Source organism: Diceros bicornis, chromosome 39, assembly GCF_020826845.1.
Source record: "Diceros bicornis minor isolate mBicDic1 chromosome 39, mDicBic1.mat.cur, whole genome shotgun sequence".
NCBI lineage: Eukaryota > Metazoa > Chordata > Mammalia > Perissodactyla > Rhinocerotidae > Diceros > Diceros bicornis.
In genome coordinates, this window is record NC_080778.1 from 24,808,865 (window position 1) to 24,953,043 (window position 144,179).

Here is a 144,179-nt window from a genome sequence, read left to right on the forward strand (position 1 = left end):
CATATTGACGTTAAGAGAAACGAAAGCTTATGTTCATGCAAGGACTTATACACAAATGCTCAGTTTTGTCTGTAATAGAAACTGGAAATAGCCTAAACATTAACAGATGAATGAATAAACAAATTGTGATATATCCATATAACGGAATGCTGCTCAGCAACAAAAGAAATGAGCCATTCATACCAACAGCGACGTGGAGGAATCTTAATTATGCTTAGTGATAGAAGCTAGGCAAAAAAAAGAGTACACGCTGTTTGATTCCATTCATATAGAACTCTAGAAAATATGAAATAATCTCCAGTGAGATTATCTGTTATAATCTCTATCTGTTCGGGGGGGATTTATGGAGGAATAGATGACAAAGGTGCTTCAGCAAACTTTTTTGCAGTAATGACTATGTTCACTAGCTTGATGGTGGGGATGGCTTCATGGGGGTATTTATATGTTGAAAGTTAAAAAACGTTTTCAATATGTACCGTTTATTATATGTGAATTGTATCTCAATAAAACTGCCAAAGAAAAAAAAAACAACTCTCTGCTGCTCCTTCTTCCCTCTACAATATTCAACAAATGTATCATAGAACTACGGAAAGTCTAAAGGTTCAAAACACTAACGCTGGAGGACAGTGTGGTCTGGCCTATCTACAACCATCACAGAGCCCTACAGTGCAGAGGTGGTTTGGATTTCCTGGCTCTTCGTAATGGGGCTGACAGAAACTGACTTACTTGTGGTCAGCCCTGACTTTGCGCTCCTCATTTGCCTGTATTTCTACATAATTAACAGCATAATAGCCAGCAAATCTGGTTCTGACCAGTGTGCTTGTGATTATGATGGATCTCGCGTTCTTGGTGGTATAAAAAACACAATGTGAGCATCTTCAGAAGCATGGAAAGCAACCCAAAACTTTTGCTTAGGAGATTTTTGGAAGTATATGGACCTAGAGAAGATCAGACATTAGCGAAATGCAGATCCAGGCTCTTTTTAAAAGGTGAATCACAACATTGAATTCAGCAAAAGACCAACAATTTGATCTCACCTAATTAGCCTGTCATATTAAATACAATTTTCTCTTGATAGTTAGTTATTGCATGTTTCTAATTGATCTATCTGGTAAGCTCTGAGAGGTGTCTCTTCTTATAAGGACACTAATCCCAACATGAGAGCCTCAACCTTATGACCTCACCTAACTCTAACTACCTCCCCAAGGCTCCATCTCCAAACACCATCACACTGGGAAGGGTTAGGGCTTCAATGTATGAATCAGGGCTGAGGCACCATTCAGTCCATAGCAGTGGCTGAGATGGGACTAGACAGGTTGAGCTGGGCCAGCTAATACAGGACACGTTATGTCCTGTTCGGGAGATCAGGACATCTCCAATGTCAAAAAGAAGCCAGTAAAGTTCTTTAAGTAGGGAAGTGACATGATCACAGTATTTTTAGAAAGGTAACTTTGACAAGCAGGATCTTCTGGCTGTTGCTTCCTGCTGCCTTCAGTGACTCATTAAGTGGCTGGTTGTCAGGAAGCAGAACTCAGTAGGGTACATAGTATTGAGGAATTACAGTTATTCGTGATGTATTACTGGAAAATTGTTGCTAAATAGATTGTGTTAAAATCTTTTGTGATAATCTTTTTTACTTAGTATTTATCCACATGAGTAATTGTCTGGCAGTGGTTCCACGAACTACAAAGCGTGTCTTTATACGAGTGGTTTATTTTTTCATCTTGTTGACAAAATATATTGCTGTTTCTCCTCTCCTTGTTGTGTGACTATAATTTAAGACAAATCCCTCAGGGCTATCTCTTCTAGTCTCATCTCCTTGTTTCATTTCTCTCTTCATTTTTCATCCTTTTTTGCGTTGGCCCTTAATTTGGGTGTCTTCATATTTATTCCGTAAATTATTATTATTTATTACTGAATAACCCCCACTATTTTCACTCATGCCAAACATCTTAAGGCTGAAAAAGATCCTTTAAAAATAAATGGAAGATTTTTTTAAAGTAAAAGCAACAACAGTAATAAAAACAAAGCAAAAAACAGAACAAACAAAAAAGCCTCTTGTAAAGAGACAAAATTTTGCTATCCGGTGCAAAGATAGGTGTGGATTTTTTAAAGTCATTTAGCTTACGAACAAGATTTTAAAAGGCTTGGAGCATTAAAAAAAAAAAAAAAAAAAAAAAAAGGCACAGCTTTCTTTCTAAGTGAAAAGCCCAAAGGAACCAAGGCTTGATGATGTCCTAGATTTTGGGGACAGTCTGCACTGAAATGATTATTTGTTTCTTTTTGAGTTGCCACATTTTTTAGGTCATTAGTGGTAGGCAAAGTTGTTAATACCACTATCTTTTTTTGTTGATGTCCTTTTCGTTTAGCCCAGTAAATCGAAAGCATCAAATAAAATTTCAAACGCAGACAGATAATTTGAGACTGTAGTGCCTTTCTATTTATTTCTAGAATGGAACGTTCAGAACAAGCTGTCACATTTTTGTAAACTGCTATAGTTTTATTATGCTGGGCTCAATATTCTCTTCCCTATGGTTATGACCATCCCGGGTTTCCGACGTAAGCCCCTGTTTGAGTTCACATATTGGTGCTATTCACCCCTCCTATGCTCTTCCCACCTACATTTGGAAGCAAGCAGATGCTTACTTTTCATTCCAATTCAAGCTGCTCTTCCAACTGCAGGGAGAACCAACACACACTTGAGGAAATTCCAAAGCTGGCTTCATTCAGGACTTGTGCCCTGGTGTGAGGAGAGGTCTGGGCAGTGTCCCCAAGAGTTGGGTTCAGCTGTGTCTTGGTTTCTTGGCTGCTCCCATGAGCATTTCAAGACAAAGCAGGACTGTCTGAATACCAGGATGTCTCTAACTGCTTTCATTTGCAATGTTGGCAGGTATTTTTATTTCATCGAATCAAGGTGACAAAGGAGTACCTGTCCCAGAAGCTCGGACCACACCGTGGAGTGGAACAAACTCTGAATTTGGTGCCTGTGAGTCTAAGAGTCGCACTCAGGCCCTATTTGGGAAACCCTGTGTATTGTCCATACATCTTTCCTCAAGTTATTCGATTTTGATTCCATCAAGCTATTTTACAACTCTGTACATTGCGAGTAACAGGCACACAAATTCTGTCTTGCCTGGTATGAGTTTTATTGACAACTGCAACCCCCACCCTTACACATAGTTTTGCTTCCATTTGCAATTCACTTCCTCCCTGAGTTTTGGGATTGGATGATTTATAATTAACTGGGTTGAAATGATGCCTAAGGGCTGAAAATGTGTCTTAGATAAGTAGATACTTTTGTATTCCTCATATCTGGGAAAGAGTGCTCTTTATTAGAAAACTCTAGACTAATAGGAAGTATTGTTATTATTATGTATTAGGTATTATTATTATTACTATCAGACATTATTGGCAGCACAGGAGCCAGCAACCTCTGACCTCATTCTGAAAGTGGCTAGAGAGTTCATCTTAGGTGGCATTCAAAGATCCAAAAGCACAGAGCTCACGTGCTGGGCAAACGGGGACATGGACACGCCCAGTGGTTTCCAATTCCAGTGAGGAAGCCACTGGTGGCAGAAAAGGGTTAAAGGAGACTTTAAGTGTTGCCTCTTCTTTTCTGGGCCCTTTGCCACCAGGGATTCAGAGGTCAAAAGTGCTTTCTCCACACAAACATCAGGTGCTCTAACATACAATTACTTGTCACTTCTGGCCTTTGCCTGTCCTGGCTGAGATGGGAGGACAGACAGAGAGGGGGTAGAGAGCAGGATTGCTGGCATGCAAAATCTTACAGCGAATATAAGGATTTGTTAAAACACTTAAAGATTGCCAATGCTTAATGGCTGGGTCCATATCCTCCCTTTTACATTCAAATTACTTATTTCAGTTCCAAAATATAAAATCTAAAACTTAGAAGCTAAAGCTCAAAATTGAGGTCACTATAGAAATATTCTGGAATGATTTTTTTTTATTGATGTCATGATAGATTAAGACATTGTGAACTTTTAGTTGTACATTATTATTTGTCATTCACCATATAAATGTGTCCCTTCACCTCTTGTGCCCACCCTCCAACCCCCTTTCCCCTGGTAACCACCAAACAGTTCTCTCTGTCCGTGTGTTAGTTTATCTTCCACAAATGAGTGAAATCAGGCAGGGTTTGTCTTTCTCTGTCTGGCTTATTTTGCTGAACATAATACCCTCCAGATCCATCCATGTTGTTGCAAATGGGATGATTTAGTCTGTTTTTATGGCTGAGTAGTATTCCATTGTATATATATATATATACCACATCTTCTTTATCTAATCATCAGTCGAGGGACACTTAGGTTGCTTCCACTTCTTGGCTATAGCGAATAACGCTGCAATGAACATAGGGGTGCATAAGCCTCTTTGGATTGTTGATTTCAGGTTCGTTGGATAAATACCCAGTAGTGGGATAGCTGGATCATAAGGTATTTCTATTTTTAATTTTTTTGAGGAATCTCCATACTGTTTTCCATAGAGGCTGCACCAGTTTACATTCTGGGATGACTTTTTAACAGTCTCAGCATTCTGAGCTTCACGTTTCTACTCTTCATCGCTCCCTGATCTCAAAAATGAACAGGTGCACTAAAAATCTTGTTCATTAAACATTACCAACTCTAGGTTCACAGGAAGGCAACTTGCATTCATGAAGTGAGTATCCAAATGCATCAAAGGAATCTGATATTGTAGTAGGCTGAGTAACAGCTCCCAGACATCAGGTCCTAATCCCTGGAATCTGTCTTAGACGGAAAAAGTGTCTTTATGAAAGCGATTAAGTGAAAGATCGTGACAAAGGGAGATTATCTGGATTAACCTGGTGGGCCTCGAATGCAATCACAAATGTCACCATAAAAGAGGCAGAGGGAGATTTGACACAGACAGAAGAGGAGAAGGCAGTGTGACTGTGGAGCCAGAGATTGGACTGATGTAGCCATAGCCAAGGAATGCCAGCAACCCCAGGAGCTGGAAGAGGCAAGGAAGGGATTTTCCCCTAGAGCTTCCAGAGAGAGTACAGCCCTGCCAACACCTTGATTTCACTCCAGTGAAACAGATTTCAAACTTCTGGCCTCCAGACTGGAAGAGACTCAGTTTCTTTTGTTTTAAGCCAATGAGTTTGTGCTCAGACTGGGTGATTTAACACAAATTAATTTTCTTACAGGTTTGGAGGTTACAAATTCAAGATCGAGATGTCAGCAGGGTTGGCTTCCTCTGGGACCACTCTCATTCGCTTATAGACGGATTCCCCTTCCTGTGTCTTCACATGGTCTTCCCTTTGTGTAGCTCATGTCTGTGTCCTAATCTCCTCTTCCTTTAAGGATGCCAGGCGTATTGAATTAGAGCCAACCCATATAACTTCGTTATCCCTTAATTACCTCTAAAGACCCTATCTCCAAATACAGTCACATTCTGAGGTCCTAGGGGTTAGGACTTCAACATATGAATTTTGAGGGGAACATGGTTTGGCCCCAAACAGCAAGTAAACATCATCATCTCCATTTCTACTCATGAGGAAAGACTAAAGCCCAAAACTTTACTTAACATCTCACAACTGATAAGTCCAGTAGCTTGGGTTTGAAATCAAGTTGCTCTGACCCTGTTACTGAGTTCTTAACGAAAAAGAAAGAACAGGAATAAGTTATTTTGAGTAGAATTAACTTTGTTGAACATTATTTCTTATTAGAAAGTTTTGATAAGGTCACTCTTTTCCAGTCAGGCTGAGATAAGGTTGTCAGAGTTAAGTTAGGACAGAGAGAGACCGTCAGTGGAAATGAGAGAGCCCCCTGGTGTGTGTGATGAAATTAAAGGCAGAATGACAGGTCTGAACTTCTAATATTTGCACTTCAGAAAATAAAGAGTAAATGAAAAGTTAAGACTCGAAAGGAGATGATATAGCTCTTGTAGAAGAGTCTTGATTTTTATACCTCCCCCCTCTAGTTTCTTGTTCCGTAAGTTTAGTCTGAAGCTGAAGAAGGAGGAAAAGCCTGTTCAGTCAGGGTTATTATAATATTAAAAAGAAAGAAAGTCTGCTATTGTCAATACAAATAATCCATAGTCAATCTATAAATCAAAATTGGGGTAAGTTTATTATGAGCCAGATCTGAGGACTATAGCCCAGGGCCTTCCTTCCCCCAGGAAGGAAGGGCACCAAAGAAGTGGGGTGTACAGAGTGGTTATATACCATCTTGGAACAAAGAGCATACATCATATATGACAGCAATATCTCTTTTACTACTGTCACCAGATGCTTAACCGGCACAGCAGGTTAGTGGCCAGCAGGTCAGTGGTCACGAGGTGAGTACAGCAGGTCAGTAATTATTCCTTAGTTTAGGGAGAGATGCTTATCCTTAAAGAAATACCAATATGGTGGAAAACTACATCCCTATCTTTTTTTTTTTTGAGAGGAGATCAGCCCTGTGCTAACATCTGCCAATCCTCCTCTCTCTCTTTTTTTTTTTTTTTGCTGAGGAAGACTGGCCCTGGGCTAACATCTGTGCCCATCTTCCTTCACTTTATACGGGACGCCACCACAGCACGGCTTGTCAAGCGGTGTGTTGGTGCGTGCCCGGAATCCGAACCGGCAAACCCCGGGCCGCTGCAGCAGAGCACACGTACTTAACTGCTTGAGCCACTGGGCCGGCCCCTACATCCCTATCTTTAAGGGAATCATTCTTGTCTTTGAGACATAGTAAAAATTTAAAGCAGATGTACAATGCATGCTCAACAGACCACATCTGACCCTTTTGGAAAAACAAGGTCAGGCTGAATTAGTTTTACACCAAATGGCTTCCTCATACCATTCCATTTCATACCATTTCATACCATACCATACCATTCATTCCAATATACCCTATTGCTTTTCATTTTTATCACTATTAAACAATCACTTTCATAGCTTATTTCTTGAAATATTATTTTTGGGACAAACACAAACATTTACAATGTATTATTAGAGTTATTTTCAGGAGAAAGTTAGAAATCTTGCATCTAATAGTTTGTGTTTATCCTTCTTTTTTTCTTTTTTTTTTTTTTTTTTTGTGGAGAAGATCAGCCCTGAGCTAACATCCATGCTAATCCTCCTCTTTTTGCTGAGGAAGACCGGCCCTGAGCTAACATCTATTGCCAATCCTCCTCCTTTTTTTTTCCCCAAAGCCCCAGTGGATGGTTGTATGTCATAGTTGCACATCCTTTTAGTTGCTGTATGTGGGATGCGGCCTCAGCATGGCCGCAGAAGCGGTGCGTTGGTGCGCGCCCAGGATGTGAACCCGGGCCACCAGTAGAGGACTGCGCGCACTTATCTAAGCCACGGGGCCAGCCCAATCCTTCTTAAATAATAATGCCTCTCACATATACCTCATGAAACATCCTTTGTCTTACCAAAAAATTTGATCAAGTACTAAAATATTTTTTAATGGGGGAAAATTTCCAAACATAACATCATTCACTGAACAAATATTTTTTGAAGACTATCTGCCAAATATTGTTCTAAATATTTGGAATAAAGTACAAAAAGACCCACAGAAAAATCCTGAATGAAGCCTACATTTTAGTGGGGTAAGGCGGATAGTAAACAATTACATGTCAAAATTAAATACAAAGTATATACCAGTTGTGCCTTAAAGGGACTACACCCGTGGTCATCAGAAGACCACAACCTCACGAGAGTGGCCACCAAATTCCTGACCCACAGAAATCATGAGAAATATAAATAAATTATTATTATTTTTAAAAGTCATTAAACTTTAAAAGTCATTAAACAAGTCTTCAAGAGACTTGTTATCAACATTAGATAATTAATATGTTGTCTGTAACAATAAATCGATTCAAGTATCGTTTTTAGTACCTACTTTGTAAGAGCTTTGTGTTCTCAATTGGTTGCATGATTATTTTATGTTAAATGTTATGATACAACTAGAAAATATGTATATTTTTCTCCAGGCAGTGCTTCAAAAGCTATTGTTGGTATATAGCGTCATTCTTAGAAGAGTCTGATATTTCCGGAGAGCTACAGAGATCATTAAAAACAGGCCCTTTCAAAGGAATGTGAACTATCCAGAGAACCCAGTTTTCTATGCTGCTTTATTACGTGAAAAGAGAGCTTCCAGGTGATGATAGCACCTGAAAAGTGCTTGTCACAATGGATACTCAAAAAAAGAATCATTCTCTTCCCTTCACTTTCTTTATTTTCCATAGGTTAATTCTAACTTCCAACCAATAAAGACTAATGATTACTTTAATAGATTTGTATATAGACAATAAATATGTCTGTTATCTGCTTTCCAAACGATTAACTGCCTTGAAACAAGTTTTTAAAATGCATAGTATGTATGTGCAATTGGTTGACATTACATATGTAGATATATATGTGTAATTGGTTAACCATAACATTTCTGAACCTTTTAGAGATTGCCATGGTTCCATCTGTGAAAGAGGTAATATCTATACAGCAGAAAAAATCCCCACATCTATGTATTTCAAATAAATCCGTAAGTCTAGGGAGTTTGTGAAAACAACAACAACGAGCACTTCTTGGAATTTCCACCTGAATCAAATCTTTGGAACAGATGATAACTACATTGATTTCTGGGTAAAAGTTAATGTTGTGGGTTAGAACACTATCCACTAGTAAGTAGCATGTGTTATTTTGCTGTTAATATTAACAGAAATCTTTATACAAAATTATTAGGGCAAAGCTAATTTTCTATCTTTCAACCATGTTTAAAGATGCAATGTCATCCTTTTTCTTCTTCCCAGGCTGTGAAAGAATTTGCATTAGGGGTCTCTGACATAAGTAGACTAATATTCACCCTCAGTGTTTCTCCAGGGATGCCCTCACTTAAATTGCAAACGTATTTTTCCCAAGGCCTATAACAGTTATCTCCCCCTTTTTCCCACCCCCCCCACTCCCCCCCACCCGGCCCTGAGGAAGATTAGCCCTGAGCTAACATCCATGCCCATCTTCCTCTACTTTATATGTGGGATGCCGCCACAGCATGGCTTGATGAGCGGTGTGTAGGTCCACGCCTGGGATCCGAACCTGTGAACCCCGGGCTGCCGAAGTGGAGTGCAGGAACTTAACCACTATGCCACCAGGCCAGCCCCTCACCCTTCTTTTTATACCCTATTTAAAGTGGGTTCCTCAGACACTTTGAAGGTATACATATTTCATTCAGTGGCAGTGAAAGATCAGTGCAATTACCCTTTTAATTGGATGGTAGACAAATGCATCTTGACTTTCTATTTCAATATCCTTTAACATCACAGAGGATTAGAATGTTGATGCATCACATTTCTGACCAATCTAAGGTCTTGACAATTAAAAAGGAGACACACCATTGGAAGGTTTCTCTTCAAGCACTGTACTCACAGAGCAGGGGTTCTCAAAGTGTGGTCCCTGCACCAGCAGAATCAGCATCATCCAGGAACTTGTTAGAAATTCTCAGGCTCCACCTAGAACTACTGAATCAGAAACTCGGGTGGGGCCCAGCAATCTGCGTTTTAACAAGCCCTTCAGGGGATTCTGATGTAGCTCTAGTGCTATAATTTGAGGACCAGTGATACAGGACATTCCTATGCACAGTATAAGACTCATCGGGATATTGAACCCCTGCCAGACCTGATGCACATGTGGGTTAAAAAAAAAAAAGATATGACTGGCATTTGCACTTTCTTCTTGGTTACTTTCTTGATTTCCCTTTAAACTGACTTTAAAAAGAATCTGACTTTAAATCCAGAATCTATGGATGATAAAAAAGTTGCTTCATAGTTGAAGCAAATTCAAATAAAGGACTTAAGAAGATTTTCTGGCAGGGAGAGTATTTTTAGAAAAAGCTCTTGAACAGAAATCTGGGAAAGATGTACTACAGAAAGTCCTGATAAGAGCTTTTCACTTATTGAGGTATATAGGGTAACTATTCAGGTTCAAAACTGATTTGGCTTGAACTAAAGAAGCCTGATTTATGGCCTATCAAACATACATTGTACATCTGCCTTAACCATTAAAGTAAAGAAGGCACTCTTTTGAGATAAGAGTGCATACTTGCTCTCCTATACCCTATTGGTAACACACGCTTGCTTGTGTTAGTCCCCTTCCTGACATCAGGGTCATGTTGACTTGCTAACTTGCAACTGAGTACCTCTTTGAAACTGATGAATATGTGTCCTGGGCATGTTTAATGTATAGTCCTTGTTCTAAAAAGGTATCAGACAGTACTGAAAACCATGCTTCTCCAGAACACTTTCTTTCTTTCCAGAACAGGCCTTCCCAGGTTATAATCCTCCCTCTGGCTCAAGTAAAACCCACCTTATTTCTCTCATCTATAGAATGGTTATTGGTTATTTTGCATCGATAGTCCTCATAGAATCTGCAAATTTTACCACTGGGAGAGAACTGAAAGATACCATCATATAAGCCTTTCAGAGGAAATGCCAGTTAAGTGACATGTTATTCATTACACAACCAAACACCTGAAAATTCAACAACCCCCAGATTAAATTAGCAAACATCTAAGCACTGCAGTAGGGCCCATAATAAATATTTATTGAATTGTGCTGAATTGCTTACTAAGTAAAAACTCAGTGCTATTGCACAGAGGATTAAAAAATAATCACCTCTTGGGAGAAGCTATGTAGCTAAAGAGTTTTAACATACAGCACCATATAAAATATTAAAGGTAAAAATCATAGTACATGGAAAAACATAAGGGGTATGTATTATTTTTGCCCGGGTTGGGGGAGGAGTGGCTTGGGGAGGGTTATAAGGAATGAGAAGGCACTTGAGCAGGGCTCTGAAGTATGTAATGATTATCTATCTATCTATCTATCTATCTATCTATCTATCTATCTATCTATGTACCTATCTATCTATTGTGGGGAGTCAGAATTGGCCACCCCAAAATGTGTCTCTTTGGCATAAGGATTGTTTTGGGCTGGTTACTTTTAACAACTGCAGACATGGGAAAAGCTCTGAAAAGTAGAAGTTACCCTCCATAAAAGACATTTACATCTGTAAAGGAAATCTCCATTTGTAGAGGTGTCTCCCTCTCTGTACCAGGAAGAAGGGGGGACGACCTTATCTCTAGAAACTCTTATGAGTGCAGAAGGCAAGGACTTAAATCTGCATAGTAACTTTACTCTTGTTTACTGTGCTTTTCTGGTGATCTCCCATAACTGACTCCCCCCACCTCCAACATCCTCCTTTGTCTTTAGCTGAGGATAGTATTTAAGGTAACAGCCTTTGCCATTTTGGCAAGTTACTCAGCTTTCCTAGGTCTCTCCCATGTATACACGTTATAAAGCTTTGTTTGGTTTTCTCCTGTTAGTCTGTCTCATGTCAATTTAATTCGTAGCCCAGCCAGAAGGACCTAGAGAGGGTAGAGCAATTGTCTTCCTCCCCTACACTATCTGTCTATCTATCCATCCACTGTGGAATTGGAAAAAGACGGAGTCTCTCATGTTAATGGACTAAAATGGAGCCAGTGGACACAAAGATGAGAGGAAAAAATTTGTCCTTCGGGATGAATTCTTGAATTCATTAGATGCTTGAAATGCATCTGCAAGTCTTCTCAAGGAAGATAAGATTATCAGCACAGAGACCTCATTCCTGTCAAGATCATCTTCTACATTCCTAAGTTTTAATGGATTGTTTCAACTGAGCCTCACTCTGTGACTACCTTGCACCCAAAATTTGTTAAAAGACATTCCTGGGGCTGGCCCCATGGCCTAGTGGTTAAGTTCAGCATGCTCTGCTTTGGTGGTTCAGGTTCAGTTCCCAGGCATAAACATATACCACTCATCAGTGGCCACGCTGTGGCGGCGACCCACGTACAAAATAGAGGAAGATTGACAACAGATGTTAGCTCAGGGCAAATCTTCCTCAGCAAAAAAAAAAAAAAAAAAAAGACATTCCTTTCCCTTTTTTTTCTTTGACTTTGCTTGCCACAACTATAAAACCTTCCTTCAATTCTGGAACCCAGTTCAAGTGCTATTCAAATCTGTGTTCCCCAGGCCTAACAAACCCCAAATAAACATATTTTTGTTTAAGTCTATCAGAGTCTACCTCATAATTAGTCCACACCATCTATCTATTTATATTTATATATTTTTAAAAGACTTTATTTTTTAGAGCAATTTTAGTACACAGCAAAATTGAGTGGAAGGGACGGAGATTTCCCATTTACCCCCTGCCCCCACACATGCACAGCCTCGCCATATCAATATCTCCCACTGAAGTGGCACATTTGTTACAATTGATGAAACTACATTGACACATCATTATCACCCAGAGTCCACAGTTTACAGTAGGGTTCACTCTTGGTGTTATAGGTTCTATGGGTTTAAACAAATTTATAATGACGTGTATCTACCATTATAGTGTCATACAGAGTAGTTTCACTGCCCTAAAAATCCTCTGTGCTCTGCCTATTCATCCCTTCCTCCCCTCTAATCCTGGTAACCACTGATCTTTTTACTGTCTCCATAATTTTACCTTTTCCAGAATATTATATAGTTGGAATCATACAGTATGTAGCCTTTTCAAATTGACTTCTTTCACTTAGTAAGCAAAAGAAGTTCCTCCATATCTTTTCACAGCTTGAGAAATCATTTTTTTTTTTTTTAGCTTTGAATGACAGTCTATTGTCTGGATGTACCACATTTTTATTGTTCCATTCACCTACTGAAGGACATCTTTGATTGCTTCCAAGTTTTGGCAATTATGAATAAAGCTGCTGTAAACATCCACGTGTAGGTTTTTGTGTGGATGTAAGTTCTGAACTCCTTTGGGTAAATATCGTGGAGTCTAATTGCTGGATCATATGGTAAGAGTATGTTTAGTTTCCTAAGAAATGGACAAACTGTCTTCTAAAGTGGCTTTACCATTTCGCATTCCTGCCAGCAATTAATGAGAGTTCCTGTTCCTCCACATCCTCATCAGCATTTTGTATTGTCAGTGTTCTGGATTTTGGCCATTCTACTGGGTGTGTAGTGGTACCTCATTGTTGTTTTAATGTTCATTTCCCTGATGATATATGATGTGGAGCATCTTTTCATATCTTATTTGCCATCTGTGTATCTGCTCTGTGAAGTGTCTGTTAAGGTCTTTGGCCCTTTTAAAAATCAGTTGTCTTCTTATTGTTGAGTTTTGAGAGTTCTTTGTATATTTTGGATAACAGTTCTTTATCAGATATGTCTTTTACAAATGTTTTCTCTTGGTCTGTGGCTTGTCTTCTCATTCTCTTGACAGTGTCTTTCACAGAGCAGAAATTTTTAATTTTAATGAAGTACATCTATCAGTTCTTTCTTTCATGGATTGTGCCTTTGTTGTTGTATCTAAAAAGTCATCACCAAACCCAAGGTCATCTAGATTTCTCCTATATTACTTTCTGGGAGTTTTATAATTCTGCATTTTACAGCTATGTCTGTGATCCATTTTGAGTTAATTTTTTAAATATATTTAAGCATTTTTTTATTGATGTCATAATAGTTTATAACATTATGAGATTCCACTTGTACATTATTGTCAGTCAGCATAGAAATACACCCCTTCACTCCTTGTGCCCACCACCAACTCCCTTCCCTGTGGTAACCACCAAACTCTTCTCTCTGTCCTTGTGTTAGTTCATATTCCACATATGAGAGAGGTCATACAGTGTTTGTCTTTCTCTGTCTGGCTTATTTCACTTAACATAATACCCTCCAGGTCCATCCATGTTGTTGCAAATGGGACGATTTCATCGTTTTTATGGCTGAGTAGTAGTCCATTGTATATATATACCACATCTTCTTTATCCAATCATCTGTTGGTGGACACTTGGGTTGCTTCCATGTCTTGGCTATAGTAAATAATGCTGCAATGAACTCGTCTTGACAATTCATATAAATAGAAGCATATAGTATTTTATTACTGTTTTCTTTAACTGAGCATAATGTTTTCAAGATTCATCCTTTTGTAGCATATATCAGTACTTCACTTCTTTTTATGTCCAAATAATATTCCATTGTAAGTATGTACTACATTTTGTTTATCCATTTATCAGTTGATGGATATTTGGGTTGTTTCCACTTTTGCCTATTGTAAATAACACTGATAAGAACAAGTTGTAGGGTAGGGTCCTAATCCAATATGACTGTGGTCCTTATAAGACGAGCGACACCAGGGATGTGAGCAGAGGAGAGACCATGTGAGGACACAGTGAAAGGCAGCTGTCTGCAACCTGAGGGGAGAGGCCTCAGAAGAAACCAGACCTGCCAACACCGTGAGATTCAATTTCTAGCCTCCAGAACCGTGAGAAATAAATTTCTGTTATCTAAGCCACCCAGTCTATTGTATATTGTTATGGCAGCCCTAGCAGACTGATACAGGTATATATGCCTAGGAGGGACATTACTGGGTCACATGGTAACTCTATGTTTAACAATTTGCAGAACTGCCAGACTGTTCATATGCAAGTCTTCGTATGGATGTGTTTCCTTTTCTTTTTAGTAAATATGAAGGAGGAACATAGCTGGTAAGTGTATGTTTAACTTTTAAAGAAATGGACAGACTGTTTACCAAAGTGGCTGCACCATTTTACATTCCTTCCAGCAATATATGAGTGTGCCAATTTACCATATCCTTGCCCAAAGTTGTCAGTCTGTCTTTTGATTATAGTCACTCAAGTGGGTGTGAAACGGTATCTCATTGTGTATTTTTTTAATACATTTTATTTTTTTGAGCCATTTTAGGTTCATAGTAAAATTGACTAGAAAGTACAGAGTTCCCATATACCTCCCACCCTGGACCATCACACACTGCACCCCAACTATCAATGTACCCCACCAGAGTGGTACACTTGTTATTTGTTACAATCAACGAACCTATATTGACACATCATTATCGCCCAAAGTCCATAGTTTACATTAGGATTCACTCTTGGTGTACATTGTATGGACTTTGACAATGTATAAGAACATGTATCTGCCATTGTAGCATCATATAGAATAGTTTCATTGCCCTAAAAATCCTCTGTTGTGCTTATTCATCCCCCCACCACATCCCTCTCATTATGGTTTTGATTTGCATTTCTTTAGTGACTAATGCAGTCGATCATCTTTTCACGTGCCTATCAGCCACCTGTATATCTTTTTCAGAGGGGATATATGGGTCAAAGGGTACCAACTTCCAGTTATAAGATGAATAAGTTCTGAGGCTCTAAGTACAGAGTGGTGACTCTAGTTAATGACACGGCCTTGTACACTTGAACTTCCCCAGAGTAGATCTTAAGCTTTCTTCCCACACACACACCCTTCCACACACATACAAAAAGAGTTAACTGCTGAGGCGATGGATGTGTTAATTACCTTGATCTTGGTAATCATTTCACAATATACATGTATATCAGATTATCATATTGTAACTTTAAATATATACAATTATATTTGTCAATTATTCCTCATTAAAGCGGGAAAAAAACTCAAGGTTAAAATGGCTACTACTTAATCATTTTTGAGGGCACACGTTTAGTGCTACTATATTGGAGCAACACAAAATAAACAAGATATCTTTTAAGTAATTTCATAGAACTTTTAGATTTCTTATGCTTTCAATGTCTTCATTTTGAAATAAGAATATTTCTATTAAAAAAAACAAATCCTTTGCCCATTTTTAAATTGGGTTGTGTTTTTATTGTTAAATATCAGTGCTTTTTAAGGTTGAATTTGCCTCCAACCAAAGAGGAAAACAACCCATGACTCTGTCTAGTGTGAGAGAAACACAGTAATGCTGTATTGTTCTGGAGGATGGCCTCCTTGCCAGATTCATGGTTCCTTATTTCTGGGATCCACTGACTCAGTGGAGTTGCCTTGTGATTTCAGGGCAGAGCCACTTGTCTTGGCAGCTGGATTCATAGGAGTCCAAAAGAAACAAATAGCTTTAGGCGATATTACATAAATCTTAGAGATAAAAAATTAATCAGTTTGTGTAACAATGACTGATATTAAAATCAAAAATCAAAGAATAACAATCAAAGAGCACTTCTATTAAATACGAAACAGAAGTAGCACAGTTATAGGAGAAATGTTAAATGATCTCTTCATGTTTATCAGCTAGGTCTCTAGTGGACAGGATGCTCGCAGATGTTTTAGTAACCCACAGAACTCTGCTCTCTTGAGAACCAGGTTTATCAGTTATTCCAACCAATTAAATTCAACAACCATTTACTGTACACCCAATGGAAGGCAAAGCCTTTCCTACTGAATTCACTGAATTCCTCGATAATTTTTTAAAAAGGAATAGTTGCATTTTCTATGTTTATTAACTTTTTACAAAAGTAAATAGCAGCCCCCCCGGCCCTCCCCATTTTTTTGTATTTATTATTCACATGGCTAAGGAGATTCTGGAATGTAACACCACACATTTTGGGAGAAAGAAAAAAAAAAAACTAAAATGGAAAATACCATAGTTATTTAAGACTTAAAAGAGCCTTCAAGTTCACTTGCACTTAAAAAAAATCCTGGCCTTTTCTGAAAATATTTCAGAAACAATTTCACTATCTTCTTTGAGAACTCATTTTGTGTTCTAAAATTGCTTTCCCGTGGATAATTAAAATTGTACTGGATGCTATAGGCCCCTCCTCCTCCCCACTGACATCCTGATACAAGGATGAAATTCTTCAGCACTCGTTCTTTGCCTGATAGTGTGTGTGGCTCCCAAATTCACTTACACAGGGGACACATAACTGCCATATAAAGTGGATGGGAATAGTGTTGATCTCCATATTAAATAAGAGGAAGCTTAATTTCTCTCTTATAAATAATCCCCCACTCAATACAAGTTCCAATACCTTCTCTCCATACCTCAATGGATCTCCTTGCCTATTCCTGGAACGCATACATGCCACACTGGAGGACAGAATGGACACCAGTGATACTCATTTCAAAAGCTATCTCATTTTTGTGTTGTTGTTATTGCAACCTGTATTCTTTACATGTTTAGGTCACGTCTAAACATTTTCGGGTATGTTTTCTTAGAAACATTACAATGCTACTTAAAAGTGGCAGCATAAACAGTGTCACTCATCTGCTTCCCCAAAGCGGGTGTATGAGTCAGCGTTGGACCAGAGAAAGAAAACCAGTAGGAGATATAAAGGATTTATTGCAAGGCATCGATGATTGCAGAGGCTGGTTAGGCAAGTCCAAAATCTGTAGGGCAGGCCATCAGGAAGGGCCTGCTGGAACTCTCAGGCATGCGCTGAAGGCTGTGTCTACAGGTGGAATTTCCTCTTCTTGGAAGTATCACTTCTGCTCCTGAGGCCTTTCAACTGATTAAATCAAGCGCACCCAGGTCATCTAGGATAATCTCCCTAAAAGTCAGCGGATTATGGACTTGAATCATATCTATAAAACACTTTCACAAAATACATAGATGAGTGTTTGAGTAACTGGGACTATAGCCTAGCCAAAGTGACTCATAAAACTGACCATCACAGGTGACAATTATCTCTGTGGTCACAGAGCAGTCACAGAATCTCAGTTTATTTTACATTCATCTGGAGTAAGTGGTTTAAAAAGTCAACTGCTATATGCAACCTCAACCATTTAATTTCTTTTTTAAACGAAGTGTAAGATGCAAAACTAAAAGGAACTCCTTGTTACACAAAGTCCATCAAGCCTGCATATACTGCTGCTGCTCTTTGGGTAGATTTCTTTCTAAAATAGGCCTTTAACAATGGTCAATAAAAAGGTGCATACAGCAACTCACCACAAGCACGGCCCATTCCCTGCCTTGTTCTTGATGAGACATGGAAGATAATTTAAAAACAGGCTACTGTAGTTTTCAAACTTTTTGGTCTCAGGAACTTTATATACATCAAAATTATTGAAGACCCTAAAAAGCTTTTGTTTATGTGGGTTATGTCTTTGTCAGTTTGGGCTGGTATATACAGGCGGACTCTCTTCTGGGAGCTGCAAACTGCACACAACTTGGGGGCTTACTCTCTCAGGCTCATCGGAGGAGCCTCTCCCCTCCGGAGCCCACTGCCTCCAGGTCAGGAATGCCTGGGTGGGGGTCTGATAAGTACTCTTTTGTGTAATGGTGGATAAACTGCTTTTCTGATAAGTAAGTGAGCATAAGTGAGGCCATCTTGTTACGTTAAATGGCCCCAGCCCCTCCTGTGTGACGACTCACTGCTCTGCACGTACTCTAAAAAAATTCACATGCTCTCCTGATTTATGGCCTCTGCTTACGTATGTACTCCTCGATAGCTTGACAAATTAAAACTTTGCTTTATGAGTTTCTCTCCAGGAACAGGTTGACTACAGGTAGGAAATATACCTACAAGGTATCCATCACAGCTGACAGAAGAATGGAACAATGAAAGACCTTGGAGCCCATCATGTTTCCTGAAGGAAACTCCCTCCTTACTGCCCATTTTCCCTATATAACTACCTCAAGATTCTGTAATTTCTGAAGATGGCTTTTTTGAGACATTAATATGCCATCTTCCCGATTATGCCAGCTAATTGAATTAAAATTTCCTTTCTCGATACCTAACTCGTTGTGATTAATTGGCTCAGATTGCAGCGAGCAGAGTGAGCCCATTGCTCGGTATCACTTAGACATACACTTCCAAAACTGAGGAGGAAAAGAGCAGATAGCAAGAAAGGAAGAGAGTTAAAAAGTGACTTAGTAAAGATCTTTACCTTGATGAAGGCCAAAGCCATTTAAGAAGGAAATGTGCTAATCTTTTGCTGTATGCAAAGATTATGAGTAAAAATGATCATCCCTTAAAAACAACTCACTGCATCAATTAGATGTCTGCTTAATTGAGTCATCGTTAACAACTTAATAGGAAGACAGAAGTGCTATGTAATGTCTTTATTTGTACCATATCATGCTGGTACGCAATTCTCTGCGAAGCTGAACGTGAGTGTAGGGTAGGAATGGTCACCTGCAGAATATAAGGACATAAAAAGTGAAAAGCATTGAGGACATTTTAAGTAAATACAATATTCCACAATGATGCCTTAACAGTTTAATAGCTAATCATTTATAAACATTCTGATACAATAAAGCAAGATCAGGCACTAAAATACATTCCCTTTTAAAACACAGGTTTGCATTTACCAACGTTACCACCATTCCGTGACAGTCAAAGGAAAACATATTCAACATAATCAACAGGCAGTAATGCCCTCATCTTAGTCAATGGAAATTTGTATGAAGAGTCTGGAAAATAACTGGATGTAGCACTTGTTTGACTGTTGAAGCTGGGAAACAGAAGGGGCATAAGGTGCCTTTATAGTTCTGAGTACAGAATTAGGGATGTGGTAAATACAAACTAAACGGTTTTGAAAAAAGCACAGGTAATCTCAGTAGATACACCCTAAACAAGTTATTAATAAAGTGAGGAGAAACTAGGAAATTCGGGCACAAATGTCTGCTCCTTAAGGCACTGGAGGGGTCAGTGATCAGAACTGTGAGGCATACAATTCACAGATCTGAAAAGATCCCACATGTCGAAAATACGTCCTTGGACAAAATTGTTCCCTGAAGAGGCTCTATGAGGGGTGTGGAGCTCTAAGAGCAGGTTTACCAGGAGACAAAGATGCCAAAGGGGTTTGGAGAGGAAGACTTTTAAGAAAAGGCTGAAGGAATGGAATATTGGATAGGCAGAAAGAAACTTACTGAATAATTTTATAACAATAGTTACCTGTACAAAGGATCATTATACAGAAAATGGAGGTTAAGTTTTATTTCTATTTTGAAAGAAAAAAAGCATAAGCTGCAGTACAAAGGGTTTGGTTTCAATATAACAAAGTTGGTTTTCATGAACAAAATCAGTCTTCAGAGTCACTAATATTAAATAATGGACCAGGATCCCAGGGATGGTTGGGACCTTCAAAGACAAGATATGCATGCCCCTGAAAGGCTGACTGAAGGCAAGGGAAGACTGGAGATGGCAACTTCGGTCCCTGCCAAGTTCTCGTGCTATTTTCTGTATGTGACACTATCTGTTCTATAACTTGGAGACACCACCACATACCTATTGCAAGACTTGAATTCCCTTTGGGGTTATCAATTACTCACATAGCCTTCCTCTAAAGCAAGGCTTGCAAGTAGTTCATATGCAACCCTCACATGTGACAGCACTCACGTGGGCTTCACAGTGTCACAGAGGCACATGGAGATTCCTGCAAATTTTATAAAACATAGTTAACTGATCTCAATTTGAAGAAATTTTATTAAAGATTTCCTTTATCAGAGTAGATAGGCCTACAATGCATTCTTGTACTGTATTGTTTCAATGACATTTCATTTTTACAGTGGTATGCCAGTTAAAAATTATGAAACAGCATATTATTGTGGGATTTTGTTTTAAATCCTAAAAAACTGAAAGGTTTTTTATTCAATTTAACTAAGCCCGAGGTCCTTTAGCATAGGTGCTTTCTGCATTCCCAAAGGCTATTCTGCAGTTTAATCAAGAACTCCAGCACATGAAATCTCGGGAGAACTAGCGAATGAGAGCAAGAGAAATTTTAAAAGATATAATTTCTTCCTTTGTCCCCTTGAAAGGGTAGCCTGAGCTGATGATGAATCGTGCATTGCTAAATTCAACTCCTAAGTATTTTGATAAGTATTGTTAAGTTTGATAATTATTTGTAAAGTCTTTGTGGTTACATGTCAGATCACTACGTTGAGAGTTTTTAGTTTCTTGTTATTAATGTGATATGAAAGGGACTCATACTTAAAACTAAATGCATGGATCATTCTGTCTAGATCACACCAAAGAGAAAAGTTGAAGCTGCAATTAGCATAGTATAACTATCCAGGTTTGAGGCAAAAGACTACGGATTTAGGTACATGTATTTTACATTGTCTATTGGTAAGTCTTTTCAGTCCTGGTAAACTCACCTGGATTCATTAATGGAAAATCCCCAGATTCAAACACATTTAAGCCAAGCATTGGGATTCTATCATTTTCTCTCACTGGTTCATTAGCACAGCACCCATTTAAGAACAACTATTTATAAGCACAGTGATATTTCAGACAACATAAAATGATGGAAGAAGAAAACCAAAAAGTTCTTTGTTTGCAGCCAAGAAGATGTGGTGATTAGATCTGTATTTGTTTTGAACAATTATTTGGAAGAACTGTCATGACTGTTTTGAAGAAATAACAAATGTCTACGAAATATAAGATTCTGTAGTGTAAACAATTTTAACATCTTTTGTTGAGAGACCAAAACAAACAAAAAAACCCCCACTGCATGTTCTACAGTCAGAAATTAAATAAATTCTCAAATTTCAATTTCCACTAAAATATTTATTTAATTGATAATATCTTACAGAAATAAATAAGAGCAGTTTTTCTCTAATACAGATAGGTATATTTTTATATATCTCTCTCTCTATTTTTTTTTTTACAAAATTGAAGCATATCAAATTGTTTTCCCTAAAACTTTAGCTTAAAAAGGAATTCTAGGAAACAAACAAAAAGAAATATTGAAATATGCTCACCATTAAATTATAACCATGGACCTTCTGAATCTCAGCAAGATATATGGTTTAGAAAAAGGACATGAGATTTGGAGTCGGGACCTGGGCTCCACCATTTACTTGCTACGTGTCATGGACACGTTTCTCCATATTTCCAAACCTTAGTTCTCTACCTTTAAAACAGGAATGATATTAATTATATCAACTTGACAGGATTGCTGGGCAAATGAAACACATGACTGTACAGGAAAGCTCTTTATCATACGTAAAGAGCTACGAAAATAATAGTTCTGTTTAATTTCATATAAAAGAATCAATGCATATCTCCCTTCAACTGAAGAATAAGCACCAAAAATATGTGTGTGTTTTCTTCAGTTGAATTATGTCACCCTATAAACCTAGAATAAGAAAATGCACCTTAACTAAGCACCAGAGCCTCGCGGACAGATGTGATCCAGGGGTATTTCTGTTACAGTTTTCTGGGCAGCTAAGCAGGAGCTAATGAGTCCTGAGGGTCATTTAAAACTCTGAAGGCTCAAAGAAAACAAAACAAAAACATTCGTATTACATCAAATGGCTAGAATACAAGCTATTCCTTATTTAGCAATTTCAAAGTCCATTAATTCTTCACAGAAGAAGAAACCCTAGGTTACTATCACTTGCAATTATTTGCTTATGTGAATACAACATTTTCTTGTTCCACAAATCAAATATTAGGCCTTGAGGGGAGTTCTAGGAGAATAAAATAACAAACCCTATCATAAATTTAGACATTAATGGTTTAAAGTCTAGTTACACAAGAAAGTGGGAAAGGAAAAGAATTCAAGCCATCAGTGTAATAATGACTAAAAAAACCCCTGCCATATTTCCATGTTATAATGATAAGAACTAAAATTATAAAAATTGCAATATTTACAGATACATCAATCTTAAAACATGTAAAAACTTAACAAGAGGAAAAATTAAAAGTAGAGGAAGCAGTTTAGATAATTTTAAGGTAAATGTTAACACACTTGAAAAAGCTATTTAAAGTTAACTGCTTACACTGATACTCCTTAATGTAAAATAGAAATACGAAAAGTTTTCAGTGTTTCAATTTCTAGTAGCAGGGTACAGAGAAAAGAAATCATTGCCTAATATTAACTTATTTAGGAGTTGTATTACTGTAAAGTTACTATGCATGGCGTTACAGTCTAAACCTACTCAAATAACTAGGAGTTAACATAATTCACCATTTACTTAAAATATTACTAACAAAAGATTGGTGAATCATGTGCTAAAGATACTGAAGGCCCTTCCAAAAACGAGATCTATGTTGGTTAAATACATGAGGTCATATAAACTAGACTAGTTTACTTTTTCTTATTCCCACTCTTTTTAAGACTGATCTTATCAAAAGAAAAGTACATGTTACCTCTCTTAATTCTCTCAGATATAGATATTCTTTGGAACAAAAATAAATGTTTTACTAGGAGTGTAAAATTAAAAATCTTTATAGATCTTTTGGAAACTATATTGAAAAGGACCTAATAACGACTAGGACATTGTACAACTGAAAAAGAGAAATTCACTCAACCAAGGACAGTGCTGACTGACATCCACTGGATCTTTGTCTTATAACTTTGCTCTAGAAGCTATGAAAGTTTTAAATACATCATTCTGTGGATTGCATCAGGGGCACTTCACTCAAGCTCTTCGGTCTCTTTGGTAAACAGGTCTGCCAGATCAGCCACGGTCAGGACGGAGGCCTCTGAGCACTTCGCCGACGAATTCGTGTGACTGAGGGGTTGTCCAAGCGAGCAGAGTCAGGAAGAAACCCCAAGGAATACATTATTATGTTTGTCTTATAACAATATAACTTATAATAATATAAGACTATAAGAATATTATATTCTTATAATAGTATAAAAACATATTTATTCCTAAGTTTTTGTAAGTGAACCATAAGAAACTCCCAGAAGAAAGTAGATGATGGGGTCATTACCATGTCTTGTTAAAATTAGTGAAGACTTCCATATACAATTTTCAGGCTTTGTCATAAAATGTTTTTTCTCTGCACAATTAAGGAAACAAAGAAACAAAACCCCTGCCAACTGCTCCTAAGGCTCTCACCTTACAAAGTTAATTTGTTTCAAGAGAATTTCAACAGTTCTTCTAATTGCTATTTTATTGAGGTGGTTTAAATACAATCACCAAATTCTGTTACATATGGAAACATCAATAACAAAAAGCCTTCACGTTTGAGGCAAAAAGCTCTTGTGGTAGCCTCTTTCCTTCCCATAAACCACCAACGGAAGACAATTTCTGAATTCAAATTGCTTCTTTGCTATTTCTGAATTCACATTGCTTCTTTGCTACGTGAAGTAGCTCTGTGGCAGAAATCCCTTCTAAGGAAATCATCTCTGGTGTGTGTACAGACCTATCTCACGAGGAGGGAGTTAAGGCATTGGTTTACGTTTTCCAAATGACTTTAAAGAAAAATTATGGAATAAATATTAGAAAGTTTTATGATTCCAAAATTAAATTTTTAAAATAAAGGTTGTTCTGGTCTCTGTGCTGCTGTTCTGCCTTTGGAATTAACACCACAATTACCAGCCGAATTTTTCAGCCAGATCTTCCTACTTGCATGTGACTAACATGTGTGATAAGGTAAAGAGCACTGTAAATTTCGTTTTACGGATATCAGACTAAGGCTTTTAGATGCGGCATAAAGATAGATTTCATTTAAAAAGTAATCCAGTGTGCCAAAGAAATGTAGGATAGTCTGAATATATTTTTACACATTACAATCTCTATTAATAAATTGAGTCAAAAATTAAAATGTCCTGAGCATTGACTGAGAAACACTGAATAGGTAAACTGTCATATCTTGCTTTTAGAAAGTATCTGTACTTACATCTTTTGGTTGACTAAATGGTCATCTAAGTGAAGACGTTCCCAACACTTACAACATCTTATACACACAGGAAAACTCCCTGTGGACTTGCAGTTAATTGCCACCTACCTCCTCTCAGCAGTTTTCAGCATTGCCTGCATTCTTTCTTCTATTGTTGCTTTAATTAAGAATCTGTGTACAATAGTAGGTCTAGAAGGTACATAACAATGACAAGTTTAAATACATCTTAAAATAAATAAGAACGGACAGACTTCATACGTTATATGCTGTATTTGTTAGTCAGCTGGCCCTCTGTGGCAGGTACTAATCAAGGTGCTGGGGGGGTCAGAAGTGAACAAGACGGTTTAATCTCAATGAACTAACAGCCTGGCGAGGGAGACACACAACGAGCACGTAAAGAAACCAGATAGTTGCAAGGCACAGATAATATGCCACGAGGAGGCTGACATGAGTTGGAACACGACTGAGGGGAATGAGGCTGCTAAGCAGAGGAGGAGTGGGGGGAGCACTGGGACAGAAGACACAGTAAACAAACGGCAAGTCCTGGGAGGAGAACATTCTTGGCACAAACTTCAAATGGTCCAGGGGCAGAAAGAAGGCGAGCACAGCAGAAGCATATTGTAAATGGGGGAGGAGAGGTGACAACGAGATGGAGAGGGGGGCCGAGGTCAGATCACGCAGGGTCTCGTAGGACACAGCAGGAACTTGGATTTTATTGTGGCTATAATGGGAAGCCATCAGTGGGTTTTCTGCATGACTGGAGTTATACTTGGTTATATTTTAGAAATCCCTTTGGCTGCTGTGTGGAGGACTGACTGTAAGGCAGCAAGAATGGAGGCCGAGAAGCCAGCTAAGAAGTTCTGTAGCAGTCCAGGTAGGAGGTGGATTGTACTAGCACTGCACCAGTGGAGACAGGAAGTCGTCAGTATATTTGGAATATCTTTCGGAGGTAGAGCTGACAAGTCTTAAATGGCACATTATAAGATGAGGAAGGCTTGAGGTGGGTGGGAGTGCAGCAGGAATATGGTTTTATTTTACCCACGTTAATCTTGAGGTTTCTTTGAGATAGGTACCCAAGGGGAGGTAGAGTCCACAGATACATGTGCAGAGATAGAACTGGATATATGAATCTGTGACAGGAGCTAAAGGGACATGTCTGGGCTGGGGAACATCCATTTGTGAGTCCTCCACATATAAATGCTACTTAAAGCTCTGGGACTGGATGAGCTCATCTGAGGAGTGTACATAGAGTAAAAGAACCCTCAGGGACCACTGGTAAGAAGTAGGACATTAATAACATTAGGAGCCTCATTTCAGTGGCATGGTGGGGACAAAACCCCAACTGGAAAGGGTGAGAGAGAATAAGAGGTAAGGAGGTGGAGGTGGAGGTGGAATATAGGGGAGTGATTTTTTTTTGGGGGGCGGGGGCAGATGGCAGGTCCTGCCTAGAACGTGCTGCTTGGAAGATGTTCTTAGTCTCCACGGAAAGAACAGGTAATCCCTGGCTATCTTTAAGCCCCAAAGGGAGCCTCTTGGCTAAGCTGGAATGGTTACTGAACACCTCTTTCCTTATTTCCAAACCTTCACCACAGTCAGTAAGTCCTCTCCCACCCTGCTCGCTCTCAGATAATGGCCTGACCATACCCTTTACCAAGAAGACGGAGGCAATGAGAAATGAACCCTGCAATTTGCTGTCCCTACACCACTCCTTTTAAGTTTGCCTCAACTCACTCCCATTTCCCTTCCTTTAAGCTCATCCCTACTGCCAGGTTCTTGATGTCTGTTCCTCATGTCTGCTCCAGAAGCTGGGCTTGGCTCCAACCCTGGTCGTCCTCTCCATCTACGCTCACTACGTGGGTAATCTCACTCAGTCTCAGGACTTAAAAAACACCATACATGCTGGTGACTTCCAAACCCCTCTCTCTAGCCCAGATTTCTCTCCTGAACTCGGGACTTGTGTGTCCAATCACAGAATAGAAATCTCCACATGATGTCTAACAAACATCTCAAACTTGTAACTAAAATCAATTCTGTTCTTCCCTCACCAAAACTGCTCTACCTTGTAGGTTTCCCCAGCTCAACCGAGAGCTACTTCATCCTCCTAGTTGTCCAGGCCAAAACTGTGGTGTTGACCTTGACTCTCTCACCCTCCATGTCCAATCTGTCCACAGTACTATTGGTTCTACCTTCAAACTATATCCAGAACCTGACCACTTCTCACCACGTCCACTGCTTCTAATGTGGTCCGGGTCACCTTCAACTCCCACCAGGATTACCGCAACAGCCTCCTAACTAGACTCCCTGCTTCTGCTCTTTCTTGCTTCCTTTCCCCTGGGCCTGAACACGGCACTCAGAATGATTCCTTCAACACTTAAGTTAGATCATAGTCACTCCTCTGCTCTAAGCCTTCCAGGGGCTCCTTATCTCACGCACAGTGAAAGCCTCCTGGGCCCTACGTACACTCCCCCCCAGCTCTCTGACTTCATCTCCTACTTCTCTCCTCTTTGTTCACTCTCCTTCAGCAAGTCTGACCCCTTGCTATTCCTCAGAGGTACCAGGTACACTCCTGACTCAGGGCCTTTGCACTGAGTGCACTGTCTACTTGAACATTCTGCCTGCAGACATCTACCTGACTTCCTCTCTCTTTCTCCATCTCATTTTTCACCTCCTTGTTCAGATGCTACCTCCTCCATAAGACCTTTCATGCCTTCCCACCCAGCCACCTGTGCTCTTAATCCCCTTACCTGGCTCTACTTCTCCAGCTCCTAACATACCTACATTTTACTTATGTTTATTGTTTACCATCTGTCTGTCTTCCAACCCCTTACAACTAGAATTTAAGCTCCATGAGGGCATCTCCATCACTAGACCAGTGCCTGGCACACAGGAGGTGCTCAATAAAAATGTACTGAATGAAGTATGTGAATACGAACGCAGGTAGACAGTTCAAGCTGGTAATGGAAAGATGAGGTACTTCTAATCTGACTGTATCTGTTTTCCCTCTACGAGACAAGATCGTTGTCAACGGGGAGGAAGAAGATATATAGAAAGACTTAAGATAGTCTCCTCAGAAAGTAGAAAAATCTATTTACTAACTAGGGGAGCACAGTAGAATGGTGGAGTAGTGTTGAATGGCCCTTTTAGACTTGTGGGTTTACGCCTGAGACGAGTCCAGTGTACGCTTTAGAAAACATTGACAGGACAAGAAGTCAATGTTTAAAAATATAAGACAAAACAAAGAAACAAAAAGGCAACTAAATAAAACATAACTACAAATTTAAATGACACTTGGTAGTACTTAAGAACAAGCTTGCGTTTATTACAATTATATTACTTTGCCATATTTTGCCAAGGGTTTGTTTGAAGAACACGTCTTTTTCTCACTTAAAATTAAAAAGTCATCATTAGCTCTCCTGTTGCTCACAGAGCTGTCATTATTTCTGAATATGGCACACGAGACCTCATCTCCTGCCAATCCTCTCCTCATACTTTATACTCCAGCAATTTCAAACTCCTCACAGTCTCCAGAAATATCATGTTTCTCTCCTGTGTTTCTGCACACACAACTCTCTCTGGCTACATGAGCAGCCTTTTCCAGGCCAATTTTGAAATAATTATTCCTTCAAGACTCAACCTAATGAAGCCTTTCCTGTCTCTCTAGTGTCCAACCCATCACCCCCTTCTTCTGTTCCCACAGTAGTTCTCATATATTTCTGAACACTCTGCTACAGTATGTTAAATCATCTGTTTCCTGTACTACATAGTGACCTCCTTGGGGAAACAGATTACGTCTTATTCAGTTTGAATTTTCAGTATCTAACATAACGCCTGACATCTAGTAGGTGCTCAGTCAATATTTATTTAATGAGTGCTTAGTACAGACGCATTTTTTTCCCAAACATTCAAGGTATCTAACACCCAGGAGGTAATACTTCTGAAAGGACTTATGAAGGATAATTGTCCATTCCGATGTTTTAATAAAAGTAATGCATATGACACAATATTCACTTTAGGTTTGCTTTGGGCCTTAAACTAAATCGAATTATCTCTTAGAGTAGACCTGGGGGGCTGTCTTTTCCCAAAGGGAAGAATTTACAAAGGAGCTATTTGTTTCCAGTCGTGCATGACATGTCTTCTTTTAAATACAGGCTACTTTAGATATCAAACACCAACTCTTTTCAGAGTTATGACAGATGCCTTCAACTTTGCAGTTGTCTTAAATATTTTAAGAAACCTCTGATGAAGTGATCAGAGTAGTTTTTGAAGGAGGGAAGACAAAAATCTGCGAGAATTTGGGGAGTTGGCTGCTTGGAGGAGGGAGGGTTGAAAATCTCGAGATGTCTTTTGGTCATACAATAATACTTGAAAATTTAATAAATAAGGAAGTGATTAATAACGATTAGCTTACGATGAACATAAAGGAAGAGTTTAAACGCTGACTCGTATCTTAGAGACGTGAAGCAAGTGCGACTGACGTTAATTAGTGCTTACTTTGTTTGTCCAATTCGGTGCACCCTTCCTATGGCCTGAAGCTCATGGGCAGGGTTCAAAATGGGCTCCACCAAGAGAACGTGAGTTGCTTCAATGATAGTTAATCCATTAGAACCTGTGTGCAGGGGCAGCAGCAAAATATTGATTTGGGGATCATATTTAAATGCTGAAAGGTTCTCCTAAAAAAGAAAGGTACATTTAAATTTTAGCTGGATCAGTTAAAAACAAGAGCAATCTATTACAGCTCATGTTAAATATGCCTAAGGGTATCCAAGTCATTGTGAAATGTAATAATTAAGAAAATTAAACGTAAAATTACCAATTTTAGAAAATGTAAACTTGTTGCTGTACTTTCCAAGGAAAAGTGTCACATAGGCGCTCTTGTTCTTTACAATAAAGGGTGGAATCACGAGATACGTGTATGTGACGTACACAAGTGAAACCATATGAGCTTAGAGGACGGCGAGGGAGAAGGAGGAGGAGTGTGCCAGAGCGAGTATGAGATCAAGACGTGAATCTGCTCAATTTTCACTCGGTCTTTTTGTGTGTGTCTCTTGGGGCGTGCACCTGTCACTGCCCTGGGTGTCACATAAGGACAGCCTGACCTTAGGCAGTCTTGCCTGATACGGTGTCTTTAGAACCCAATCCCAGGGGCATGAGGCCCCTGCCCACTCAAAAGGCAGATCCTGGGCCGTCTTTTCCTATATTAAAGACAAGGACCTCAAGTCAGGAGGTCTTTAGAAAATGGTCTTGCTATGGGTACAACTGAACAGACAGAAAATAACTACAGCGTCCTTACCTTGCATTTGAATGTTAATTTTATAACTGATCAAGAACTCGAATCCTGGAGTTTGTGTGGTTTATATGATACGATACACTCAAGTAAGTTGGCCAGCAGCAGCTCCAGTCTGCAACCCAACCCACTCCAAACCATGAGTGACGCCTTCGTGACATACCTGAAACGTTTTCACGCGACTGATCTGTGCAAACTCCACGTTGTTGTCAGTGAGAGCCTTTGAAATGATATCTAATACATCTTGCCACTAAGAACACACGAAACAACAAGAAAACAAATATTTACACCTAGCCTTCATGTGAAGAGGATTTGAAAAGGGATTAAATCAAAATAATCTTCCTCAGAACTAAGTAAACACAAAAACAAAAGCTTCAAATGAAGCACCATCAATATTATTTAGTTCTATCTTGAAATGGCTGTGGTTTTTTAAAAAATAAAATGCTAGTTAAAGATAGAGTAAAAAACATGAATGTCTTTGAGAAATTAATTAAGATAAATATAAATAGTAGAAAATAAATAATGAAGCGCTTAATGGATATAGTTACTTATCTTTCAAAAATGAAACTAGAATTTTTACTCAATATTTTATTCAGTAGATTAATTTTCTTTTTCTTAAATAATCAGGTTCATTTGTGAAATGAGACTTTCAAGGTTACGAATTTCAATTTTAAAAACACTAATATAAGAAAATCCCTAAGTGAAATTAATATAAAAACATGAACTGTAGCTATGGGAATTGCCTTGTGAAGCATCATCAAATTTCTCTAAAGATAATTCTATCCTATGAACACAGGAAAAAAATCTAACATGGAAAAATCTATTAATAATTCTAAATCTCTATGATATCACGGCAAACAACAACAACCAGTTCTCAGATATAAACTGATGGAGACAGAAAGCCAGCCTGAGCTAACGTGGAGGACGAGAAGGTGGACTGTACCGTCGAGAACACCAGGGCTTTAGCCCCCGGATCTCTACGCTGGATTCTCATCAGAGTTCTGACCACAGCTTCCACTTTCGTAGAATGGCTGCCCTGTGAACACAGAGAAGACGACACGTTACTACCACATAAAACGTGGTTAACAATGGCATGGAAAACCAACATAAGACACTTTTATTATCAAAACTATATGGCAGGTGCATATGTGTTTATCCTTTCTTATTTTGTATTCGCCGGAAATCTTTAGTCTCAAACTGCAGGAGTTATGGAATTTATACCCTGAGAGAACTGAATATAAAGCCAGAAAGGCATACAGTGATACGACCCCAAAGATTTTAAGCGCTTAGGTTTTGTAGTTACAAAATTTTGTTACCTTAGATAAGCAGAATTTATATTCAAAACACTCTCCCCTTCAGATAGTAGGGCACTGGAAATGTTAAGAATACAACGAATCAAAACTCCAACATGAGCAAACAGCACAGGATCCAGTCCAGAGAGAATCCTTTCCTACAAGGGCATCACAAAGGACAATGGCAGAGGTACAAAGGACGCCCACTTGGACTGAAGCAGATTTATACAAAGCTAGAGAAATATTTAAAGAGCAGTTTTTGCATTTTCAATAACTATTTCCATCATAAGAGTATGAAAATGAGAAAAAAAATGGAGAAATAAGAAAATGAAGAAATAAAGCAAGCGTTTTTATAGCCTTCCCTGAGAAAGTTTTCCTCCTGGAATGCTCTGAGAGACGGTATGACATGGAGATTAAGGGCCTGGGCTTGTGAGTGAGACGAATCTAAATTCAACTGCCAGTTCTGCATCTCACAGTTTTATAGATTCCAACTTTTCTAAGCCTTAGTTTCCTCATCTGTCAAGCAGGGATGATAATTATATTTATTTCCAAAGGCGGCTGTGATGGTTAAATGAGAAAATGCATACAAAGCGTTTAGTCCAATACCTGGCAAATAGCAGACAATAACTTACGATCTTTCCGAGACATGAAATATGAGCACTATAATGACACAGATTATCTCACATGGAGGGCAGATCTAACCAAAAAACAAAAATATTCCCACAGCAGCACTAATATTCTCCTCAACACCCCCCCAAACCCTCCCACTAATACATGAAGAGACACTCAAAGGTAAAAATATAAACAAACCAAGGCAGAAAGCCATACTAATTTTAAGTTAGCAAGAGACAATTATGGGAAAAGTTTTAAAATTCTCATATTAAAATCCTGAGTCTACACTTATTTTCTCTGGATATGTACACTTTCAATTATATTTGAAAAGTTGAAAAATATAAGGGACCTATTTCAGTCTAAAAATTATCTTAAGAGCACAACTATCTCAAGAGAAAACAGGAAATTAGGATAAAGTAATCATTTAGGATTTAGACAGAAACATCCATGTTCCTTGCAAGGTCTCATTTTCAAAAATATTTTCAAGTGAAATACCAGGATAACTATGAACCCTTCCATCTATTAAGCTGCTTCTTACAAAAAGTTCAAAAGAAAACAGAATAATCTTTTACAGGCAACATTCCCAACTGGAATGCCAACTATGAAGGAAAAGACCAAAACATTCTCTTTTATCAAAGTTTGGCCAGGTCAATGGTAGTTCTCAATGATCTCTTCAAAATGGCACAGTTCTGAACCATTTGGGCCCAGTCCAGTTACTTCCCACTAAGAAGAATAAGGAAGCCTTGGTGTCGAAAGCTCTGCTTGGCAGAAGCTACAGGGGGAGTGAGACAACCTTAATACCCCTTTCTTCCAGATGGACAGAAGTGGCTACCGAGAACGAGAACAATGGAGACAGTGGGTGGCTTGTACACATCTGTGGCTCTTGGTTTCAGCATGCAAGCCCTGTACAATTTTTGAAAACAAAGCCAGTAAATGCATAATCCTTATGTTAGACCAATGTGTTAAAAGGCAGTTTCTCCAAGACAAAAGATTTCATATTTTAGACTATTCAAAGACATTTATCATAAATTATCATTAAAAGTTGCTTCAAGTTACAAGATGCTATGTTGAAAATCCACTGCCTCTATGAGTCTATTTTAACAAGAATTCATAATTTGTTTTTAAATGAAAAGAAAATGCTATAGACAATGAAGAATTACTGATCTAAAAAGGTGACACAAAGGCAGTAAACAGTAAGAGAAAAACTGAACGAAAGTTAGGTAAAGATCTGGTTTCTGTCCTATTTCCTAGATATATCACAAGCACTTTTTTGATAACTTTAAAAAAATTACAAAAAAGTAATATATGTTTTTTGGACAACTAAGTTAACAGAAATATACAGGATTAAAAAACTTATATCTATTTTTTATGCCCTACCCTCTCTAAACACCACTAAGAATTTGGCATTTATCTTGTTAGACCTACTTATCCATTTTAGAAGCCTACATAAAAATGCACACACTCCCCACAAATATTCTTAAACACATTTTATAACATGGCCTTTTCATTTAACATCGTATCTTAGCAATCTTTTCATGTAGGACCTTTTTATTTACCTCACTTCAATGGTTGTAAAATATTTAGGGTACAATTTATTAAATATTTGCTCATTAATATACATTTAGATTGATTTCATTCTTTTTTGCTATTGCAAACAATACTTCGGTGCCTATGCTTGCACTCACAGCTTTGGGTACAAGCTGCAAAGTTTTGCTGGACAGGCACGTCAAAGTGGAATTGTTGGTCAGAGGTTAATGGAACTTTTCAGATATTGGGATTTTGACAGATTCCCTATCAAACTGCCCTCTAAAAATGCTAGAACTTTTAACTATGAACAGTCAATGTACCTGCTTCTTTGCACACTTGTTAAAATTTAATTTTTTGGCAATATGATAGGTGAAATGAGGAACCAAATTTTCACTTAGTCTGCATTTTCCTGAGAGTGAGTTTGAATATCACTTGCTGGCCATTCAGAATTCCTTTTCTGTGAACTATCCACATCCTTTGTCAATTTTAAAAAACTGGGTTATCTTTTCTATTGATTTGTAGGACTTTTCATATACTGTACATGTTAAATTTATGTTGTAAATATTTTCCTACCTCTCTGTATGTAGTTCAAATTTAATTGTGTTAAATGCAATAATGTAAAGAAAAGCGCTATACTAATAAATTATATTAGTTACAGTAACTCACAAGTGCTTGATGAATGACATCTGATTTAAAAACTAAGTATTTTTTGACTTCACTATTTTATTCGATTTTTCTGTGCTTGACATTTAAATTTATCTTTCATAAGGGAAAAATGAGGGATTTTATTTGAAGAACAACAACTTTTTCCTCAATTAATAGCTTGGCCATGGTTCTATCTAGTATGATTTCATATAATATCATACCTCAGAGTAAAGTACACTTTTGTCACTCACCAGTCAATATATTGTTTGAAAACAAGGACCAAATGGCATTTACTTTTATATCACCTAGAGCCTAGCATGGTCCTTTGTAAATAGCATACGCTCAATCAGTTTATTTAAAGCAAGAAAAAATTAATATTTACATTTGGGTTTCTCAATCCCAAACACAGCCAAGTAAAGCAAACGAATAAGCAAAATAAAAATAAAAGGAGGTTAGGATACAATTTAAAACTCTCAACATATTTTTTATTCGTTCAGAATGATTAACAAGAGGCAAATCAAATCTTGCAATTAACCTCCAGCTTTCCCACTTATAAAAGATACAGAGACCCAGACAGGATCAGTCATGAAAGGCAATGGGATGTGATCTAACGTAAAGCAGGCTCTGGTAGATTCTGTGTTGGGCACTGTGTAATGAAATCACTGGAACTGGTCTTAGAAGAAGCCGTCAGCTGGAGGGTGGTGCCATCTCATTTAGGCTGATCAACACCGATTTTGTCACCCACCCATCAGCAGCCATGAGAGGTGAATAAAGTCAGCGAACCCCGTGGGCTTTTACTCTCAATCTCTGGAATCACAGATTCATACCACCTTAGGCCCTTATTCATGAACTTTTTTCTCTTTTCTGCTTGTGCTTTTTCACTTCCAAATGAAAAGCAAGAGTCCCCAGATAATGCTGAAAAGACCATGGTTGGTCTAAGAGCATAGTCAGTGAAAGTGAACAAAGACACAGGGCAGACTTTTTTCTGCATTTTCCCCATCATTCAAGTCCCTCCAACATTTGAGTAAGTTCATGTTTGATTATTCAAACCATTACTTATTCATTCAACAAAAACTGGGGCCGGTCCTGTGGTCCAGCAGTTAAGTTCAGCACGTTCCACTTTAGCGGCCCGGGTTCGGTTCCTGGACACAGACCTACAGCACTCATGGGTGGCCATGCTGTGGCAGCGACCCACATGGAAAACAGAGGAGGACTGGCACAGATGTTAGCTCAGGGCCAATCTTCCTCAGAAAAAAACCAAAAAAACCCAAAACTTACTGTGCACCTACATAACAAGAACCACATTAGGCACTGGATACACAAAGACGAAAAGAGACACCCCCTTACTCCCAAATATGTACAGTCTAATGCACATTACAAAGTACGGAGTAAAGCAAGGGATGGTTTGCCCTGGAAGCAATTTAAGTGAATGCTTTACTATTCCATCTTACTGAGCACTATATACATTCCACAGCCCTTTTTCATATTGCTCTCTATCTCAAACACATACATGAACTTGGGCTCAAATCTGCCAGTTTCCGAGAAGACTACTCAATGTGGTCACTGCTACAGAAAAAAAATAGTCACTTCGTTAAAAAATATTAAAACAGGAAGGAGGTGGGTTATATATAGACAAGCCTGGAGGGGATCACAGCAAAGGCAAAAGAGATAAGGATGAGGACAAGTGGACATCACCTTATCCCTGTGCAAGGTATCGACAGAGTATGAATATTCTCAAGACAGGTAAATTTGTAGCCTCAGTCTACTTAGCTTATTTTTCAGCTGTACCAGTAAACGCACAGATGCAAAGTTAAACTGAAATGATATGATTAGGAAGGAGGGTGCACGGGAACAGAAATCCTACAAAACTGCCAGACCATTCTGTAATATATAGGTGGATGACATTGCATTTAATTAGAAGAACCTTGTCTTCTTCTTGTTCCTTCCTCATTCCCATCCTTTCTTCTGAGTCTTATCAGTTTTTCCAGATATATATCCATCACCCCTGACTCTGTGATGAATGCTTGGTTTCTCTTTGTGTTTCTGAAACATCCATGACCAAGGCTCAGCTCTGCACTGAAGACACCTGACCTATCCTCTGCCCTCCCCTGACTGTATCTTCATGGATGTTCTCTCTGAGGCACTAGTTCTCTCTAAGGTCCACTAGGGAACCAGGAAGGGAGATACACAAAGTGTTACCACTCAGATCAAGTCAGGGCCTCTCCTGGTTTTCCACTCATGAGGTCAGCAGTCAAGAGCATTATAATAGTTAACAATGAAGAAAAAGGATGGAATTTTCCTTCTTTATCACAAAAGAATCACATCAAATGTTCTTTATGAAGAAGATCTTTGCTCCCTTGCTTGTGATTTAATCAATCAAAAACCAAACAAGGTCTCAAAACTACACATATAAGAGGTTTTTCACTTTCTGGAAAACTAAGTACAAAGTTAAAACCTCCAGACTTTTGGGTAGGAAGTCAAGGCAACAAAAAAACAGTCGAGATCCATTAGCAACAAAGGCCAACAAAGATTAATACTCGTGAAGTTTGGCCTAGAGATTGTCTAGTAGCACAGCTAAAGATCAGGACTGTGACGCAGCCTCTTATCTACTCTAAATAGGTAAACTAACTTATTTTCATCACATAGTTAAACCCGATTGGAACAAGGCAGCTCTATAGTCTCAGTTTCCTATTGTAAAATTCTGAGAACCTAAACGTTGAGTTAAAAGTGGTAAATGTGTTAAAAAGATGGAAAATTCAGTTTTGTTTCCCTGACATATAGTTAGTAGACGGGAGGAAGAAGAATAAAGCGATCAAGTGGCGTCTGATTTAGACTTGATTCCACCCCTCCCCTCCAAAATGGGACTAAGTATTTCACCAGTGCATTCTTAGAGTGCAGTACTGCTTTTCATTCCCTGAAGTCGTCTTATTGGGGAAAGAGGACAGAACAACATTCATAGGAAAAATCCTTGAGTATGGTGTCGAAGATATATACTGTAGCTGGCTTCACTCTATTCCTTGCACTCCATCTCCCGTCTGCTGAGATTCCTTATTTAGGGAAGGAAGGAAAGGAAGGAGAAGAGATACAAGATCTCCCTACTGCAGCAGCAAAGGCTACTTGCACTTGATTGAGTGAAATAAAAGAACAATAGTGCTCTAGGACTGAGAAGTTATTGTTGCTTTGCATTTTTCTTTAACAACTTCTACAATAAAAGTGAAAACTAGGATGGTGTGAAGCAGGGCTTGGCAATCCATGACAGTGAACCCAGAGCCTGTTGCCATTATGTCCCTTCTTCCCCAGTCTAGTCCTGCTTCCTCCTTTGACTCCTTTATCTTCTCTACCTGATCTGTCCACATTCCTCCCCCAGTCCTCTTTCTGTGTAATGTCTATGGATTCCTATGGTCAGGCTTATTTAGCTTCACTGGTAGAATTAAGAGCTAAAGTGGCTGCTGTGTCCTGAAGAAATCAGAAAAAAGTCAACACAATGGAGTCGATGAATGTACTCAAAGTCATATTTTTCATCAAAGATTAGAGAGAATATTCATGTTTATAGATTATTTTATGTAAACAGGCAGGCTGTATCTCTAGAGATTTTATATATATTACATATTTACATATTATATATATTCCATATATATGAAATATATACACACTAATATATATATATGAAACATGTCAAATAATGTCTTACATTAAGGGGCTTGTCAGTCACATAACTCAAAGTGAAGGCAGAATGAAGTCATTTTCAGAAGAGTATAAACTCTGAAATTTGCCATTCACATACTCATCATGCTACAATTTCTTGAAGCAGTACAGCACAGTGAAAAAAGAATCCTAGAATGAGGATTACATGGATAATGGTGCCAGATAAAGTTGACACAGAAATGAAGGAAGCTGGCTAAAAAAAGTAAGAAGTTCTGTTAGACTGGGGTGCCTGGAAGATTCTTCTTTGAAAAGCGAAGTTTAAACGACATAGGACTAGGATTATGTTCCTTTCTGCACGACTTCAATCACTCCACTTGCTTCTACAGTGAACAGTATTTATATTATAATGCTGTGCCTACCATTTACTGATTTTCTCTAGATATGGAAGACATGTCTATAATTAGATAACAAAATGTAAATGTTATAAACATTATAATATAAAAATGATACTAGCACAAAAATTAGGATGTGGAGGGGAGAAGAGGGAAGGAGGAACAGACGCATTAATTTCCTCATGTTTTAAAGTGAGGAGTCAGAAAATACTGTCTAAAGCTAGTACTTCAAGAAACAAAACTTATGTATATTACTGAAAGTCATATAGGTGACCTCTATAACTAACAACAGAAATTGTTCATAGTGGCAAGGCAAAGGAGGGAGAATGGAGGCGAGCATTACTTTCCATGGAGTGCATTCTGTTTTTATTTAGAATTTTTTTCTTTTGTATGAATTATGTCTACTAAAAAATAAACAATATACTTTTTGTTTACCCTTATTTCTTACGGGTAAACAAGGGTTTTCGGGGAATGGGTGGGAGGCCTGTAACTCTGGGACCTTTTAAACTTATCATGTCAACAATACAATCGGGATTGTTTGTCACAGGTGCACGTCCTCTGAATTATGGCATCACCCAGTGCTGCACGCTGTTGTACCTGCAGGGCCTCCTGCTGCTCTAGGGTCACACGGATGTCTAACCTGAGCCACCTGCCACAGATGCTGAGTCTCAGCCTGGTCAGAGGCGGGACAATCTCCTCTGAAACAGAGCATGGAGAATATCTTAATCTTCCACTTATTAACTTGGATTGCTTTTTACAATCTTTTAAACATACTACAAGAATCAAAGGTCTGAAGACTAGAGATTTTTTGAGGATTCCTCTAACCGAAGAACATCACTTGAAAGAAGACAAAATCACACAACTTAGCTTTTCCTCTCCCCTTCCCTCAAAAGAGAACTATGTTGGGCTGGCCCAGTGGCATAGTGGTCAAGTTCTCGTGCTCCGCTTCAGCAGCCCGAGGTTCGCAGGTTCAGATCCCGGGTGTGGACCTACGCACCGCTTATCAAGCCATGCTGTGGCAGTAGTCCCACATATAAAAGTAGAGGAAGATGGGCACAGATGTTAGCCCAGAGTCAATCTTCCACAGCAAAAAGAGGAGGATTGGAAACAGGTGTTAGCTCAGAGCTAATCTTCCTCACCAAAAAAAAACAAAAACAAAAAAAAGAGAGAACTATGTTCTCTAATCAGTAATATGACCAACTGGGATTATAACTTGGTAATAGGTAGTAGATTTTTCTTTAGTTTTCCTTGGTGGTTTGTAACTTGCAAATAACTTGAACGTTTGCTATTATTGTTCGCTATAGAGGAAGTCATTTCCTGTCTTGGTATCTTCCTACTTTTATTCTGGACTTTCCTTTTTGAAGTAGAGCTAGCTCTTTCAATGTGCCTGTGCTGTTCACAGTAGTTGGATCAGTTGACATTGTTTTATTTCTGTCTGCACCTGTTCATCACGCTAAAAACCCAGGTTGGTAGTGACAGATACAATTCAGTGCAGTTATGTCGCTTGTATGACTGGTCTCACAAAGCAGGAATACTTTTCAAGCATATGCCTGGGGCAAGTGCTGGGTTTTTCAAGCATTCACATGTTACTTGAATAAAGTTCAATGGAAACTCCACCTAGGCTGTGGGAAATCTTACAAGTGCACTAGGCCACAAAATATTACCCTATTCTTTAAAACACTTTGCACAATGATTTCAAAGAGATAAGCTAGCAATTGGAAAAAAGTTAAAAATTTAATTTGGACCCCCAAGCCTTTTAGGGATATTATATGTAAATACTATTCAATTGTTTATCCATCCATCCATCCATCCATCATCCATCCACTTACTGAGTACCTGTCACACGCCAGGCATTGTTCTAGATGCTGAGGATGCAGTAGTGACTAAAACAAAGGCCACACCTCATGAACAACGTCTTTTCCACATTTTAATGGAGTTTACACTCTATAAAGTCTAAGTTTTCCATAAAGGTAATTTCATAAAGATAATTTATAGTTTTCATCTTAGAAGTCTCTATTGTGTGTTCATTTTATTGCAGGCTATGGCTAACTTCAACACGAGACTCATTAACAGTTCAGAATTATAAGTGTTAACTTGGCCAGCGAATAGAAATTGTTTTTTACAATTATATTTACTCATGACATTTTCTGACAAAAACACACAATTGTATTCTAAATTTAGCAGTTAATACTCAAGTATCTTATATAAAAATATTTAGATAACTATATTTAAATATAATTACTTGTGGGTTATATTTAGCAAATTATTTTATGCTAACTTTAACCTCAGAATTTTGTAATCAGTTTTTTCCCACCTGGAAGTTTATTTTTATTATATTTAGAAAGTACAAGGCAGACTTCACAAGTCACCTTTGAATCAATTAACAAAAACTTAAAAGAAAAGTAAAGAAAGGAAACAACAGGATTCTACACATTGTAGAATTTGACACATGGTATTGCTAGGCTTCTCTGGGAATTTAAATATAGAAATACAGTATTTTTTTCTCTACGAAAAGGCTGTATAAAACATCTTTATTACCAACAGATTTGCTTGTTAAAAATGCAGATTCCTGGACCAGATCCCAAATCTAATGAGTCAAAATTTATGGGAATGGGGCCTGAAGAAAATCTTTATTTTACAAAGTATGCCAGTTGATTATGAGACACTCAAAAGTTTGAGAAGATGAGCATTGTGCATGTGTGCGGGTGCTGTTTTGCTATGACTACAAATCCATGTAGTATATCTTCTCCTGGACAGAAACTTATGATGCAAGACTCTTGTCCATTATAGGGTCAGGGTTTCCACTGACAAAAACGCTTTGTATGAAACCCAGCCAAACTTAGGACACAGAGAACATGCCACGTGGGGGACATGTCCTGCCAGGAGGCCTCCGTCACCATCCCAAATGCCTGGCAGTTGTCAGAACTTGCAAGGGGAATTTTGTTTACTTTGTGAAATGCCCAGTAGGTTCCAAGGGTCATTTAGGAATACTGTCACACTGCTGTTAGGCAGATACAGTCTTTAGCTTAAATGCATCCATTAAAGGGAACACTGTGATCTCAGTATTCATTGTATTTCTATGGTCAATCAACAGGATTCCTTACATTCTGAAATACTAGTAGAAAAAAATGTCTTACATTATTTAATACTATTTTTATGTTCTCCAAATATCTTTTATCTGAGATCAGCTATATGATTAATTACTAAGTATGATATTATATTATATTGTTTGCTATGTCTGAGAGCCTGGACATGAAGGCTTCCAGTGAAATAAACATTTTAGATAATACAAAAACTTTAATGAAATAAAAAATTATTTCTCAGGATTGTTTAATAAAGATCAAGGATTTGATAATCAACAATAAAAGAAAAAACCCCCTAAGTTTAGGAATAGTTTGAACTAATACTTAAAATTTTCAATGCCTTCATTATTCACATAGAGCCACCTTCATTTTTTATATGATTACTCCCTCAACTCCAAGAGAGATGATGTGACTGTTTAGTGGACAGTTTCAGAGCGTCAGAAGAGCGGAGTGAGAGTCTGAGAAAACAGTAAGCAGACACTTCCAGGAGAAGGTGGCAGGTAGGGCAGAAATGTGACGGAAGTCAGAAAACAGGACAGGCAGCAGAAAGCAGAAGTGGCAGACACAAAATGTGACAGAAAAGCCAGCGAGAAGCAAAAGCAAATGTGGCAAGAAGGAACATGAGAATGCGGAAGAGGGGTAGAACTTGCTTGCATAATAGGTGTAATGTTCAGTCAGGTATTTAATAAAAAGGAAATACAAGTATATATGCATCTAAGACAAAGAGAAATTAACGTTAGTAATTCTGCAATCTTATAATTTTTTACAAGATGCTTCATTTAATTCTCGCGTTCATCAGGACCTGTGAAGACGGGAAGAAGTCAGAGTAGTATCTGTACACTAACATTCCTGTCCCAACAGGATGGCAAATGGAACCGTCCTGATCTCTCTGCTGGGTGCTGAGGAAAGCTGCCATAAAACGAACAGGTGTTTGAGTCTGACGGGCTCAGTGACTCAGTGTCACAGAGGCCGTGCTGTTTACCGGTAGCTAAAGCGATCACTTCCTAAACCTCACTGCGTGACGCCTGACACAGCAGTCTCTTCTCATGCTCCTTCCCTGGGCTGGGATGAACGCTTTCATCTAAGGGTCAGAGCCCTTCTGAGCCATGGATGCCTTGGGATGCCTGAGGCCAAAGGAAGAGATCCAGGAGAAGGAAGACAGGGCTAAGAAAGATTATTTTTATGGGAAGGAAAGGGAGAGAGAAACTACAGAAGTGGGAAGAAAGGGGGAGAGGGGCTGAGAAGGAAAGCGGTTCTTTGTGTGGTGAGTAGCATAAAGTCTAACCAACTCTAGATGTTATACACCGTCCACTCAGACAACCGTTCACAGTCAGGTCTCACCACTGCACCTTCCAGCATCTTTCCTCCTCCACCTTAACTGGGCCATCCGCTTCTACAGTCACAGCTGGAGCACGGAACACCTGGCCTCCCTGCAGGTGATTAATGAGGATCTCCCGTTCTCTGGTAAGGACACCTACCTACAGCGTGTTAGCTCAACAGCCCCATCTACACCTGTCATTTGATTCCAGTGTGATCTCCTCTTTCTCTCCACACACTAACACTCTCCCTGTCTTTTCAAGAAACTGATATTACAGAGTATCCCTTCTCTCTCCTCTATCTTCAGTCTGTCTTTCTTTCCTGGAGATTAAACATACTCAAGAATCTTTCATTTTAAACAAGATAAAACCAAAACAACAACACAAAGACTTTCTGTACTTCACATCTCCTTCTGTTACAAGTCTCACCTTTCCACTTCACTGCTAAATTCATGAAATAGTTGGGCATTGTTTCTCTCTACTTCCTCACTTCCTGTTCACTCCTCATTCCCTCCCAATCTGCTTTCTGCCTGTACATTTCCACTGAAAGAGCTCTTCCTGAAGTCCTCAGTGACCTTCATTAGCCAAATCAGGCCATACTGTAGTGGGGCCCCCTTCAGCATCACTGGATACAGCGGACTATTGGCCCCCACTGAAGCAGAGTTTCTCAGGGCCTCTGTGGACAGCACACCCTCCTGGACTGCCGATGTCTCTAGCTGCTCCTGGTCTCCTTTTTTAGCTCCTCTCCCTCTATTCCACCTTTGAAAAGCTATGGAGTTCAGCAGGCCCTGACCTGAAGCTAACTTCTATGTTTCTTTCCTTAGGTCACCTCGTTCACTTGCATGGCTTCAAAGACCACTTACGCCACTGACTCTGCATTTTCTATCTCCAGCTCCACATACTAACACTTCGCTGGACAGTTCTACTTGGACGTCTTAGGCACTTCCAATACAGTGTGTCTAAACAAACTCTTCCTCCAAATACCACATATCAGTAATTGCACCATTATCCACCTGGTTTTTCACACCAGAAACTAGGGGTTCACCTACGAAATCTTCCTCCTCAACCCCTCCAACATTTCATCTTAGTAATCAACTTGACTCCAAATATCTCTTGAACGTATCCACTTCTTCACATCTCCACTGCCACCAACCTCATCAAAGCCACCCCTGCTACTGTCGTAGCCTCCTAAACTGGACTCTCAAAGTTTTTCTACTCTATTCTTTTCTATTCCTGCTAATCTAATTTCCACACTCTAGCAGGAGGGATCTTTTAAAAATCCAGATCTGATCACTTCTCTGCTTATGACACATATGGCTTTCTGTTTATATGAAACAAAAATTCTCACATCTTCAGGTGGCCCTTCAACACGTGGCCCCTCTTTGGTTTCCAAGCTAATTTCATTCCATTCTCCTCTGTGCTTTCTACACTGCAGCCACTCTGTTCCATTTGAGTTCCTTCTTGTCTCAGACCTTTTCACACACTGGATTTTCGTTTGTTTTTTTCTGTCTGGCAGCCTCCTCCCCATAAGATCACCTCTACCCTCTCCCAGGTTGGCTCATCCATTCATCCTTTAGACACCTGCTAAAGTCATTCCCTCAGAGAAGCCAGGTTTGACTTGTTTTTGTAGTGCTTATCACAATTATACTACATTAATTGTTTAATGTCTGTGCTTTCTGCCTCAACTCAAACTCTTTCCCCCCACTGCCAATCTGTAAAATCCATGAGGGCAGCAATCATGTCTGTTTTATTCATGAGTGTATGTTGCATCTGTGAGGCTTGCACACTGCCTGGCACACAGCATGTGTCCAACAAACACGTATGGAAAGAATGAATGAATGAATGAATGAATGAATGAAAGTTGATTTCAACTTTGGGATTCTGTTTGTCTCAACACACCAGAGAGCAATGTGACTGACATTTTCAGATTTTACTCAAATAACAGTGAGAATAAACAGCAATTAGATATTCTTTAATTCAATTACAGTTTTCTTGGGAGGGGGCATCCTAACAACTGCCTAACTCCTGGCAGTTTCAACTTGTAATTAATTCTACTCATCAAATACAATCCTTAAAAATAAGCGAGAAGAGGGGCTGGCCCTGTGGCCTAGTGATTGAGTTTGGTGTGCTCTGCTTTGGCGGCTGGGTTCGTGGGTTCAGATCCCGGGCATGGACCTACCCCACTTGTCAGCCATGCTGTGGTGGTGACCCACTTACAAAATAGAGGAAGACTGGCATAGATTTTAGCTCAGGGCTAATCTTCCTCACGAAATAAAAAAAAAGGGAGAAGAGAGCATCAAGGACACAGAAAAAGAAATTAATGAAAAAGAGTCTACTACCTCTTGCTTAAGAGCCAGCTGCACCACTCTCTCCACGGCTCCTTATACTCCCTACACTCCCTACTACATTCACATATTGATTTGTCCTTCATCTAAGTTTGCTTAGGGAAAAAAAAGCATGTTTAAGGAAAACAAAGAACAAAAAAAGTCTAGTAAAGGCTTTTCATTAAATAAACGCCCCTTAGACAGAAAGTCCAATTACAGATCCTGTTTGGATTTCAAATTATAGTCATTTTCTTAAAATTCTGAATGAAGCATGGGTAAAAACTAGGAAAATAAAGCCAAGTTTTGGGCGTACCCTGAAATGTCAACCCGTGTCATTTAAAAGCACACCACACCCTTCTTGCGACAGTCTGCACTAACTTCATGACCAATTCGGTCGTGCACACTTTTTCTCCTCATATCCAGGGCTGAATGAAAGAGTGAGGGGAAAGCTTTCTTTAAACACATCTCTAACTTACCTAGACCTCTATCTACTTGTAGTGGACAGAAATACTACAGAAAATAATAGGGAACTGGAATTCTAAGACGGCGCTTTTGTGCCACAGTGGGCATGCCCAGTGCTAACCATGTTTGACAAAGCGTTCTTGTGCTCCGCTCACAAGGAAAGGGCAGACAGTAAAGCTGAGGGCTTCAGGCCCATATCTGCAGACAGACCACAGAGGTTTCCACACATCCACCGCGCCAGCCTGTTCTGACTCCGATACTTTCACTGCCAGATACCGACTCCTGCTGTACTGCCCTCACTATGCTTCTATGTGTTCTTGACCTACTTTACCTTCACAGGGATGTCCTCCTCCTGGCTGGCTTTCTCTGAGGTGAAGACATACGAGATTTCTTTGTGAGATGTGTTCTGGCGGCAGATGGCACACTTAATGGAGCTTCTGTGAGACCCCACGCTGTACTGCTCAATAATAATTGAAACGCATTCATTACAGAAACAGTGCCCGCAGGTCAGTACTGCCCACTAAAAAAGGAAACACAAAGAACACGCCTCAGTGAGACGCGATCAAAGATGCCCTCCAATCTGTAAACACGTTAAAAGGAGAAGGGAGTCATAATTTCACTTCCTAAATATTTCATGATATTAACATTCTTTAAGTCATAAAAGCTAAGTGGTACTTTCAAACTAATTATTTTTTAGTCCAACCAAGGTAAGCTTTCACAGTCTTTAGTTCTGCTCACTGTAATAGTCAGTACGTCATCATTATTTTGTAAGAAGCTGGTGTTCTCACTTCAGTATTTAGGAAAAATGCAAATTACTCCCTAGCACTTTAACAGCAGATATGAGAGAGAGACTGAGAATCACATTAATTTGGAGATAATATCATATTCAATATATTCTATACAGCTTATTAAAGAGATTTACATTTTCACACATTAAAGCATTTATGATATACAAAATGAGATGGGCTAGTATCTCAGATTTATTTTAAAAGTGGTTCTGAATACATTAAAAACAAACCAAAATAAACTGATAAAAAGATATTTCGAAAACCTCTTTGTCCTATTTCAAGAAAAGTACAGCAGTCCTCTCTGCATCTCTGGAGCACACCGTGGAGACTTCTCTCCTCTTGGGCAATAGGTGGGTGGAGAAGAGTATTAGATTTAGTCTACGTGTCACTTCTAAAAGCTATGGCATCTTATGCTAATAATTTAACTTTTTTCACCTGGTAAACAACAACAACAACAGGAACTGAGTGGTGCTGTGAGTGACCAGGCTCCTACGCCCTAAGCTGTGTTTTCCCAGGCGTTGGACATGCATCGACTTGTATGGAGGAAGGTGTGTGGCGGGGCCTACCCGAGGTACTTTGCAGGACAGACTAAGAATAGCCCCTTGGAAAAGAACTCACTGAAGGAAGAGAAAAATGTGCTATATAAGCTTGGTTTTAAAACAATTATTGGGAAGGGGGAGGGTTATTTGGGGTTTATTGGCTGATGTCGTCCACACTGTTCTCTAGTTGCGCCTCTGCTCTCAAGGATTTGTGCCAGAGTCCTCAGGAATAGAGGCTGCAAGAAAATGAACTCGAGCATTTTTGTAGCAGCACTAATCCACACCCTGTGTACCTCTGGCGCTACGGGGGAGGAAGGGTACTTCCTCCACTTGAGAGGACTTGTGCAGCTCATGAAAGCTCAGAACGGACAAGCGGAACAGCAGGACAGGTCCATCCACACCCGCGATGGAGGAGAAACCAAAGAGTTGTCGGGCACCAGAGCATTAGAGCGGCAGGGGGGTGACTGCAATGGCCTAAACAGCAGAATAGACAGATGGCAACGCCTCCAGGGGCATTAGCCGGGATATATGAGTTATCTCTGATAGAGTCTCTAAATAAGGAGCCGAGGAGGAGAACTGGGAAGCTAAAGGGAAAGGATCTAGAGTTCTTACAGACTATAGATATGAAGAGTTAGAAAAGTAAAATTTTGTTACTCTTATTGTAATCCAATATGTTCCCCTAAGTGTAAGAGACTTGGGTTATGCTAGAATTAAATGAAATAACGTATATGAAAGAAAGTTAAAAACTTAAAACGTTTAAGACAAAAATCAAATAAAATTTCTGGACAATCCAGCTGCACGCATCTCATCAAAACAAAAACCAAATTAGAAACTACCTACGTCATGATCCTTTCCTTTTTTATCACAACTTTTATCACAACCTTTTTATCACTGACTTTTATCAGAAATCACCAGTATCTGTACATTACTATTCTTCTGTTCAGCTACCAAGGTAATATCTATCATTTTAAGATTTATTTATCAATAAAGTGTCCTTTAAAAATCTGACCTTTTTCATAAATCGTGGAAACTAAAAGGTACTTTCTGATTATTGCTGGTCAGAACATGGAATTCATATATTCAACTTTCTACACTCGGTTCCATACAAAACAACAGCCAAGAACACTTTTACTCATTTAATAGTAATAGGCTTATTTTTCAAATTTTGAAAAGCGATGAATATTCTGATATTGTATATATTTATTTATCATACAACGTAGGAATTTATAGTTTCCTAATCAGTTAGTAGGATAAAAATAAGAATCTCTTTGAGGAGAATACCATCAAGCTTATAGACATCTGTATACTAATATTCACAAAGAAATATACTTATGGTCTTCTAAAAATCACATCTAAATTCCCCTAGAATTGCTGTTATTTGTACTCTAAAGCCTGGTATTATTAGATATTAAAAATGCTAACAACTATATTACTATACCTTTGTAATACCTTCTTAAGTAAATCCCTGAGTGCTACATTTCTTTACAATTACCAAAAAGCACATTAAACCAACAAAGTCAAATTACTTAGACCCAATCTTGTGACTGCAAACAATATTCAAAACTATGCATCTTTAATGAAAAAGATGGGGTTATTCTAGAAATATGTTTTCACTTATCACTTAAGGAAAAACCTTGCTCACACATATGTGGCACTAAGCATGTCAGCTAACCTTCGGCCCTGTCTTTAAGAGGCAGAAAATATTTGTCTTGCATACAAAGTTGTTGAGAAAGAGAGAGAGAGAGACACAAGGAAACACTGATTGATTGTACGTAGGAGTCTTTGAAAACTGTCAAGTGTTTTATAAACGCATGTGACATTTATTATAACTTCACCTGTTTTCCCAGCTGCCGAGCACAGATTGGACAAGGTTCTGGATTAATACCTCCTGATGTTTTGTCTTGAGACTGCCCAAAAAAGAAGAATTCAAAAATACATTAGTTACATTTTACAACCTGATGCATGTTTTATATAGCTCATTTACAGAAGTAAATGCTGGCAACTGCAATTTAAATAACCTAATAATTGAGATGATCTAACATTTTATGTATTACCTAATACTATCATTCCTGGGATTTATAAATAACATTCAAGAAGTGAATAAAAAGATGGAAACAATTTTTATGACAGCTTGTTAAAGTTATCCTATTACTGTATTTGTGATTATCATAGAAGGCAAAATGAAAAGCAAAATATGATTTACCTTAGCTAAATTTTATTTTCAAGCTAGATTTTGTTATAAAGAAATATGTATTCTGCGTGTCCACTTGGCATGGATCACAGACATAGAAGAGGCAGCATTTGTCTACCTAACTCCTTATTAATACTGTTCCTCTCAGTTTCCTTTTTCTAATCTCATTAAAGCAAAGCAAATAACTAGAAAGCAGAAATATTATTGATTTGAGACCCATCTATGCCTGGAAATTACACTGAAGTATAACAGTTTTTCAAAATCTCTTTAAAACTATTTCAAAAATTGAAAGAGCTTCAAAAAAGTCATCAAATAGTTTTTAAAACTCAGGAGAACATAAAGAAAAGTAAATTAGACTTGTAGATCACTACTAAAGTTTTTAAGTCTGTGGTTTCACTAACCAAATAGTTAAACATTTAAAAAAACTGTTCTTGATTATCCTTTGACTTTCATAAGTAGCCAAAAAAAAAAAAAAAAAAGGCTACATTGTGCATGGATTCAGCAACTCTAACAAGAGTTCAAAAACAATTCCATTAACTAAAACGTAAGTATGCAGGCATTTTAAAAAGTTGAACTTAATTATTCTTTTCTTTTGTTAATTATTGATTTGTTTTAGATGACATATAACCTAAAACTTAGCGGCTAAAACAAACCCTTATTTCTCCTGGTTCTACAGGTCAGCTGGGTCATCTCAGGATGGGCTGACCTGGCTGGGGCTGATGTTCAGGATGGCCTCACACTCATGTCTAGCCGTTGGTAGGCCAGCTGGTCTGGGGAGAGGGCCGCACTGAGGCCCCTGCTCCTCAAGAAAAGTAACCTGGCCCTCTTCACATGGTCCCAGAGTTCCAAAGAACAACAAGGTTGGGAGAACTCCTCTGCGCACGGACTTTTCAAGTCTCTGCTTGTATCCCACGGCCAAGAGTAAGTCACACCACCAAGCCCAGAGACGGTGTGGGAGGGGGTCATCCACGAGCATGCACACAAGAGGGGTACTACTATAGCATTCTCTAAACAATCTACCACAATTTACAATATCTCTTCTAATTTATTGAAAGCAAGCATTAGCATTTTTTCTGTAAAGGGCCTGACTGTAAATATTTTAGCTTTGTGGGCCATATGTTTTCTGTTGCATCTACTCAACTCTGCTATAGTAGCTTGAAAGCAGCCATAGATAATACGTCAACAAACGAATGTGGCTGTTTTCCAATAAACTTTATTTATAAAAACAGGTGGTGGGCTGGATTAGTCCTGTGCTTAGCAGTTTGCAGATCCCTGATTTAAAGTTATAAATTTCTCTCTAAGCGTGCCTTAGCTGCACACCGTCAAACACTTTCGTTTTTTCAGTTCAGAAAATATTCTAGTTTCTATTGTAACTTCTTTGATTCATGGGTTATTTAGAAGTGTGTTGTTAATTTGAGGATTTATGTGGTTATCTTTTCATTATTGATTTCTAATTTAATTCCTCTTTAGTCAGAGAAAATACTTTTTTTTAATTGAGGTATAATTGACATACAACATTAGTTTCAGATGTACAACATAATGATTTGACATTTGTGTAATTGTGAAATGATCACCACAATAAGTCTAGTTAACATCCATCACCATACACAGACACAGAATTTTCTTTTTCTTGTGATAACTTCTAAAACTTGCTCTCTTAGCAACTTTCGAATATGCAATACAGTATTACTAACTAAAGTCGCCATGCTGTACATTACATTCCCATGACTTAACTTTATAAGTTTGTAGCTTTTGTCTCTCTTCACCCATTTCACCCACTCCCTTTGGCAACCAGCAATAAGTTGTCTGTATCTATGAGCCCGGTTTGTTTTTGTTTTTTTTTTAGATTCCACATATAGGCAAGATCATACAGAATTTGTCTTTCTCTGTCTGACTTATTTCACTTAGCATAACGCCCTCAAGGTCAATCTAGGTTGTGGCAAATGACAAGATTTCATTTTTTTTAATGGCTGAATAATATTCTCTTGTGTGTGTATACGTATATATGTATACACACACACACACTACATCTTTTTCAACCATTCATCTATTGATGGATGCTTAGGTTGTTTCCATATCTTAGCTATCGTAAATAACGTTGCAACGAACATAGGGGTATATATATCTTTTCCAGTTGGTGTTTTGTTTCCTTCGAATAAATACCCAGAAGTGGAATTGCTGGATCATATGGTAGTTTTATTTTTAATTTTTTGAGGAACCTCCATACTGTTTTCCATAGTGAATGCACCAATTTACATTCCCACCAACTGTGCACAAGGGTTCCTGTTTCTCCACATCCTCACCAACACGTGCTCTCTCTTGTCTTTTTGATGACAGCCATTCTAACAGGTGTGAGGTGATAGCTCACTGTGGTTTGGTCTGCACTTCCCTGATGATTAGTGGTGTGGAGCATCTTTTCATGTACCTGTTGGCCATCTGTCTGTCTTCTTTGGAAAAATGTCTACTCAGATCCTCTGCCCATTTTTTAATTGGATTGTTTTTTTGCTATTGAGTTGTATGAATCCTTCATATATTTTGGATATTAACTTCTTATCAGATACATGATTTACAAGTAATTTCTCCCATTTAGTAGGTTGCCTTTTCATTTTGTTGATGGTTTCCTTTGCTGAGCCGAAGCTTTTTAGTTTCATGTAGTCCTATTTATTTTTGCTTTTGTTGCCTCTCTCTGCTTTTGGTGTCAAATCCAAAAAACTGCCAAGACCAAAATCAAGGAACTTACTACCTATGTTTTCTTCTAGGAGTTTTACGGTTTCAGGTCTTACGTTTAAGTGTTAATCCATTTTGAGTTTATTTTTGTGTATGGTGTAAGATAGGAGTCCAGTTTCATTCTTTTATATGTTGCTGTCCAATTTTCCCAACACCATTTATTGAAGAGACTACCCTTCGTCAAAAACTAATTGACCATATACGTGTGGGTTTATTTTTGGGCTCTTTATCCTATCCCACTGCCTATGCGTCTGTTTTCTGACAACACTGTACTGTTTTGATTGCTACGGTTCTGGAATATATTCTGAAATCAGGGAGCACGCTGCCTAGCTTTGTTCTCCCGTCTCAGGATCGCTCTGGCTATTTGAGGTCTTCTGTGGTTCTGCACAAATTTTAGGATTGTTTGTTCTATTTCTGTGAAAAATGAGAAAACTACTCTTGTATAATTTAATCCTTTGGAAATTTTAAGAGTTGCTTTCTGAATCAGCATCAGGTCTATTTTGATAAATGTTCCACGCACACCTCAGAAAGTGTATTCTGCAATTGTGTTCGGCTGTGGTCTGTGTCAGTTAGGTCATGGTTGTTCATAACATTCAAATGTTCGATATTCTTACTGATTTTTTGTGTCCATTTGTCTGAAGTATGGAAGAATCTTATAATAGTTTACCTCTGTTTACCTTGTTTCTTTATGTTACTGTCATACATTTTAGCTCTCTATATATTGTATATCCTATACAACAGCACTGTTGTTTTATAAAGTCCATATTCTTTTGTATTTACCTATATAGTTAAGCTTTCTCTTGCTCCATATTCCTTCCTGTGGTTTCATCCTTCAAGGTGGGATAATTTTTCTTTAGTCCAAAGGACTGCCTTTAATATTTGTTGTACTGCGAGTCTGTTGTACTGTTTATCTGAAAACATCTTTATTTCACTTTTTAAAATAGCATTTTAAAGATGTCATGCCACTGTTACCTGGTTACATGGAGTAGCACCAAGTAACAGTGGAACATCATCTTGAAAATGCTGAAAGAAAACATAGTTTCTCTGTGTGGTCAACATAGAGAATATATGCAATAGTCACCAGTTTTATGGTGCTCCTTGAAAGTATTATGTCTTTTTTCTCACAATTCTAGTTGGTTAAATTTTCTTCCCATTATTTTTGGTTTCCAGCAGTTTGATTATGATATTCCTAGGTTTGTTTGTTTACTTTTTAAATTTATTCTCCTTGGGGTTCTCTGAGCTTCTTGAATCTGTAAGAAACTGTCATATTATCCGTCATCAGTTTTGGAAAATTCTCAGCCATTCAAGCGGCCTCCTGTCCCATTTTACCTCTCCTTTTCTTCTGGAACTTCAATCACATGCATGCTAGACCATACGACTGGGTCCCACCTTTCTTTCACTCTATTTCATTCTTTATATGCTTCTCCAAATTGGATATTTTCTGTTGAAATGTATTTGAGTTCACTAATTCTGTCTTTTTCTGTGTCTGGCATCCAAGGAGTTTTTAGTTTCAAACACTGGATTTTGCAGTTTCACAATGTCCACTCCCCTGTGCAGATTCCAGTTCACTTTATCTATGTTGTCCAGTTTCTTCTCCAATGTATTAATCACAATCACTTTCAAGTCCTTTCCTACTATGTCTATAATCTGGATTGTCTGTAGGTCTGCTTATACTGTCCATTTTTTCCTCTTTAATTATTGGTCACATTTTCCTGCCTTTCACATTTCTTGCAATTTTTTTTTATCATATGCTAGATTTCCTAGTTTGTTTACACAACCAACCGCAGAGACAAAGTTAGATGTTATCTTCCTCCAGAGAGGATTACCCTCACCCTGATAGGCAGTTAGGTTAAGGAATGAGTGGCTGATCACCTCAATCCAGTAACAAATTGAGCTGGTTTTGGGGATTGTTGGAAGTTTAGTTCAAAATTAGTCCACCTATGGTTACAAATGTCTCTAGGGTAAGACCTGTTATGGGTCTGTTGTAGGCCCCTTGCTCTCGTGGGGAGAAACTGTCTCCTAAACACTAAGAGACTGAGAAAAATTTCCCTCCGTATTTCTAGTTCAGGCCTAGTTGTCATGGAACCCCATCACTTAGCAAATGAGTAAAATTCATTGCACACCTGAAGCTCCTTTAGGTTTCAAAAGGTAACACCAACTCACCTGGCCATCAAAAGTTCTCCTGATTTCTCTCTCCCCTATTTGAGAGGCTCTGCAAAGCCAACCTTAATCCCAGCCTGTATTCGGACTCAGCAAACACTTTTAGGCAAGACAAGGGCCAGCAATCTCAGCTCACCTAGAAAGGGCTCTTCCTTCTCTGGAATGTCATTTCATCTCAATCTTTTTGCTTCCACCATCTTTAAAAATAAGACTTTTTTATAATAGTTTTTCCCTCCCTAGTTGTTACAGCAGTGCTGGCTTGCCATTACCTGCTGCTCCTATAAAGAAGGAGAAGGCCCTAGCAAGTAGTAGACTCTTTATTAAAGATCCTGTGTGGTTGCCCCTAGTGTTATTCAGAACATTTCTTCTGGAGACATTCTTTGTGCTTTGGACTCTCATGGAAATTTACCAGCTTCTTGGTACCTGACACTGAAAAATGCTGATCAACAATATAACATGCTCATCTTCAAATTTCTGCAGCTGTCTTAAATGCATGCCATTCTGCAATAAGTGATTAATTTACATTTAATCTGTCAAGTTTGGCTGAATCACTAACATCTTATTAATCACTATTTGATTTAGTGCCTATGATATGTCCACATCAAATTACTCCAAGTTCCTTGAGGCCAAGGACCAAGTCTGCCCATCTCAAACTCCTAGTATAACACACGTACATGGCAGGTGCTCAACAAACATTTGCTGACTGCCAGAAAAATTAAAGACAGTGTTATTATTCTCATTTTACAGATGGGGCAGAGAGGTAAATAACTTGAATAAAGTCCTATATCTAGAAAATAGTGGCATCATGATTCAAATTTGAACTATCTGGGTCCAAAGTCTATCTTCTTAACCACCATACTCTTTAACGAACATTAAACTTTTCATTTTGTCATCACTGGGATTTAATGATTCACTTACACGTATTTTGTACCAGTTTCCAGGACAAACTCCAGCCTATTGCTTTCTTTCATTTGCCCTATCCATAAATCTACTATATTATATCTTGTTCTGATAAGGCACCCTGCCAATTGCCTTTTATTCTCACCATAAAATGGAAATTATTCATCAATGTCCAATATAATACTTTGCTCACAACTCAGAAAATGTGTTGTGAATTACATTAAATAATTTATTACCATGTCCTCTGATTTAGTAGCTTTGTGAACACATTTTATTTACAGTTTCAAATAACAAATTAAAAAAACATCTATGTATGCATTAATGAATGCATGTGTTTACATGAAATAATGCAACCTTTGTTAAGTTGTCTGGTTCAGGCCCAGTTGTCATGCAGACTACTTATATCCTTAAAATTTTAATTTTTTAAAAACAATTCAACATATAGGTAATATAAACTTATGTCCTGTAACAGATGATTATCTCTTAATTTTGACTCTCACATTTAAAGTATAAAAATCTTACATTTTAAAAACACATGTCCAGGAATGTCAAGACTTTTTTTCTCCAAATACTATTTTTCTAATCTAGCATTTTGCATGATACCGACTTTTAAAAAGTTTTTCTTCTGCCAGAATAACAGTAGTAGTCATCATAGTAATAATATGATAATATTAACAGCGAACACCTAGAAAGTGCTTAATAAAAAAAAAATCTATGTATGCATTAATGAATGCATGTGTTTATATTAAATAATGCAACCTCTGCCCGGAGGTATGGTGTAATAGTTTCACTACTCAAGGCTTTGAACCGTCGTCTGTTTACACTGTTCTATACTATACGGTGCACACCCTTTATATTATCTGTGTAACACCTTCTATAGCTATCTTCTTCTTTTGTGATCTGTGTAGCTATTGTAGACACAGCTGGCATTCTGACTCATATAACTAACACAAACAAAAGACTGACTAAAAAACCACACCTGTACCATTAATTACAGGACTAATAGATTAAATGGAAGGAGTCACTAAGGTGGTTCATTGATAACACAGCATGGGAAAAAGCAGCATCTTTTAAAATCGTTACCTTCTCCAAGTTAGTTAGGTAAAGAAGCTGCCCAAGCTTCTTCTGAAGCTGTGATGTGGCAACCGCTTTATCATTGAGTAGCTTTATGCGATTTTGTTCTACCTACAAAATAAAACAAAACAACTTCTTTACTCTCTCTCAGAAAGATGGCAAAACTATACTAAACATGCATAATTCTTCCTCAATAATATAAATGTGTCCTATTTTAAGAAAACCCATTTACATGTGAAAACTTAAATATGCAAAATGGACATTGGATAATATATTTTAAAAGGAAATATATATTTTTTTGCTTTATAGAAGGTAAAATTCAATGTAGAATTCTTTTAAACAGGAAGCTTCTCTATACACTTGAAGTCAAATAAAAATCCACCCACATTCTCTTCAGTTACCATTTTTCAGTAATACATCCATGGGCTACAGAAAAACAAAACGATACGCCACTTTGGTGAGAGTGATTTTAAGAAATCCAGGGAAGAATCTCCCTGCCCCCCTCCTCTCCACAGCCCCCCTCAGTAGAAAACAGTAGACAGAAAGGAGTATAAAAATAAGAGGAATTTGTTTCCACAGAAAAAACTTATTGAGAATTCTATTTTAAAAGTTAAGTGAAAACAGTATAGAACAAATATTTCTAAGTTCTTCTAAGTTACACTCCCCAAGCTTTATAGGAAGAAAAACATTTAAAAGATTAGACATGCACAGGAATAAAAATAAATTATAAAAGAAATAATGTTTTTAATATGAAGGAGAAAAGGTTGGTAGAGGTATTTTTTAATCCTGAGATACAAAAAGGGATTTATTAGAAGATAAGCTGTCAATATCAGCTCATCATTAGCAAAGGAAAATACTGGGAAAAACATTTTTGGTTGTTCTTAGGGAAGGTTTTTCTGGTTCTGAAAAAGCTCAGGTAATAGGATAAATGTCTAAAAGCTAACCAAGAGTATTTTTATGTTTTGGGACATTGAAGGTGCTCAAAAATAGATGAATACGCAATCTGGAGAGAAACAAATGCAGCAAAACAGCAAATGCTAAGCATATGTTAGATGTAAAATGGTTCATCTTTGACCATTTTTTGACCTAAAAAAACAAACAACTTCATATGGTTCAAACTAATAGAGACTAAACACACACTTATTGAAGAGATCACTGCCCTGACTCTCTCTTCTATGGATCTTGGATTTTTGTGACATCTACTTGCTGTGCTCTTTTCTGAGATCTACTTGCAAATTAATTACCTCGTGTGGTTCAATGATGTGAAGAACGGGTGGAGTGGGCTTTGGCTCCCTCGGATCACGCACTCGAAATCGTTCTGTAGCCATTGCAAGTTCATCAACAGCAGAGACACGATTCCGCAGAGCCATCCAATATTCATGCAGCAACTGGAGGAAGAGGAAAGACAAAGACAGTGGGAAACACATAATTAAACTGGTTAAAACCACCAAGACGTAGCTGGGTCAAGTCTTCAGTGTGGTCTTATGACATATACATTTCCTTCATTAAGTACCTAAGGTACCAGCAATTCTCTGGCCATTTTTAGGATGAGGAAGCGTGACTGAATAATCTCCATAGGACACTGCGGAAGACTGCCTCTTCAGATCCTTAGGAACCGAATACCCAAAGATTTCTTGGTAGGCTAAAGATCTTTATTTATTAATACTAGGCTGGTGGAATCTCTGTTTTATCTTTTAAAGAAGTATTTTTTATTATAAAATATTTCACATAGTCAAAATAATACGTATATATGATAGTGAGAATACTAAAATACATAACCGAGTCCCCATCATCCAATTTAAGAAAGAGAACGATACCAATTCCTTATAAGGCCTCTGTGTTCTTTCTCAACTGTATCACTTTCCTTCCTCACACATTCTTCCCTCAACTCCCAATAATGGGGTAACCACTATTCAGAACTGGATTTATTATTCCATACTTCTCATTGGAGTTATACTAATATGCATATCCTTAATAATATGGTTATATATATTTCTGAAATTTATAGAAATGGTATTATCAGTATAAAATTTTTGATAAGCTTTCTTCACTAACATTATGCTTTGAGGTAGATCCTGAATATTGTGTGTGGCAGTAACATTCATTTGCATTGCTGTGAAGGGGTTAGCCTGCAATGTTACGGAGAACAAAAGCACAAAGATCTGGGAGAACTGCATGATGAGCCCTCCTCTGACAGAGCATGTGGCCAAAGTGAGCCCAAAGAAAGAACACAGGGGCAGGTGGACACTGTATATAGTGCTGTCTTCTTCCACGGCTTTCTGTAACTAACTGTGTTAATGTGCTTTTGCATTTAGAATAGTAATGTGAAAAGAAGAAAATTATTATGAACCAATGATTTTGAATCTACAAAAGTATCATTTCCCAATTTATCAAATGTATGAACTGATATTATAGACAGCATAACCTCTCTTTCTGGATTGAAATTTTTACCCTGCTTTAAAAGGCAAGAACTTTAGATTTTAAAAAAAGCTATCAAATGGAACTTTAACATTATAAATAAAATGCTTCTTTCATTCCCTCACTCATCTCACTTGCAAAGTAGGATAATGGATTAACATATCTAAATCTAAGTAATTCAAAATTAAGGAATTCTGGAATCTCATCTGAAGTACAGAGTTATATGATGAAATTATCAAAGTGTAAGTATGAAGGGTCACTGTGCATTATTGATTGCCATGGTTTCCAGTCCTGTATGTTGAGAAATATTTACTGTGTTCTCCAGTCTTCAAGGTTGTTGATGTTTGGTTGTTATTCACAGAGCAAAAGCAAAGCAAAAGAAAACCTGAAACAAAACCCTCCTCTAATTTCAGAAAATAATAGTGTAAGATCAAGCTAAGAATAGAATGACACATTTTCACAGCTAAATACAAGGTTTCAAATAAATTTCATTTTAATAATTTTCTTCTAGCAAGTTAATAAATAGAAGTTCCTTATTTGTTCAGTATTACTGTATTTATTATTCATCATTACCATCATTACATTTCAGGGAAAGAGAAATTATGACATCTTAAGTCTCTCAAGCAGATTTTTAAAAACTAAACAGAGAAAAAGGAAAGTAGCAATTAAAATTAATGTAAAGGAGAATATTGGAAGTTTTAAAATACTGTACCTTATACTCCTTCTTCCAAGCTTCAAAGAGATCCATTGAAGCACTTCCTTCATCAATGAACTCAACATCAAATCTATGTGACTTTGCAAACGACAGCAGCGCTTTCATAGATCGCTCTGTCTCACTTACTGCCCACAGACCCCGGTTGGTGGTAGGTATTCGATCATCCACCAGTCCTTCTTCATCTTCTATCATCTCCTCAAATATTGCAGTCTGGCCTTTGACTCTGAAGACACACAAGAACAAAACAACAGAACTACTGTCAGTGGGTAACAAGCAGTGTAAAAGTCATCCTGGCAGAGCCCACAGGGAAGCAAGGTCAATGACGAAAATCTCATTAACAACTTTCAATGTCATGTCTCCAAGATCATGTCTGAAAGTCTTTGGAAAAACCAGAGCAACTCTGAAAATGCCTGAGGCATCATCAATTTGATCAGTGTTTCTTGAGAGCAACTTGGTATAATAAAAAATAGCTACAAATTGCAGGCTAAAATCTCACTCTGAGAATTAAAATAATACAAAACAAACACCACCACCACCAACCACGCAAAAACAAAACAAAAAAAAACACAAGATGATCTTAAAGCACAATGTCAATCTCTTTTTTCTTGAGGCAATCAGAACTTAGCCCTTTGTCAATTCCCATGTTTGTAAAGTAGGGATAATCTTGCTAATGCCACTGCTATATGCAGTCACTAAGTAGCTTAATCCCCAACACAAGGATGAAGATTTTAAATTTGTGTTGGAGAAAGTGCATTAATAATGAGAGCTAACATTTTATAGGACACTTACCATGTATAAACACTATGCTAAGCAATTATGCGCATTTCCTCATTTAATATTCATAAAAAACTCAATGAGGTAGGTGTTATTATCTTCATTTCACGAATGAGGATTCTGAGGCTCAGAGAAGTAAACTGCCCACAACAGTGGGCAGAGATTTGAGTTCAGATGTGTTGGACTTGAGTGTCTGTTACTCCTCTACCTGTCTCTCAATCACATATGACTACATGACACGAGCACTGGGGGGTACACTTCCGCATGGGTGAAACTGAGCATGTTAAATGATCAAGTGCCCAAGTTTACGGAATTGATGTAGTAAGAGAAAAAATATGAGAAAGGTTACTGTGAGGAAAATATAGTCTTATAAATTAAAACCCCAAGCCTTGTAATATGTTTCATTTTCTTGACGGGAAATAATCAAAGAACTTACGTGTGAGAAAATAGCTTCGACTCATACTCTGTGAACAGTTCATCAGCCTTACAAAAGACACAGCTGGAAAAGAAGAAATTATCAGAGAAATACTACAAACATAACCGTAATCAGGTTATTCCTAAGAGAGGCCTAGTACTTTATACTTCACTTTTTCTTTACAAGTATGCCATTTTAGAAAAAAAATTACACGGTTTTCAGTATGTGGTCCTTGAGTTTCTTTCTTTTTTTAAAGTTAGATTAATAATACGTCTCTCCTTCTGTCTGAATTCAGATGACAAAGTTCTATTACATGAGCCACCATCTCTTCCGTTAGAAGAGACCCAGCACAGTGGAGTGATGCTGGTTCACTGTGTCTCCCACTACCCACCAGTTGAGAGGAAGTCTGGCTGGCCGGAGGTGGCAGACTGTTGCAGACTCGATAACATTCCGGGACGGGGGTCCCTCCAGTTTTTGCACAGACTCTCTGACGAGCTTCTGGAATTTACTCAGCTCTTCCATGTGTGTTGTAAGTAAGAACTGAAGACCTCTGCAGTCGTGGAACCTGATCCCCACCAGCACCACGCACAACACGAAGAAAAGAACCGTAGGTCAATGTCCTCAAATTCAGAAGATGGTTGCCAAACAAAGTGCTCAAGAAACTGCCACACTTGGTCACCCATTCCCACCTGAGTGAGTTGACCTTAGGAGTGTGCTCAATTGGTTTCTACCAGCAGACAAGGAATAGTAACACTGGGTTGTCTACTGTAAAAGATAAAGCAAAGTCTGATAGTTCTGTCCTCAGGAACTGAGAAACAGTACACGAAATCTGTCTCTGTCTCAGATGTCTTTGAAAGACCAGGATTGCCACATGCTTTCTTTTTAATGCTGACTGACTACAGATGTCCCTCCTGACAGCCTCGTTCTATATGGAGAAGTGACGGCGGGATGAAAAACAAAGAAAATTGGGAAGAAAGAAGAAAAATAGCCAAGAGTTATATTCCTTGTTACAAGGAGATTTTACATACATATAAAGAATTTACTCTCCAGGAATTTTGTCAAGCACTTCTGTATAATCTCAATAGATACTACTGTGCTCAAGTTATGGATAAAGCTTAATGAATTAAAGTAATTTAAAGTTACAAAGTTATTTTGCGGCAAAGTTAGGAATTAAACTCAAACGCAATGCTCTTAACCATTTTTGATAAACTACGACTCAAACGGGCTAAGGGAAAAATGTATGGATGTGTGTGTTATGGGTTTACAAGAGGATAAAGTCTAGAATAATAAGAAATTAGAAAATGGAAAATACAAACAGGATCTGTTTGCTTTCTAAGTTAAGAGTATATCCCTCTCCTTCCTAAAATGCACTATGCCCTTCTCTCCAAATTGTTCAAAAGAGCCCACTCTCCCTTCCTGAAGGCTTCCCTAACATATCACAACTCTTATCTATGTTTCTTTCTGTATATGGAGTTTATTAAAAATATCATTCGAGTACTTTATGTTCAGTTTTTGCACATACTCATATTTCTCAAATTACTCATGGGTCTTATCTTCTCAATAAGCTAATTTTTAGAAAGCAAGAATTAGATCACATCCTTTTTTTTAAAACCTATGTAATAGACACAGAATAGCTGCTCAATAATTTCTAAAAGAATCTACATAGATACTTGAACAAAATCAGGTCAGGTATCAATATTATTCAAAAAAAGAAAAAGGTTTTTATTCCTAACTTATTTAGAAATTTAAACTTCTCTTCAAAAATTAACATTTGAACCAAAGGGAAGAAGTGATGGCTTTGGAAAAATGTTCTCCACTAACTCATGTCTGAGTTACGTGACTAGAGGGTGAAAAATATTGTCATAGTTCAGTATTTAACGAGTCTTAGCAACAGTCTCTCTTGCAGCTCCTATAAACGAAACAGAAGAAAACATAGTAATAGAAGGTAACTCTTCAACACCAAACTAAATTGGTAGGCTCTACTTTAAGTGGGCACTTTACAAACATTAATTCAGTAATCCGCACAACAACGCTGTGTGGTTTTACAGATGAAGAAACTAAGGCAAAGAGAGCTTCTGTGATCTTCCCAAGGTCACAGAGTGGGTAAGTGGTAGAGGTGGAGGATGAGCACAAGCAGTCTGCCTGGAGGGTCCACCCACGCTCTTAACCACGAAGCTACACCGCCTTCCCCAAGAATCATTAACCAGCACACAGGAGTAATTTGGCTTTTGAGATATCAATCTCATTAAAAAATGTAGCAGCAGTGTGTCAAAATGATCTCCGAATATATAGGTAATATAAAAAAATATTAACTTTCTGGTAAGTTATACATTTTAAAATGTGTTTTGTTACTTTCTATTTATTTCTAATGTTTTTTAAAAGAACGTTTCTATAACGAACGTATGTTTTATGTTCCCTATTGGTCCCTTTAAAAGCCCTGGGACCTCAAAACATTTAATAGGGGATATGTTCTAATATGGGGATGCACAACTTTTAAGTAGTTTCTGTGTGATTTAAGAAAAACAAGTTTAAGATTTTTAAATATTTTCTTATCAGCTGATTCCACAAAATGGCAGAACACATTAGGACACAGCTTTTGAAACTGGATAAAATGAATCACGACTTAAATGACAACTTATCCCAGAACAGTGATTCTTGGGCTTAATAGGGAAAAGGGAAGTGCATTCAAGGGCATAATATACTGCATATATCTCAGAGAGGAGAAGCTCATCAGGTTTCATATGGTGAAAAAGATGATGATTGTAATAAAGTACACACAAGCTAGTAACAACACATGGAAATTTAGCATATTTCTCTAGCGTTTTAGCAGACATTTGGAAAAGCTTTTAGAAGGGTAAATGAAAACACTCTACAACATTTCCAAAATATTCTTATGCTGAATTTTCACCGAAAACTAACATCAATCCCAAGGCTGACCTTACACTGAGATGTAATCTGAGAAGCAATAAAAGATCCTCTTTCTATTCCCCAGCTAGAATCAACAGTCCTGCCACAACACCTAAATTCCCCACATTAGACAGACATTCCTTTGGGTTAAATCACTGAGGGCACTTTTGATAATGAGTAAACTTGTTCTTTGGGAAGGATTATTCATCATTTATACATCAAGAGTAATAATCCAACTTACCCATGAAGACCCTGAAGAATGGTTAGTGTTGAAGAGAAGACAGATGAGGAGAGAGCAGGTAACTCTACAATATAACACCTGGGCCGCCGTGGCACTATGATGCTTAGTTCTTAGGGAATATCACACAGGGAAGTATGAATGCCTTACTCTAAGCACGGAATTCTTCAAAACAAAGTCTATATCAAAACTCTGCTTGGGGGCCGGGCCCGTGGCTTAGTGGTTAAGTGCGAGTGCTCCACTACTGGTGGCCCGGGTTCAGATCCCGGGCGCGCACCGACGCACCACTTGTCCGGCCATGTTGAGGCGGCATCCCACATATAGCAACTAGAGGGGATGTGCGACTATGACATACAACTATTTACTGGGACTTTGGGGAAAAAAAGGAGGAGGACTGGCAATAGATCTTAGCTCAGAGCCGGTCTTCCTCAGCAAAAAGAGGAGCATTGGCACAGATGTTACCTCAGGGCTGATCTTCCTCACCAAAAAAAAAAAAAAAAAAACCTCTGCTTAAAGTTGGCTTTAAGCAACTTTGTCCAACAAAGGTACAAAGAAAATACTTTAACCAGATTAACAAAACAACAACACTAATTGTACCTCTTAATACCAAATGATCTACATATTTGGGGTGACTACTCATATAGTTATTCTATTTTGTAGAATTTCCTTACTTCTCTGACATAGAAAGCTTGCCAGTTTGTTGCTTGTAGTTGCTGGTTATTTCATTTCGCACCCGTTGAACAAGCTCCTCATCAATAGCAAATTCTATTGCTCTGTGGATCACATTCAGCCACCAAGGAGAATTAGAATATATCTGTAAAAAAAGACAACAGTTGATGAATTAATTTTTTTTAGTACTATGTTTCTATCACTGGGAAAGATGTTGTGAAAAATTCAAAGGAAGTAATAAATGCAACTCTCAAGAGGGTTATAATAGCGGGGAGACAAGTATACATACTCTATATACACGGGTAAGTAACTTTTGCATAGATAATTAGAGAACATCTGTTTCCTGACTACTCTAGATGAATCTGAATTTATTGTATATACTTGTATAATAAAGCTGTGCTATATAAATACCAAAATGAAAATTCAGTACTCACTCTACATATTTGAAAAGATAACAGGTTTCTTTCTCAGCATAATAAAGACAGACATCATACTCATCTTCAACTAACTGAACCAGATTCTACTCAATGAATAATCTATGATAACTAACAAAATTATATGCCTGAATACCAAACAATCAATGGATGAGGAAGAACAAAACGTGAAGTAACTTGCTAAAATCAAAAAGTAAAAGACAGTGTATTGCGTAGCCTCCTCTTCAGCCTTCACTACTGATTTCATAAAAGAGAAATTTTAGAAATGACAAACAGCATGTATTCCGTAAGAAAAGTACCTATGGTTCTAACGTTCTGAGTCTTAAAAGCAAAGATTCTGGAAACATATACATCAAAGACCTAAAGGAGGTTATGGAAGTCTTTATTTTCTTCAAAGGACAACTTGTTATACACCCAAGGTAAGAGGAAATCCATTATAGCTTAAAAGAAGTGAAAGAGAATAACCTCAAAATCGGTGATTATCTATGCACCTCTTCGTTCAGTCAATAAACACTGCTAGTGGTAAATGAACTTCCACTGGGGGCCAGGCACTGCCCCGGGGGCTAAGCGTCCCAAGACGAATCAGAAAGTTCGAGTTTCTCCCCAAGCCACAGCGTTACGTGGAGACGAGCACAGGTAAGAAAGGCATTTCAGGGACAGACCTTTCTCTGGAGCTCACGCACGGTCTGCTGTACGGGCAGCAGAGCTTGCTGCGCTTCGGCAACTTCCGCGTTACACTTGCTCATGTAATGCTCCCGCAGCTGCTGGGCCTGTGCCGGAACAGGGAACAAGCATAAGCCTCCACTCAGGTCCAGAAAATAACGTAGCGTGATGTTTCAGGAATGTGATTATTTTATATAGTTAAAGCAACTTAATTGAAGCAGAAAACTCTACAGGTACACTGTAGGGAATATAAAAGCCATGCTAGAAATTCCTAAGACATATACTGAAGAGAGTACATTCACCTGTAAGTCACAAAATTTAAGAAATCCCAAGGCTCTGCTCTCCAAATTTGAGGTACATTCACGTGCCGCATAACGTTTTGGTAAAGGATGGACTGCATATACAACGGTAATAATAAAATTATTACCATATAGCTTAGGTGTGTGGTTGGCTATACTATATAGGTTTGTGTAAGTACACTCCATGATGTTCTTACAATGACAAAATCGCCTAAGGACGCATTTCTCAGAACGTATCCCTGTCATTAATCCACACATGACTGTAATTAAAGGAGTAAATGTAGTTAAATGAAATCATAAGGGTGGAGCCCTAATCCAATATGACTGGTGCCCTTAAAAGAAGAGAGAGAGACCCCAGGGATGCAAGGCACAGAGAAAAGGCCATGTGAAGACACAGAGAGAAGGCAGCCGTCTACAAGCCAAGAAGAGAGGCCTCAGGAGAAACCAAACCTGCCCACGCCTTGATCTTGGACCTCTACCCTCCTGAACTGCGAGAAACAAATTTCTGCTGTTTAAGCCCCTCAGCCTGTGGCAGTTTAAGGCAGCCTTAGTAGATAAATAGGACAAGGATTTAAACATTCTTCCCCTTCCAACTTTTCAAGACAAGAAGGATCATATTTGCAAGCAATAGAAATACTGAAAAACTTTATTCTTATACATTCCCATTAGGAAACTTATATGAAAATTCTTCACTTCCTTCTGTTTAACTGAAACACTTAACTGGCTCGTGAAACTATTTTATAAATGAAGAGAGGGGATCAGAGACCACATGGGTTAGTGGAAGAAAAACTGGAAAGACTACTGAACTGGAAATCCTAATGCTTCCACTTAGTAGTGGGTTGAGACACACGAACTTGCCAATACTGGACCACTTTTGACTTACAAGAACGCCTATGTCATGAGGTCAACTGAACAGACACATCTCTCTTGACTAGCCACTTCACTTCCCTGGGCTTCCACTACTTCACTCGCAAAAGCAGGTGCTGAAGCAGATGATCTCTCGGATCTTATCCAGCTTTGAGATACGTGTCTTCATATTCTACCAGACCTGGGCAAAGTGATAATGTGGCCTCCTCAGAAATACATCTATGTGGTATAAAATCTCTTCCTTATGACGCATTTTTCCTTTTCCTGTCACAATTTTCCAATTAATTTCTATTAAAATTCCTTGGCTATAACTACGTGGTCATTAGAGCTGTTTACTAATAGACTGGACTATCTTCCAGAGAGCTTCCTATCACTGAAGGTATTTAAACAGAGTGACTAATTATACAAGGATTAGATGCCTGCACTGGGAATAAAATTTCACTCAAAAATTTCCAACACTCAGACTGCCATCTAATATCAAGAAAGGGCTGTACATACTTAGACAATCTCATTTTTTATCTTGTTGATTCAAATAAAGGCTACTCTTATAGGTCCAATACATGTCAAATACATCTACTACTCTTTTGATTTTAACTTTGCTATCTCTCTTTGATCTTTAAAAAGGCAAAAATCCATGGGGGAATTAGCATAATAAACTTACTAACAATTTATAATGAAATAATTTATAATATCATTTTTTCCAATGAGAGGCAATACTCACTGTAGAGGGAACTTCTTTGAGAGGACATAAGAAATACCATTGAAAATTTGAGTTTATTTACTGCCTTAAACAATACACACAGATGTAGAGAAAGTACAAAACCTTTTATTTTTACTAAACTACATCTTTCGCAGATCTGTCATGAGATCAACAAGGTCTCCTTTCTTCATTTGTTGTTTATTTACATCCTGTGCTACCAACAGCCATTTCTACAACAAGCAGTTACCATGTAACGGCAAGCAGGTCACCAGAGAAGCAAAATAATATGAAATGTTGCCATTCTCCGCCACCCAAAATCACCACAGCGAAGTTGGAACATGAAAGCAGGAGGAAAACATGGTTACCTTTACTTAAATGTTGCATGCCCTAGCAAATATCAATTAGATGGAGCAAGAAGTCTGACAAAAATATTCTGTTACAGACATAACGTAAAAATAATAAATAATTACCTCTTCCTCAAGCCTGCCATCTCGCAAGGTAGGAGGTATCCCTGGATGCTTGGCGACCAACAATTCCATCAAGTTATGGGTAGCATGAAGTCTCTACAAACACACAAAAGGCAATAATTATGACAGCCAATGGAGCAGACATTAAAGGGAGAATCTACTAGTAATACGGCATACACAGCACTAACACTACATTTAAGATCAGATCACCGAATACTTTTCCTCTAAAACAGTTTCAGTACCAACTTTCTCAGAAAAAGTCAGTTTTAGAGTAAAGGTCTGAATTCATGACATAAATTGTATTCAATTAAAAATATACAGTCTTATGAAATTGTCTATTTAGCAAAATATACAATAAAGGAATATTTCTTCCATTATACACGCATTTGTCTAGATGGACAACTATAAGTACACCAAGTAAGTCCAGTAAAGTAGAAACGCTGACCGCACAAACTTGATTCCTCTTCGCCTAGGAAATGAGTCTGGATGAGCCTACCAGCTACATTAGGATAAAAATAAGGATAAGGAAATACATAAGAAATCAGGGGTGACCCGGATCTGCTGAACTTAAGAGCTGAAAAGGGGAGGAGCTGGAGGTGAAGACGGTGCAGCAAGAAGGAAAAAACTCCATCTTATATCTCTGATTCAATCTAAGTCAAGCTTCTCACCGTGATACTGAGTCTGCGGCTGGTTAGAGGCTCCCTGTGGAGTCAAGGGCTATGAGAAGAAATAAAGTGTAAGTAGTTTCTATCTAACTTGAGTCTTTACTTGGGAAGATAGTTAAGGGCTAAAAGATGATGAGGAAAGAGTCCTTCTGGTAAGATCTGATTTGCTGCCAGTGATTTGAGACCACAAAGGTTTACTATGTTGGGCTACAAGTTACAGGCCACTGCCCAGATCTTTGTAGAGTTAATCTTTGAAGAGTTATCTCAAACATCTTAGGTCTTTCCAACACGGCTTCATAGACAATATAATCAGTAACACTACCCGATTTAATAGCAACAAAAGTATCAATACCACTAGAGAAACAAAGCCGTAGAAACTCGCCTCCACTTCTCGACATGCACTTAGAAGAGGACTTCTGTGGCCTTCAGTACAAAGTGGAGGAAGGGACTGGGAGGAATACTTGCCTCTCTCCACCCCCTTACGTGTGTTATCCCAAGGGAACAGAGTGGCTAATCAGACTGGACAGAACAGACATTCAGGCTTTGCTTTCCCAGTAGGTGGGGTTACTGTGCCTCAAATGCAAGAGCCAGGCTGACTGCTGACTCTTCACTCGTGAACTCAGGCGTAGCAGACATATCTGTTTCCTTGCCAACACTTCTCCTTTTGTTTGCTTTATTCAGGGGCACAATATCTTTGCACTTCCTCCTCCTCTCACGAGGTAAACACGTTTGCTTAAGGTCCAGGGCCCGCCCTCTGTAATCCTTATCCATGCACAATATTAGCAGACTTGTATTTAGTTCTCTCTCTCCTCTCTTCCCCAGACACGCCTCCTAATACTCAATGAGGCAAATGTGAACATGTAGGTCCCAAGGTCTAGATTCTGAATGGTAAAGAAGCCTCACCTGGGACTCAAGCCTAAACCCACCAAGGTTAAGAAAAGTGGTCCTTATTTACCGTTTAGCGAGAAAGCCTTATCTAAAGGATCCACTGGACAGAACCAAGGAGAAGAGATTTCACGTTTAATTAAGTATTACAATTCAAATATCCAAATCTCCCTAAAAGATCTCCAAAAATTAAATAGAAGATCACTGGATAGGTTTTATTATTGTTCCATTGCTGAGTTTAGCTCATTTTCTTTTTTTTTTGGTGAATACCATTGAACAAATATGTTAATGTTAACATGCAAAAGTGATAAAACTGACCCCATTCTTTGAAGTACAAATACCTGGGCTGTTTACCTAGTGTAGGTTAGACATATGGAGTCAGCCTTGTGATCAATACTGGCCTGAGCAGGTGGAATAGTAGTGATTCTCAAACTTTCGTGTATATACAAATCACCTTGGGTGCTTATTAAAAGAAGTGAATCCTAAGCTTCATCCCCAGAGATTATGACTCAGTCCATTTGTTACCGATCATCCTCTTAAATATTCGGAAATATTATTTTGTAAAAAACAAACAGAATCTGTGCTCGAAACTGCTTAGTTTTGACTTACTTGCAGTGAATCGGTTTTGAGTTTCGCCTTGTGTTCCTCAGATGAACGTAACACTTCTCTGTACAGTTCTGCTGCCAAGGCATACTCACCTGAAGAATTAACATGTATTTAAAGCACGAGAGTCATGTATTGGTCTCCCAATGTCATCTACTTATCTATTACCTTAAAACATCTACTGTAAAGGTGTGACAATGATTACAACTATTTTTTTTTTAAGAAAACGAATTTAACTCAGTATTAATATGACTGCCCTAGTAAAAAAGCTGATGATAGCTGCTTTTTTTTCCTAAATCCACAGAACAGAACACCAATCAAATAAATTTATAATGTTTTAAAATTATAATGAGGCCAGCCTTGGTGGCCTAGTGGTTAAGTTCAGTATGCTCTGCTTTGGGAGCCTGGGCTTGGTTCCCGGGTGTAGACCTACACCACTCCTCTGTCAGTGGCCATGCTGTGGCAGTGACTCACACACAAAAAGAGGAAGATTGGCAATAGATGTTAGCTCAGGGTGAATCTTCCTCAACAAAAAACAAAAAAAGAAAAAAGAAAATTGTAATGAAAAACAAAACTCTGGATTAACTTTTAATTTAGAAAAAACGATTTTCCTCTGAAGTTAAAGGGGGCCAATTAGCAGTCATTATGATGTTTGACATTAAGGACAACTTTGGAGTAATTATAGATATTTATAAACAAATATGCAAAACACTATGACCAACGTACACATAATTCTCAGAAAAATAATATACTCTTCTTGATAGGTATTATTCTTCTCGGTATTAGGCCAACATGATTTATAATGAAAAACTGCATTTCCATTCTTCTTTCTATTTCTGGTCACAAAAATCACAATTAGTCTGAGATTTATGCTGTTTTTTATTGTTCATAATTAGCAGCTCATTTAAATAAAATAATTCAAAAAGTATCAGTTAAAGCACAGGTTGGCAAACTATGGCCCATGGGTCATATCTGACTCTCTGCATTTTTGTAGGGTCCAGGAGCTAAGAATAGTTTTTAGATTTTTAATAGGTGAAAAACGTTCAGAATAATAATAATATTTTCTGACATGAAAATTATACAAAATCAAATTCCAGGGCCCATGAATAAAGCTTTATCGAAACTCATCCATGCTCATTGGTTTATGTACTGTCTGTGGCTGCTTTTGCATTACAACAAGAGCTGAGTAGTTGCGACAGACCTTATGGCTCTCAAAGCCTAACGTATTCATTATCTTCTTCTTTTGGAAAAAGAATGATGACACTTCAATGAAAGGAGAGGTGAACATTTTTAATGGCTTGAATAACGGACCCTATCTTATTTGCTACCTGGGGAAAAACTCAAAACTGGTAATTTATAAATACAATTAACATAAAAATCTAACAGTGGCAAAATCATGAAATACAAAAAAAATGGTATAGAGATGTTCTAGTTTCAGTTTTTTAAGAAAGCTTTTCTCCTGATCATCACATACACTTTTTTTTAACTTCAAACTAGTTTTATTAATATCGTGGATTTAGGACTCTGTTCATAGCCATAATGAGTTTTCTATATATACACTTTTGTAAATTTTGTTGTTGGTTCTTTCTCTCTTTGTTAAAGCCAATTACACATATTTTATTGTGGTAACATATACATAACACAAAATTTACCATTTTAACCCTTTTTAAGTGTGTAGTTCAGTAGCATTAAGTACATTAACGCTGTTGTGCAAAACACTTACTTTTATACCATTGCTTTATATATAGTTTCTAAAGCACACATTTTCACATACTTTTATAGTCAGCCAATTTCTATTCACATTGATAAGGGAGAAGATTATTTTCATAATAATAAAGTTATATTATAATGTAGGAATAACATTCAATCATCTTCACACACTGAGCTCTCTTTTATTAGTTTTGAAGATTCTTGTAAAGCTTTTCAAAAGACATATGGATTCTATTATTTATTTCTAGTATTTATACTATCATTTATCGAGAATAATTCAACAATTCTCCCTTCATAATCACTTTACCTTTTAAAGGCGGTACAATGACTAGACTATAATATAAGCAGTTGAATCTGAACTATACACTATAATAGCTGTTTTTTTTTTTTTTTTTAAAGACATGCTTTCTGGGGAAGACACAAAAATATGCATATTCAATAAGTTATACAAGTTTAAGCCAAATTTGGAAATACCCATTCTTTGCCACTTGAGGGCACTAACATTTCCAAGTAAATAAATCACACTGGACTTGATATCGCCAAGCTAATCTTCTCCAAAAAATATGTACAAAACACATGGTACAAAATTGGCATAATACCATGTTTTTAATACCATAATCCATGACGACTTCAGAGTATGCATTGTATATCATACATATACATTTGCATATAATATAAGCAAGTCCTTCTAGAGTCTGAAATTAATTTTAGATTTATTTTAGAAGTTAGATCTTCACTGTCTGATCTCGACATTGGAAGAGTTTGAACTATGTAAGTTAAATATGTAATGTTACTTTTTTTTTTTTTCGCTGAGGAAGATTCGACCTGAGCTAACAACCGTGCCAATCTTCCTCTATTTTTTAGGATGTGGGCCACCAGCACAGCATGGCCGTTAACAGAGCAGTGTAGGTCCACGTCCGGGGAACCAAAACTGGGCCGCCAAAGCGGAGCGCGCTGAACTTAACCACTAGGCCACTGAGGCAGGCCCTGTAATGTTACTTTTAAAAATGTATACTGTTTAACATACCACTATGAAATTAAGCAATGGAAACTAAAAGCAGTAAATCCATCACAGTTAAGTTTATAATTACAATTAAACTAAGAACAGACATATCCAAATTAGGACTTTCTGACAGGAATTTCTTTTAACAAATAGCAGTAGTTTCCAAGCACAGAAAGACAAAGAACTACGTGGGAATGCAGCGGATACTATCTGAAAAGAGCAGTGATGTATATGCCATAGCATGGTATTTTGCCACCAGGAGCCAACTACACACTGACCCTGCTACAGTGCTACAGTGTTGGAAATGACCAGATGAATAACCTTTTCTCCCAATCCCCATATCATGCATAACTTCACAGCAGGGAAAAGGAGACAATAAATCTGAAAAGGAGAGTAGAAAAAAGGGCAAGTGAAGAAATTCATTCCCTGTCTGAGCTTCTGAGTCATAACGACATAGAATAAAATGAGGTATGCATTTTCAGAATCAAGATGGAAATCTGAAATTTATTTTTATTATTGTGACAATCTACAATATATTACTCCATTTTAGATTTTTTTTTTTCTTTTTTCTCCCCAAAGCCCCAGTACATAGTTGTGTAGCATAGTTGTAGAACTGTAGCTCTTCTATGTGGGATGTTGCCTCAGCATGGCTTGATGAGCAGTGAACAGGTCTGTGCCCAGGATCCGAACCGGTGAACCCTGGGCTGCCGAAGAGGAACACACAAACTTAACTGTTACACCACTGGGCTGGCCTCATTTTAGAAATTTTTAATGGAGAGTTTCAACCTACTATAGACAGCATAACATTGATGTTTATAAATGTCTGTCTGATAAAGAAGCATAGTACAATAAAAAAATAGTTGACTTGAATCAAAAGACCCAGGGAAAATTCTATGCCACTTATTAGCTATAATCTTGAGAAAGCAACTAAGCCTTCTGAACTCTAGTTTTCTCATGTAAAATGGGGATGATAATACTTCAATCATTGGGTAATTATAAGGATAAAACAGAATATACACACGAAAGTGTGTATAGCATAATATAAAATGCTTGTAGAAAAATGATCATTTCCCAGATATGATGCTAGATTTAAATGATCTGAAAATATTTTAATTAGTATATTCATTATTCAAGTATTTTAAAGACCAAGCACACATATTTCTTATCTGTGATAGTCAAGTATTCTGTAGGTTTTAATTACAACTATTCCACTCAATTAATTTGGGACTGAGAGAAACTGATATTAGATACGACACACAACTCCCTAATTTTTGCCTAATTATTTCCAAGTCAAAATAAAGTTTAATTTTTTAAAAAATATTTTCTACTAAAAAGTTGCCTTACTTAGTCTTTCACTATGGCCTGTAAAGCACAGATCATTTTAGATTTTAGATTGATGCTTGGAATACTACATAGTCACAGGCACACTTAGCAACTGAGATGGTGATGATTAAGAATTATTAGAGAATCCAAACTTGAAAACCCTGCTGGTTAAATTGTAGATTTCCCAGGGAATGTCCTAGAGGGGAGATTTGCTCACAAAGTTGCATGTGCTATATTTGAACAATTTATCAGGAATATAATACTATGCCCTTTTCTCCTATTATTAGGTATTGATAATAAAATTTGCATTGTCAGCAGGTTGAAAAGTGGTAAGACTCTAAGGTCACTTCATATTACCATAATCGATAACATCATTCCTCATCTACGTGTTTCTATAAAGTTTTCAATGTGCATCCCCAGTTCACATTAAGAGCAATACTTCAAGGGAAGCTAAGCATGCAGTATTATCTGCATTTTATTGATAAAGAAACTGAGATTCAGAAACCATGAATAATGTACTCAAGATCACAAGGTACAACTATAGCACGTAAGAAGCCTCATCTTTTCCAGTTCTTGTCTAGAGCGACTTCTACTCAGCTTCTGCTCTACCCAAGTATCCAGGACAATCAGAGACACTTTCTAGTTTTGGTTCTGTTATGCTGAAGAGCTAATTACTAAAGGCAGGCTACTCTGACCAAAGAGGCTTAGAACATTTCCTTTTATTCTACAAAAGCACAAATTTTTCTGGGCAACTGATTTCTTTTAGGTTTTAGGTAAATGAGAATAATGCTAAATTCTCTCCATGACTGTGTACCCAAGTGGACTAATGGATCAGCCATCTTTGTGGAGAGGATGAAGGAACTGGAATTTACCACGAAATGCCTTTTCAGCTCTAACACTATAATGATAAGCTAACTCCACCGATTTTGTGAGGAATGTAGAAATAAAGAAGCATTTGTATATCCTTAATTACCAAAGTGCAAAAACTACATTATTTCACCATTATGAAATACATACATGATTTCGAGGACTATATTATACTTAGTTTTGGAGAGGCTAAATTCAAATTACCTAAACCAAAGCTATTAGAGAAGGTTTTAAAAGTAGCTTTATAAAAAGGTACATTTACATCAGTAATTTCCTCATCACTACAAGAAAGCTCCGAAGAGTTTCTATAGTATAAAAGCCACAAAACTATGCAATCTCATATTATAAATGTAATAATAGATTGAAGTAGTTATTGAAAAGAGCACTCAGTGATTCATTAAAGTTGCAAAAAAGTAACACTTGACTTCAGATAGCCAGGAAAGTCATCATGAAGACAATCTAGAATAAATTGCTGCAAAGAATGAACGATTCTAACACAAAGGTAGAGGCAGTGAGTTAACTTCAAGTTATAGAAGTAAGTTGACTCATAGAAATGAAGCTAATGAGTACATGAAGTAATAGGAAGCTGGTCATACAATTTTCTATTTTCATCATCAGTGCACGAATGAGAATTCCCATTGCTTTCACATCCTTGCCAACATTTGATCTGTTTACTCTAAGCCATTCTAATAGGGCATAGTAATATCTCTGTGGTTTGAATTTGCATACACCTAATGACTAATGATGTTGACTACCTTTTCATGTTCTTTTTGTCATCTCTATATATTCACTGAAGTCTCTGTTCAAATATTTTGCCTATTTTCATTGGGTTGTTTCCTTATTATTGGTTTTTAATGGTTCTTTTTATATTCTGGATACAAGTGTTTTCTCAGATATGTGATTTGCAAATATTTTTTCTATTCAATGCCTTATCTTTTTATTTTCTTAAGAGCGCCTTTTGAAAAGTAAAGGTTATTAATTTTGATGAAGTCAAATTTATCACTTTTTCTTTTATGGATTTTGCTTTTGGTGTCATACCTAAGAAATCTTTGCCTAATCCCAAATCACAAATATTCTATCCTGTTTTCTTCTAGAAGTTTCAATTTCAGTTTAATATCCTCTTTATTTTGAAATTTTTATTGTAGTGGAAAGTTGAAGCTTCATTTTTGAATATGGATAACTAATTGTTCCAGCACCATTTACTGAAAACACTAACTTTTCTCCACTGAAATGCCTTTGCATCTTTGTTAAAAAAAATCAACTGATCATGAATAAGCAGGACTGTTTCTGGACTCTATTCTGTTCCATTGGTCTACTTGCCTATCTTTACGCCGATGTCACACTGTCTTGATTACTGTAGCTTTAAAATAAGTCTTGATTCAGGTAGTATAAATCTTCCAACTGTTTGGTTCTTTTCCAAAGTTGTTTTGGCTGGTCTAGGTGAATTTTGGAATCAGCTTGTCAACTTCTATGAAACAGCCTGCAGAAATCTTGATTGGGAAACTTTGACTGCATTGACTATATATATCAATTTAGGATGAATCAGCATCTTGATAATATTGAGTCTTCTGCTCCATGAACATGATATAATTAGGTGTTCTTTAATTTCTCTCAACAATGCTTATAATTCACAATGTTTCTGTGATTTTTGTATAGATGTTATACATCTTTTTTTCAAGTTGATGCCTAAGTTATTCACATTTTTTTGATACTACTATGAATGATGTTGTTGCTATAATTTCTAATTTTTCATTCCTAATATATAGGAATTAAATCAATTTTTATATATTCACCTTGTATGATGCAACCTTGCAAAACTCACTTATTAGTTCTAGTAGTTTTCCTACAGAGACAATCATATTGCAGCAGATAGTTTTATTTTTTTCCCCATCTGATAGCTTGTATTTCTTTTACTTGTCTTACAGCACTGGAGAGAACGCTGGTACCATGTTGAATAGAAGTGGAGAGGAAAGATTCTTGACTTATGATCTTAGAGGGAAAGCATTCAGTTTTCAACTGTTAGGTACAACATTAGCTGTAGGTCTTTTATAGATGCCTTTTATAAGAGTGAGAAAATTCTACTTGATACCTAGATTGCTGAAAGTTTTTTTTTTTTTTTTTGTGGTGAGGAAGATTAGCCCTGAGCTAACATCTCTTGCCAATCCTTCTCTTTTTGCTCAGGAAGATTGGCCCTTGGCTAACATCTGTGCCCATCTTCCTCTAACTTTATACATGGGACGCCTGCCACAGCATGGCTTGATAGGCAGTGCATTGGTCTGCACCTGGGATCCAAACCTGTGAACCCCGGGCCAACGCAGCTGAGCACGTGAACTTAACCACTACACCACGAGGCCAGTCCCTGAAAGTTTTTATCAGGAATGAACGTTGAATTCCGTCAAATACTTTTCCTACACTTATTGAGATGATCACAAAGTTTCTTTTTTAGTTGCTAATTTGGTGAATTATATTAATTGATTTTTGAATATTAAGCCAATCTCGCATTCCCAGGATAAACTCCACTTGGTCATAAGGGATTATCCTTTTCATATGTTGTTGGGTTCACTTTGTTAAACACTTTTAAAGAATTTTGCATTTATGTTCTTGAGTGATACTGGTCTGTAGTTTTGTTTTCTTGTAACGTTTCTGTCTGGTTTTGCAATCAGGGTAACGTTGCCTTAATATAAGTTGGGAAGTATTCCTTCCTTTTCTGTTTTTTGGAGGTTTATATAGATTTAATATTATTTCTTCCTTAAATGTTTGGTAGAATCCACCAATGAAGTCATTTGGGCCTAGAATTTTCTTTGTGGTAAGTTTTTTAACTATATAATTAATTTCTTCAATAAACAGGCGGCTATGCCGGTTATCTATTTCCTCCTGAAGTCAGTTTCAGTAGCCTGACTTCTTGAGTGAATTTTGGTAGTCTGTGTCTTCCAAAGCATTTGCCCACTTATCTAAGTTGTCAAATTTTTGGCATAAAGTTGTTCATAATATTCCTTTATGATACTTTTAAATATCTATAGAATCTGTAGTGATGTAACCTCTCTCATTCCTGATTCCTGATAATGGTAATCTGTGTCGTTTCTTTTTCTGAACAGTTTGACTAGAGGTTTATTAATTTTTATCCATCTTCTCAAAGAATCAGCTTTTGATTTCACTGTTTTTCTCTATGGGTTTTCTGCTTTCCTTTTAATTGATTCCTGCATTGATCTTTACTATTTCCTGTCTTTTGCTGACTTTGTATTTCATTCGTTCTTCTTTTTTTAGTTTCTTAAGGTATCAACGGAAGCCACTGATTTAAAACTTTCTTCTTTTCTAATATAGGTGTTTAGTCCTATGAATTTCCTTTTAATTACTGATTTGCTACATTCCACAAATCTTGAAACATTGTTTTCATTTTAATTCACTTCAAAATACTTCCCAGTTTCCCTTTTGATTTATTCTTTAACCAACGATTATTTAGAGGTATTTTGTTTAGTTTCCAAATATTTGAGGACTTTCCAGTTATCTTTCTATTTGATATCTAACTTAATTCCACTGTGGTCAGAGAACACACTTTGTAAGACTTGAATCCATTTAAATTCACTGACTTGTTTTACAGCCCAGAATATGCCGTCTTGATAAACATTCCATGTGCATTTGAAAAGCATGTTGGGTTGGGTAAAGTGTTCCATAACTGTTGATTATATCACTTAGATGATAGTATTGAGCTTTCTATGTCCTTACTTATTTTCTGCTTTCTTGTTCTATCAATAATTGAGAGGGGGATGTTGAAATCTCTAACTACAATCACAGATTTGTCTATTTCTCATTGCAGTTCTATCACTTTTTGTTTTATTTATTTTGAAGCCCTGATTTTAAGTGCATAAACATTTAGGATTGTTATTTTCCAGTGATGAAATAACACTCTTTATCCTTGGTAATATTCTTTGCCTGACAGTAACACGGTCACTCCAGCTTTCTTTTGATTAGCGTTAACATGGTATAACTTCTTCCATCTTTTTATATTTGCATCTTTAAAGTGGGTTTCTTTAGTAGACAGTAGATTACTGGTTATTGCTTTTTGTTTATTTATCCATTCGGAGAATCTCTGCTTTCTAACTGGGGTGTTTAGATCATTACATTTAACGTGATCACTGATATGCTTGGGTTTAAATCTACTGTCTTGCTATTTGTTTTATATTTGTCTCATCTGTCTTCTGTTCCGTTTTTTTTCTGCCTTTTTAGATTGAGGATTTTTTATTATTCCTTTTTACCTCCTCTTTTAGATTATTACCTCTAACTCTTTCCTGTGTTGCTTTAGGATGTACAGCACGTATTTTGACTTGTCACAGTCTACTGTCATGTGCTATTACACCACTTCATATAAAGTACAAAAACTTTATATTATATATCCATTTGTCCCCTCCCAGACTTTGTGCTACAGTTGTTGTAGGTTTTACATTTACATGTTAAAAATTCCACAATACGTTCCTTTATGTATTTTTTTCTTCTTCAGAGACTCCAATACATTTATATTACGCCACAAGAAGTTGTCCACAATCTCATTGTTGTTCTTTTCAAATTTTTCAGTCTTTATTCTATTTGTTTTTCATGTTGGATAGTTTCTATTACTAGTCTATTCTTCAACTTTACTGATTTTTTTATGCAGTGTCTGAACTGCTATTTATTAAGTGTAATTTCCATATCAGGTACTGAAATGTGCATCTCTAGAAGTGTGAATTTATGTTTCAATGTCTCTACTCAATATGTTTAACCTTTACTATTGAACCTATGACAATTATAATGATTCTCATATTTATATGAAAGGTGCTTACTAAATCGTGCTCATTAAAAGAGCCAGTTATATAACTTCTGCTTCTGGCCAAGACAGAATAACACACAATGGATTTATCCTCCTTCCTGAAACAACTAATATAACAGACAAAATATATATGAAACAATACTCTGTAAGACACTGGACATCAGGCAACAAAAAACAGTGATCGCTGAGAGATGGGAAACACTAAGTAAGCATCTTTCTGTGAAATATAAGACTCTCTTTCCAACCTGCTTAAATTTGTGCATAGTATATAACACCATAACTATACCCATACACATTACGTATTTGTCTCCCTCTGTTAAGAATTTAAGGTCCACAAGATCAGAGACTTTACCTTGTTTTATTATGTCATCTTTAGTACCCAGATCACACCTGGCACACAGCAGATAATCTTAATATTTGTTGAAAGAATGAATTTACAGACAATATTATTTTGTAAATCAATGACCAATGTATCCCCTTGAATGTGTCAAAATTTAACCATTCTTCTATTTCTAGACATTTTGGTTGTTTTCAGTTGTTCCTTATTATACAATAAGATTAATAACTTATAGCTGAATCTTTGTTCATATCCCAATTTCCCTGTAAGAAACTTCTAAAAGTGGAAATGTTTGGTGAAAGCATATGTAAACTTGGAATGTTTTTGAAATGCTCTGCATATCTGTTCTCCATTAGGTTGAACCTATTTAAATTATGCTCAGTAGTGTGTGAAAGTGTCTTTCTTGGGGGATTTTGATTACTGTTATAACTAATCTTCCTCAATAAGTACTTGGAAGAGGCAGAGACAACAAAGCAATCACCTTCTACCTTTAATGATGTGGATGCCCGCTAAGCCATTGAGAGCGCAGACTAGCTGCCGATGTGCTTCTTCACACTCAGTGCCACATTTCTTCTGCAGAGACGTCAGCAGCTCTTCCATTGTCATGGTGCTAAAAGAAAAGGCAGACTGTTTACAACCAGAAAAAAAATCCTAAGTGTTATTTCACTGAGAGTATGACATCACGTAAGATAAAGAGTATCAGACTCCCACAGACTCTTTGTGATACCTTCAACATCTTTCTCTTCACCTCCATTTTTACCACTATCACTTTTAACTTAATTACCTCTTACTATTCTAGCAAGCATCCTTCTGATTCCGTCATTCTTTACCTTTTTCCCATTTCAGTCAATGGAGAATGGAATTAGAAAAATCTTCCTAAAGTACAAAGTACAACATGATATATTTGAAACAGTAGAGGTGTTAGAATGTAAGACTGAGTCTGAATCCCAGCATCATAACTTAATTAATCTTCACGAGCCTGAATTTTCCTTATCTATAAAAAAAAAATGAAGATTCTCCAAGGATCTGATCAAATGCCGTTTCCACTAGAAGGCTGTCAAACACTAACCATTTACACAGAAATTGTTCCATACTCTAATTGTCCATAGCAATTTATATGTACCTCTTGTGAAATATACCATGCTGGCCTTATGTAACAGAAATCTACAACCTTTGTCATCTCTTTCATTTGTCCATAAACTGCTTAAAGGCAAGGACAACACCTACTTTCTCCTTATATCGCTCATAGCACCTGAAAGACTATCTTTTTAACACCAGGTGCTAAAAAAGAAGGTCAGTTCCTGAGTCGTTGTCTGCTGAGCAAACAACTCTAGCACAGTCAGTATTGTGGACATAAATACTTTCAAGTGTTAAGATGAAATAATCAAAGAGACGTAGTTAGCACAATTACAAAGAAAACATTTAATGGATATCTGATTTATCCCATGACCTGATGTGGGAACAAAAAAGTATAACAAGAAAAGGACAAAAGCCTTTCATATCTGGAGTGCAGCAAACACACAAAGTAAAACAATAAAACTCCTGAATAGTCCTAATTTTAAAAGCAATGTTCAAAACCACAGAAATAGTTTTGGTGATGTGATTCTCCTTCACAAGCTGGGTTCCCTACCAAAGGGAAACCACCACGCTGCTGCACGTAACTGGCACTCAGTTATAAGAGCCTCACCAGACCGTGGGCTGCGAAGCTGACTGCTCACACACTGTCTGCTACTCCTATACGGTCACTGCAGTGTAAGAAGTTGTAAGGAAACCTTTTCTGCAGGGGCAGGAACTCCCCGCGGACGGCCTGTGGGTGGCAGCAGGCCTGCCTGAGCCGCAGCAACGGGTGCAGGATGGGGGTGACCGTCCTGCGGTCCAGGCTGCTGAGCTTGAGAGCCCAGTCGGCGATCTTCCTGAGTTTTACTACTGCATCCTGGCAGCACACCTCACGCTGACGGTGGTAGAAATGTCTTTCCACCGGAGAGAAATGGAGCCAGTGTATTTCTTCTGTCTGAGGCGGTATCTGGATCTGCGGGGAGAGGAAGAGATATGATTTCACCTTGAAATTTAACTTTCCGTCTCAACTCTGCTTCTTCTTCCTTGTAATACCCTTAAGAAAAACTTATCCTACTGACTTGGTCAATCACGTCTTTCTTTGCAGACCTCCAGAGTATCTTGGCAATAAAGCTGTAGAGGAGCTGAGGATTCGTCTTGCAGTAAGGGCGATAGAGAAGGCGAACCCACCAGTGCCTGACACAGTAAGGCTCAATACCGAGAAAGACCACTAACCCAAAAAGATCTGAAAGAAGAAAAGAAAAAAGGTCACTGAGAATAACTGTTTCTGTATTTCCTCATTACTATTTCGAATGACCACTTTCATTGATGTTACACAGCCATGGCACTTTCCATGAATTACAATGTAGATTGCATAGGCTCTTGAATCTGAAAGTTAATTCCACGTCAACTTACATTCATTGAGTGTTGATTTTGTATAGCAAAATTGTGTGCTAGGAGCTAAAATGTTTCAAAGTTTATGGAACCACTACACAAAGCTTGTACTTGATTCAAAAGTCTGAAATTTCCGTCAGAAGTAAAACCAGAAAACTACTCAATTGTGTATGCCTGATCGAGAAATATATAAGAAGTATCATGCACTGAAACTAACCGATGCAAGACTTGCTGGATTAGAAAAAAAAGTTCTAATTACATAGGGGATATGAAAAATATTCTCTGATCTAATATCGCTCATATCTTTTGGTCTAATAATTGTACTTCTAGGGAACAAGTGTAAGACAATAATAAAAAATACAGACAAGATTTAGCCACACAGCAATATTGAGAGCAACAATATACAGAATAAAAATGACTCAAGTAAAAGAATGACTAAATAAATTACGGTACCCCTCCTATAAGACAGAACCTTTCTTTTTCTGATCCAGCAGGTCTTGTGTTTGTTAGATTTACAGCATGGTACTTCTTGATTGGGCATACTCAATTTTACATTCCATTTTTTTTGCCCACTTAACATTATACCCTAAGCAGTTTTTTACACATTTATGATGAATTTTTAAAACACGAAAAACTGCTTAGGATACCACGTTAAGTGAAAAATAAACAGAATATAAAATCATGCATGCACTATGACAACAATTATATAAACATTTGTACAGAAAAGGTTAAAACAGTGGTTATGTCTCCAAATGAAGATTATGGCTGAGGGTAATTTTCTTTATATTTTTCTGTATTGTTAAACAAGTGAACAATGGGCATATATTTTCTTTAGAGGCCATAAAAATTTTTTTAAAAAAGGCCATGACTGTACCTACAACATTTATTCTGAAGATGATCAACAAATCTTTAGGTTGAATTAAGTTACTTTGCCGGTTCCTGAGAGCTGGTAACATCTGAAAGAACCACTGCCCGTACACAGACAACCACAGATTTATATTTTCTGTTCAAATCAATCCAACTGCCTATGTGCTACCTCTTCTTTGAGGTCTAAAGTTGCTTCAAACTCAATTTGCAAAAACTAAATTCATAATCTTTCTGCCCGAACATGCTTCTCTTCTAGTGCTATTCACTGGTGAATTCTGTCACCATCCATGGAGTTATGCAAGTCAGAAGTCTTGGCATCTACCCACCATTCAATAAGCCTTGTTTATTTTTCCTTATCCACTTTTTCCATTTCTTCAGGACAACCCTAGTAAAGCAAAAGTGCTGGCATCCCTTGCCTAGATTACTTATTGTAGCCAACCAACTCATATCCTACACCATCCACTCTGCCCCACTTCTAAACGATTCTCCCCACCGTAACTAGAGTGATCTTTGAAATATAAATCTAACCAAAGATGATTCTCAACCACTTTAAATTCTTTCAATAACTCTTACTGTTCTTAAGAAAATAAAATTCTTTATCATGGCTTACAATGTCCTCCATGGTCTGGTCTATATCCATCTATTCAGTCTCTCGACCTACCATGTTTTCCTGGCTCTCTGAACTCTAGCAACACTGATATTCTTGGGTCTCCTTCTGCCATATGATCTTTATATCTTCTGTTTCCTCTACAACAGAGATTTCCTCCCTCCCTCTTTACCTAGCTCATGTTAACGTTTCAGATCTTGGCTCAGCTGTCACTTCCTTCTGCCTCCCTATTATGTGATGTCACAGAACTAGACATCCTTTTATGAAACCTATGATAGTTAGAATTTTATACTTATCTCATACGTGAAAGTTGTCTTCATTGCAATCTCATATTTGTTTACATATTAATAACTCTATCTTCCCCTCTAAGCCGTACGCTCAATAAGGTCAGGGCCCTTGTCTATCTTCTCTTCACTATTATACCTCACAAAGAATAAGTGGACCAATAGAGGCACTACAAAGTACTTAAGTTATTTAAGGTCTACGTTTCCAAAGAAACTAAAATAAATAAACGAATATGTAAACGGAAAATAAGAACAAAAACTGCAGTGGAAGCAGCTATCATTCAGTGAATATTTAATATCTGCCAGGTACTGCACTAAATGCTTTGCATACTTGATTATAATTAATCATTAAAACACCTTATTTTACAAATAAGGAAAATAAGGATTTGAATGTTTAAGTAATTTGTTTATGGACATACAACTAATAAGTCAGAATGTGAATCCAGGCTCATATATCCCCCAAAGCCAATGCTTTGTATACTATACAAACAAGTATATTATACAGACATGAGGTGTGGAGGGTGAGAGGAGCAGTGTCCTTGCCTATTTGACTTTCCAGGTAGACTGACATTATTTCAGCCTGCCTGTAGAAACATACTAAGGCCTGGCAAACTATGGAATGAAAACATTCTAGCCTCAATTCCTGCTCAGTATGTGGCCAACCTGGGATTCACAAGATCTCTAGGTTGTTGCTAATTAATAAATCATCAAATCTGATTCATCTCTATCAGTCTAGCACAGCGGCTCTCAACTGAGGTGGAGGGGTGTGACTTTGCCCCCAGGGGACATTTGCAATGCCTGCAGACATCTGTGGGTGTCACAACTGCAGGAGTGCTACCAGCATCTAATGAGTAGAAGCTAAATATCCCAAATGCATGGGACAGCTCCCAACACAAAAGGTTCATCTGGCCCTAAATGTCAATGGGGCTAATGCTGAGAAACCCTGGTCTAACACAAAAGGAAAACAAACGCGACTTCCACTTCCAAATACAACATAGTAAGTCCTGGCAGGCTAACATTCCCACTGCAACAACTACAGAAAGAACAGATACACTGCAAGAATCACAGCGTTAAAGTCATCAGAGAGTTATGGAAGCAAACAGGAAAGACAAACCAAAATTCCATAAAGTTTGGAAAGCTCTTTTGTAGGTAACTTGCGCACGAGGAAACTTTTGAGGTTCACTGTCTTGATTGTGGAAACAGATTCACGAGTATACGAATATGCCCAAAGTTTATAGATTTTACATTTTAAATCTTTATGGTTTTATTATATGTCATTTATACCTCAATAAAGCCATTTAAAAAAATTACTCAAGAATTTATTGAATGATGACAAGTGCTCAAAACACCTGCCAATATCTTATATATCCAAAATAACCAACCCAAAGAACTGAGGAATTACTGTTCATATTCTTTCAACATTAAAACTAGGAAAAGGTAACTCTGATAGTCATTTTCTTTTTTCTGGACCTTCTCTGCTAACTTTTGAGCTGAATGAGATCCTATGAATATCTAAATATCTACAAATTGGGCAGTTTCCAAATGTAACAGCAGATCACTAAATATGGCCTTTTAATTAGCCTGATATATTCTATAAATATGTATCTTACTAAAATTATGCAAATATTTATATACTTAAAATCTTATTAGAAAACTTATTTTTCCCTAACAATAACCATCAAAAAATATATTGTTTTTGGGGCCTGCCTGGTGGTGTAGTGGTTGGCTTCACGTGCTCTGCTTCGGTGGCCCAGGGTTCGTGGGTTCGGATCCTGGGTGCAGACCTACACACCGCTCATCAAGTTATGCTGTGGTGGCGTCCCACATACAAAATAGAGGAAGATTGGCAAGGATGTTAGCTCAGGGCCAATCCTCCTCAACAAAAAGAAAAAAAAATATATACATATAGTTTTGCAGGTCACAGTAATTGATGTTGCTATTTTTATTTTAGCAGAATAAGTCATCCTGCTGAAAACAAACAACATATGAAAACCTGAATTTTCAGAAAAAGTTTTCAGGATGAATGTTTGCCATAGGACTCCAAGATTACTTATAATCTAACTACATTTTGATGACAGCTTTTCAGGAAATGTATTATACAAAACAACATCTATTTAAACTTTTAGTTTTAAACATTCACAGCTCGAATAAAACTTTTAAAAACGCAGTGTCTGTTCTATGGAAAAAGTAAGTCATGTGAATGATATTAATGTGGAAGTGTGAGTTCTAATGTGTGTGGAGGGAAGGGAGGACTAGACGCGATCTAAATGTCCTAGAGGAACAGCTGAAGGAAGAACGGTATGAGCGCAAGGTATGACATTATAAAGCAACTAATATTTTATAACTTCTACAATGAGTAAAATTATGGTCTCACTATTTATGGATTCAGCCAATAAAAATTATGGTCCTTATTTTTGTAGACCTAGCCAGTCAAAGTTCATTCCTGTTCTTCTCTCTCTCCCCTTCTTTCGTGTCAGGTTCTTTCTGTTGTCTGCCTAGCCCTTTGGAATTCTGAGTTCAATTTAGACCTGTATCTACACTGCTTAGTTAGGTAGGCACAGTAACCACTCAACTTAGGAGACGGACACCACTCACTACACAGCTGCCCTCATTTATACAAACAAAAATCATCTGAATCCTTTTAAAAAGATAAATGCTTGAAACTAATAGGAGTCAAATATAAATACAGGTATAAACACTTAAACAAGGATTTCAGCAAAAGTTAAACATAACAATACTTTGTCTTCAAGATAACTAAGCTTTTCAAATATACGCAGTGTGTGAGGAAACCATACATTACCCTCCAGTCCTCTCTGTACTGGAGTGCCACTGATGCACCAGCGATTAATCCCACTCAAGCGCTGAGCCATTTCTGCAGCCTGAGGAGAGAGAAATGTGAGATACAAAAGAAAAGAAAAAAGACAGAAAAATGCGAAAGTCAGAAATATGTTTACTCATGAAAAGAGTCCACAAAAGGCCATACTTCAGGTCAGACGCAAATGTTCTATTTAAGAGTTATCACACTCAATGTTGAATGTCTTATTCAACAGGGCATCTTCTAGGACAGTGGTTCTCATTGGCAGGAGGCTGCCACGTGTCTCCCCAAAGAGAAAAGGTAGTTCAAGTACGTGTAGAATGAAAAGGCCCTCTGAACGAATGATACATCCTCTAGACCACCCCATCCTCCAGATATTAACCACTGTGATAACACATATGATTCATACATTCAGTTCAGGTAACAGATGCCCAAAGAAGATAGAATAAAGACATATGACAAAGGCTGAATCAAAATTCTATGCTCTAAAGTAGTATTTTTCTGTTACCTTTTAGTCTCTCTGATAAAAAACTACAAAAGTCAACTCTGGCCCAAAGCTATCAGAGCCTATACAATGAGCTTTCCACGTAGCAGAAATGCTTACAAAAGTCCCTAAATAGAGTTTACTTTGATCTGCATCACACATGATCTGCCATCTTATTCATATATACATGAGCACTACATCTAAAGCAATGATTCACGGAGTACCAAAATAATTTCTAAGGGTTATGTAGTTTATATAGCAGGAGAGAGAAGCAAATGTAGACTGTTTAACAGCAAACTTTTGGCCAATATCAACACTGTGGGTTAACTACACTTAAACTATTAAATTTTCTATGGACAGCTTCCCCCAATCCCTTTCCCCTTTTCTCTTCTCCAGCCCTCACAAGATTCTGCAGAAATTCTCACTTTGACAGCAGGACATTCGACCATCTGAGCTTCATCCAGGCAGATCCTCCACCACTCCACAGCTACCAGAGGGCTGGGAATGGCCATATAGCGCTTCTGGTTCCGGAAGCGACGCCCATCCTCACTATTGCTGTGTGGGATATCTACATAGTTTAGTTCTGAACGAAGGACATCATAGGTAATGATAACTATATCCTGTTCCGCCAAAAAATGAGGCTGTAAAAAGCCATCTTTCTTCACTCCTTGATATACCTAGGAAATAATCAGCACAGACACAGTTATTGCAGAAAGGCTCATCAAAAATAATTGAAGTATTCATTCATCTGTACCCTTATTGAGCCCCTTCTATTTGTTTAGGACCAAACATGCTATGAGATACATCCCATACCTGTCTAGAGGAAGATTTTAGTGTGGAGACTAATAACCTAAGCAGTGCAAAAGGACCTGTAACAGCAGTAAATGTGACAGTATCACAGGGAGAGAGCAAGTCTATGGCTGAGAAGGTAAATTCAGAGAGGAGTTAACACTTGAGGTGGACCTTGCAAAACATCTAGGAGTTCTCACAGGTGGAGAAAAGGGGAAAAGAACTCGGTAGGTAGGTAGATGGAATCAATGCACATGCAAAAGCACAATGGCATGAAAAAGTAGAACAATAAGAACTATTATTTACCGAATGCCTTTCATGTTTCAGACACTGTGCTAAGCTTCTCTCCCATCTTCAACAACAATCCTGTGAGTAGTTGTTATTATTCTTATCCCACACGTAAGAAACATGAAGGGACTTGCTCAAAACTGGTAGAGCTAAGATTCAAACCAAGGTTTGCCTGCCCCACGGAATAGAGCTCCTCAACGGCAAAGGCAGTGTTTTACTTATTACTGTATTCTCCAGGCCTATTATAGCGGCTGAAATATAGAAAACCGCCAACGGCATGTGCGTGGAAAGAAGAGCTGAGGGCGTGAAGGGTACTATTAGTAAACAGTAACACCAGATACCACTGACATGTGCCAGCACTCTATCACATCACTTAATCTTCACAGTAAGTCTGTGAGAGGTACTGTTTTTAGAACTTAGCACAGTTCCTGGCACATAACAGGTGCTCAATAAATAAATATTTGTTGAATGAGTAAATTCTTATTTTGCAGATGAGGTAGTTGACACTTCAGAGGAGAATTCTGGAGCCAAGAGGTAGCAGATTAGACAAGTAGCTACTGTTAGACAACGCTGCCTCTGGACTGCATTTCTCTCCGAGAGTATAAATGCTTATACAAAGTCTTTTCTACTTAAATGATCAAGACTTTTTTTCCAAAGGTTTCACATCTTTCCACTCAAAATGCTTTAACTTCTGATGTCAGAAAAGAATAAACAGTCTACTGTTCTACTTTTTACTCTCAGTTTCCTCTCAAGTTCTGATTTACTATCTCATTAAATTAATTAGGGGGATGAACAACAAAGCAACAAAGATTATAAAAACTATCATAAAGAAGTAAAAATTCTCATTTTCCTATCCCGTTAAAGGGCCCTGACTGCCTTACCAAGACTCGAAGAGATGACGACCTCACATGCCTGTTGATCTCATCCACCCACTGATGACAGATGGAGCTGGGGGAGATGATCAGAGTTGCTCTTGTGGACACTGGCTCCATCGCGACAAGGCAGTGGGGGCAGTAAAAAGGCTTAATCTTCAGATTCTTCTCTTCATAATTCACACATTTTGCGTGTTGCCACAGGTGGCATTTCAGGCACTGAACACGAGGCTTATGGTCTATTTGGTCAAATTCACCACATATGCACTCAAAGCGATAATCCGAGGAATTATAGGGACTCGTGACATTAGAAAGTGGGACATCACCACCAGCGGGGTTTAGAGATTCAGCTTGGTCCTTTGCTTCATGTTCTTGTTTGCCTTCAAAGACACATGTACCACTAGATGTGGTAACATCTGGAATTCCAGAGTCACTGGCAGCTGGACAGTGACCTTGTGAGTTGAGATTGACGTTACACTGACTTTTTCCCTTTTTTGTGGTTGGAATAGGCTTTTTCCTCAATTTACTACGATTTCTCCTGGCCTTACAGTAATAATAGTAAGGATCATCATCATCATCAGAGGTGTTTGATGGCAAGTATTCAGAATCTGTGTCCTTGCTCCCCGATTTTCTTGACTCTTTCTGAATTTTCCTTGGACTCCCTACCACCTATGAAAAATATTTTTTATTTAATTTATTTCAGCAAAGTTACACTTCTGAAATTAAATTCCCAACTTTATGTGCTTTACATAATAACCCAGTAGCCAGTCTTTGCTACCCTTTTCCCTGAGGAGGATCACTCCTGATCAGTGGCTTTCAATCTGATCTCTGGAAGAACCCTCCCTATAGTCTACAGGTCCAAAAGAAGAAGAAAGCTCTACTAACTGTGTAATTAAAATTTGGAGAGAATAAACATTAGATAAAGGGAGTTACCAATATTTTGCTATCAACCTCTTATAATTTATAGTCTGTCTAAATCAAAAAGACTACTAATTTATATTACATAAATATACAAACTAGGGCAATTATAAAAACAGCAAATACTAAAATATAGCATTTAAAAAAATGCAAGTTAATCTACTAGTTACTGCAATTAGCAAATTCTTTCTTTCTTTCTTCTTTCTACCTGTGTCCCCTCTTGCAATTATTTATTGAATGCTATTTCTGTGCCAGGCATCATATGAGATGCTGGGGATACAATTATGAGGAATATTTAGCTCCTGGTCTCAAAGGGGTCTTTTGGAAAAGAGAGAACAGTAAAAAGTAAAATGACGCTATAGATGCATAAGAGGGGTACATAACACACAGAGGCTAGGATGCGGAGGTAGGTACCAGCATAACTTCCTAGAAGTAACGTCAAAGCCAAGGCTGAACAGAGGAGTTGGGACACTTAACATGGAATGAATAGCATTAACTGAAGGAGATTTTCTTTTTTTTGGTGGCAGGATTACCGAAAGCACAGAAATTCACTGCAGTCTTCTACTCTGGCTGGGGATAAAATGTTAGACTCCCTGCTCGAGGAAATGAACTTTTTGGAAATGAACTTTTTTGTCTGCTGTCTTTCACAGCAGCCAAGCTGGTAGCTCCATACTTTGACTTATTGTCATTAGTCTTTTCTAGATTTATGTTCAGAAATTTATAACTATTTTCTTAAAAGCAAACTGGAATTATTAGCTCAAAAGAAGCAGTTTCATAACAAAGTGTAAAAATTTTATAAGATGATGACATGAGAAAAATGAGAATTTATATAAAAGATTCAAAATATATATAAAGCGCTATGCAAATAAATGTAAGGTAGCATTAACAATTTTAAAGTACGGACCAAACTTTTTAACTGCTGACCACAGCATGATGAGGACAGAGAAGTTGTTTTAAACTATAACATGCTCAACCAACTAATTTTATAATTTAGTCAATAAATATTTATTGAGTACGTGCTACGTGCGAAGCACTCTTCTCTGGGATGGAGCTTATGTTCAGGAAGCAGAAAACCAAAGTCACAGCAGTAAGTGCTTTTCTTAACTTCTGTTTTTATCCTCAGACTGTAAGAGCTTCAGGGCTAAGGTGGGATCTGTCAACTTACTTTGTAAGGTATCAGATATAGCTACTTAATAAATGCTCTGTTACCTGCTTTTTTGTTTTATCATATATATCCTCTTCCTTATAATTCTTCCCCAATGTAAAAGTCCCCGAAAAACCATGGCCTTTGATCTGTTTCACAAGACCTTCAAAAATTAAACATTTCAGCATCCGTTTCAGAAGACTCCTGTTCCGCTGAACATCATATCTATATATAGAACTGACATACTTATAGATGGAAAGGATAGAAACTCCTTTTTTTCCATTCATTTCTTTCACAGCAGTCAGGATCATCACACGTGTAGCTAAACGCAAAAGGATATGCTAACTCAGTCAAAATAATTAAAATTAAAAGAAAATAAAACTCAGTTAATCTTAATGTGCATTGAGGACAAAGTCAAGAAAAAATAAATCAAAGATTTATTGAAGATATATTGTCATTTTGAAGAATATGTAATAAAAATTTATCTCAATACATTGGGAAATAAATTACTGTAATAGAAACAATTTAAGGAAGAATTACATGTTAATTTGTTATTCTTACAGAGCAACTAAGATTTAAAATTATAAAAAAAAAAAGCTGTCCCAGTTATCTATGTATATGCTGCCATTAGTAAGGGAAACATTCACTTGCTAGCAGACTTTGAAGTAGCTATGCTCGAGACGAAATTTAAACATAACAGACTGAGCAAGAACTACCTGGACCAAGTCAAATGAAAGAATAAATCTTTACTCTTGTTAAGATAATGTGACTTGTAATTGAATCCATTTATGCAAAGTATAAACTGTAAAAACAATTATTCATAACAATTACAAGATATTGCTATAGATAGTTTGCAAGAACTATAACAAAGATCACTGTAAAAAGGTATTTTCTTTAGATTTCATACTTACGGGGGCACTGAACTTTTTCTTTTGGTTCAAATTCCATATTCTGGGTTTCCGTGTTTTTAACTTTTCCTCCAGATTGATGTGATGGAATGAAGTAATTCACCACTTTTCCCTGATATAAACAACATTCAGTAGTCACACAGTGTTTTGCTTTCAGTATTCTGAGTTACTTATTACAGCAACTCCTTCTATTAAGGAGATGCAAAAGAGTTGTAAAAAATCATGAAAGAAAGGGCTAAATATGCTACTCATACATACAAACCTTATTTTTTATTTCAGGACTTGTAGCTAGTCATCACTTTTTAAAATTGTGCATACTATTTTGAATTACCTAAATGTTAAGTGTGGAACTTCTGAAATTAACTTTTTAAGGCTTGTTTAAATATTGAATTAACCCACTGAACTTATAATAACACTGAAAATAACTTAGAATTATAATATCTAATGAGCAGAAAATCCCAAAAAGAAGCTACTGATAATTAAATCTGGATACTTCAACCCATCTTTCTACAAAGGAAATAGATATTTTCTATTCCCTACTCAAATCTGAAAGGCTAATTTCACAAACTTGATCCTATCAAAAGATCACAGATCATATAATTACTAAGGTTGTGAGTATGGTGGGCACTACAGGTGGTTACAGTTATACCCTTAATTAGTGGCCTCACTTCAGCAGAATTTAATGTGCTGATTTTAAATTTCATTATTGGAAAATATGAGCCGTGAGCTATATTTGCCTTAGTTGAAATTTTTTTTTTTTGTAAATTCTAAAATTTATATTTTTTAAATACAATTATATATATTTTGGAACAAGGACTTAGAGTTTGCTTCATCTAGCAATCTAATTACTAACAACATTCTAATTAATTATTAGATTCTAAGATTTACATATTTGAGATTTGTACAATTTTTTAAAAAATAGCTCTCAGAAATATTTAGTGGTAATATGGAGACTTGGAGTAGTGACAAAATATTTGAGGAAATAATTGTACTTTCCTGAGGGAGTTTCTCTGCCAACCAGAAGGAAGCCTGGTAAATGACAGCATGTCCCCTTCCTAGTTGGTCAATATCACTTAAAAAAACCCTGCCGGGTCACAGACATCCCATTCTCTGTGCCCACTTGAAGTTAACTAACAACTAATGTAAATCATTAGCTGCAGAGTAAAAAAGTGTTGACTTAAGTGCCAAGCAAATGTTCGACATATGATGCTTTTTGAGAACATACGTCCCCTACTTTCCCAAGCCCTACAGTTCTCCTCCCACCTCAGGGAGAGTGGGAGCATCTTGTTTGACATCTTGTCGAGTGTGTGTCAGAATCAGAGCCAACACCTCCACCGTCTTGCCGAGACCCATCTCATCTGCTAAGATTCCTCCAAGCAACTGTGGCCCAGCACTTGGGTACTCGCGGATGATGCTTAAGGAAAAAACAAGAAAACACATCACAGGAATGCAAATCAAAATTATACTGTTCCAAAGAGAACTGGAAGAAATGCATAAAAGCCTAAGTTTTTTGAAACTACATTTTAAACAATTCAAATCCCTAAGTCACGAGTATTAAGAACTGTGACAATCAAAAAACTGCCTGAGCTGACAATTAAGTCTGCAGAAACAGGAGTGGTATTGGTAAATACCCATCATTTTTTCTTTTCTATAAATAAAAGGAAACATGTCTGCCTTGTTTCTGTGACCTTTATGAATCTATGAATAAAAAAATAAGAAGGGCAATAACTACTGACTCACTAAGTATGTTTAATGATTCCTAAAACTTTTTTATAATATAAATTGATAAATTCAATGAAAAATATAAAAATTGGTACATGGTAATATGATGACACTGTTACACAGAACTGTAATCTCTTTAAATATCAATAATTAAGCATCTTAAGTCTATCACACTGCATTCATTTACTGAAAAATGACAAGTGCTATTAATTCTATATCTATTCTATTAATAAAAATGTCTAAAAAGACTTTAACTCAGTATCCCTTCTTGAGGTACTGTCAAGGCTAAAGACATGCTACCAATCGCACACAAGTTTTCATAATATTTTTTTTTTATTGCAGTAACATTGGTTTATAACACTGCATAAATTTCAGGTGTACATCATTATACCTCTTTTTCTGCCTAGATTACAACATGTTCACCACCTAAATACTAATTACAATCCATCACTACACACATGTGCCTAATCATTTATTTTTTAATATCAAGCACATAAATAAAGTTTTGTCTTACCAGCCTGTATACGGATTGTAGTAGAGTTTCAAACCATCAGGTGTAACAATCTCTCGCCATAAGAAGTGCAGGGCATTTTCTAAAGAAAAATAAAACCATAAGAACAAGTTTTTGTTTGTTTTCCCTTCTGCCAGATAATCACATTAAAATAAAAATAAGTTAACAGGACACCCTGCGAAGCCACATACACATGGGAAAAATGTTAGGATTCCTCTCATTCTTTTCTTCAGATATTACTCTGTAGCTTCTTTTGCTTTAGGCACAAATATTTTCCACATAAGCAAGTGATAAGACAGAAAAACAAAGTATAGCAAATAATAGAGGATTAAAGAAAAGAAAACTAATACACGTAACAAACTCCTAACCAATAAAGGAAAGTAGCTTATCTTCTACAAATCCTTCAAAAAGTTGCCTGAGTCTTTAAATGACTCAACAGACATATGCTAGAGGGCTAATACATCAACTCAAACCAGACCTAACCTTTTATATGGGTCTGAGAGTAACAGGAAAGGCTTACTTAACTGAGGAAAAAATATCTAAAACTCTAACACTGAAGTGCTAAGTTTGTTCCAGCCAGAATCTTCCACTGTCCTTTCTCTTAATATTTTAAGTTGTTTAAACCAACTGCCAAATTGGATGTATGTCTCTACTCATCAGTGAAACAGCAAGTAATTTTTTGTTGCCTTCTTTAGGGGCTAACAGATGAAGCAGGAATATAGATACATAGGGTTTATAAAACAGAAAATTAAAAGATAAAAAGCTTCAATTTATGGGAACCATAGGGAACAGAAGAACTCCTAAATGACACATGGGATTTAATCAACAAAATCCAGTCTGTAGAAAAAAAGGATGAATTACTGATACGTGCAGCATGGACGGATTTCAAAAACATTATGTTCAAAGAAGCCAACTCTCCCCACACCTCCCAAGTGTACATATTCTGACATTCCATTTATTGTCTCAAAAACAGGCAAAACTAATTTATCACAACAGTGGTTGCTTCCCAAAGGGGTTGAAGTAGGAGACTTTCTGGGTGATGGAAATTATTTTATGTCAGCACTGTATGCTAGAAATATAAAAAGAAATAGGTAAAATTAATTTAATGTTTATTTTATTTAGCCCAATATAACCAAAATATTATCATTTCAATATGAAATAAACATAAAAACTATTAATGAGATATTTCACATTCTTTTTTAGTACTATTTGAAATCTGGCATGTATTTTCAACTTAGAGTACATAATTCGGACAGCTACATTTCAAGTTTCAAGAGGAATTTGTGGCTAGAGGCTACCTTTGGGAAAGTCTAGTCCTATTTCTTAACTGGATTGTTGGTTACACAGACGCATAGATTTGTCAAAATTTATCAAACTGTGCACTTACGATCTATGCATTTTACTGTAAGTTATACCTTAATAAAACGACTTAAAGAAAAATTATTTCATTTTGGAGAAAAAATAATTTAGTCTGTGGGAAACTCTACAGAGCTAACAATTTCTTCAACAACTAAATTATAAGGAAAAAAACAGAATGAGAGAGAGGAGATAAACCTATAGATTAAAAGAAACTTAAGAGACAGTAACTAATTCCAATGTATGGATATTATTTGGTTTCAGATTTGAACAAACTATTAGAGAGAGAAAAATAGGAAGGGGGGAAGAAAGGATGGGAGGGAAGGAAGAAGAGATTTGGTGATATGAAGGAATTATTGGGTTTTAAAATCCAATTTTATATATATTTTTATTTCTGTTAAAAAAAAACCCTTATCTTTTAAGGAAATAAACTGAAATATTAACAGCTGAAATGATACAATATGTGCTATTATTACTTCAAAATAATTAAAAGTACAGGAGGAGGAAGAGTGGGAAGAAATAATATTGGCTATGAATTGATATTTACTTTCCAAAAATACAAAGTTAAAAAAAATGAAGTTTGTTGGATTAAAAGGTGTAAACTGAAGCTCATGGGAGAAATAAGTAAGAGCTATTCATCATCAACTAAAATAAATCTACATAGGAAGAATGAGAAATAGTCAACACTTGACTTCCTAAAATCATGTAAAAAGCTCATCTTGTGCCCATCCCTGTAAAGACAGTGATAAAGAAGTGGCATAAATTACTCCCATAAATCTAGTACTTTCATGAAAACACTCCAATAAATGACATTTTATTTTATCATTTATTTTGGAGTAAAGAAACGCAAACCTAGGAAAATTAGTCACACATAAGTCTCCCACTTCTGTAAATCTGCTTTCTGTCACTAATATTCACTACCAAATTGTGAAGGTTCTTGCAGATGATTAGCAGGATTCCCATCTGATCAGGGTCTAAAAGCAATTCCTAGTTGGAAAGGCATATAAAAATTGTCTTGGTTTTTAAAAATTCCAATCAAGGCAGCCTTTATTTTGGCAAGAAAAATCAGTTCAAACTTTTATGGATGAGGAACTCACAAATGAATTTCTCCAGATTTCAATTTTGAAAGATGTCTTAGAAAATAATGTTATCCACAGTAACACCCATTGCATCCTTATCGATCCTTTTAATATGATTTGTTTAATGATAATTTCCCCCCACCCTAACTATGTCTCATATGATCCCTCTGAACAATTTGTCTTTCTTTAAGCATCTTATACTTGCCACTGGCAGGAGTGCTTCTGAAACGCTCTTGCTGCAGCATCCAATTGACAGCCTCTCTTTGGTATGGTCTCAACACAGGAGTCAAAGCAGGATGCTGGACATCCACTTGGATGGACTGTGTCTCTTGCTGATGTGCTTGCTTCACGAAGTGATAGAGCTCATCAATATCCTGTCCCTCTGGCTCGCTCTCGGAATCTTCCTCAACCTCTTCTAACACATCTGTATATCCAACAACAAATGTACCCAAAATAACCCAATCCACCTTTTATAACTACAAGCAATTCTTATTCTAAGAACACACATGCACTCTCCCACCTCTGGGGCCCTGCTCAGTGGGTTTTGTGACTGGAAGGCCCTAACCTTAATTCCTCACATATCAAAAATCTACCCATGCATCCTGCAAGATAGTCCCACTGCTACGCTTTTCCATGGGAATTTCTTTTGTTTTCCCTGATTAGAATTAATGTTCTCCTGTGTTCTTGTAATATTCATACTTTGGATACAGCAATACGTTACAATCTGTCTGGCAGTACAATCATTTATGGGTATTCATCCCTTCCGCACTGAACTGGAATGCTCTTTGAGAGCAAAGGCTGCTTTTGTTTTTATAGCTCCTCAGAGCAGCTGGCACATGCTTTGCCCATTACAGATATTGAATAAACATTTGAGGAATTTAACGTGAATATCTTTTGCAATTGATAAAAGATTAATTTATTTCACTTTTAAATCTTAACATAAAAAAATCCATATGCAGACATAATTTTTCTATGTCTAATAAGACAAGGATTCCCATTCTATTTCTTATGCTAAAAAAGAACAGGCATTTGATAGCAGCATCAGCCAATTTAGCAGACAAGTGCTAAAGCCATTAATACAAATTTATAAGAATACCAGATTCATTTGTTGGGCACAATTGCCTTGTGGAAGAAGATTTATGCCTATTATAACATGAAAAAAAAATAAAAATCTTGAACAAATTTACAAACCCTCTTTAGCTAATGATTCATTTCTGAATTGTTTCAAAAAGGCCTATACACTTTTTATAGGACATACCTCATATGCTCTAGAATGAAAAGATTATTCCATATAAAAGATTATGTATAGCCACAAAATACGTAACTTACTTTTTTCAATAAAAAATATGCCATGTAAGATTCTTAAAACTTTACAATTAATGTGTAGTTATATGCTTGGTTATTTCAGACTGTTACTATAGTTGCATAACCTAGTATTGATAACTAAATTTGAAATTTTCCTTTGAAAAGTTCAAATTGTATTATTTTTAAAAGGCAGAATAATGGAGTTCTTATCATAACTTTAAAAACTCTAGAGGTACTTAAAAGCATTCCTTCCAATTCTGAAACCAGAGATTTTCCTCCTTTTAAGTCTTTATGCATGCAAAAATATGCATAAATGATTTACTATTATTAGTATTATGAAGCTTTGCAAAGAATGTACTGCAAAAACAACTTGACAACCAAGCTTAGAAACTGATTTCCTGAATATTCCTGAAATGTTCTATAATTTGCACCTGAAATAATGCTGACCCACCATAAGCAGAACCTGGACAATTTGAGCCATTTTTCCAGTAGCACTGATGGGCTGCACCAAGCCATCCACACTCTCCCTTGGGAAGCAAGGGCAAACAACTCTGCAACAGCAGTCCTGACCAAGGATGCAACATCTTGCCAAGAAACAGCAGCAAAATTAACTGGTCTTTACGAGAAGCAGGCTCTTGAGATTATTTGTCAGACTGCAGAGGAGAGGTGGAATAAAGGCCAGCCAAGAATCCCTGGCTATGACAAAATAAAAGCACAGGAATGATGCAAAAATTCCAATCAGCTCAGATTCCTTCAGACTCTGCCTATTGACTCTGCAAACATTTCTTGAATACTTACTATAAGCTAAACATAGTATTAAGCAAATAAAGACACAAATTATATTAGTGGGAACATTTCAGATAAGTTTAATTTTGTCATACAGCAATTTTATGGAGGTTAATTTTTATTATGGTTTTATTAGCTGTTTTTCTCATGTTATGTATAGGAGCTAGGGAAAAACCCACAACTCTTAAGTAATAGCAATTTTAAAGTTTACTTTAAAAATTACCTGGAATAATAAAATTGTATAACTTCTCCATCACTCTCTTCATGAGTTGATTGAACTTTTTCATTCTTGAATTTGCATCACTTAAAAAGTCTAGTTTCGCTAGGCCATATTCCAAAAGATAAATTCCAACCTAGAAAGAATTAATCAACATAACAATAGTTTTAATTGCGTTACACCATTCTTTATGAGGACATAAGAAAAACATTTTTTACCATCACCATTTTAAAAGTATTCATAGTATTTGCCCCACAAACACTAAATATATACCTACCAAATCTCCCTTATATATTTTCACTTGCAATAACAATTTCAGTCTACAAATGCAGCGTCTACTAGGTGTGATGCACCATTCAAGTTGCTAGAAAAAAATACTTCCCTAACTGGAACCGAACCTGGGAGAATGTGATGCAAACACCACCTCTATCTACCAAGTCAGTGATTTCCAAACATGATGAGTATCAAAATAATCAGTGAATTGGTTAAAAATGCAGATTCTCCCAGAAGGTTCTGACATATGCCAGGATTCTTAAGCACAGTTAGGCTTGGGAATCCCTATTACTAGATCAAACACTAAAATGTATAGGAAAACAGACCTTGATTAATGTTATATACCTTGATTCTGGTGAAGCAATGCAGTATGAAGTTTTGCAGTCGAAATACGTGAATTTAAATACTGGCATTGATATTTAGGAGTTAAATAAACAGGACACATAATTGATTTATTTTGACCCAACTGTTCTCATTTGCAAAATGGAGAGAATTTTGCACTTGAGACAGCCTAGATAATATAATTTTAAAACTTCCTTATGGTAGATACTCAATAAATATGGTTTCCTTCATTCCTCTGTATTACCCTGGACCTGATTCCCTAACAACTGAGATTTTCATTCTTTCACTAAAGAACGAGAATCGACCAGCATTATATGGGAATGACTGGCAAAGATTCTGTTTCATCATTATTTGCACTCTACCCTCTGCTCACCTACAGACAGATCACTATAGCAGCAATAAATGTTTAACTATCTATAAAAACCAGGATCAGAGAAGACAGAAGAGATCAAGACTTGGTATGCGGGGGAGGTGGACAGAACACAGACACACAAGCCATGAATTCTTACATACTTGTTATCACTGAGCCACAATTTTGGCACTCACAGTCAGCAAAGGGAGGGAATGTTTGGTTGCATGGTTTCATTGTCCAGGGAAAAATTAATTACAATCTAATACTTCTGAAATTTCTCCTTTCCTTCTGTCAACTCTGGAACTATAAATATGGGTACTGATATAATTACTTTTTAATATGAGAAACGTATAAGACCGTTTTCAATTGAACAAAAGTGAATTTAACATTGTAGAATTTCTTTTCAAGTTTTAGCATGAAAGCATATCAACCTGTTTCACAGTTTCTAAGGTACACTTACTTAACGTTATCTCACCTGATTTGCAACACAATTGTATCAGGTAAAAAGAATGGGTATTATTCACATTTCATACAGAAAGAAGTTGAAATTAGAGCATTTAAATGATTTACATAAAGTTACTTGCCTACTAAATAGCAGAGCCTGAAATGAATTATACATTTATTCATTCATTTACTGAAAATCTGTTCAGTATCAGGCACTTTACTAGGCTGTGAAGATAAATGACTTCATAGTGCAGTGAGGAGAAAGATCTAAAATGTAAGTACACTACAAGTGAACAAGTCAAAAATAAACAAATGCATCAAGTATATGAGGAAGGGCACACAACACCATCCATGGAGTTTAAGAAAATATCTCCCTAGATGAAGTCAACTCGGAGCTGAATATTAAAGAATAACCAGGAGTTATCAGGGAAGAGGAAGGGAACAACCCAGGCAGAGGGAATTATGAGAGCAAAAGAAAGCAAGATGCAGAAAGACAGCAGGGAATGTGCAGGAAAACAAATCCATTTGGAATTTCTGGGACAAAATAAAAAGCAGAGTGACATGAAATAAGGCTGGAGAAGCAGATACGGGCCTACCAAAGGAGGGACTTACATGCCAGACAATACTGAATTCTGTAGGCAGTAAAGATCAGAATTCCGTTTGCACTCATATTACACCATTCCAGAGACACAGTAGAGGAAGGAGCTGAAAAGGCAAGCAGGGCCATGGTTAAAGGATGGTGGCAGCAAGAGGAGGAGACAATCAGGACCGAAACAAGTCACTGAGAGCAGAGCTGGAAAGGACGAACCAGGAAGATCTCCTTGAAAAGGTACAGCCTGGAAGTGATCAGCTACAATATATATATTTTAATAGTTACTGAGAGCCCAAAATAAAGTGTACTTTGAATCTAAATGAGAGGCTTATTGCTGCCTTTTCAGACCTTCCTTCTAAGTTAACTTCAAAATGGACTGCCCAAAGCAGAGGAACCTTAAAAGACACCACAGAAACTGAGTACCTTGATAATGTGACTTCCTTCTGGTTTTTGGTAAAGTTTTATTCTTCTCTTCTTTTGCAGCCACCCCAAATCTTCTAACATTTCACCGCTGAAGGATGATTCCACTCGAATACCCCTGTTACAAATACCGATCGGCTCATTGAGTCCTTTTTCTTGTTTCTCTCCATCTTTGCATTCTGAATGAACACAGATCAGGAACTGATCGCTTGACTCTGAACTCATCAGTGTAAAACTCCTCTCAGAAAAATTTTCAATTAAACTCTGTTCAGGAAGAAGCTGGAGAGTTAATTCTCCTAGAAATGCTTTCCAAGAATTATCAAAGTGATGGGGAGAAATCACAATATTCAGCTTTACAGACAAAGGGGAAGAAGTGCCCCCAGTCTCTTCTCTATCGACTGATTTTGAGCCACTCACTGCCTCTGAACACCTCTTCTTATCCCTAGGAGCCACTTCCTCCTGTAGACTATCATCTAGGATGACGCAATGAGCAGAAGAGGAGTCTGAACAGGGGCAGGAGTGCTCGTCATCAGTGAAGAGGAGAGGCTCATTTCTTCTGTCCTCATGCATATTCCAACGGAGCTGCTGTTGCTTTTCTTCATCTATCTTCACGGGAAGAGCACGTTTCCGTCGGCTGCTCATTTTCAAGTTTTCTTGGTAAATGTGAACTCTAGAAGACAAACGCAACAGTAGGCATTCTATGAGCAGATTTTAGTATCAAAGTGTTCCCAGATGAGAAATGCAGCATAAACTTATAGTCCATACACATAGCATGAAATCTTCAGAGAGATACATAAAGCAATGGATAATTTTTTTAATAAGTCACATACAGCTAAGGAACATACTGACAATAATCTCATGCATCATATAAATTCTAATGGTTTTACTGGTGTTTAATGGATAAAATTAATAAAGATAATTTGCGGTATAAAATAAAATAAATTCTAAAAATACATTTAATGAGTAGCATGACAGTAAAGTAAATCTCTCAAATATCCTGGAAATGCATATTTGAAGAGTTTTAGTAACATTTAAACTCATACCATCATTACAGAATTTCAAATTTGTTTTATAATCCCAAAAGGTTAACAAAATTTCACTCGACCCTTACATAGTTTTAAAAAAATCCCTAAAAATGTATCTTTTCTTTTAAAAGAGGAAGATGAAAATATCAAAATGTATTTCTTTTTGTGGATTAGCAGATAAAAAAGATAAGAGGGATAGCTAGGCAAGGAATAAGGTAGTGACGGCAACCAAAGGAAATGGGGCAGAGACAATAAAAAAAAGAAAAAAATTCAGGAAAAAAAGAAATGAAAGGTTTGTCATCCCAAAGAGAAAATTAAGTTGAAAGCAGCCTATAAAGTAGGGCCCAAACTACACTTTTCCCCAAATAATAGCCATTTCCTATATGAAACCTAGAACAACTCAAAGAGATTAAATCATAGTCATAATGATAGTTGGTGCCTATTCCAACCTACTCCAACCATTTAGGTGAAAAAAATGAAAGCATAAACAATTAAAATTTGGCTTCAAGTGCAGTTTAAGAAATATTCTCAATAATTCCATTTTTGAGTAGAATCCAGTCAGGTATTTGCTGAGTCCCCATTAAGTACTCAACACAGTGCTGTACTTTAGGGGAGGATACAAAAGAAATACAGATCAAATCATGCTCTCTAATTCAGTACAGACAATAAACCACATTTTGTTTTCTTGATGACAAACTGAGTGCACAGAGCAGTCTACACTCTCTACCTCTACTAATTCCCCATCCCTGACCACCCTGCTCCAAATCTAGGAGAGAATGAGAAATGTCTTTTAAAGAAACAATTCAGAAATATATAGCCCTGTTTAAAACAAAACCAAACCACTAGGAGAAATCTTAGTTGACCAGAAACTTTGAGGAGTTCCTAAAGAACAATATAGAGGGAATCAGTCTGAAAAGCTAAGTGACATGTGAATGTATCAGCACAAAAGATGGGAGCATCATCAAGAGGGCCTGCACGCTCATTGGTGGCAGAAACCAAAGTGGATCCAGGGCTACAAACAAATAACAGTGGAGCAATAAAGTGGGAACCGGCAGCCCCTTACCTGTCCTATCTCTCTTACAGAGGAGGCAGCTGTGATGGGAGTATCTATTTTCTGGTGAGAACAGTGCCTAAACTGGAAAGATGTCCTTTGTTACTGACCACAGAAGCAAAAAGCAGATGGCAGTGGACTCTGCCTATAGAGAGACCTCACCCACCCCCCACGCACACTCACTACAACAGAAAACACGTCCCAGCAGCTTCTTCTAAGCCTCGTCTTAAGCAACCTGTACAAGCAGAGACCGTGAAAGGTGAAGCAGGGCATCTGCACTACAAAGATGAGCTCACAGGCAAAAGCAAACACTAAGGGATCTCCAACAGGAGAAGAAATCAACCAAGACAAACTTGCACCCAAGGAAACAGATGGAGTAATCTGAATAGGACTGTATATCACATACAATCAACATCATCACATTCTCAGGGAGATAAAATACTGTTTTCATTAAATAGAAGCAGGAAGTCATAACACAAAAAAGATGGTTATTAAAAAAACATTAGCAATTTTAGAAAAGTAATACATTACTGAAATTTGAAAGAAAAAAATAACTTGGCCAATGACTCAGTAGCAGAATGGGTATAACCACAGAGCAACTGTTACAGTGATCCCTGAAAGAAATGAAACAAATGAAGTAAGTTATAGTAAAGCCCAAGCTAGAGTAACCAACTCTTCCCAGTTTGCCTGGGACTTTCCTGGTTTTAACACCAAAGGTCCCAAAACCCAGGAAACCCCTTAGTTCCAGCCAAACCAGAATGGTTGATCTTCCTTGCCCTAGCATACCCCTAGGAGAAGAGTTTCCAGGTACAGCACAGGGAGAAGGGAACTCAGAGTCCAGTGGTCTCTCTTGAGTTAAGGGGACAGAACTTAGAATTTGTGGGGCAAAATACCAGAGAGGTGGGAGCTGCTCACAGAGAAGGCTCTGGAAACATGGAGAGGAGTCCCTTGAGTCTCTGAGGGGCTAATGACCTGTATTTTCGAGTGAGGGAAATATTCAAAGCTACAGAAAGAACCACTAGAAGAAGTAGGTGGAACAATCCCTGGAACTCATCCACGGTTAAGAATAGCTTGTGGAGGAGTGACGTCAGCATCATGGCGGAGTGAGCTTTCCCGTGAATTCTTCCCCCACAAAATACAACAAAAGTAACAGCCACAGACCAACAACGGAATCCCAGACAGTCAAAAGCTGGAGCGGAGGGATCCACACTGCCGCACGTCTGAGAGCGGAACGTGCTGGGCCCCCGGAGGAAGTGGGGAGAGGTAAGGAGAACTCCGCTCCCTCCCCATCAGATCAGCGATCCGGTCCCCGCGGCTCCCAGAGAGGGGGGAGGGGCGGCCCTCGGCGGGAAACTGTAGCTCTTCGGGCGCTCTCAGCCAGTGGGAAACTCCCGCACAGAGGGCTCAGAGGAGCCACAGGGCTACCATCAACATCTGAGCAACCCAGAGAGCGGCTAAAGAGGGGCAAACGAGAAGCCTCCCACGTCAGGGACCCAGAGGGCAAAAGAGAGAGCTCCCCCTCCCCGCAACCCGGAGTCTGCAGCTCGACCAGATCTAGCGGTCCGAGGCAGACCTGAATAAACTGGACTGGACCCGTGGATCGCAGTGGGGAAAAGAAACAAAACAAAACAAAACAAAACTGCGGATCGCAGCAGAAAAACTGGGGCAGAGCGCAGGGGGCTTAGACTACACAGCCCTTTACCACCACACAGTGGCGGCAGGTGGAAATTGCAACCAGAGACTTCCAGGATGAGGAAAACCAAAACCAACACAGGAACCACAATGCAAAAATATATGAAATCACCAGACCAGAAACAAAATGACAAGCACCCAGAAATCAACCCCGAAGACACAGAAATCCATAAACTAAATGACAGAGATTTCAAAATAGCTATCATAAAAACACTCAACGAAATACGAGACAACACAGACAAACAATTAAATGAGATTAGGAGTTTCTTCACAAAAGAGATTGAAATCATAAAGAAAAACCTATCAGGGCTGATGGAGATGAAGAACACAATGGAGGAGATAAAGGAGAATCTGGAATCTTTAAAGAACAGAGCTGACAATATGGAGGAAAGAATTAGTACTTTAGAGGATAGGAATACAGATATACTCCAGATGGAAGAAGAGAGAGAACTAAGACTAAAAAGAAATGAAGAAAGACTCCGAGAAATATCTGACTCTATTAGAAAATGTAACATAAGAATTATAGGTATTCCTGAGGGAGAGGAGAGGGAAAGAGGAACAGAGAGCCTATTCAAGGAAATAATAGCTGAAAATTTCCCAAATCTGGGGAAGGAGCAGGAAATACCAGTAAGCAAAGCCAACAGGACTCCTATATATATTAACAGACAAAGGCCTTCACCACGACACCTAGTGGTAAGGCTAGCCAGGGTCAACGACAAAGAAACAATATTAAGGGCAGCTAGACAAAAACAAAAAATAACGTACAAAGGAACTCCCATCAGGCTCTCAGCAGATTTCTCAACAGAAACTTTTCAGGCTAGAAGAGACTGGAATGATATATTCAAAATACTAAAAGACAAAAACTTTCAGCCAAGAATACTCTATCCAGCAAAAATATCCTTCAAATATGATGGAGAAATAGTAACTCTCCCAGATAAACAAAAGCTAAGGGAGTTCATGGCCACGAGACCGCCACTACAAGAAATACTCAAGAAGGCCCTCAGGCCTGAAAACAAGAAGAGAAAGGGAACACAAAGCTTGGAGTAAGGAGAAAAGTAGGTAGACAAAATCAGAGAAATAGTAGATCTTTACCGGAATAGGTTAGCAACCACTTAAATACTAAACTCAAAGATCCAAGGAAGAAATTCACCAAAAATAAATTTAACCTCATCACTGTAAACACACAGCCACAACACAAGATAGAATAAGGTATAACAAGAGCAACTTAGAAGGGGAAGAGGAAAGTGACTGAATTGACTTAGTATAAGGAAATAGGAGGCTATCAGATAATGGACTATCTCATACAGAAGATTTTTCGCCCAAACCTCAAGGTAACCACTAAACAAATAATCAAATTAAAACCACATATGATAAACAAAGAGAAAACTAGAAGAATCATAAGACAGAACAACCAAACTGAATTGGCAGTCCAAAACAAATGGGACAAGAAACAAAGGAAATGCAAAAGAACCAGAAAATAAGTGACAAAACAGCAACATTCAACCCTCATATTTCAATAATTACCCTAAATGTAAATGGATTGAACTCTCCAATCAAAAGATACAGAGTGGCAGGATGGATTAAAAAGCAAGACCCAACAATATGCTGCCTTCAGGAAACACATCTTAGCACTAAAGACAAGCACAGGCTCAGAGTGAAAGGATGGAAGACAATACTCCAAGCTAATGGCAAACAAAAGGAAGCAGGTGTTGCCATACTCATATCAGACAAAGTAGACTTCAAGATAAAACAGGTTAAGAAAGACAAAGAAGGGAAATATATAATGATAAAAGGGACACTCCATCAAGAAGACATATCACTTATAAATATATATGCACCCAACATAGGAGCACCAATGTACATAAAGCAACTATTAACAAACCTAAAAGGAGAAATCAACAACAACACAATAATAGTAGGGGATCTTAACACCCCACTTACAGCAATGGATAGATCATCCAGACAAAAAGTTAATAAAGAAATATTAGACTTAAATGAAAAACTGGACGAGATGGACCTAGTAGACATATACAGAGCACTCCACCCAAAAACAGCTGACTACACATTCTTCTCAAGCGCGCATGGAACATTCTCTAGGATAGACCATATGTTGGGAAACAAAGCAAGCCTCAATAAATTTAAGAAGATTGAAATCATAACAAGCATCTTTTCAGACCATAAGGCTATGAAACTGGAAATGAACCAGGAAAAAAAAACTGGGAAAGTGACAAAAATGTGGAGATTAAACAACATGCTACTGAACAACCAATGGATCATTGATGAAATTAAAGGAGAAATCAAAAACTATCTGGAAACAAACGAAAATGATAACATGCCATATCAAACCATATGGGACGCAGCAAAAGCGGTCCTGAGAGGGAAACTCATAGCGATACAAGCCCACCTTAACAAACAAGAAAAAGCCCTAATAGGCAACCTTAAATTACACCTAACAGAACTAGAAAAAGAAGAACAAACAAAGCCCAAAGCCAGCAGAAGGAGAGAAATAATAAAAATCAGAGCAGAAATAAATGATATTGAGACCAAAAAAACAGTAGAAAGGATTAATGAAACAAAGAGTTGGTTCTTCGAGAAGATAAACAAAATAGACAAACCCTTAGCCAGGCTAACTAAGAAAAAAAGAGAAAAGGCTCAAGTAAATAAAATTAGAAATGAAAGAGGAGAAATTACAACGGATACCATGGAAATACAGAGGATTATAAGAGAATACTATGAGAAATTATATGCCAACACATTGGACAATCTAGAAGAAATGGATAAATTCTTAGACTTATACAACCTCCCAAAATTGAACCAAGAAGAAATGGAGAATCTGAATAGACCAATCACAAGTAAAGAGATTGAAATAGTAATCAAAAACCTCCCAAAAAATAAAAGTCCAGGACCAGATGGCTTCTCCAGTGAATTTTACCAAACATTCAAAGAAGATTTAATACCCATCCTCCTCAAACTATTCCAAAAAATAGAGGAAGATGGAACACTTCCTGAATCATTCTATGAGGCCAACATCACCCTGATACCGAAACCAGACAAAGACAATACAAAGAAAGAAAATTACAGGCCAATATCGCTGATGAACATTGATGCAAAAATCCTCAACAAAATATTGGCAAACCGAATACAACAATATATTAAAAAGATCATACACCATGATCAAGTGGGATTTATACCAGAGACGCAGGGATGGTTCAACATCCGCAAATCAATCAATGTGATACATCACATCAACAAAACAAAGAATAAAAACCACATGATCGTCTCAATAGACGCAGAGAAGGCATTTGACAAGATACAACATCCATTTATGATAAAAACTCTCAATAAAATGGGAATAGAAGGAAAGTACCTCAACATAATAAAGGCCATATATGACAAACCCACAGCTAACATCATACTCAACGGAGAAAGACTGAAAGCCATTCCTCTGAGAACAGGAACGAGGCAGGGCTGCCCACTCTCACCACTCCTGTTCAACATAGTACTGGAGGTTTTGGCCAGAGCAATTAGGCAAGAAAAAGGAATAAAAGGCATCCAAATAGGTAACGAAGAAGTGAAACTCTCACTATTTGCAGATGACATGATTGTATATATAGAAAACCCTAAAGAATCTGTTGGAAAACTGTTAGAAACAATCAACAACTACAGCAAAGTTGCAGGGTACAAAATCAATCTACAAAAATCAGTTGCATTTCTATATGCTAAAAATGAACTAACAGAAAGAGAGCTCAAAAAGATAATACCATTTACAATTGCATCAAAAAGAATTAAATACCTAGGAATAAATCTTACCAAGGAGGTGAAGGACCTATACAATGAGAACTACAAGACATTATTGAGGGAAATCTACGATGACATAAAGAAATGGAAAGATATCCCATGCACGTGGATTGGAAGAATAAACATAGTTAAAATGTCTATATTACCTAAAGCAATCTACAGATTCAATGCAATCCCAATCAGAATCCCAATGACATTCTTCACAGAAATAGAAAAAAGAATACTAAAATTTATATGGGGCAACAAAAGACCCCGAATAGCTAAAGAAATCCTAAAGAAAAAGAACAAAGCAGGAGGCATCACAATTCCTGACTTCAAAACATACTACAAAGCAATAGTAATCAAAACAGCATGGTACTGGTACAAAAACAGACACACAGATCAATGGAACAGAATTGAAAGCCCAGAAATAAAACCACACATATACGGACAGCTAATTTTCGACAAAGGTGCTAAGGACATGCAATGGAGAAAGGAAAGTCTCTTCAATAAATGGTGTTGGGAAAACTGGACAGCCACATGCAAAAGAATGAAAGTGGACCATGTGCTATCGCCATTCACAAAAATTAACTCAAAATGGATCAAAGACCTGAAGGTGAGACCTGAAACTATAAAACTCATAGAAGAAAATATAGGCAACACACTATTTGACATTGGGTTTAAAGGAATCTTTTCGGATGACATGCCTACCCAGACTAGGGAAACTAAAGAAAAAATAAACAAGTGGGACTTTATCAGACTAAAGAGCTTTTATAAGGCAAATGAAATCAGAATCAAGATGAACAACCAACCAACCAGCTGGGAGAGAATATTTGCAAAACATACATCTGACAAGGGGTTGATCTCCATAATATATAAAGAACTCACACAATTGAACAACAAAAAAACAAACAACCCGATCAAAAAATGGGCAGAGGAAATGAACAGACACTTCTCCAAGGAAGATATACAGATGGCCAATAGGCACATGAAAAGATGCTCAACATCACTAATCATCAGGGAAATGCAAATCAAAACAACACTAAGATACCACCTCACACCCGTTAGAATGGCTATAATCACCAAGACAAAAAACAACAAATGTTGGAGAGGATGTGGAGAAACAGGAACCCTCATACACAGCTGGTGGGAATGCAAATTGGTGCAGCCTCTATGGAAAACGGTATGGAGATTCCTCAAAGAATTAAAAATAGAGATGCCCTATGATCCAGCCATCCCACTACTGGGAATCTATCCAACGCACCTGAAATCAACAATCCAAAGAGGCTTATGCACCCCTATGTTCGTTGCAGCATTATTCACCATAGCCAAGAAGTGGAAGCAACCTAAGTGTCCCTCGACTGACGATTGGATTAAGAAAATGTGGTATATATATACAATGGAATACTACTCAGCCATAAAAAAAGACAAAATCGTCCCATTTGCAACAACATGGATGGGCCTGGAGCGTATTATGTTAAGTGAAATAAGCCAGAAAGAGAAAGACAAACACTGTATGATCTCACTCATATGTGGAATATAAACCAACACATGGACAGAGAAAACTGGACTGTGGTTACCCGGGAAGTGGGGGTGGGGGGTGGGCACAAGGGGTGAAGGGAGTCATATATGGGGTGATGGACAAACAAAAATGTACAACCCAAAATTTCACAATGTTAGAAACCATTAAAATATCAATAAAAATCAAAAAAAAAAAAAAAAAAAAAAAAAAGAATAGCTTGTGGAAAGACCCCTAACAAATGAGGCATCATGTAGAGTTCTCAAACAGCTATTGTCCCTATTTTCAATATGTTCAAGAAGGCAGAGGAAAACATGAAGATGACAAAGAGACATGGAAGATATACAAGAGAACCAAATGGAATTTATGTAGATGGAAAAAACAATATCCGAAATGAAAAAATATGCTGTATGAAATTAACAGCAGATAAGACATGGCAGAAAAAAAAACAGTGAGCTTAAACGCAGTAGCAGGAGAACTATCAAAAATGAAGTAGAGAAAGAAACAAAGAGTGGAAAAACAATAAACAGAGAATCAGAGACCTATTGGACAATGTCAAACAGTCTAGCATGCACAGAATTGGAATCTCAGCAGGAAAGGGGGGAAGAAGAAGAAAAAAATATTTGAAAAAATCATGTGAAATTTTTTTCCAAATTTGATAAAAACTATCAACCTAGAGAACTAAGAAGCTTAAAGAAACCTAATCAGGTTAAACGCAAAGACAACCACGAAAAGGTACACCATAATTAAATTGCTGAAAAGCAAGACCATCTCTTCAGGTTAGCCCCATCTCTCTGGTGTAGGCATTTCTCTCAACCTAGACTTCTAAATCTAGCATTCTATCTTTAAGAAACGAAGGCAAAAAAAAAATGACACACAAAAGCCAAGAGAATTTATCACCTACAGGACTACACTACAAGAAATATTAAAGGAAGTCCTCAAGCAGAAGAAAAAGGATATTAGGTGGAAATTTGGATCTACACAAAGGAGGGAAAGCATCATAAATGAAAAATACGTGTATAAATATAATAGATGTTTTCTCGTATTTACATTTCTTTAAAAGATAATTGATTTTTAAAACTTTTTAGTTTGAAAATTGTCAACCCTACGTAAAAACAGAGAAAACAGTATGGTAATACAATCATAGAGACGTACTATGTTTATGGGCTAGAAGACTCAATATATCGATTCCTCGATACTGATCTAGAGTCAAAGGAATCCCATTCAAAATCCCAACAGGATTTTTTTGTAGAAACTGACAAGCTGATTCTAAAATCTGTACTGAAACGTCCAACATCTAGAAGAGTCAAACAATTTTGAAAAATAAGAATAGGTTGAAAGGCTTACACTGACTCCAGCACTTACACTGACAGTAATCAAAGCAGTGTGGTAATTGTGTAGATGTAGACATACAGATCAACGGAACAAAATAAAGTGTCCTGAAACAGACCCACACGTGTACGGTCAATTGATTTCTGAAAGAAACTCAAAGGCAGTCGATGGGGAAAGAATATTCTCTTCAACAAACAGATATCCATATGCAAAAGAAAAGAACCTTGACCTTTAACCTCACATCACACATAAAAATTAACTTGAAATGGATCATAAACTGAACTATAAAACTGGAAGAAAACAGAGGAGAAAATCTAAGTGACACTGGATTAGGCCAAAAAAAAAAAAAAAATTAAATAGGACACAGAAAGCAGAGACTATAAGAAAATGATAAATTTAGCTTCATCAAAATTAAATACTTTGGTTCTTCAAAAGATAGTTATGGAAATGAGAGGGGCAGCCACAGATGGGAGACAATACTAGTAAAACAAATATCTGATGAAAGAGTTGTATGTGGAATAAATAAAGAACTCTCACCAATCAACAGTAAGACGAACAACCTTAGTAAAAAAGTGGACAAAAATTCTGAACAGACACTTCACCAAAGATGATCTACAAGTGGCAAATAAGCACATGAAAACATCTTCACCATCGTCAGTCATTAAGGCAAGGCAAATTCAACCCACAAACCACAATGAGAAACTACATACCCACCAGAATGGTTACAATTTTAAAAACTGAGGATGTCGAGCAACCTGAACTAAACTCGCAAACATTCCAACAGGAAAAGTTCATCAATTTCTTATACATGTAAATATACATTTTCTGTGAAGCTTAGTAATCCCACTCCTAGGTATTTATCGAAGTGAAATAAAAACATCGATTCACAAAAAAGACTTAAACTTCAATGTCAATAGCAATTTTATTAATAAAAGCTCCAAATTGGAAACAACCAAAATATCCATCCCCTGGCGAACGGCTAAACAAATGGAATACCACTCCATGATAAACTACTGATACACACAACAACACGGATGAATTATTAAAGCATTAAACTAAGTGAAGGAAGCCAGATGTGAAAGGCTAAATACTGTATGATTCCATTTACATGCAATTCTAGAAAAGGCAAAAACCTAGTGAGAGAAAGCAGGTTTGTGGTTACCAGAGGCCAGGAAGTGGTGAGAGGGGACTGACAGCAAAGGGGCAGGAGCGAAAGCTGTGGGGTGACTGACATGTTCGACTGGTGATGACACGATGGCACAGGTTGGTCAAAACTCATCCAACTGCACTCTTAAAGTGGCTGAATTTTGTTATACATATATTATACCTTGTTAAAGCTGATTTAAAAAGCAAAACCAAAAAGTAGAGGCAGGAGGGATTTGAAAATTATGAGAGAATATTAAGAACAGCTATATTCCAATAAACTTCAAAAATCTAGATAAAATGGCTAATTTACTAACAAAATATAAATGAATAAAATTGGCCCAAGAAATAGAAAATCTGAATAGAACAATAACTATAAAAGAAACTGAAGTAATGCTACTTATCTTCCTAACACCTACCCCTCTTCCTTGCTGACAGAACCCTTCTTTTATTTAGGAACATGGTGGCCTTGAGACTTAAAAGGAGGGTGGTTTTCTCAGCAGCCCCAAGGAAGCTATTTGTCTGTGCAGTCCAATAAGGTTGCCATGAGCTGCATGTCGCTATTTAACTTTAACTAAGATTAAATAATGTTATAAACTCAGCTCCTGATCTCACCACACTTCAAGTGCTCAAAAGCCACACGTGACTAGTGGCTACTGCACTGCACAGCGCAGATACAGAACATTCTCACAATTGCAAAATGTCTACCAAACAGTGCTGGTCTAAGCCAATCATGAGAATTCCACTCCCTCAGCCAGCACTTGGTTTATCAATGTGCAGGTGATGGTCTGTAATCAGTCTCTGGATATGGGTAACCACTTTTCAAGCATCTGATCTCCTCTCATCTTGGATAAGAGATCAGAAGAACATAGGCAGCCCTAATAATCTCAGTGTTTATCTTTGTCCAGTCCTCAAAGCACAGGCTGGAATACTGGAATCAGGTCGCTTGGCTGTAACTTGGAGAGGTTACGCTCTACCAGCTGATCAGTTAACTACGGTGTAACACAAATGTGCTGTATAACACGCCACCCTACAGCTCGTGCCTTGAGACGGCAGTCATTTATTCTCACAGATCAGTAGGTTAGCTGACGACTGGCTGACCTAGGCAAGGCTTCTGGAGGAGCAGTTTGGGTCTGCTTAATGTCAGTCTCATCCTCCTCCTGAGACCAGCAAAGTGACCCAGGAAAGTTCTTATGGCAATGGCTGAGGTGTAAGAGTGCAAATCCAATTACACAAGTACTTTTCGAAGTGCTTGGTCACGGCAAAACCACTAGGGTTCCAGGAGCCAAAGCAAGTCACACGGATGGACTCCAAGTCAAGATGTGGGGGAACACACTACACTTCTTTACTGGGGGGAACGCCTCATGGCAAAGAGCGTGGATATGGGGGGCGGGATTGGGTCAGTTACACAGTCCATCACACCAACCACAGTAATATTAATCACATGGTAATTATGGAATCATTAACTCAAAAGGCCGTAAAAGCAACCGGCAGTAGAGTCTCACATCTGCAAAGCAATGAGGTATACAGGAGAGAATGTGGGCTTTGAAGGGCTAGATTTAATTCTAGCTTTGGCATTTACTAACTGTGTGGCCTGGACTAGTTAGCTAGCCTCTCTGTGCCAGTTTTCTCATCTCTAAAATAGGAATGATAGCAGGACTGTGGTTAGACCTAAGTACAACAGCACATTAACAGAAATTTAGCATGTATTCAGTAAGTGGTAGTTGCTATCACCATCATCCTGAGAACACTATAAACCAGTTTATAATAACTAAACTTTAATGTGGCAGGATGCGGACCCTAGATCAGTGTGTTTCAAATTTGACTGCACATTAGAATCACCCAGAGGGAACTTTTAAAAATCCTCATGCCCAGGTACTTCCCAGCCAATTAAACCAGAATCTCTGGGGGTAGGGCCCAGGCACTACCCCCTTATTTTTCAGGATCCCTAGATGATTCCAGCGTGCAGCCAAGTTTGGATAACCAGCCGCCTACTAAAATCCATTTTTTTCCTTCCAACGTATAGTACAGAAGGGAAATGTCTGCCCAAATGGCACGGCATCTGTAATAGTCTCACAACCAGCTCTAGCCAATGAACTGTGAGCAGAGGTAACACGTGCCATTTCTCTTACAACAATCTTGTAACAGAGATATTATTGAACCAGAACATATTTCTTCAACTATTTATTCTGTTCTCTGGTAACTCATCCAGTAGCTTTTAAATTATATATACCACTATAATTTGCACATTCCTTCAGATGTTTGCCTCCAACACAATCCTTTTAACATTACAGCCTCAAAGTATGTATCATTTATAATGATAAGTTGGAGAAAAATGAATACCAAGATTTCCAGCAAGGCTCTCCTTTTGTCCAGTTCTCAACTGAGCAAACATTTGTGATCCCCCTTGCCGCCCCTCAAATCTTGTTTTGGTTGACTCTTTTTCTAAGAGATCTCTATCTAAGAATAACTTCTTGAACCAAAGATATTATTTAATCAAAGCCATTTATAACCATACTGTTAACCGGCAGCCAATAAGTCAGGTACTAGTAAAATTCTATATACCTCTCTAATCATATTCCAATTCCAAATCCTTCTCCTGGTTTTCTCCATACCACTTGAATCACACCCTTGATGGTTTTACTTCTTCCTCCTCTCCCTTAAATATCAGTCTTTGGGTAAAACATGATTATATGCAGTTTTCTATATAGACCACACTTTTACCGTCCCGCGTTTAAATGCAAAAGCCCTTTGCTTGAAACGCCCTGTCACATTTTTCTTACTATCGCTGTCCCAATATTCCCACAAAACCTTCCATGACCAGGTATGCTGAGTTAAGGGCCTCTCCTCCTTGATCCCAACTGCTACAGTGCTCTTAACTGTTTGATTTTGAACTACTTGGAATAGTATCCTATTAAGCGTTGTACCCCCAATGCCAGGTCAGTGCCAGGATACAAAAGATATACAAAATAAGGTCACACAAAGATCTCTAACTCCCTAAATATCCTCCCTCTTTTTAAGAACTTAATAGTATTTTACTCACATTTCATTTTGGACAAGTGTCTCTTAATCACATTCTAGAAGACTATAGGTAATGTGAATCTATTCCTTACTATTTCTGGCCCAGAATGAGAGAGAGAAAACTGATCTGCATCTTTTACAGAAAGCAGAGATAGACTGCTAGACAAATAAACACAAATGTTAAGTTACTAAGACAACAGAACAAATGAATGTCAATTAAACTTTAATTCAGACTTTTTTCCTCCAAATTACTATATCTTCATTAAAAGACACATACCAATTCTGAATTATAGCAAATCCATGATAGGCCAGGTTCTAGGCTATCAAAGGCAACAACAAGTATGCATTTGTCACCCTGCTGTCCAAGGTGAGCTTTATGCAAGTGAAACCTCATCATTACTGATGACTGAAAAGCTCTTAACGACCTAGCAGCACGACCACAATCTTTTTCCAGCAGGGTGAGAGTATTTTCACCTGTTGAACCCTAAAACACGTTTTAGTCACATAAACTTGAAAAATGCCCTTATAAGAAGCTTTTTCACCAGCAGATTCTGTTTCCCCCAAATCTTTCTAGCCTGAACTCTTACTAAAAGATCTGTTTTAATAATTCCATACATACAGTTCTTTTAGGCTGGGCAAAAAAAGGAGATATATAATAGCACCTGCAAAAGTAAACTATTTTATTCTCAAACTACCAAGGTATTGGCCAACTGGTCCTTCCAAGCTCTAGAAAGTGCAGGTTATCCAATATACGAACACTTGTTTCACTACTGTCCACTCTGCTTCCTGCATGGTTACTGATCATAAACCAACTAGTCTTTTCGGGCACAGTAGAGATCTCACAGATCATTTCTATTCATGGGAGTGTCATCATTTCTGCTATCACCCAAACGAATAATTTAAAAAATAGCTGTCATGGCTTTAAAATTATTTAATTTTGTTCAGTTAAAGCCTCAAGTTAATTTAAAGGAAGACATCAAACATCGAGGACTTCTACCTCGTGGCTAACGTCAAGTCACTTAGAAAAAACGCACAAGCTTAAGGATCATTATTCAGTAATCCTGTATATCAGACAGCGACCGTCAATCATCAGCTAACACATCTTCGTTCACTAACCTAGCAAGTAGCGTGGAGTTAAAATGAGCAACCTGCAAGGGCGGGTTTGAATGCGAATGCAATTCACCTGACTCTGAAGGTAACTGAGAACTTGCAGAATTAACTCAGAAGCCCGGCCTCCCCTTGGACTAAGTTACAGTCGCGCACGAGGAAGCCGGGCGGCCGCCCGGCTCCAGCCTCCAGGGGCACAGCTGCGGCGAACGGCGACACCCACCCAGTGTTCCCCCCAAAGGCTCCGCAGCCGCGCGGGGAGCCGAGCAGGGTGTCAGCGCCCGGTCGCCCCCAGCAGCCCGGGCAAACGAGCCGCCGCGAGGACAGCCCCTCGGACGCTCGAGCCAGACCCCGCAGGCCCGGGCCCCGGGGGGACGCAAGCCCGCCGTCCCAGGGCGCCCCCTTCTCCCCGGGAGCCGGGGGGTGCGGGGGCCCGCGCGTCCGGGGTGGGGAAGGGTCCAGGAGACTCGCGCGGCGCTCCCTCTCAGCCCTTTACCTTCCCGGGCTCCAGCACGACCGAGTCCTCCCTCCCTGGGATCCCCGGCTGCGTCCACGGACATCTTCCGCCCCCGACCTCTGACCCCTGACCCCCCCATCACCCAGGTGCCTACCTAGCCTGGTTCTCCGAGCCTCTTGAGCCTCTCTGCAGCACGGCCCGGGGCCCCCTAATGCCCCCTCGGGTTGCGGGCAGGCATTCGCCACCCACCGAACACCCGCCTGAAGTGGGCGCGCGCGCTTCAGGCTGGTCTGTGTCGCGGTTCCCGGGGGGCCCAGAAACCACAGCGCCTAGCTGCCGGGCGCGCGCGAGCGTGAGGTCAACGTGAACGCGCACGTCGGGGCGCCCCACCCCCTTTCTCCCGCGATGGCTTCATGAGTCTTTTCTGCGCAAGTCCGCACGGTTAAAGATTATCAAAGGAGACGGGTCGAGTCTCGCGATAGCTCTGTCCCACGATATTAAAGAATTTGTACAGGATTGGCTGGAACCTTTAAGGAGGAGGCGGGGCTCTAAGAAGATGTGGGCGGGGCTCCCCGCTGAAGGGGCGGGACTCTCCTTGAAGCGAGTGACTGGTGTAAATGATTTATGGCTTTCATGAGCAGGCAGAAAGGAATTCTGCAAACGCATCTTTTCTTATTGCATCTAGAAGAGAGCCGCTAACTAGGTACAGGTGAAGCTTATCTCCCTCAAAAAAGTTTTTTCAAAAAAACTTTCCGGGGAAATGTGAGTAAATATTTTAGGGTGAGAGAAAAACTACATGTATTGTGCCTAACTTGGCCTTCCAATATCTTAGTCTTTTTTCTTTCTCTGCATTTAGAGGTAGCCTCTTTCTCATGGAGGTAGAGTTATGCTTAGTTAACTTTGGACTAACTCTGAAAGGCCAAGAGTCTGTAAAATAACCTGCAGGAAACATTGAGTACTCAGTGATTAATGAGTACCTAATAATGACTCAGCATTGTGTGGTTTGGCCAGCCTTGGTGGTCTAATGCTTAAGATTCTGTGCTTTCACCACCAAGACCCAGGGTCCTTCAGGTGAGGGAACCACACCACCCATCTGTCAGTTGTTGTACTGTGGCCGCTGTGTGTTGCTGTGATGCTGAAAGCTATGCAGCCAGTATTTCAAATACTAGCAAATAAACAATTTATCACCAAACTTCCTAGGTTGGCATGGGAAAAATAAAGGCAAACGGTGTGTAATTATTTGATGACATAGGGCTGTGTGTATCAACAATAAGGATCATTCAGGCCCAGCACTGTTTTCTCCTTCATAGAAAGATCATTACTAAAATTTCTTGAGAAGTTTATTCCATATTATACTTACCTTTGCCTGCTCCCTGGAAGCAAAGTTGATGGCTACTCAGTATGATTGCCAAAGATGACTCTTTGTTGCCGTTTTCTCCACTACCAACGTGTCTTGGGACTGCTTTCCCTCTTCCTGACAAACTGAAAATATTAGGGTCAGGGCCAGCCCCGTGGCTTAGCAGTTAATTGTGCGCACTCCGCTACTGGTGGCCCGGGTTTGGATCCCGGGCGCGCACCAACGCACCACTTCTCTGGCCATGCTGAGTCCACATCCCACATACAGCAACCAGAAGGATGTGCAACTATGACATACAACTATCTACTGGGGCTTTGGGGGAAAAAAGGAGGAGGATTGGCAATAGATGTTAGCTCAGAGCCGGTCTTCCTCAGCAAAAAGAGGAGGATTAGCATAGATGTTAGCTCAGGGCTGATCTTCCTCACAAAAAAAAAAAAAGAAAAAGAAAATATTAGGGTCAAAGTCACTATTTGGAATGAATTACAACATCCACAGTCATTGTTAAAATGTGTGTAGTACCAACAGAGAGTGGGAGGAAGAATCATGGTCTTGGAAAATTGGTGCTGGCAGGGGTGATCAGTTGTGCTGCAGGGAGAGTTGCCAGGTCAAACAAACAAGAAATGGCATCAGAGAGATGGGGCATGCTTTACTGTAGCACGAGCAGGATATGTTGGAGGGTAGAAAGTGAATGATCTGAGCACAAATCGTCATGTTTAGAGCTTCACAGTTTTTCCTCAGGCTAGCCTTAAGATAGGTTTAATTGTTAACTTACAATTTAATTTTTCCATGGTGGTTTGCAGGTTGGATTTATTTCAAAGTCCAAAGTTTGTCCTGTCTCTCCTGCTGCCAGCTCAACCTGCAAACCGAAAACTCAAGCTGTGTCCCTTCTGCCTCTCATAATTTGTAAAGCAAAATTTGTTATCTGTACACAAAATGCTGCATTGGACATGAACTTATGACATAAGGAGAAGGGAATTCATCATTTCTTTTTAAGTAATAAAGCAATGCTTGTACATTAGGTAAAAACAAGGAGAAGGCTGAAGCTGAGTCTGTTGGGTAAGGAAAGATGTGAGATTATATTCAGTGTTTATCAATGAAGATAACATAATCTGTATCATTGATCCACTTCCCAGTCCCTCCCCATGTTCATTCCCAACTATTACTTTTTCTAATGGCATATTTTTTTCCAACTAATTTTGTCATATGGCCTTTGGGCATTAAAATATAGGAATATTGTAGATGAGTCTATTGACACTTATGACTTAAGTAATATTTATTAGGCAGTTTGAGAAAAATACAAGTAAAATATTTTTTGAATATTTCAAGGGTCACCATATGTGTCCTTTTAAAGCACAAAAATAGTGATGTAACACTTTCAGAATGAATCTAAAATCTTAATGAAGCTTAGTCATAGTAGCGTTAGCATAAAATGATGCTTGTCCGAGATTCAAAAACCTTTCCAAAGCTTCCATCCACTAGCGCCATGCTTAGACTTCAGCATTGGTGTATTGTTTAGGTCAGTTCTTGGGACAATGGCAAAATTAGATCTGAGTTCCACTTCCGTTAAATGCTTCCTCTTTGGGCCCTTAAATAAACAAATATCTTAAATACTACACAGTAGTAGTATATAATGATCAATTGTGTCCTTATGCCATAACACCCCTATCTTGACTATTAGCTCCTGAGAATTAATTTTTAAAAAACAAACCAAACCATCCAACCATCCTGAATAACTCTAGTGAAACCAATTTAAAGACAATTGTTTGGGAACCTCTTGAGCAGATGATATACAACTTATGACCTAATTGATTCCTAGATAGTTAAAAATCAAGCTCATATATTGGGGCTGGCCCCATGGCGTAGCGGTTAAGTGCCCATGCTCTGCTGCTGACGGCCTGGGTTTGGATCCTGGGTGCATACCTATGCACTGCTTGTCAGGCCATGCTGTGGCGGCGTCCCACATGTTAGCTCAGGGCCAGTCTTCCTCAGCAAAAAGAGGGGGATTGGCATGGATGTTAGCTCAGGGCTGATCTTCATCACACACACACACAAAAATCAAGCTCGTATAAATCAAACCTGTATTTCCTATAGCCACAATGTTATTAACTGGGGCTCCAATCCTGGAAACCCATTTCATACCTTAAAAATACTAAAATTACCTTCACAAAAATTAACTCAAAATGGATTACAGACCTAAATGTAAAATGTAAAACTATAAAACTTCTAGAAGATAACATAGGACAAAACTTAGATGACTTTGGGTATGGTGATGACTTTTTGACACCAAAGGCATGATCCATGAAAGAAATAACTGATAAGTTAGACTTCATTAAAATTGAAATGTTATGCTTTACAAAAGACAACACCAAGAGAATTAGAAGACAAGCCACAGACTGGAAGAAAATATTTACAAAAACACACATGGTAAAGAATTCTACAATGATCAGTTAAGGGATACACAAGATAAAAAGATGTAGGATGTCACATCGACAACATAAAAAGTAGGGAGGGGAGAGTAAAAATGTAGAGCTTTAGAGTGTGATCAAACTTAAGATCTTATCAACTTAAAATATACTGTTATAGATATAAGGTGTTATATGTAAGCCTCATGGTAGCCACAAAGCAAAAACTTATAGTAGATACACAAAAGATAAAGAGAAAGGAATCTAAGCATACCACTAAAGAAAGTCATCAAATCACAAAGGAAGAGTGCAAGAGAAGAAGAAAGAGAGGAACTACAAAACAACTAGAAAACAATTAACAAAATGACAATAAGTAAATACCTATCAATAATTTCTTTAAACATAAATGGACTAAATTCTCCAATTAAAAGACATAGAGTGGCTGAATGGATAAAAAAACAACACCCATCTGTATGCTGCCTACCAGAGACTCACTTCGGATGTATGGAAACACACAAAGTGAAGGAGTGGAAAAAGATATTCTATGCAAATGGGAACCAGCAGAAAGTTGGGGTAGCTATATTTATATCAGACAAAATAGACTTTAAAACAGAGACTGTAATAAGAGACAAAGAATGACATTACATAATGATAAAGGGTCATTCTAACAAGAGGATATAGCATTTGTAAATATTTATGCACCCAACATAGGAGCCCCTAAATATATAAAGCAAATATTAACAGACCTAAAGGGAGAATTAGACAGCAATATGATAATAGCAGGGGATTTCAGTATCCTATTTACATCAATGGATAGATCATCCAGACAAAATCAATAATGAAACATTGGCCTTAAATGACCCATTACACCAGATGGACTTAACAGATATACACAGAACACTCCATCCAAAAGCAACACAATACATATTTTTCTCGAGTGCACATAAAACATTCTCCAGGATAGAACATATATTAGTCTACAAAACAAAACTTAATAAATTTAAGAAGATTGAAGCCATATCAAGCATTTTTTCTGACCACTAGGGTATGAAATTAGAAATCAATTACAAAGATAAAACTGGAAAATACATAAATATGTAAAAATTGAACAACATGCTACTGAACAACCAATGGATCAAATAAGAAATCCAAAGAGAAATAAAAAATATCTTGAGACAAATGAAAATGGAAATACAACATACTAAGATTTATGGGATACAGCAAAAGCAGTTTTAAGAGAGAAGTCCATAGTGATAAATGCCTACATCAAGAAGCAAGAAAAATCTCAAATAAATAACCTAATAGTAATAATATAATAAATATATAATACAATTATATAGTAATCTTAATAGATGCAGAAAAAGCATTTGAAAAAGTTCAACACCCATTCTTCGTTAAAGATCTCAAGGAAATAGGTACAGATGGAACTTAACATAATAAAAGCCATATATAAAAAGCCCACTGCTAACATCATATTTGATGGGGAAAAACTGAGAGCTTTCCTTCAAAAATCTAGTACAAGGCGGGGCCGGCCCGGAGGCGCAAGCGGTTAAGTGCGCGCGCTCCGCTGCGGCGGCCCGGGGTTCGCTGGTTCAGATCCCGGGCGCGCACCGACGCACTGCTTGGTAAGCCATGCTGTGGCGGCGTCCCATATAAAGTGGAGGAAGATGGGCACAGATGTTAGCCCACGGCCGTCTTCCTCAGCAAAAAAGGAGGAGGATTGGCGGATGTTAGCTCAGGGCTGATCTCCTCACAAAAAAAAAAAAAAAAAAAAAAAAAAATCTAGTACAAGGCAAGAGTGCCTACTCTCACCACTTCTATTCAATGTAGCACTGGAAGTCCTAGGCAGAGCAATGTGACAAGAAAAGAGAAATAAAAGGCATCCAAATTGGAAAGGAAGAAGTAAAATTATCTCTGTTTGCTGATGACGTGATCATATACGTAGAAAACTCTAAAGACTCAACAATAAAACTGTTAGAAATAATAAATGAATTCAGTAAAATTGAAGGATAAAAATCAACATACAAAAACCAGTCACATTTCTGTACATAAACAATAAACTATCCAAAAAGGAAATTAAGGAAACAATTCCATTCACAATAACAACAAAAAACATAAAATACTTAGAAATAAACTTAACCAAAGACGTGAGAGACTTGTACACTGAAAATTATGAAATATTGATGAAGGAAATTAAAGAAGACACAGATAAAGGGAAAGACATCCTGTGTTCACGGATTGGAAGAATTAACATTGTCAAAATGTCCATATTACCCAAAGCCATCTGTAGGTTCAATGCAATCCCTAACAAAATCCCAATGGCATTCTTTACAGAAAGAGTAAAAAATTCTAAAATTTACATGGAACCACAAAAGACACCAAATAGCCAAAGCAATCTTGTACAAGGAAAACAAAACTGGACGCATCACACTTCTTGATTTCAAAATATATTACAAAGCTATATCAAAACATTTTGGCACTGGCGTAAAAAACACGTATAGACCCATGTAACAGAATAGAGAGCCCAGAAATAAATCCATGCATCTATGACCAACTGATCTTTGACAAGGGTGCTAATAACACACAATGAGGAAAGAATAGTCTCTTCAATTAATGATATTGGGAAAACTGGATATCTACATGGAGAAGAATGAAATTGGACCCTTCTCTCACACTATATACAAAAATCAACTCAAAACAGATTAAAGAATTAAACATAAGACCGAAAACTGTAAAACTCCTGGATGAAGACATAGGAGAAAAGCTTCTTGACATTGATCTGGGCAATGATTTTTTGGATATGACACCAAAAGCACAGGCAAGAAAAGCAAAAATAGACAATGAGATTTGTCTATTTTTTGATGGGATGGCATCAAACTAAAAAGCTTTGGCACAGCAAAGGAAACAATCAACAGAGTGAAAAAGAAAACTACAGAATGGGAGAAAATATTTGCAAACCATATATCTGATGAGGGGTTAACATCCAAAATATATAAGGAACTCAAACAACTCAACAAAAAGACCCCAGATAACTTGATTAAAAAATGAGCTAAGGGTCTGAATAGGTATTTCTCAAAAGAGCACATAGAAATGGCCAACAGGTATGTGAAAAGGTGCTCAACAACACTAATCATCGGAAAAATGCAAATCAGACCCACAATGAGATTTTACCTTACATATGTTAGAATGGCTATTATCAAAATGACAAAAGATAACAAGTGATGGCAAGGATATGGAGAAAAATGTAAATTAGTATAGCCATTATGGAAAACAGTATGGAGCTTCCTCAAAAAATTAAAAATGGAACTACCATATGATCCAGCAATCCCATTTCTGGTGTATATACAAAAGAAATGAAATTAGTATCTTGAAGAGATATCTGCACCCCTACATTCATTGCAGCATTATGCACAATACCTAATATATGGAAACAACCTAAATGTTCACTGATGGATGAATGGATAAAGAAAATGTGATACACACACACACACACACGCACATATATATAATGTCTATAGAATAGAATCTTATTCAGCTTTAAAACAAGAAAATCCTGCCATTTGCTACGGATGAACCTGGAGGACATTGTGCTAAGTGAAATATGCCAGACACAGAAAGACAAATACTACATGATCTCACTTATATATGGAATCTAAAACATTTGAACTCATAAAATCAGAGAGGAGAATGGTATTTGCCAGGGGCTGGGGGATGGGATAAAAGGGGAGATGTCATTCAAGGGGTACACAGATTCAGTTATGCAGAATGAATAAGTTCTGGAGATCTAATGTCCAGCATGGTAACTATGGTTAATAATATTGTATTGTATACTTGAAATTTGCTAAGAGAGTTGATCTTAAGTGTTCTCACTACAAAAAATATAGTAACTGCTAAGAGAGTTGGTCTTAAGTGTTCTCACTACAAAAAATATAGTAACTATGTGAGGTGATGGATATGTTAATTAACTTGATTGTTAATTAAGTAATCATTTCACAATGTATAAGTAAAGTAACCAAGTTATACACCTTATATATACACAAGTTATATTTGTCAATACTTGAATAAAGCTGAAAAAAAGAGTGATAATTGAGAAATTTTAACAATTTGGACTGCACTCATCAAAAAACAATTATTTGTAATCAAATAGATATTACATTATATATTTCATTGTATTTCGATCCTTTGAAGGGAATTGTCTATGTAGAAGAAATTCTTAGGCAAACAACATGACATTAGCTAGAATGCTTTGCCTGCCCCAAATATTTTTAATAAATGAAGGTTTTCTATATTTTGTTTGACAAAGAGGTGGGGGGTAATATTTTCCCTGTTCTACCAGAAACCAATGAAGGAGTCCTGTTACTTTAATGCCTGTTTTCTCCTGTGCAGAATATTTGTTCAATTTCTTTCTAGTTAAATGCAATATATTAAAATCAACCCTAAAAGCATAAATTTGTATCATTAAGCCTGGTAATTCATAGCGGATATGTTGGCAGAAATGAAATATTTAATCAAGTATTTAAAATAAATCCAAACCGTCAGTGTTTATTACCCTGATTACAAAAGAGGCATCTTCATATGTAAAATAGAATATTTATGAATGTATCTTTTTAGTCATTTTGAGTACAGATATGCATTTGGAAAACTCTTCAGATTTATTGAAGTTCCTTTCCCCTAAAGGGCCAGTTTTAGTTAATAAGTTTTTCATCATCCTCATCTCTTTTATGGTGCTAGCTTAAAGGAGATGTAATGGAATATTTTATAGTGACTGCTGGCTATACAGTCATTAGAAAATTCAAAATATTGAAATGAATGATGGAAAAAAGACCCTATGTTTGTAGATGTAAATAAATCTTGCTTTTAGATTCTCTGTACCATATGCTTTATTTTCTAATTAGAGATAAATATAACTTCGTGGAAGCAACAAAAAATGTTTCATTTCAAATGGGTCCATTTGCTATTTCAGAGTGTTTTTTTTTTTCAAATCTGATATATTAAAATAATTTGTGGCAGGCACCAAAATATCAATCTAGACAGGTTTTCTAACTTCGTCTGAAATTCTCCTTATATTTTAATATCCTTCCATTTCTTGGAGAGCCATGTGTACCTTGTTACTGTGGGATCAAGTCTCATAGGAAAATGGTGATCACTCACATTTTGAAGGGAAATTCTGTGGCTTGGTAGAGACCCTGCCTGAAAGTTATAGGAAGTTTTGCTAGTTTGAATGAAGTTTTAAATAATGCACAGAAGAGGTGAAAATAGAGACCAATTTCTGCACGAAGTTGACTTCTCTGCTACCTTATTGCTAATACAATGCAAAGGAAAATTTACGAAGTCCATGAGGCAGATATACCCCAGGCAATGTGAGAATAACTTAAAAAATACAAAAATCAACTCCACTCCTCCATCTCTAACATATCACCTCACAGCTGCCTTGGTACTTGAAAGAATATAATTAGATATTTATTTCTTTGGATAAAGATATCACATACGCAGGAACCTTTTTCTTTTTTACTTTATATACGATAAATTCTATTCAGTAAATATTTTACAGAAGTATATGTCAAATGCTTTACAAATTGTTGAGAATATAAAGTTGAATGAAGTAGAGTCTGTGTCAATTTTCTATCTAATAAGAAAAGATAGACATGTTAAAATTGTAATGAGTTTTTGTGTGTGCTATGATAGAAGTGCAGATTATTGTGAGGGCACAAATAAGTGAATGACAGACTCTTGTGGGATGATTAGAAATTGCTTCACGGAGGAAAGGATAATTGAGTGTTGAAGGATTAATGAGTATGTTCCAGGTCGACAAGGAGTTAAGTTATCCTCAGTAGAAAGAGCCTCTTAGGTATGAAGGCCTGGAAATGTAAGGCAGACTGGATTATTTAAAGAAATTGCAGACTGTTGGACATATGTGGAATGAAGAGTGAAAGTGAAGAAGTGGTGAGAAGAGCAAGAAGTGAAATAAAATGGGAGAGTAGCCAAGAATTTGATTATGGGGAACATTTTATACCCTGATAAGGCATTTGGAGTTCATGCCATTGTCAGGAAGGGGGAGCATAGAATGATTTTAATCAGGGAAATGGTATAGTCAGATTTGTGTCTTTGATAATTTTAGTCATGCTGTGGAGGATGGAATAGAACAGGAGACTCCGGAGACAGAGAGGCCATTAGGACACCATTGCAGCTCATGAGCTCAGACATGCTAAGGAATTGGACCAAGGCAGTATCTGGAGGAATGGGAAGAGGAGAGCAATCTGTGAGCTGGGTGGTGCCTTTTATAGAGGTAAGGAGGCCATCAACAGGCACAGTTTGGAGAGAAAGATGATTTAAGTTTGGGTCTTGTTGAGTTTCAGATGCCTGTGGATAGATATGCACATAAGGCACACTTGATTTAGATGAGTTGAATGATTAGATGAATGACTACATGAGAATGGGGCTGGAGAAAGTCTGGCCTGGAGATAGAGAAGTGCACATAGGTGTTAGATGAAATCAAGGGAAAGGATTAAGTCGCTCAGAGACAGCTTGCAAAGCAGAGAGAGATGAGGGCCAAGAATAGAACCCTGGGAACACCACGATTTAAAGAGGAAATATAAGAGAACAAGCTGAAAAGGAGACTGAGAATATGTAGGCTGAGTGGTAAGATGGGAAACCCGGAAAGCATCAAGTCACAGAAACCAAATGACGAGAGAGTTATTATGTCAGGGAGAGCAGTTAGCACTTAAATGCTGGAGAGAAATCAAGTATGCAGAGAACTAGAAAGATCCCATGGATCTTTTAGGCGGTCATTAGTGAGGAGTTTAAGTAGTGGTGAAGGGAGAACTTGCTTGCAGTAGGTTGAAGGGTGAATAAGAGGAGAAGAGGTCATCCAGTGTAGAGTTTCTTTCTAGGAGTTGGTTTGAGTGGAGAGAGATGCAGTAGGAGGTGGAGGAGAATCTAGGATCAATGGAGGATTTTTTATTTACTTTTTTATTGTTTATTTCTTTTTTAACAGCTTTATTGAGGTATAATTGACATATAAACATTGTATATGTTCAAGATGTACAACTTGCAATAATTCTTGCTTGTGTTTGATGTCCATTCCTGCCTTCAGCATCACTGTCTTCCCAAATAGGGATCAACTCTGCATTATTCATTCTGTTCTTCCAGCAAATCTACCCAAAACAAGCACTGAACTAGGAATGAGGGAACTTGGATTCTAGTCTTGTGTCTTATCCCAACTAGTTTTATGGTCCTGGGCAAGTCACTTAATTTCTATGATTTTCAAGTTACTTATTTTTAAACTGTAACAGTTGAGAAGACCCTTTCTAGCTCCATCTTTCTATGTTTCTTTGACCACTCTTGCATACAAAGGTGGAAACGTATTTGTTAATTAATAACAACTTAAATGGCATCTGCCTTCAGGGTTTTTTGTGTTCTAACAGTATTCAGGACCTTTAAGAAAAGTTCTAACAATTTAGATTCCAGATACAAATAAGAGATAGGGGATTTTGGAGGGCATTGTACCTTCCTCTTACCTGGAAATCATGCCAGATAGACATCATTTCCATGTATAGAATTGACCCTTCCTGATTATGTTGTTTAAGATGAGAATCTAGCTAAGAAACTATGGACAAAATTTGTTCCAGACCCTGGTAATGGGGCAACATTTAAAGCCTACTGGTACTAACATTTGATGACAACTCCATCCTTTCAAAAACTCCTTGTCAAGCCAAAAATCTTGGAGTCATCCTTAATTTTTAAAAAGATTCTACCCCACATTCATTACTTCAGAAAATCCTATTGGCTCTACCCATAATCCTATTGGCTCTATCCAGAAGCTGACCATTTCTCACTGTCTCTGCTGCTACCAGCCTGGTCTAATTCAGCCACCATTATCTTTTGTCTGTATTATTGCAATAGCCTCCTAACTAGTCTCAGTGCTTCCTTCCACTCTTGCCTCCCTATAGCATAGTCTTCTCCAAGTACCCAGAGTAATCTTATTAGTTCATTAGTCCCTTCTCTGCTCAAAACTGTCCAATGGCCCTTATTTCATGCAGAATAAAAACCCAATTCCTTACAATATCTACAAGGCTCTATATAAACTGGTTCCCCCTTTGTTCTCTGGGGAGAACAAAGGAGTTAGTTGCTCCTTCCCTTCTGCTCTCTCCCTCATTCACTTTGTTCCAGCCAGAATGATGTCCTTATGTTTCTTCAATCCCACCAAGAACCCTCAAACCTTAGGGCCTTTTGCTGGATGTTTCCTCTGCTTGGGACACTCCTATATATCTTCAAGGTTCACTCCCTCACCTCCTTCAAATCTTTGTTCAAATGTCCCCTTGTTAATAGTGTCCGACTATGCTATTTGAAATTAAATCCCACTCTCTAATCTCCAGTTTACACTTCTGTTTCCTAATCTGCAGTTCTTTTTGCCAGGGAAGTTGTGACATATAGAATTTACTTGTTTATTATGTTTCGTGTTTATTTTGTTTCTTCCTGGTAAAAAGAAACCAGAGATTTTTTTGGGTAATTTGCTTGCTGATACATCCCAATCACTTAGAAAAGTGTCTGGCACATAGTAGGCACTTCATATACTGATTGTTGTTGAATTAATAACAACAACAACAATGGTGAGTATGTGTGTCACCCTCCTCCCCAAAATTTATATATTGAAACCTAACCTCTCATCTGATGGTATTACGAGATGGGGGCTTTGGGAGGTGATTAAATCATGACAGCAGAGCCCTTATGAATGGGATTAGTGCTCTCATAAAAGAGACTCTAAATGGATCTCCCATCCCTCCTACCCTGTGAGAATACAAGTTTGTGACCTGGAAGAGGGCCCTGAACCTACTGTGCTGGCACCCTGATTTTGGATTTCAAGCTTCCAGAATTGTGAGACAAATAAATTTCTGTTGTTTATAAGCTACCCTGTCTCTGGTATTTTGTTATAGCAGCCAGAAGGGACTAAGATAATGACCGCATATATTTACATAACAATTTAGAGTTTTTAAAATGCATTTACTTTTTATTTATTTATTTATTTATTTATTTATTTATTTATTTATTTATTTATTTATTTATTTAATTTTGTGAGGAAGATCAGCCCTAAGCTAACATCCGACGCCAATCCTCCTCTTTTTGCTGAGGAAGATCGGCCCTGAGCTAACATCCATGCCCATCTTCCTCTACTTTATATGGAACGCCGCCACAGCATGGCTTAACAAGCAGTGCCTCGGTGCGTGCCCAGGATCCAACCTGCGAACCCCGAGCCACTGAAGGGGAGCACGTGCACTTAACCGCTCTGCCACCAGGCCGGCCCCACATTTACTTTATTTTTAAGAGGCTCTAATAAACATGGAAATGGCTTGGGGGAGGGATAATCCAATAAAACCAGTGTCAGCCAGACTAGTCTGAGGTTCACCAAGGAAAGCAGAGCCCCAAGGGACTGGGAGAAAGGCCATACCTGTATGATAAGTGATGACCCTGCAAAGTCCATTACACTCAGGTGCTTTTGTGAGAGTGGCCAGTTGGATTAATGATTTGTTGGCTGGGGCTATAGAAAATAGAAAGAATGGTTCCAGAGATGAGATAAAGAAGGCATTAAAAAATGAGCATTGCCTGAGCCACAATTTCATCTATGTTTGTCCCTTTTTGAGCATTATAACCAGAGGATATTGTGTTTGATTGGTTAGAACACCAGTTAAAGAACAGAAAAATTGGTTTGCTTTTCAAGTCACGCCCAGATTTGTGTATATGTGGTTTATGCACTGAGCATATAATAGGGAAAATACCTTGCAAGCAATTTGAGAATAACAATAAATGGGAATACGTTTGATATACGTCCTAATGATTCCTTAGTCAGAACAGAAGAAAATCCCAAACCAATTTTGTTTTTGAAATATTAGCAAACTTAGCCTGAGAATAATAGCATCAAAAATATCTGTCTTATGTGTCTTGTGGGAAACAAAGCTGCTTGAACCTGCATAAACAAACAAATATTCTATTTCTTTCTGAGAAGATCAAATCTCTAACGAGAGAATAACCATTTACTTTCAGCTACAATAGCTAGTCTAGACTATGCAGCAGCTGAAGCACTGGGATACCTCCCTTGGGCAGAAAGAGTAGGAGACTGTTTTGTAAATTCTACCTATGGTTATCTGTCACATTTAATCAGTTTCATAAAATTAAATAAATCTGATTTTGTAACTGAAACATATGTTATGAATGGAAGATTAAATATAAAAGAATTAGATGTCAAGATATAAGAATATGCTACCCTGTCTCTAAAGTAAATTTGGATATAGAAGTTGTTAGTTTGCTAGAACGATATTAATTATATCTTTAAAGAATGAGTTAGAGTATGTAAAATAACACAAGCTGAAAAAATATTATTAATGTAATGAATTAACAACTCTATTGTTCTCTTCACACACAAGATAGACTAAATTTAATTTTTAAAAAGCTTTTCCTTGCAAAAATATACATATCCTAGAAGACTGTTGAATTTACCTGTTCAGCAAATAATAGTAAGAATTAAAGCCATGTGGCAGCTTCTTCCAAGTTTAACCATCTATATCTCTGCCAAGACAGATGTTCAAATTATAGGGATTCTTTTTATGTGATATATTTACTTTAACTCTAACTTTAAAAGTTAGTGTAACTCTAATTTTTCCATTTGTAACACGCTTTAGAACTTTATTTCATTTTTTTCATCAAATTACCTAGCTCTAACTACAGGAACTAGATGTTCAATAACTTGATAATGAACTCTTTAGTTATTTTTAAAGAAAAAAATTCTTTATTCTCTATCCCTTGAAATCACAACTATTGAAGATAATGAGACCAATGAGTAATTATTCCAGAAGGGAATATTTAGCCTCTCACACTGTTAGACAGATTCGCATCAAGACAGAGTGTGTTTGCATGTACTAATATCTGGGAGAAAATTATCTGGAGGTCAATATAATTTTTTAATGAAAAATGCACATCATTAATAATTTAACTGTGCATTTTTTAAAGCATTAATTTTGTCGATGAGGAAGGATTTTTACATGCAATGAACAGAACTCCTGATGGATTGTGGCGTAAATAATAAAGGCAAGAAATCAGGGAGAAGGTGATTACTAGTTGGCCATAGCAGCTCCAGGGTAACATTTCACTTTGTTTCCATCTCCAAGCTTTTATTGGTCTTCCTTTCACGGTCTCAAGATGGTTGCAGCAGCTCTAGGCAGCAAGACTGCACAACCAGTATCCTGAATAGAATGGAAGGGGCAGGGACACAAAAGTTGCTTCTTGCAAGGTCTATCTTTTCATCTGGGAACAAAATTTTTCCCAAAAGCTTCCCAGCAGAGTTTCTTTTATGTCTCATTGAACACAACTGCTGTCATATGGCCACCTCTAGTTCCAAGGAATACGAGCAGGAGTATCTAACGAAGAGGAACGGATAATGGGATTTCTATGACTAGTTTGTATTAATCATGAGTCATTTTCTAGAACTAACAAAAAAGCTTACCTTTCCTGAGATCAACAAATCTTAGCCAGCTACCTGAATACAGCTAAGATTCTGCTAGGGAAGACTTGACAAGATACAGAGTAAGATTTTTCCTGCTGTTCTGGAATTATGGCTAAGACCCAAAGCTGGCAATAAAAACAAAAAATGTTCCACCTCTTACAATCCATACCCACCAGCAATTGGGGCCTGCCACCATCCTTTAGGGCTTGCTGAGATGTGCCAGTTCAGAGAAGAGGTTCTGATGCCATCTACCTGTCTCGTCACTCATAGTCATTATAAGGGGGAGGTAACAGGATTTGGGGAAATAGTGTTTGTGAAGAAACGCTGTTCTCTCCTCACCTCTTCTCAAGCTTAAGGGAAGGGGAGCTCCCAAGAGAATAACTTGAAGATGGTGATGGCTGCAAGAAGGGGATTGGCATTTAGTTTCCTGAATAAAAGCCACTAACACCTGCCTCTTTGAATTCTTGACTCATTTGGTAGCATAGACACAAGCGACCAAGTGAACCCATAGAAACTACCTGTCACATTTATGTACTTATTCTCTGCTTTCTTAGTACAGATGCTTGTTATGTAGGATGGTTTGGTTCTGAATAACTATGTGAGGCATAGTTGTTAGAGGTTAATGGTGATATATTTTGGTCCTATTTTGATGGTATTTCAGCTGGGGACCGAAGAATATCCAGATTCTCTCATCTCCTCTTTCCCCCTTGGTTTCTGTGCAAGCCACACATCTAAGAAACAATAACAGAACAGACATCTAAGAACCATATTATCGATGATCATGCAGTCTTCCAATAACAGCCTGGTAAAGTAGACTTGGGACATGCATCTTGGACTCCAGCTTTAAGCAGAGATCCTATTCTATTCGGCCCCACTCCTCAGCCTGTTTAGGTATGCTCAATAATGGGGGAATCAGCATAGTGAAGAGGCCAAGAGAAATGAGAGATGTGTGAAAAGCAGATATGCCTGCCCCAAATCTAAGCCTCTAGAGTCACAGTCCTAGCTTGAGTTAGGATGAGGGTATAAAAATCAAATATGGAATTAAAGTTTTAAAATGAACAAGACTAAGTCTAAAAAACTGGAATCAGACTATTCTAATAACTAAAATAGCTTAAAAAATTATATAATCTGGATGTGATGGTGAGAGAATAGTTCTTCAGAAGGAAAAGGAAGTCCAATGGGAGAGATTTGATATAGCTTTTAGGAAAAAAACAAAACAACTATTTCATCTTTATAATTCAAGGAACTCTCCCATAAACCACTCTTATAGACATGTTTGTTGTGTTTGTATGTCAAGGATATGGTAGTTACGTCTGTGCTGTAGTGTGTGTGTGTGTTTACATAAGTATATAGACATGTATGAATTTATTTTTAGCTGTGAGCTCAAAATAGAAAACTTATATTAAAGAACAGCAAATTATTTAAAAAAAGCAAAGGTCAATGATAAAAGCAAACTGCCAAGGAACGTAACTGTAGGAAGGGTTGGTGCAGTTAGTAGAATGTCAACGTTTATCCCAATATTCCAGGGAGATTACTCATGTACAAAGCATTATTCTTATGGAGAATGTATTCTCCTTGTATATTTGCTATGAGTCAATCACAGATTTAACTTTGAGTTTTCTAGAAACTAGTGCAAAGCAGAAGCATACTTTTATATGGGATTCAAGGCAATATAATACAGAAGTTAAGTCATTGCTTAAAAATATGGTCCTCACTAAGACCAGAAAGAGATGTCCCCTGAGTGTCTCAAAAGAAAATATGTACTATAACAATAATATCCTCAGCATCATCCTTGCTGCAGAGCCAATGATGAGTTTCCTAAGATTGTATTAAGGAAATGAAAATTTGAATGAAATAAAGTAACAATAACCATTTTGATTACAAAAATGTGTATCACTTAAGACAAACATTGTATCAGTTTTTAGGAGGAGCCCTTAGGATTTTTGTCATGGCTCCTAAATTTATGTTTGAATCAGGGTTATCTGAGATTAATTAAATCACAAGTTGATATTTCCATCGTAGTTTCTTCTCTTGAAGGAGAACAATGTGTGCTGTTAATATAATGTGTAATTAAATTTTGAAAACATTGAAGATCAACTGGCTTTTATTTAGAGTTAAATAGTTATTTGCTACTCTAGTTCTCCCAGCTTAACATATTAGAACTGAAAACATGTGGTTTGATAGTATTGATAATTGCACAAGAGTGTGGATTACATGTATGTGTGTGTGTGTGTGTGTACAGGCGTTTAACAAATATTTGTTGAATGAATGAATAGATGAACACATCGCTTTTAGTCATTCAATGGACTGACTCCTGGACTTTCTGGTATTATGCCTTATTATGTCTTAGACAAAATTTGAGCACTTCCTATTAAAACAGAGACACTCAGCAATATTATTAAAATACTTTAAAACAAGGCTTATAAAACAACACAATTTTTATAACATGGATACAGGATGAATATGTGAGTACACAGAAACCCTTTTATTTTTAAGCATCAAAGTGAAATCAATAATTACAATAAGGACCTGACCCCAAATTAAGATCTGAAAATACTTAGTAACCCATCATTAAGAACAATGTATATCCAGAAACTATTTTCTTTAGCAGGCTGTTTCTATGTTGAAATCTGCAATTGGCAAAAACAAAGCAGAACAAAATTACACTCACAGGGGAAAATAGTCAGCCGACTGCAACTCTTTTGTACCTTAGAGGATTTCACTCCCTTTTTATTACGTACCCTGGAGCAGGCTACCAGGACTTGGTGAAATTTCTGACTCAGAAATCCTAAAAAACAAACACATGAACAATAAACAAACAAACAAAGAAGATCATGATGATTTAGGTATAAACTTTCTGGGTAGCAATAGACAGTACAGATGACCTTATGCAGTCATACCAACACTTAACTTGATTTTATTCCCAAATATATGTCTTCCTTTTCTTCCAAGCCAATCTTGTTTCTCACCCATGTAATGCTTTTTTGCCCTCAAACATACTATGTCGTATCTGGAAGCCTCTTCTCCTTAAATCTTTTTACTAATTCACCTTCCTTTTCTTCTTTAAAACCAAACTCAAATTTTGCCTCCTCTATGAAATAGTCTCTGACTCTTTGACTATGATCCATTACTAGATGTCATCTCATTTCTTATGTGTTTAATGAAACATTGTCATTCATGGTGATGTTCCTTCACATTGTTCTTATCCCTTTCTTGTATTCTTAAATTTGGAATCTTTGCCTACTTTTGAACAGAAAACCTCAAAAGTGATGAAAACAAAGTGATGTATTGCTTACGTAACTTGGTTTTCTAGGATTATCTTATTACTTGGTTAACACTGAAATGATTTGATTTTGCAAGGCACGCTCCTTAGGGTTTACTGGAGTAGTGATTCCTGACCGGGCATCTGGGAACACTAGAGGTTTCTCAAAGATCACTTCATGGTCTACTAGAAAATGTAATATTTTTAAGTAAGTCTAATGAAAGTTTTGTTTCTTTAAGGTAAGGCCACTTAGGCTAACTAAACTATTAGGTTTTTTTGGTTTTGCCTAGGTTATATCAATTCGACAGCATATTTTTGCATTGTTGTAAATAAAGCATTTTAATTCTTTGCATCCATATAGAGAATATAAAAGTATTGGTAACCATTCTTGGTGATAAAAGGATTGGTTACCATTGAGATAGTTCCTCTGTAGGACTTTGTTAAAGATAGCATATACTCTACAGATTAGATATCCTATATATGATAACATATTAAAAAAGATACTTCAACTTAATTATTGCTTTCTATAAATATAACCATAAGAATAACAATATGGCTTTAAACTTTTTTTTTTTATCTAACAACGATCATATCTTGAGTGGCTTCTACTTGACAGGCAGTCTTAGGCACTGTTCACTCTCAATCTCATTAATCTTGAAAATGATCCCATTCTGTTGTTATTTGTATTTTAATATTAAAGAAACAGAGGAATGAGTAACTTGCTCCAGGTTACCTAGTAAGTAAACAGAAAATATAGGATTTGAAAACAGATCTGCCTGAGTGCAGAATGAATAGTCATTCTTCTGTTCTACATTGCCTTTCTATGAGAAATGAAGGGCAATACAAGCTATTTAAGATTTAGAAGAAATATGACGTGCAAGCAAGAGTGTAGTCTCCTGGTAGCTCTAAATTCTGTGTTTTTACATGTCTAGTTAATTAAATATTGCTTTTCTATCAAGAAACTTGATTTCGATTTTTTTTTCTGTACTCTGGCTTTTAAAAGCATTTCTTTATCTCTGCCTTTTCCTGGATTTAGAGTCCTTTAGTTCTTGAGAGATTATTTTAGCCTCATACTTCTTCTAATTAGTGATACATTAAATCTAGGCCTGTTTCTCAGTGATGTTTACAAACTGTTTTTGTTCTCTTCTCAGTGAAAACTGAAAGAATAAAAAGAAAAAAAAAGTATATCTGATCCACTACCTATTGGAGCAAGCGTCTACCCCTGTAATTATATCCTCCAGTAAGTTCATAGTTACTCACGGCAGAATCTGTTCACTACCAAAAGCGATGACAATCTTATTTTTGCTATTTTTGCTTCTTTTTATCACACCAATTCATTATTTCTAAGAAATGAGGCTCTATTTTAAAATGAACGTTTTCAGCCAGTTTTGAGTTTAACTGTTCTTAGTGTTTGACAATCTGCTCTCTTCTGCCTTCTTTTAGATTAAGTATTTTTTTGATTTTCTATGATTCCATTTTACTTTGGCATGTTAGTTACTCCACTTTTAAATTTTTTAATGGTTGTCCTAAGGTTTATAATATATATCTTAAACTTCTCACAATCTACTTTCAAACAGTATCTTAGCACTTCACATAGAATGTAAGAACTTTTCAATGATACGTAAGTATATTTCCATTTTCTCCCTCCCATCCTTTGTACTGTTGTCATAGGTTCTACTTCTATATTTGTTTTAAGCCACATAATACATCATTCCTATTTTTATTTTAGATGATTATTTTTAAACAGATTAAAATAAGAATAAAACTGCCTTTATATTTGATGTGTTTTGTTCTTTTTTTTACTATATCTGGCATACTTTATTCCTTTGTGTATATCCAAATTTCCATCTGGTATCATTTCTTCTGCCTGAAGAGATTTCTTAAACATTACTTGTAGTGCAGGTCAGCTGAGATGAATTCTCTCAACTTCTTTTTGTGTGAAAAAGTCTTTATTTTTCCTTCATTTTGAAAGATATTTTCACTAGGTGTATAATTTTAAGTTGACAATATTTTATTGTTTTGTTTTGTGCTTTAAAGGTGTTGCTTCATTGAGTTCTGGCTTGCATCTTTTTTGGTGAGGTCAGCTGTCATTTTTTTATTTGTTCCTCTCTATATAATGCTGCATTTTTTTCCGGCTACCTTCAAGATTTTCCCTTTACCTCTGGTTTCCATGTGCTTAGATGTGTTTTTCTTTGTGCTTATCCTTCTTTGGGTTCCCTGAGCTTCTTGGAACTGTTATTTGTTGATTTTCATTAATTCTTGGTTCTTGGTCAGTATCCCTTCAAATATATCTTCTGTGCCATTCTCTTTCTTCTCCTTCTTTAGTTACACATGTGTAGGACATTTTGATATTGTTTCAGAGCACTTGGATATTATGTTATGTTTTTTTTTTCGCTTTTTTTATCTTTGCGTTTCAATTTGTAGTCTGGCTGCTTTCAATTGACCTATCTTCACGTTCATTGATTTTTCTACTTTATTTTGTCCAGTCTACTGATAAGAACATTGAAAGAATTCTTCAACTCTGATTTTTTTCTGGATTTTCCATTTGATTTTATATTTTCCATTTCTCTGCTGAAATTTCCATGCACATTATCCACCCTTTTGATTACATCCTTTAGTATATTAACTATATTTATATTAAATTATTTGCATAATAGTTCCACCATATGGGACATCCCTGAATTTATTTCTATTTACTGTTTTATCTCTAGACATTGGGTAATTTTTTCTTGGTTTTTTTTTTTTGTGTGTGTGTCTATTAATTTTTTTTTTTTTTTTTTTTGTGAGGAGATCAGCCCTGAGCTAACATCCGCCAATCCTCCTCTTTTTTTTTGCTGAGGAAGACGGCCCTGGGCTAACATCGGTGCCCATCTTCCTCCACTTTATATGGGACGCCGCCACAGCATGGCTTACCAAGCAGTGCGTCGGTGCGCGCCCGGGATCCGAACCAGCGAACCCTGGGCCGCCGCAGCGGAGCGCGCGCACTTAACCGCTTGCGCCACCGGGCCGGCCCCTGTGTCTATTAATTTTTTATTGAATACTTGACATTATATGTAAAAGAATAGTCGAGAGTGAGGTAAAGACTATTTTTACCCAGAAGAGGCACACTTATTTTTTTGTCAACAGAAGATTGAGTTAATAAAGTGAGGAGTTGAACCAGATTTGGGTTTTGTGGTTGCTCTACTTACCTTGAGTGCACTGCAGTTTTCATATTACTCACTGGGGACTGCTGTTTCCTTGTGATTATTGTGAGGATTGGCATGAGGGAGCATTTTTCTCTGTATTCATGCTGCACTCTCGCCTTTCAGCAGGCCCTGCGCACCTGTGACTCTGCAGAGCTCTCTCTCCGTGCTCCCTCCCTCAGCAGTAGACTGCTGTTTCTTATGACTTTGTGTAAGGCTCATGGTAGCAACTGTGTTTTTCGGTTCTCCTAGGTCATCTTCAGTCTTAGTCAGGTCCTGTGTGCCTAAGCTTCAGGAATGAGGCTTTGTTCCACATACAACTTGCTTTTAACAGACTTGATGTCTTCACAAGGTCCGTTCATCTCTTGTGAAGCTTTAAAATGTATAAATGATCATACTGAACAATCATTTATATGTGCTTAATATTGTCATGCTTATCAAGGATTTGAAACTAGATTCCAGTCTCTTTATATCACGTCTCAATCATTCTGGGTGGCTAGAGGTATCAGATAAACTTATTCCCGCATCTTTTCCATGTCTCATTTTGCTCCATCTGCCTTTCTCACTGCATTCCTTGTCAGCACCTTAGCTTGAATTTTTGGCCAATGATAGAGAAAAACACATGGATTGGTGCCGCAAAATTCATAAATTTCACCCTCAACTGAACCTTCATTACGTCTTTAAATTCTGCTCTCCAGCTCCCTTTCTATTTGTCTCAGCGATGTTTCAACTTTACTTCCGTTCTAACTTCACCAACTCCTCCCAGGCGTTTTGCTAGGAACTAAGGATATGATCAGGCACAGCCATTGGCCTCAAAGAAATTTCAAACCAGTGCTGGGTATTAATTGATCAGATTTAGCAATGGCACCTTATATTTACCATCCTTCATTTCAGAATAGCACCTCATCCTCGATATGTCTTGACGTCAATCTCTGTGTTTATATTTCCTGAAATTTATTCAGCTTCTTGGATGTGTAAATTAGTGTCTTTTATCAATCTTGGGAAGTTTTTGACCATAATTTCTTCAAATATGTGTTCTGTTCCTTTCTCTCACTCTTTTCCTTCTGGGACTCCCATGAATCATGTGCTTGTATACTTGATGGTGTCCCACAGGTCTCTGAGGCTCTGCTAATTTTTCATTCTTTTTTCTTTCTGTTCCTCACACAAAATCATTTAAATTGACCTAACTTCGAGTGTGCTGTTCCTTCTTATGCCTGCTTAAATCTGCTGTGGAAACCCTCTCGTGAATTTTTATTTGTTATTGTACTTTTTAGCTCCAGAATTTCTTTGGTTCTTTTGTTAAATTTCTATCTTTATTAATATCCTCTATTTGTTGAGACATTGCTATTACAGTTGTCTTAGCTCCTTTTCAATGGTTTTCTTTAGTTCTTTAAACATATTTAAGACAGCTGATTTAAAGTTTTTGTCTAGTAAGTTCAATGTGTGTGCTTCTCAGGGACACTTTTGACTAATTCTCTATGTGATTAAGCCATACTTTATTGTGGTTTTTTTTTTTTGCATATTTTGTAATTTTTGTTGAAAACTGGACATTTTAAATATTATAATGTGGTACTCTGGAAATCAGATTCTTTCCCTTCCTCAGAGTTTGCTTTTATAGTTTTCTGTAGGTTGTAGTTGTTTGTTTGTTTAATGACTTTTCTAAACTATTTTGGTCATGTCTGTATTCTTTGTTGTATGTGGTCTCTGAACTATTTAGCTTGTGTTCAGCTAGTGTTTTGAGAGAGTTTTCCTTGAACGCCTGGAGCCAAAAAAAAGGACAAAACAAAATAAAAAAATAAAGGAAGAAAAAAAGTAAAAGGAAGAAAGAAAAGGAGAAATAAGAAAAGAAAAGAAAGTCTCCCCGTCTCTGCAGATTTGCTCAGTGTTGGGGGCGCTCCTTCAGCTCAGTCAGGCTGTTTACAACTCTGCCTTAGCCTTCACTTCTTGCTTATGCTAAGCCTAGATATCAGCCAGAGGTGAAAGCCTAGAGTCTTAGATTTTTTCTAAGCCTGCGTCTTGCCCTGGTCATGCACGTGACTTTCTATATTCCCCTGTTTACATGGGTGCTTTTCAATGCCCTAATTTCCCAAAGAAACTCCCCTTTCTTCCCAGACTTTCAGCATGTCTATTGTTTGCCTCAACTGCAATCTCTTGCTTTAAGTGGCAGTGGGTTATTCACTTGCCTTACAATATTTTCAAGGAATGCCCTCAGCATAGCTCCTTTTCCACCTGAGAAAGTTCTAAGTTAAGCGAAAGAAAGGCAAGCATCTGTATCACCCCTTCTGGTCACCCCCAAGCAGGTCAAAACAGACAAAGACAATTCTTTGAGAACAAGTCTTCTCTGCTCTTTCCCAAATCAGGGATCAAAGTCGCACAGTGGGAATGTAGGCTGCTGTCTTCAATATCACTGCCAAGCCGGAGACGGGGATGGGGCAAGAGTAAGTATAAATGCCGTAAAGCTTTCCTACCATTTTAAAGTTGATTTTTTTCTTGAGTCAGTATTTACTTGATTGCTATAAATCTTTGCTTATTTTTCAGAGTTCTGACAAATTGATTTTGGCTGTTTTTGCATTTTTTTTGGTGTTTCTGTGGAGGGATGGGCCCTTGGAGTTACCTATTCCACCATTTTTTCTGACATCATCTCTACAAACGGTTTTATATTTTAAAATGTTTTTAAAAATCGAAAGAACATTATTTCATGGCCTGTGACAATTATATGAAATTCATATTTTAGTGCCCTCAAATATTTATTGGAACACTTCCATGCTCATTCATTTACCCAGTGTCCATGCCTACTTTTATGCTACAATGGCAGAATTGAGTAGTCGAGGCAGAGATAGTATGTTCTGCAGCCTAAAATCTTTATAATCCTGCCCTCTGCAGAAAAAACTTGCCTGCTAATCCCTGTTTTAAAATCTGTCAGCCTCAAGTCTTCTCTCCATCTCTTCTAGCCTCCAAATTGTTGTTAGAGAAATCTCATCCAAAATTGTTTTGATTTGCTTAAAAATCTTCTCAGTTTGGTTTACAAGGTGCTTCTCGATCTGACCTCAACCTGCTGATGTCTTAGCCCCCATCCCTTCTTCTGCTTCATCCTAATTATTTCACACTTCTTGCTCTTTCCCTTAAATGGCATACTTTTTCACCATGTGTATGCCTTGACATATGCCATTATTTCTTAGAATGACCTTTCAAACTTTTCTCACCTGTGAAATCCCGACTGTCTCTGGAATGGGTTAAATAGTGCCCCCAAGGAGAAATGTCCATGCATATCTTATTTGGTGGTGATGGTGATCTTATTTGGAAAAAGGGTCATCGTAGATGTAATTAATGTAATGATCTTGAAGTAAGATCCTCCTGGATGAGAGTAGACCCTAAATCCAATGGCAAGTTCCCCTTATAAGAAAAGAGAAGGGAAAAGGATACACAGAGGAGACGGTGATGTGAAAACAGAGGCAAGGATTGGAGTGATGCATCTATAAGCCAGCAGCCATCAGAAATAAGGAGTGAAGCATAGAATGGATTCTTCCTCAGAAACTCCAGAAGGAATCAAGCCTGGCGACACCCTGATTTCAGACTTCTGGCCTCCGGAACTGCGAGAAAATACATTTCTGTTGTTTTCAGACACCAAGTTTGAAGCAATTTGTTATGGCAGCCCTCGCCCTCCAAAGACTCAGATCAAATGTCGCTTATGAAGGGTGACATGATTCCCCTAGACTTAGACGAGATTATTCACTCATTCTTCTTTTGTATTATAGCATTTACCACATTATGCTTCAGTTTATATCTTTAAATATTTATGTTCTGTGAAGGTTCTGAACTTGTCCAGCATAAGAACTTATACTAGAGAGTATAAGAATGTATACTTTTGTTCTTCACACTCAGCGTGTTATCTGGCATACAGTAGTACTCAATGTTTATTGAATGAATGAATCATTGCAGACGATCAGGTGACTTAACAAGCATTGCTTGGAGTCAGGTTATCAATATTCTACATTTTGTTCTGCCACTTGAAAGCTCGGTCACGAGCCACTTCGGTCCTCAGCTTGCTCATCAATGTACTGTGAGAGGAGTACTAGGGTCTTTCCCAGCTCTACAATTTTAAGACGCATTGTTTCATTTGGGTGACTTCTTTCATGTCGTTCTGTTTTTGTGATGGAATCTGGAGAATAACATCTTTTAGATTCTCAAAGAAAACTACTACACCACTAAAACTGAGGGTCTTTAAAAGAACTTTAAAGATTTACCTTCTTTCTTTTATTTGTGGAACAAAACTGGAAATAATCTGGTAGGGATATGTGACATAATTTCTGTTGATACTTCTATAGTATGCAAATTTTGTATCTTTACGAATTGAATTGTTATGATTTGGTAATGAATCTAGCTTTGGAACTAAATTGTTTTTCCAGAAAATATTTTAGAAGATTAGTTATTTGTCATTTGAGGTGTACATATTGGTATTTTAAAAGTAGATGTGTATAAAATCCATAAAATTTATGATATAAAAGATAAACTCAACTATAATGTGAATAACTAATTTATTGTTTGTAATCAGACCTGAAATTAGTTTTCTTTTTATATATAGCTCAAATGATATACTTTTTTCCCCATTGTCTATTTTCAGTATTTCTGTTATGGTAAAATCCTAATATATCAGTCAGTTGATGATACATACACTTGTGTATCCACATGTTAGGAACGCAAGTTAAAAGCCAACAAAACATGTTATTTGTACATTATTTGCATCAATGGAGATGCACCTTTATACAGACCTTCTTTAAAGTGCTGTTAAAACTTTGACTCATCAAATCACTCACAAGGTAATTATCCCCACAGAGAGATAAGAAAATAGAAATGTCGGTATAGTTACAGAATCAAGGCTAAAAGTGAAATCACTAGCTGAATTGGAGTCAGAAATTGAGACCCCAACTTCAGAGTGAAGCCAAGTGTTGTTCTGAAAAAGAATTCGGAATCCTTATAAAAACTCCTTAATTTGGGGAGCATTTAAAAACCACTCGCCTTGCCTAAGAGGGAAGGAATCCTAGAAATCGCTTGCATTCCAGATTTCAGGGCTTTTCTCCCATGCTGTTCTCTGAATTCTCTCTTTCACTATTTTTCAATACAACATATTTTTATTGAGAATCTATTTGTGCATGGATCTGTACTACAGGTTCCAAGAATACAATTTCATCTGATGTTTAAACTCAAGAATTATGTAGTCTTTCTTCTTAATCATGTAAGACATGTACAAGAAAGATATTTTCTTGGTGTAAATTTAAGTGACACAGTTCATAAGAGATCAGAAAAGGCAGCAATCAATGTAGGTGAATTTTCTGAAGGCCTCCAAGCAGGAGATGGGAACAGAGCTGGGCCTTCTGGGGTGGACGAGATTGGCACAGGAGGGAGAAGACAGCCTGAGACGAAG

At 37.5% G+C, this 144,179-nt stretch overlaps 1 protein-coding gene across 3 annotated transcripts; it reads right to left on the reverse strand.

Moving 5' to 3' along the window:
* Nucleotides 1-19,736: 19,736 nt before the first annotated feature.
* On the reverse strand, nt 19,737-117,392 carry SHPRH (SNF2 histone linker PHD RING helicase). Of its 3 annotated transcripts, none has more exons than XM_058534232.1 (30): nt 117,215-117,392; nt 100,940-101,606; nt 98,520-98,649; nt 96,411-96,629; nt 93,774-93,852; nt 92,801-92,951; nt 91,541-91,649; nt 90,695-90,951; nt 88,577-89,236; nt 87,044-87,295; nt 86,120-86,198; nt 81,249-81,412; nt 80,886-81,142; nt 79,602-79,723; nt 69,079-69,167; nt 66,923-67,015; nt 64,586-64,693; nt 63,492-63,634; nt 60,067-60,240; nt 59,697-59,759; nt 58,484-58,709; nt 56,583-56,741; nt 55,363-55,464; nt 48,137-48,208; nt 45,306-45,494; nt 30,620-30,712; nt 29,840-29,926; nt 28,884-29,062; nt 24,501-24,581; nt 19,737-23,275 (listed from the first exon to the last, which is right to left on the reverse strand). In XM_058534232.1, the coding sequence occupies exons 2-30, from the start codon at nt 101,576-101,578 to the stop codon at nt 23,179-23,181; spliced, it is 5,073 nt and encodes a 1,690-aa protein (XP_058390215.1). In that variant the 5' UTR covers nt 101,579-101,606; nt 117,215-117,392; the 3' UTR covers nt 19,737-23,178. The 3 variants fall into 3 exon arrangements, with proteins under 3 accessions (XP_058390215.1, XP_058390217.1, XP_058390218.1); XM_058534234.1 differs by having other exon boundaries at nt 56,598-56,741; nt 117,215-117,391; XM_058534235.1 differs by lacking the exon at nt 64,586-64,693.
* Nucleotides 117,393-144,179: the final 26,787 nt, after the last annotated feature.

What these genes read in the sequence shown, in the direction of transcription:
- SHPRH (XM_058534232.1), bottom strand. Translation starts at nt 101,578, where the DNA reads ATGAGCAGCCGACGGAAACGTGCTCTTCCCGTGAAGATAGATGAAGAA. An exon ending in AGAAAAAGTTCAGTGCCCCC is followed by an intron (nt 90,952 to 91,540) that starts GTAAGTATGAAA and finishes TTTTGCGTTTAG; the next exon opens with CTACACGTGTGATGATCCTG. An exon ending in TCAAAACCGATTCACTGCAA is followed by an intron (nt 67,016 to 69,078) that starts GTAAGTCAAAAC and finishes GTGTGTTTGTAG; the next exon opens with AGACTTCATGCTACCCATAA.